The 144,179-nt window shown below is 40.4% G+C and overlaps 1 protein-coding gene and 1 pseudogene across 1 annotated transcript; one reads left to right on the top strand and one right to left on the bottom strand.

The window, feature by feature from the left end:
* The first annotated feature begins 70,757 nt into the window (after positions 1–70,757).
* TRPA1 (transient receptor potential cation channel subfamily A member 1) lies at positions 70,758–140,558 on the top strand. Its single transcript, XM_027973040.2, has 29 exons — positions 70,758–70,822; positions 74,273–74,375; positions 82,836–82,993; positions 89,688–89,847; positions 92,550–92,725; positions 103,799–103,906; positions 108,910–109,018; positions 109,203–109,348; positions 109,806–109,942; positions 112,765–112,813; positions 115,565–115,664; positions 116,274–116,374; positions 117,656–117,825; positions 117,911–118,075; positions 120,517–120,631; positions 121,833–121,999; positions 124,869–124,962; positions 126,866–126,925; positions 127,455–127,553; positions 129,243–129,313; positions 129,903–130,065; positions 131,211–131,300; positions 133,051–133,220; positions 133,778–133,907; positions 134,553–134,735; positions 136,611–136,679; positions 137,026–137,139; positions 138,774–138,874; positions 139,689–140,558. Exons 2-29 carry the CDS (start codon positions 74,321–74,323, stop codon positions 139,891–139,893), a joined length of 3,465 nt encoding a protein of 1,154 aa, XP_027828841.2. The 5' UTR covers positions 70,758–70,822; positions 74,273–74,320; the 3' UTR covers positions 139,894–140,558.
* LOC105616103 (ADP-ribosylation factor 4-like) lies at positions 100,510–101,256 on the bottom strand (annotated as a pseudogene).
* Positions 140,559–144,179: the final 3,621 nt, after the last annotated feature.

The raw sequence follows: 144,179 nt of genomic DNA, 5'->3' as shown, positions 1-144,179 counted from the left end.
AGGCCTGGCGTGCTGCAATTCATGGGGTCGCAAAGAGTCGGACATGACTGAGCAACTGAACTGAACTGAACTGAACTGAAAAACATAGGCATTCATCTGTCTTCAAAGAGAATGCTTTACAAACCATGTTTTTGTCTTTTAAAAGACCTCCTGTCTTCTAAAAGAATGCTTTCAGAAGTGCCAGTTACTAGTGAAATTAATTCTTTGGGTACATATTTAATACAGAAAATCTTTACATTGAAATTGATTATTTGCTTTTCTATATGGGTTTTTTTTTTCCCCCCTAAGTGTCAGCGATTTACTCTCTACTTACAGTTATATGTGCAGACCTAAAAAGAGTCGACTACTAGATACTTCTCCAGCAAAGATGAGTTTATTTGGAATCGGTGTCCGTACGTGCGTGCTAAATTGCTTCAGTCGTGTCCGACTCCTTGTGACCCCATGGACTATAGCCCAGGAAGCTCGCCTGTCCATAGGATTCTCCAGGCAAGAGTACTGGAGTGGGTTGCCATTCCCCTCTCCGTTGGAATCAGCAGAGAATTGCAATTTCAGACCTGCAACCACAGTTTTCAGTTCAGTTCAGTTCAGTTCAGTCACTCAGTCGTGTCCTACTCTTTGCGACCCCATGAATCGCAGCATGCCAGGCCTCCCTGTCCATCATCAACTCCCGGAGTTCACTCAGACTCATGTCCATCGAGTCAGTGATGCCATCCAGCCATCTCATCCTCTGTCATCCCCTTCTCCTCCTGCTCCCAATCCCTCCCAACATCAAAGTCTTTTCCAATGAGTCAACTCTTCCCATGAGGTGGCCAAAGTACTGGAGTTTCAGCTTCAGCATCATCCCTTCCAAAGAAATCCCAGGGCTGATCTCCTTCAGAATGGACTGGTTGGATCTCCTTGCAGTCCAAGGGACTCTCAAGAGTCTTCTCCAACACCACACTTCAAAAGCATCAATTCTTCGGTGCTCAGCTTTTCTCACATCCATACATGACGACAAGAAAAACCATAGCCTTGACTAGACGGAACTTAGTCGGCAAAGTAATGTCTCTGCTTTTGAATATGCTGTCTAGGTTGGTCATAACTTTCCTTCCAAGGAGTAAGCATCTTGTAATTTCATGGCTGCAGTCACCATCTGCAGTGATTTTGGAGCCCAGAAAAATAAAGTCTGCCACTGTTTCCACTGTTTCCCCATCTATTTCCTATGAAGTGATGGGACCAGATGCCATGATCTTCATTTTCTGAATGTTGAGCTTTAAGCCAACTTTTTCACTCTCCACTTTCACTTTCATCAAGAGGCTTTTGAGTTCCTCTTCACTTTCTGCCATAAGGGTGGTGTCATCTGCATATCTGAGGTTATTGATATTTCTCCCAACAATCTTGATTCCAGCTTGTGCTTCTTCCAGCCCAGCGTTTCTCATGATGTACTCTGCTTACCACGTACAAATTTCCCCCTCAAGATCCAGGTCTCTTGTATTGCAGGCAGATTCTTTACCAACTGAGCCACCAGGGAAGTCCAAGGATACTGGGGTTGGTAGCCTATCCCTTCTCCAGCGGATCTTCCCAACCCAGGAATCCAACTGGGGTCTCCTGCATTGCAGGCGAATTCTTTACCAACTGAGTGACCAGGGAAGCCAAAACGATCATATGATCCAGCAATTCCACTTCTGGGTATTTTTCTGAAGAAAACAAAAGCACAAATTCCAAGGGTTAGTGTGCACCCCTAGGTTTATTGCAGCATTATTTACAGTTGCTAAGATATAGAAACAATCTAAGTGCCCAGCAGTGGATGAGTGGATGAAGAAGATGTGCCATCTATCTGGGTTACATTGCAGCAGCTCATCCTGGGACAATTTTAATTCTGAAAAAGATTCCACTTGCATCTGTGAATAAATTGCTTCTCTAGATTGATCCAGAAGAACATCTTCTGGAACCATGGAGTTAAACTACAGCACCTACCACATGGGTAAAGCCATACTTGTTCTTGGAACACTAGCATAAGTCAGAGGGAAGGCAGGAAGAAATTCTATCAGCCCTCTAGAAATTGTTTGAGCCTGGATATTTCCAAAAGATAGCAATGTATATGCATTGTAGTGAGAGCTTATTACAGTTAGGATTCCAGGGAAATTTCCATGAGAAACCTCAGGTAAGGGAGACTTTGAGTTAGCATGCCATTGTCTCTGGACATAATATATCTTTTACAATTGGTGTCTTTCTTGGTAGGGGAAGGAAACGTATGGCATAAGTGTTTACACATGCTGTTATCTGCTTTATTTGCCAGCATATAATCCAGTATTGATCTTATCAAATAGACAATCAAGACAACTATGGAAGCCACAAGCTACCAAAATTCCGTATCTCCTGTAAGGACAGAGCCAAGAACTAGAGCATGATAAGATATTGGATGGTAGCTAGAACACACCACAGAAATATTAAAACGCTAGAAATGCTCTAGATAGTGGAGCACTGACTAAAGCTTTTGTGCCCTTTTTAAAGTTATCCACAGTCTGGGACATTTAGTGATCCAGTATCTGATAATCAAAATGATACTTCTCTAAGTTTGTACATTTGAGACCTGCATGAAAATCTGCCTATGGCTGCCTACCTAAGTCTGGTGCTTAAAAAGCATTATTAATTTATTATTGTGTTCCATGGCTCTGGAGTTAATAGAGCTCAGCTGTGGTGGTGGTGTGGAGGATGTTCCTCATCTGTGATCTCTTATGCAGTTAGTTTGATGGTGAATGGGGAGAGAGTTATTTGAAGACTCCCCTCATGTACGTGGCCTCTGCTCTCAGATGTCTGGGACACTGGAACTGGACAGGCATGTGTCCCATACAGCCTCCAGAGTGGCTGGTTTGGACTTCCTTACAGTATGGTGGTCTCAGGTTGATTGGATATCTCAATGGCAGCTACTTCTTCTGGAGTGAGAATTTCAAGAAAACTAGATGGAATCTGCCAGCTCAAAACTCCCATTTTGTAACTTCTGCAGTACTCTCCTGATCAAAGCCACAGGCCAGCCTAATTCAAAGGGGTAGAAGAAAAGACTCTGTCTCTTGCTGGAAGAAAGGTATCCTCAGACAAGGAGGGAAGGAACTGATGCAGCCATCTTGGAAGCAAGCTACCGCATACTTCCATAAGCTTCATACCTGCATTAGTATTACCTGGGCAGGAGCTCTACATTTTAAACAAGTACCCCTAGAAATTCTTAAGTACACTTCATTTTGAGAATCAGTTTAGTTAATATTTGGTGGTGGTTGGAGCTCTCATTTAAAATTTTTGACCATAAATTTAAAGAAAAGATGAGGAGATTCTATTTATAGGTTTGGATCCAAAAGGCTGGTTCATCAAGTCGTGTAGATGAACATTACCAAGAAGAAAGTGTAACCACTATCAAAATGATTGAATTATGGGGCTCTTTACTGTAAATTCACACTGATTAGAGTTCTGAAATGGAGCTCAAGTCCTGTTTATCAAGGTTTAGAAAGTGTAAGAAAGAAAAGAGCATATTTTCAGGGGATAGCAGCACCTTACAGGAAGTTTGTTCTCAGCTTTAGTGACAGGTTTTCCAGTAGTCATATATGGATTTGAGTGTTGGACTATAAAGAAAGCTGAGTGCCGAAGAATTGATGCTTTTGAAATGTGGTGTTGGAGAAGACTCTTGAGAGTCCCTTGGACTGCAAGGAGATCCAATCAGTCTATCTTAAAGGAGATCAGTCTTGAGTGTTCATTGGAAGGACTGATGTTGAAGCTGAAACTCCAATACTTTGGCCACCTGATGTGAAGAGCTGACTCATTTGGAAAGACCCTGATGCTGGGAAAGATTGAAGGAGAGAGGAGAAGGGGACAACGGAGGATGAGATGGTTGGATGGCATCACTGACACTATGGACATGAGTTTGAGTAAACTCCAGGAGTTGGTGATGGATAGGAGGCCTGGCATGCTGCAGTTCATGGGGTTGCAAAGTTAGACACGACTGAGCGACTGAACTGAACTTATGGAGAGGACATGATGTGAGTCAGGGAGTCCATTTACAACTCCAAGTTTGGGACAGGCTGACCTTGCACCTCCAGTCAGATTGCTTCCAGAAGAGACAACCACTCTTTCTCGTTAATTACAGGTAGGGGTCAGGTCACACATCTCATCCAGAACTTAACAAACAACAGTCTCTATGGGACAATCGTAAAAGGGCACAAGAATCTAGAGACAGCCTTTAAGCCAATAGGAAGCACAGAAGCTCAAAGGAGTGACCAGGCATCTAGGTTCCACAAGTTCATTCCGTGCCCATCATTGAATGAGGCTCCACACTATTCTTCCTTAACCCTACAAAGAGTGAGTATTACAGCCCTCCCTGCATGATGATAGGGAGAATGGAAGACCAGCTAGATTCACCATTGCTCAGTATCCTGAGCCCCAGGTCCTTGAAGGAGAAACTGACAATATTACAATTACATAAATTAGCCAATAAAATAAGTTAGCACATAGAAATTAATCTTAGTGTTTCAATACAATAAAGTGACATCAGAGAACAAACCACTCATGAAATGAAATAACAAAAGAACCTGGCTTAGCGCTTCCATTATCTGGCAGGATCTTGATGGCCTGATCTGCACACTCTTGAAGGTAAACAATTTAAAGCCATTTAAATTAGAATGTGAAATGAATTGTAATGACCCATCCTCCTTTCCAAATGTTTTAATGTCCACAAAATTCAAACATAGGGAATATCTCAGCTACTATAAACACAGAGTCTGTCTATGATGCTAGGAGCTATAATATATTGTGACTTAACGGGTCTTCCCTGGTGGCTCAGAGGTTAAAGCATCTGCCTCTAATATGGGAGACCTGGGTTCAGTCCCTGGGTCGGGAAGATCCCCTGGAGAAGGAAATGGCAACCCACTCCAGTATTCTTGCCTGGAGAATCCCATGGATGGAGGAGCCTGGTGGGCTACCGTCCATGGGGGTCACAAAGAGTCGGACACAACTGAGCGACTTAACTAACTTAAGATTATGATAAATTATGGAAGTTCTTCTCTAAGAAATATTGCATAAATAAGTAATGTGAGTATGCAATACATGAAAGCAGAAATATTTTTTTTATCCTCCTATTACGGTTAATATGGGCTTCCCAAGTGATGCTTGTGATAAAGAATTCACCTACCAATGCAGGAGACATGAGACACAGGTTCGATCCCTGGGTTGGGAAGATCCCCTGGAAGAGGGCATGCAACTCACTCCAGTATTCTTGCCTGGGAAATCCCATGGCCAGAGGAGCCTGGTGGGCTACAGTCCATAGGGTCTTAAAGAATTGGGCAACACTTGGACACAACTGAGGTGACTTAGCTTGCCCACACTGTTAATACAGTGACTGAAATGTGAATAACTTGAAATCAGGAAAAGATATATCAATGCTGCCTTGCAAGGTGACTTTCTATTGCTCCAAATACAATAAACAGTCTGTTTTTTCTTTTTTTCAAGAATATTCCCTTGAGTATGGACTATGGCTGGGGAGTCAGTTCAGTTCAGTTGCTCAGTCATGTCCAACTCTTTGGAACCCAAGGACTGCAGCTCACCAGGCTTCCCTGTCCATCACCAAATCCCAGAGCTTACTCAAACAAATGTCCATTGAGTCAGTGATGCCATCCAACCATCTCATCCTCTGTTGTCCCCTTCTCCTCTCTCCTTCAATCTTTCCCAGCATCAGGATCTTTTAAAATGAGTCAGTTCTTCGCATAAGAGTTTCAGCTTCAGCATCAGTCCTTCCAATGGATATTCAGGACTGATTTCCTTCAGGATAGACTGGTTGTACTTCCTTGCAGTCCAAGGGATTCTCAAGAGTCTTCTCCAACACCACAGTTCAAAAGCATCAATTCTTTGGTGCTCAGCTTTCCTTATAGTCCAAATTTCACATCCATACATGACTACTGTAAAAACTGTAGCTTTGACAAGATGGACTTTGTTGGCAAAGTAATGTCTCTGCTTTTTAATATGCTGTCTAGGTTGATTATAGCTTTCCTTCCAAGGAGCAAGCATCTTCCAATTTCATGGCTACAGTCACCATCTTCAGTGACTTTGGAGCCCCCCAAAATAAAGTATGCCACTGTTTCCATTGTTTCCCCCTCTATTTGCCATGAAGTGTTGGGACCATATACCATGATCTTAGTTTTCTGAATGTTGAGGGTTTTTTTAATATAAATTTATTTGTTTTAATTGGAGGCTAATTACTTTACAATATTGTATTGGTTTTGCCATACATCAACATGAATCCACCACGGGTGTACACATGTTTCCCATCCTGAATCCCCCTCCCACATCCCTCTCCATACCATCCCTCTGGGTCATCCCAGTGCACCAGCCCCGAGCGTCCTGTATCATGCATGGAACCTGGACTGGCAATTTGTTTCACATATGATATTACACATGTTTGAATGCCATTCTCCCAAATCATCCCACCCTCTCCCTCTCCCATAGAGTCTAAAAGACTGTTCTATACATCTGTATCTCTTTTGCTGTCTCGCATACAGGGTTATCATTACCATCTTTCTAATTTCCATATATATGTGTTAGTATACTGTATTGGTATTTTTCTTTCTGACTTACTTCACTCTGTATAATAGGCTCCAGTTTCATCCACCCCATTAGAACTGATTCAAATATATTCTTTTTAATGGCTGAGTAATACTCCATTGTGTATATATACCACAGTTTTCTTTATCCATTCATCTGCTGACGGATATCTAGGTTGCTTCCATGTCCTGGCTATTATAAACAGTGCTGCGATGAACATTGGGGTACATGTGTCTCTTTCAATTCTGGATGTTGAGTTTTAAGCCAACTTTTTCATTCTCCTCTTTCACTTTCATCAAGAGGCTCTTTGGTTCTTCTTTGCTTTTTGCCATAAGGGTGATGTCATCAGCATATCTGATGATACTGCTATTTCTCCAGGCAATCTTGACTCCAGCTTGTGCTTCATCCAGCCTGGCATTTCACATGATGTACCCTGCATATAAAGTTAAATAAGCAGGGTAACAATATACAGCCTTGACGTACTTCTTTCCTGATTTGGAACCAGTCTGTTGTTCCATGTTCAGTTCTAACTGTTGCTTCCTGACCTGCATACAGGTTTCTCAAGAGGCAGATCAGGTGGTCTAGTATTCCCATCTCTTTTAAAATTTTCCAGTTTGTTGTGATCCACACAGTCAAAGGTTTTGGCATAGTCAATAAAGCAGAAGTAGATGCTTTTCTGGAACTCTCTTGCTTTTTCCATGATCCAACAGATGTTGACAATTTAATCTCTGAATCCACTGCCTTTTCAAAATCCAGCTTGAACATCTGTAAGTTTACAGTTCACATACTGTTGAAGCCTGGCTTGGAGAAGTTTTAGCATTAGTTTGCTAGCATGTGAGATGAATGCAATTGTATGGTAGTCTGAGCATTCTTTGGCATTGCCTTTCTTTGGGATTGGAATGAAAACTGACCTTTTCCAGTCCTGTGGCCACTGCTGAGTTTTCCAGATTTGCTGGCATATTGGCACTTTCACAGCACTATCTTCTAGGATTTGAAATAGTTCAACTGGAATTCCATCACCTCTACTAGCTTTGTTCATAGTGATGCTTTCTAAGGTCCACTTGACTTCTCATTGCAAGATGTCTGGCTCTAGGTGAGTGATCACACCATCATGATTATCTGGGTCGTGAAGCTCTTTTTTGTACAGTTCTTCTGTGTATTCTTGCCACCTCTTCTTAATATCTTCTGCCTCTGTTAGGTCAATACCATTTCTGTCCTTTATCGAGCCCATCTTTGCATGAAATGTTCTCTTGGTATCTCTAATTTTCTTGAAGAGATCTCTAGTCTTTCCCATTCTGTTCTTTTCCTCTATTTCTTTGCATTGATTGCTAAAGAAGGCTTTCTTATCTCTCCTTGCTATTCTTTGGAACTCTGCATTCAGATGCTTATATCTTTCCTTTTCTCCTTTGCTTTTCACTTCTCTTCTTTTTACAGCTATTTGTAAGGCCCCCTCAGACAGCCATTTTGCTCTTTTGCATTTCTTTTCCATGGAGAGGGTCTTGATCCCTGTCTCCTGTACAATGTCACGAACCTCAGTCCATAGTTCATCAGGCACTCTATCAATTAGATCTAGCCCCTTAAATCTATTTCTCACTGTATAATCATAAGGGATTTGATTTAGGTCATACCTGAATGGTCTAGTGGTTTTCCCTACTTTTTTCAATTTAAGTCTGAATTTGGCAATAAGGAGTTCATGATCTGAGCCACAGTCAGCTCCTGGTCTTGTTTTTGCTGACTGTATAGAGCTCCTTTATCTTTGGCTGAAAAGAATATAATCAATATGATTTCATTGTTGACCATCTGGTGATGTCCATGTGTAGAGTCTGAAGAACCCAGGGTTCCTCAGGTGTAATTAGGATGGGAGCTTGTGTAGGGACCCCAGGCACACTCAGTCCCAGTTGTCTTGAGAGTCTGACCCTGGGTCGTACACCTTGGAGGGCAGCCTCTTCTCTAGTATGGTCCTTTGCAGACCATAGGGCGGCCGGCTTAGATGCCTGAGGCAATCCCGCTTGAGATGCCCCTCCTTTCCACAATAATAAGTCCATCCATTTTCACCTGTGTCCCTCTGGGCATTTTTCCTCTGGCTGTTTCAGAGCAGATCTAATAGCTATTGTTGGGACTTCAGTCTTTCCCTGTCTCTTCTTTTTCTCCTCGTATTCTCTACCATAATATACCATCTGAGCCAGCTGCAACAGTTTTCTGAAGACTGATTTGGTCCAAATGCCTGTTTTTGTAACTTAATGGCAGATACCTGGAGCCAACTGAGTGAGAAATCTATCCTTTAAGGTCATTCCTCCTTCTGGACTTTCAGGATCAACATCAGTAAACTTGCAGAGAGCCTCCCACAATCTATCTAGGAATTTATCAGGAGTTTCCTCCTCTCTGTTCTATGTCAGCCAACTTAGCATAGTCTAAAGTCTCAGTATGCATGTGCTTGAGTCCTTCGAGAATACATCTGGCAGAGTGGTTCTGATCCCACCTTCTTTTAGCCATGTTATAGTCCCAGTCTGGCTCTGTTGTGTGAACTGCTTGGCTCCCAGTAGGGAGGAGGGTTATTTTGTGTTTCCTCTTTCCCCTTGTCTCACGCTCAAGCCATTCATCTCCAAAAGTAGTAGCGTCCCCCTAAACTCATGTTTTTGAGTCAGGAGTCACTGTCTGTCCCAAGACATGCATTACATCTCTCCAAGTAAGGTCATAAAGTAAAGTTTGTCCTGTAAAGGCTTCTGTATACTTTTTCAATCTTCTAGTCTCAACCACAACTGAGACTGTTAGACTTTCTACCGAGGCTGAGGCAACCCCTCCTGGAAGGGTGCCCTGATTCTCAGCCTGTTAAGTTGGGAGCCCTGAATACAGAAGCAAAGTAAGAGGACAGGAGGGAGCTGAAGATTTCACACCCAAATCTGCACCCTTAAGACACAAGTCTGGCATGTCCCACAGAGAGATACAGAGCAACATATATGGTACTTCTACCCATTCCTCTTGTTTTCTACAGAGCCGATCTAATTGTAAAACAGTATTATAATTGAGACCCTTCAACCAGCCAGTGTTCCCCAACTTTCAAAGCATACTGTGGCCATTCAATTTCACAGAAGAATATTGGGCATGTTGTTTTAAACTCGGGGGATCAAACTTGTCCCAGTTTTTAAAATGCATTTTAAAGGAGTGGTTCTGGAACTGCTAGCTCCCACCTGTAAGAGAGAAAAATGCGGCATCCACAGACATGGCTTCTTTCTGTTGGAAGTGTCCTTCCCCGCTCTAGACTGCTGGGGGGCGCAGGCGGTAGAGACAGGCTTTCCACCGAAGCTTTCCTTCCCTGCTCAGACTTAGTCTGTCCCTTACCAATGCAGGTGCAGTGCTCGTCCCTTCCGGTTCTACCACTGAGGTGGGGTGGAGATGCACCAGGGGTAGACCTGATGGCATCCCAGATTTATTTCGAGTTCCATACCACCAAGACCTTTTTTTGATTTCCCCCTTTCCTCTGACACCTCTTGGGGTGGAACAGAGTAGCTTTCCAGGAATGTATCCCAAGCTAGGACTCCTAGGGGAAGCATCTGTCTTACACGTGCCTGTGCACATTTGTGAGTACGGTCTTGACCACAGCAGAAATAGTGAGTCATAAAGGGACGCACAGCAACCAAGATGTCCCTCCTGAGTGTACCCACCTTTTGCTATGTGATAGCAAAAGAGGTGGTGGAGGGTCGGTCTGTGAGGATAAAGTGATTTTTGCCCTCAAGCTACTGAGAACAATCCTTCCAGTTCATTTCCACAGGTTCCACAAAAGGAATATCTAGGGAGTGGAGACAAAAGCCATCAGGGAGCCTTCTCTGGTCTGCTAAGAGCTGGTACTACCAAAAGAAGAATCCCATTGCACTTCCAATCTGACCAGATCCTGCAATTCCCAATCTGTGTCCTCAAAAACATCATGGTCACCAGCAGTGCTTCTATCCACATAGATCAGAGGCACAGTCATGACAAAGACTCACTTGCAGGTCACTGGCCCTGAGGCAGGCAACCAAGAAAGTGACCTCTAGCCTGAGAGACGTTCCTGGAGTTAGAGCTCCACCTCACTCCCAAACATGCTCTTGTAACTTTCAGCTCCTAGCAAGGCTAGGTGCTTCCATACATGGAGTCTAAGTAAAAGTACACAGTAATGGCGTGAATCACAAGTCCCTTGAAAGCCTATGACCCAACAGATTGATTAATAGTTCTAATTCCCCATGCAATTACGAAATGAAAGAGACCAGGAAAAGTTGACCGAGAAAGGAAAATTTGGTCCACACGCTTTCCCCATCTCTGGCCTCTCCCCTTGCAGGCATGTTGGGTGTCTCTTGGCTTTAGCAGGTCGATATAAACCCCCAACAAGGCTCCATTTTGAAGACTTCCTTCAGTCATTACGAGGCACCCCAAAACCACAGAATAGGGCTCATCATTTTCTTCATGCAGGGCATGTCATTCATTTAAAAAAGCACACTGTAGAGTTAGTAAATTAAAACATAAAATGTGTATACTGAGAAGGCAGAGAGGCCAGAGCTCTTGAATGTTCTCATCTTGTCCTGAAAATCCCAGATGAGCTCCCAAAGTGATAACTTATGGTGAACAGTGTCGAATTTGTGATCTCCAAAGAAGAAGATTTAACTTAGGGACCAGGGACCAGGCTTGATCACTCAAGAGTTTTTGTGTAGCAGAGTTTTACTGAAACATGAAAAAGGGACAGAGAAAGCTTCTAACATAGACATCAGAAGGGGGATAAAGAGTGCCCTAAAAGGGTCATTTTTTCTAACCTTTACATTTATCCTTATTATTCTGAACTGTTTATTAATTTAACCTTGCTTAATCTTCAGGAAATCCCTGTAAGATAAGTCAACATTATTAAACTGAGATACAGAAACATTTAATGATTTGCCCCAAGTTCTTGCATAGAAAACAAATGCCAAGAGGCAGACTTAAGAGAAAAAAGGTTCATCTAATGGACCATTTTCTCTCTGGACTTTGAGTTTTATAATAGACTTTATGTTTTGTAACAGACTATCAAGAGTTTTGAAAGTTGATAATGACATTTTGAAGGTATCCTTGCCTTACAAAAGAATCAAGTAATGAAAGATTGATGTGACTTCACATGGAAGCAATTATTTCTTCACAGAAGGGAAGTGACCAGAGACTACTGTGTTAGGGCCTAGGACAAATGCAATGGTGTCAGAGACTAGGGCACACAAAGGCATCTTTCTCCTTCAGTGATGATCTGCCATTTTCCAGGGAAGATTAAACAGCAAAAGAGTGGACTGCAACATGGTCAGAAAGCTGAGCTGCTGTCATCTGAGACTCCGGAGACTTGAAGAAGAGGGGAAATGGAGTGCAGGGGAAGTGGTTTCTTAAGGCTCTGTTAGTTTGCTGTGTGTGCACGCTCAGTCGCTGGGCCATGTCTGACTCTTTGTGACCCCATGGACTATAGCCTCCCAGGCTCCTCTGTCCATGGGGTTTCCCAGGCAAGAATACTGGAGTGGGTTGCCATTCCCTTCTCCAGGGGATCTTCCTGACCCAGGGATTGAACCTATGTCTCCTGCATTGTAGGCAGATTCTTTACCACTGAACCACCTGGGAAGCACAAAAAACATTAGTCTAGATCAGTAAATAGTTAATTTACCTCTAGGAAGTCTACCTTTTAAATGAACATGAATTTTTGAGTCTTATGAAAATGATCATTAGTTGGAAAAAAATCCTTATCATTGGGTCTATTTTTGGTATAAAGGGAAGAAAGATGGGATTATTGGATACAGAAAGGATTTAGGAAGAAGAACTGAATAGATTTGCAATGGTGTTTTTTCCTTTAATCTTGATGTAGCGATATAACATGACTTACAATGGAACTGAAAATTGTATTTTTCTTGAAGTAAGTAAGAGAGTTGCTTACTTCGTATATATATTCTGCTCCTTGCTTGGAAGTGTCGGGGTTATACTGAAAAGGAGTCACATCATTAAAAGTTTTTTTTTAGGGCTGGAGTGGGGTCTGGTGATAGGAGTGAAGATAAGAACAGGATCCAGATGAAGAAACAATAACATTAATGTCAAAGAAAATCATTACTTGGAATTTCTTTGGCTGAGCTCTTGCTGGGAACTTACTCAATCGCTGAAAATAGATTAGACATGCTTAACTTGCTTTAGGTCAAAGTCTTCATTAAAATGAGAATTTGCTATTTATTTGCCTTGAGAATTGTGAAATTTTCGATTCAATAAGAAACAGTGATGGTGATGATCTTAAGATACATTGTGATCCATCCTAGAAAGTATAAATACTATTTTCAAAAGAGTAAACAAGCAATTTGGGAAAAGAACAAGATGTAACAGAACCAGGAATGGTACTAATGGTGCTGTTCTCACATTCTTACAGAATCTCTCATTCAAGCATCTAACAAATTAGATACAGGAGACAACTTGTTCTGAGAAATCAGTACTATGTAGTAGAGATATTACAAAGCTGCACTCAGTGACTAGCAGCTTTGGGCTTAACCTTCAGCCGCCTCATTTGTCTTCCTCTTTATTATCATCATGTCATTACCATCGGCATCATCATCATTGTCATCACCTCTGTGTAGAGAAATCTCTAAACTTACTCTCTTCCTTTGGCACTAGAGTTTATCGTCCCATGATTGTTAACCCTTTTGCCCTTTCTTAAGTTTTCTCATTATGTATTTAAACATCAGAAATGACATTTTCTGTTCATTTGTTCATTCTAGCTACACAGGGAGAGAATGGGTGAAGCTGGATGTCTAAAGAAAAATGGGTTTTAATTCAAATATAGTGAAGACTAGAATCCCATAGTCAGCAGGACACAAGGATCAACTAGGTATTCTGGGGCCATTTATGCCAATGGATGGAATCAGCCATCTTTTTTATCTCCTCCTGGAAGTGGTCTGCTGGTTAGGTTAGGAGCATAGGAATTGGCTATTCTCTGTGAGACTATATACTTCCTACTATTTTTTTTCCCCACTGCCACCATTTGCCCATTTAATTTTTTTAAATATAAATTTATTTATTTTAATTGGAGGTTAATTACTTTACAATATTGTATTGGTTTTGCCATACATCAACATGAATCCGCCATGGGTATACATATGTTCCCCATCCTGAACCCCCCTCCCTCCTCCCTCCCTGTACCATCCCTCTGGGTTGCCCCAGTGGACCAGCCCCAAGCATCCAGCATCATGCATCGAACCTGGACTGGTGATTCATTTCATATATGATATTATACAGGTTTCAATGCCATTCTCCCAAATCATCCTACCCTCTCCCTCTCCCACAGAGTCCAAAAGACTGTTCTATACATCTGTGTCTCTTTTGCTGTCTCGCATACAGGGTTATCATTACCATCTTTCTAAATTCCATATATATGTGTTAGTATACTGTATTGGTGTTTTTCTTTCTGGCTTGCTTCACTCTGTATAATAGGCTCCAGTTTCACCCACCTCATTAGAACTGATTCTACTATTTGGAACACTTAAGACAGAATATTGCTATTTCCTGTTTCATTGTCTGACTGATCTGTGAGTTCTTTGAGGACATCAAATATATTACTTCTTGTTTAATATTATATCTATAAAACAGGTCAATACCTAACACCTTGTGGAGCTCAATTTTGTTTGCTTGTTGAATTAATGAATCCCTGGTGGCTCAGGCAGTAAAGAATCTGCAATGCAGGAGATCAGGGTGTGATTCCTGGGTTGGGAAGATCCTCTGGAGAAGGGGATGGTAATCCACTCCAGTATTTTTGCTTAGAGAATTCCATGGACAGAGGAGACTTGTGGGCTACAATTCATGGGTTCGCAAACAGTTGGACACAACTGAGTGACTAACCCTTGATACTTGATTATATAGTCACTAAACATGTACAAATCATAGTTAAGGTGTGTGCATGTGTGTGTGTGATCTTGAGTTTGGTGTTGGCCTTTGTAGTTGCATGTTACATCTAATATAAACATGGAACATGGTTCTAATTCATCCAAGTAAATTAATTGTGAGAATTATATTACAGCAAATATTGCTTCCTGAGCAGAGTAGAAGCAAACTGTCAAAAGTGATTGGAAGTTTTAAATGATCCCTCCAGCTTTTAATTTTACATGTATACCATTAAAGTAGTTTGAATGAGGCAATAAATGTGGCTTGCAATATTCTTGATTATCAGTGATGGTTTAATTTAAAAAGAACAGATAGTAAATTGAAATACATTTTACCTCCTCCCAAATTTCAGTTAAATTGAATTGCAAAGTTCAAGTTTTATGTGAACAAAAAAGGCCACTGGAAAGGCCAATATAATTAAAATTCAATTAATATCTTATGTATTTTTTTGAGCCTACAACAAATCATCCATTGTATTTTGGCAATGAGTAAATTCCCATTTGTCATAGAATTAGCCATTTACTTTCTTCTCCAATTTCAAAATCGAGTAGCAGTCTGATTATATTCATTTCTTTTTTGGTTGAATTCATATGTGCATTTTTCATTCATAGTTCTTGTGAGATTCTTTGATTAATATTTATTTACTAAGCTTTTTGAAATATGAACTGTTATAGGTCAGTTCCATTAGAGAAATAATTGTGTTTTTTGCCAACATCAGAATGTAATAAGTGATTGTAAATCAGCCTTTTGAACAAGGAGAAAATTAAGATAAAGTGTCTATTATGGAAAAAGGGATTGAGTTTGTTTTTAGACTCCCCTCCCAGCAGGAAAAAAATTCCAAGACTTTGGTTTCAGTTCCTTTCGGGTCTTGAAAAGACCTTGGGGACTGATTTGGTTTTACATCAACATGTAAAACCATGGTTAGGTTAGCGTGACAACGTTTGGATTAATAATTCTTTTTTGAGTAAATTGAGCAATAAGATTCATTTATAATAAAAATGTATATATTGTTCACTCTATAATAATTGTGTATGCTGTCTCATTTAATACTTACATTTAATCTGTGAGAGGTATATTACTTTTCCAATTTTTCAGATTAAGAAACTAAAGCCCAGAGACGTTAGGCAATTTGTCTAGGGTCAGAACATAATTTTGCTGGCAAGGAATAAACGTAAGAGCTATGAAGTTACATAGTTTGAGCAAACTCTGGGAGGTAGTGAAGGACAGGGAAGCCCAGCATGCTGCAGTCTATGGGGCTGCAAAGATTGAACACGACTTGGTGACTGAACAACAACAAGTGAAGTTACACAATTTTCATCTGCTTATTGAATGCTATTTTCATTCAACAGCCTTGTTCGATGCACAGTTGTTCAAACTTGTTAAGACTGGTTCCTAATGAAAACCTTAAAATACAATAATACAGTTGCCAACTCAATTGTTGTTAGCTCAATTGTTTTAACACTAAACATTTATCCAATTATGCCTTGCATTTCTTGATAGTAATTTCAAATTTTAATTATACTATCATATTGACTAAATTTGGGGTTATTTCCCCCTAAAAGAAACATGTATACAAGTGTAAATCTGTGGACTTTGGGTGGAATATCTCCTTGGGGCCATTGCTTCCTATCAGATGGCCTTGTAAAAAAGGCCTGGTTGCTATAACAGAATTAGTCTCTCGGATCATTCGTAAATTTAAATATGCTATCTGGTATCTATGCGACATAAATTAGAGCTGAGATTTTTGAAAATTAGAAGCATAAGAGAAATTCCTAACCATCAACCATTAAGGCATCTTCTGATACTGCCCAGCAATCCTTCTGAGTTTCCCTAGTCTATGTTTCATTATTCTCCACTGTGACTATTTGAAAATGTCCCCTCTCATCCTAAACCTCTCTTCATAGCAACTCCTGCTCACTCTCAGCATCCTACTTTGCAAAGAAGGTGTGGCAGGCAGACCATGGTATGATGGGCCCCAATGATCACCACCTCCTGCTGTTCACACACCATTGTCACTTGCATCCTGTGGACAGGCTGTATTACTTACTTGGCTACCATACTTTAATGAATCAAATTGCCTCTGGTGGCAGAATTTCTAAACTGGCCCCTAAAAGATGTTGAGTTCTAATCCCCAGAACCTATGAATATAATCAGATATCACTCTCATGATTATGTCATGTTACATGGCACTCTTGACCATAAGGTATCTGGGTGGGTCTAATCTAATTGGTTTAGTTCAGTCTCTCAGTCACGTCCAGCTCTTTGTGACCCCATGGACTGCAGCACGCCAGGCTTTCCTGTGCATTACCAACTCCTGGAGCTTGCTCAAACTCATATCCATTGAGTCAGTGATGCCATCCAACCATCTCATCCTCTGTCTCATCCTCTCATCCTAATCTAATCACACCAGTCTTTAAAAACAATGATCTTCCTCTAGCTGATGGCAAAAGGGGAAGTAAGAGAAATCTGAAGCATGAGAAGGATTCACCACTTCATTGCTGACTTTGTAGATGGAAGGGACTATGTGATGAGTAATCCAGGTGGCTCCTAGGAGCAAAGACCAGTCTCCAAGTGATGGCCCACAAGGGAACACAGACCTCAGTCCAGCAGCCGCAAAGAACTGGATTCTTCAAACAACCCGAATAACCTTGGAAGTGAATTTTCCTCTGTCGAGTGGAAGTCAACGGTAGCCTCTTGTCAACTGCTACAAACTAAGCCCTTCCACCCAATAGTCACTGGGGAACTAAACTCTACTAATGACCACATGTACCTGGAAACAGTTTCTTCCAAATCAGAGGTGTTTAAGGCAAATATAATAGTACATTTAAGATGAAGAACAAGGCCTGCTTTTAGATGGGGTCTTAGGGAAGGACTGATCTGATACCAAAATTAAGATGTCAGATCAGCCAGGATGAAAACAAAGAGATCACAAATGGAGTCAGAACCTGGAGGTGAGAGTTACTTTCTTGCATCTCAAGGAGTTGACCTCAAGCCACAACAAAGTCCTTACCAAGTGAGACAGAGATACTAAAGCCTTAAGGCCAATGCAGAGAAGTTGTTGAACATGGAAAGGCCTGGAATCTTCTGCCCTCCTATATGAAAAACGAAGGCCACTACTGATCTTGATTGGCAGGTCACTTAAGAGAAGGTAATAGTCAAATCTGTCTGTACAGTCTTGGGAAGAGACTGCAATCCCCTGACCTAGAATATAGTTGGCACACCAGGAAGACCCAAACGCACGCCAACAACCAGAGGATATTCCATTACTTCACCATTAAGTCATTTACACTGCACTGGTTTTATCTCAATATATTCAATGAGAGTAAAGGAGAGATGGTGGCTCAGTGGTAAAGAATCACCTGCAATGCAGGAGCCACAGGAGATGCGGGTTGGATCCCTGGGTTGGGAAGATTCCCTGGAGGAGGACATGGCAACCCACTCCACTATTCCTGCCTAGAGAATCCCAAGGACAGAGGAGCCAGGCGGGCTACAGTCCATAGGGTTGCAGAGTCAGACATGACTGAAGTGACTTAGCATGCACACATGCAAAGAAGATATGATATATAGGCCAGGTTTTGTCATCTAAATACTAATTCATTCTCATTGTTGCTCTTAATTGTGAGTCTCACCTGCACCAAAACATAACTTCATGTACAAATAAGCCACGTTTAATTATTTGATGTGATGCTGATGTACATGATCTTGTACATATGTTGTTGTTCAGTCGCTAACTCATGTCTGACTCTTTGTGACCCCATGAACTTCAGCACACCAGGTTTCTCTGTCCTTCACTATCTCCCTGAGTTTGCTCAGACTTGTGTCCATTGGGTCAGCGATGCCATCCAACCATCTCATCCTCCTTCGCCTCCTTCTCCTCTTGCCCTCAATTTTTCGCAGCATCAGGATATTTTCCAATCAGTCAGCTCTTCACATCAGGTGGCCAAAGTATTGGAGCTTCAGCTTTAGCATCAGTTCAGTTCAGTTCAGTTCAGTCACTCAGTCATGTCCAATTCTTTGTGACCCCATGAACCACAGCATGCCAGGCCTCCCTGTCTATCACCAACTCCTGGAGTTCACTCAAACTCATGTCCATCGAGTCGGTGATGCCATTCAACCATCTCATCCTCTATTGTCCCCTTCTCCTCCTGCCTCCAATCTTTCCCAGCATCAGGGTCTTTTCAAATGAGTCAGCTCTTTGCATCAGTTGGCCAAAGCACCGGAGTTTCAGCTTCAACATCAGTCCCTCCAATGAAAACCCAGGTCTGATCTCCTTTAGGATGGACTGGTTGGATCTCCTTGCAGTCCAAGGAACTCTCACGAGTCTTCTCCAACACCACAGTTCAAAAGCATCAATTCTTCGGTGCTCAGCTTTCTTTATAGTCCAACTCTCACACCCATACATGACCACTGGAAAAACCATAGTATTGATTAGACGGACCTTTTTTGGCAAAGTAATGTCTCTACTTTTTAATATGCTATCTAGGTTAGTCATAACTTTTCTTCCAAGGAGTAAGTGTCTTTTAATTTCATGGCTGCAATCACCATCTGCAGTGATTTTGAAGCCCCCCCCAAATAAAGTCTGACACTGTTTCCACTGTTTCCCCATCTATTTCCCATGAAGTGATGGGACCAGATGCCGTGATCTTCGTTTTCTGAATGTTGAACTTTAAGCCAACTTTTTCCACTCTCTTTCACTTTCATCACTTCCAATGAATATTCAGGGTTGATTTCCTTTAGGTTTTACTGGTTTGATCTCCTTGCTCTCCAAGGAACTCTCAACAGTCTTCTTCAGCACCGCAGTTCAAAAGCATCAATTATTGCACATTACAGAAAATTATATCCTTACTCTAATTTTGTCTCTCAAAACCAGAGGAAAAAGAGGAAGATTCCCTGGAGGAGGACATGGCAACCCACTCCAGTTTTCTTGGCTAGAGAATCCAAGGATTCTCTAGTTTTTCCTCTCAAAACTAGAGGAAAAGAGTCTACTATTCCATATATGTGGCGAGAATAAACTAAATTTTACAAATCTGGAAGTATCCATTTAAAATCAGATCAACCGTGGCTCATATCCCAGCATCAACACTTTTCTAGCTAAGTGATCTTTGAAATGTTATTTAATCTCTCAAATCTGTTTTCTCCACAGGGAAATGAGATAATAATGTCTCCGTAAGAGGATGGTTTATACGACCTAGAGGAGGGAATGTATACAAATTGCTTCTCAGACAATCATAACCTAACAGAGACTAAACTAGGTCAATTTTCCTTCCTACTTGTTCTAATAAGGACTTATATGGAGAGGGGAAGATCACTGAGGGGTTGAAAGAGTGTTATTGGCCAATGAAAATATGTTTTTCACTAAGAAGGATTCACATTTAAGGGGCTTCCCTGGTGGCTTAGATGGTAAAGAATCTGCCTACAATGGAGGAAACTCAGGTTTGATCCCTGGATCGGGAAGATCCCCTGGAGAAAGAATGGTACCCATTCCAGTATTCTTGCCCAGAGAATCCCATAGACAGACGAGCCTGGCGGGTTACAGTCCATAGAGTCGAAAAGAGTCGGACACAACTAAGCAACTAACACTTAACACACATTTAAAGTCAAGTCTTGATATATCTATGGACCAATCTCCCTAAGGGATGTTTATCATAATGGTGCCCTAAGAAGTCCTAAAGGAAATCAGTCCTGAAGAGTCATTGGAAGGACTGATGCTGAAGCTGAAACTCCAATACTTTGGCCAGCTGATGTGAAGAACCAACTCATTGGAAAAGACCCTGATGCTGGGAAAGATTGAAGACGGGAGAAGAAGGGGATGACAGAGGATGAGATGGTTGGATGGCATCACCGACGTGATGGACATGAGTTTGAGTAAACTCCAGGAGTTGCTGATGGACAGGGAAGCCTGGTGTGCTGCAGTCCATGGGTTGTAAAGAGTCAGACACGACTGAGTGACTGAACTGAACTGAAGAAGTCAGAACATTTTTGCTTGGATGAGAATTCTAACTTATAGATATTAAAACATAGCATTATTTTTACTGAAGTGTGTTAAGTATGTGAAAAATAATAGCCTGGATGTTATTTTTTAATTCTTGAAACAAAGGAAGAGGGATTCTGTTTAAATGTTAGTATTTGTGAAAATGCCTGTGAGTTCCCCTTATTTTTAGCTCCTAGTAGCTGACAGTTCTTGTTCCGGAGGATGACTGTGCAAGTATTTTCAGTATTTACCAAATAAGACTAAATAAACAAAATAAGTGTCTGATAGGAAATCGTATTCACAGAAGTCAAGCCACTGAAATCTGCTGTGTGAGGAAATGGAAATGAATTAGAGAAGACCATTGAACTCTACCAACTATTCAGTTCCACGTAAACCACATGCATAAACCGTGAGAGTCCCTTGGACTGCAAAGAGATCAAACCAGTCAATCCTAAAGGACAGCAACCCTAAATACTCATTGGAAGGACTGTTGCTCAAGCTAAAGCTCCAATACTTTGGCCATGTGATGCAAAGAGCTGACTCATTGGAAAAGACCTGATGCTGGGAAAGATTGAAGGCAAAAGGAGAAGGTGGTGACAGAGGATGAGATGGTTAGATAGCATTACCAACTCAATGGACATGTATTTGAGCAAACTCTGGGAGACAGTGAAGGACAGGGAAGCCTGGCGTGCTGCAGTCCATGGGTTTACATAGAGTCAGAGATGCTTAGTGACTAAAAAACAACAACAAACTGCATCAAAGGGAGTCAAGAACCGACGTCTCCTGGATGCTGGCGCAAGTCCTGTGGGGATGATGCCTATCTGCGAGGGCTCTTCTGCAGAAAACTTCAGTGTCTCTCAGGCCCTATGCTTGTGAGTGACACTCTGCCATTTTCACCGTATGCTAGAGTTATGCATGTTAGCTTGAGTCTATGTGGGAGGGGACTGCACAAGGGTAACTAGGATGTGAGGACCACTGGAAGCCATCTCAGAGGCTGTCTCTGAAAACATCATTGCACAGTTTACAGATGAAGGTAGGACTATTGAAAAATAGGGGCAGGGCAAATGAATGTAAGAAGTGGCAACAGGAGGGGTCAACTTCTTCAATTTCATAAAAAGCATCTACAGAATTGATTAAGATGTAGCACATGTATACAGTGGAATACAACTCAGCCATAAAAAATGAAATAATGACATTCAAAGCAACGTGGATGCAACTAAAGATGATCATACTAGGTGAAAGAAGCCTTGATGCCAGAGGAAAACTGAGAAAGGGTTAAAAACAGAGGGTCCCCAAGAAGGAGCACCTTCCACAAGTGCTCTTCTTAATGACCCTTTGGGGATGAAGGGCTTTAGGCCTTCAGCTTTAGGCCAAGATTTAGAGGGATGTAGGGAAGCAAAAACACATTCTGCATCTGGCCCAAACCTTCCTGTTATCTAAATAAGTTGCTAGATAATGTCTTTCATATACTTGAAAATCTCTGTTTTGCTTTTCTGTTTTTTTAACTGAAGTATAGTTGATTTACAATGTTGTGTTAATTTCTGTTGTACAGCAGGTGACTCAGTTAAATATATACATATATATTCTTTTATAGTTTTCTTTTCCATTATGGTTTATCAAAAGGTATTGAATATAGTTTCCTGTGCTATACAGTAGGACCTTGTCGTTCACCTATTCGATTTATACTAATTTGCATCGGCTAACCCTGAAGTTCCAATCCATCTCTCCCCCAACCCTTCCCCCATGGTAACCACGTCTGTTCTCTATGTCTGTGAGTCTGTTTCTATCTCATAGATGGGTTCATTTGTGTCATGGTTTAGGTTTCACATATAAGTAGAATCGTATGGTATTTCTCTTCCTATTTCTGATTTTTTAGTACAATAATCTCTAGTTCCATCCACGTTGCTTCAAATGACATTATTTCATTCTTTTTTTATGGCTAAATTGTATTTCATTGTGTGTGTGTAGGTGTGTGTGTGTGTGTGTGTGTGTGTGTGTATCTTCTTTATCCACAGAATTTCTGCTTTGAATCTCAATTTTGTTAGCCTCAATTTTAATAGAAGCTAGAAGAATTCTAATCTAGTATTTTCTCTGGGATAGTGGTGGAGCGGGGGGCAGGGGGCGGGGGGGGGGTGCGGTGGGCGTGCCATGGTTCTGATATTTTATGCTGCTGACCCATGAGAGTTTTAGATGAGGTGAACAACTTGCAAAACATCTCAATGGTTCTTTTTAATGACTTAAAAGACTTGTCTGTTATTAGAATATATTGCTCCTTTCTTTCTCCTCCCACAGCAGTTTGTATATGTGTATATCTATAAAGTATTTCTAGAGGCTTCTAAAATTATTTGTTTACAAGTCTGTACTCCATTAGAGTGTTAATACCCTGAGGGCAAGAACCTGGTATTATTCATGCTTAAACTCTCAGCACCTAAGAAATGACTGATATATGGCAGGTCTTCAATATTTACTTGTAGTGAATAAATAAATTCTGGCATTCCTTTACAACACTTGCAAGGATGGAAAGCCAGGAATGCTTGGAAGGGAATTTTACATAATTTGCATATCCATATATAATTGAATATACATTGAGTTTGTTTTGGTTCAATAAATTTTTACTGAATATCTACAGGTACCAGCCAATGTTTTAGGTAAAGGGGACACACAGATGATTATGATATTACCCCTTCTTGAGAATAGTTCAAAACAAATTGTTAATTTAACATTTTTTTCTGGGTAAAAGAAGTGGCCTGACATATCTTTGGAGCTGATTGTGTATCTGATGGCAGTTAATCCATTTGTGCCTATGATGCCATTTGAAAGGGTTTTCTTATTCTAATATAGAAACCATTATCAGTATTACCAATAAAATATTAGACAAAAGGCAATGCAATTTTTAAAAAGCCGTTCATTTCTCTGCACTATATAGTTTGGTGAAATTATATACTTTGTGTCATGACTAACTTAAGTAGAGTATTGAAGTTTAATAGTTATCTGTTCATGTATTTGATTTTTTGCTTTGGTTCCATTTGATTAAATGGAACTTTCAACAGTACAAGTTGCTTGTCTCAAAATTCCTCTGGTTATTGAACCATTGCTGCCATCTAGTGGGAGAACTTGGTGTTTTGAAAGGAAGATGATGTCTCCAAAAAATTAGTAATATGATCATAATCAAATTTTTGTTACCATGAACCACCAAAATTTAAATCCTTTATAATACTGAATTACAATAAAATTAAGTCCTTTAAAACATTAACCATTCTAACAAATCTTTATTGATATATACATATATTATCATTGTTTGGCATGTTTTATCCTTGCATTGTTCTGCTTATGGTTATACAAAATATTTCTTTTCTATTCTTTGGCATTTACTACAGTTAGATGATTAAATTGTAATTCTATATGATTAATTTCACTCTTCCTTGACATTAATCAGATATTTTACAATGATAAAAGTTATCTTTCACACTTAATTATTCAACCTAACAAATCTTTCAAATTCCTTTATGATGTTTCCTCTCTGAACTGTAAAACCAGAAGACACCCATCTGCTTGAGCTGATGGTTCCAATGAATCAACTCTTGCGGGGCGCACTGGTCATCATTGATCCCCACACTCAGGTGATGAAGCTTAGAGGGAGACCAGGACACGTGACAGGGCTGCATGCAGACACTGGAAGTTAAATGTTGTACAGAAAACCAATTCAATGGTAATGGGAGGAGTTAAAAAAGTTTTTAAAGAGGAGATAAAGATAAGTTATATGAGGGCTCAGCTTTAAAGAATCTGTTTGTGATGCAGGAGCCGTAGGAGATACGGGTTCAATCCCTGATTCAGAAAGATTCCCTGGAAACCCCCTCCAGTATTCTTGCCTGGAGAATCTGATGGACAGAGAAGCCTTATGGGCTACAGTCCATAGAGTCACAAAGAGTTAGACACAACTGAAGTGACTTAGCATGCATGCAAAGAGTAGTTTCTCTCAAAGATTGTTAGAAAACAGTAAATCTACTATATCTTTTTCTCCAGGAGAGTCATGTGGATGAATTCACATACTGGCAAATAAACTGTCAATCCCTCTGAATGAGATAAAAAATACTAATGTAAAAATACAGGTATCTAACCAGGAGAGTGAGGACACTACCTTTTTAGCAAACACACAAACAAAAGTCACCAAAAGTCTCTAGGCACAGAACAAGGAGAATTACTCAGAATAGTATCAATTTTGGCAGGCAAGTAAAATCCATATTGATGATTGATTGATTACCTTTTCATAAGACATTGACACGTGCAATTCTTATGTAACTTAAGTAAAACATAATTGTGATCATCAAAAATCATTATTCAGCACTTACTTTGTGCCAGCAAACACTGAGATGTGAAAAAGGCTGAGATTAGTCTCTATTATCAGAAGAAAATAGATGTAAAGAGTGATGCCAAAGGAGAGTGGCAAAGGCAGAACAGAAAGAACTTTTAATTGACATTCAACTTTGTTGGGCTTTTCTCTCTCTTTGAAATTCAGACTTACAATCAATAAAACTGTATAAATAAAATACAAGGCAGCTGGAAGAAACTGAGTTATAAGTTATTCTCTCATATTCCAATAAACATCTAGTTAGTACAGAGAAAAGAATATGTATTAATATTTTAGAATCGTCTTAGGTATAAGAAAAAAAATCCCACAAAATTGATTCTTGTGTCAATTTCTCAAAATTCTACAACTAGAACTCCTTTAAACATCATCAAAAATGTTTTGAAATTTTAAACATGCACACTATCTAGAAATTTTTAGTGGGGAAAAATAGCTTAAGTAATTCAAACATGAGAGAGAAATTTATTCTTTATTGAAACTAACTCATCAAAGCAAAATCTACTCACTTTTAGAAAATGCAGTTCAAAGATGGAATGATACACACTGTAATTGCAATGGCAACATGTGTAAAGAAAGGTACCCTTGGGGTTGACAGCGTTTACACTGAGACAGTCTATCAAATGGGGATGCATGACAGAAGGTGCTTGGTTTGCAAAGTACTATTGAAATGCTATTCAGTTTAACTTGAGTGGATTGACCTTTGTTCACACATGTGAATGAATGTAGTGAGTCAAGATTCATAGGATCCTTGAGGTACATGTCTTAACAGCAGGAGTAACTAGAATAAAAAAATCTGTAATCATCCTCTGCAGAAATTGACCAACCACTCACTTATGAGATAGTCTGTTGACGTGTGTAGTGTTTATCTCTGTGTCATTTACAGAAAAGAATTGTGAGCCTCTGTGTATGAGTCTTCTTTTCTCAGCTATTTGTAAGGCCTCCTCAGACAACCATTTGCCTTCTTGCATTTCTTTTTCCTTGGCATGGTTTTGGTCTCTACCTCCTATATAATGTTATGAACCTCCATCCACAGTTCTTCAGGGACTCTGTCTATCAGAACTAATTCCTTGAATCTGTTTGTTACCCCCGCTGTATAATCATAAGAGATTTGATATAGGTCATACCTGAATGGTCTAGTGGTTTTAAGATGTGTTTAAGATATGTTTAAGATCAATAAGATGTGTTTATTTTCGTATGTATACATTATACTTTTTTTCATTTTATATATATGTATATATGTATATATATATATATATATGTTATAAAAATAACCTCACATGATGATCATGGAACTGCAGCAGCATGTTGGTGTCTCAGGTGAGTCAAAAGGGAAATTCCAGTCAAAGGCCAGAAGGCTCAAGACCAACAAAAAGCTGATGTTTAAATTCAAGTTCTAATGCAGTGGGAAAAAAAAAAATATCTCAGCTGAAAAACAATCAGCAATCAGGCAGGAAGAACTCCTGTTGTCTGGGAGAGAGTCAGCCTTTTTGTTCTGTGTTAAACCTAAAAATTGCAGAGATAAAAATGTGGAAGACATGATAAGGAAAAGATATGAACCAACACATTGATTTACCAAATGTTTCCTGAGACTCACTAAGTGCCAGTTTAGTTCAGTTGCTCAGTCGGGTCCAACTCTTTGCAACCCCATGAATCACAGCATGCCAGGCCTCCTTGTCTATCACCAGCTCCCAGAGTTCACTCAGACTCACGTCCATCAAGTTGGTGATGCCATCCAGCCATCTCATCCTCTGTTGTCCCCTTCTCTTCCTGCCTCAATCCCTCCCAGCATCAGGGTCTTTTCCAGTGAGTCAACTCTTTGCATGAGGTGGCCAAAGTATTGGAGTTTCAGCTTTAGCATCAGTCCTTCCAATGAACACCCAGGACTGATCTCCTTTCGAATGGACTGATTGGACCTCCTTGCAGTCCAAGGGACTCTCAAGAGTCTTCTCCAACACCACAGTTCAAAAGCATCAATTCTTTGGCACTCAGCTCTCTTTATAGTCCAACTCTCACATCCATACATGACCACTGGAAAAACTATAGCCTTGATTAGACGAATCTTTGTTGGCAAAGTAATGTCTCTGCTTTTCAATATGCTATCTAGGTTGGTCATAACTTTTCTTCCAAGGAGTAAGCGTCTTTTAATTTCATGGCTGTAATCACCATCTGCAGTGATTTTGGAGCCCCCCCAAATAAAGTCTGCCACTGTTTCCACTGTTTCCCCATCTATTTGCCATGAAGTGATGGGACCAGATGCCATGATCTTCGTTTTCTGAATGTTGAGCTTTAAGCCAACTTTTTCACTCTCCTCTTTCACTTCATCAAGAGGCTTTTGAGTTCCTCTTCACTTTCTGCCATAAAGGTGGTGTCATCTGCATATCTGAGGTTATCACTAAGTGCCAAGCACTCACTATTCCTGGTGTAAGACAGAAGGCAGTGAACAAAGACAGATCTCTTGGTCTCATGGAGTTTATACCCAGTGACAGAAAGACAGTAAAAAATTAGAGTGTATAGACAATATGATTTCCTGGAGAGCTAAGGGCTGCGAGGAAAAGTAAAGCTTACCAGTGACTGAAGGATAACATGTTAATCTCTCAGCCATGTCCAACTCTGGCCTCATGGACTGTAGCTGACCGATCCTCTGTCCATGGGATTCTCCAGGCAAGAATACTGGAGTGGGTAGGTAATTTCCTTCTCCAGGGGATTCTCCTTTACCATCTGAACCACCGGGGAAGCCTCTGGGTAGGTACCCTAAGACAGGGTGGATGAGCAAAGTCTAAAAAATCACATTATAACTTCAGCTTTATGTTTATAACTTCCTTTTCCTTACTACTCATTGGGTTATATTTGCATCCAGTTAACACTTTAGCCGGTTAGGATTACCTAAATACCCCAAACTTTCATTCTTAAAGGATCTAAGTGAAAGTGAAAATGTTAGTCACTCAGTTGTGTCTGACTTTTGTAACCCTGTGAACTGTAGCCTGCCAGGCTTCTCTGTTCATGGGATTCTCCAAGCAAAAATGCTGGGGTGGGTTGCCATTTCCTTCTCCAGGGGATCTTCCCAACCCAAGGATGGAACCCAGGTCTCCTGCATTGGAGGCAAATTCTTTACCATCTGAGCCACTAGGAAAGGATCTAAGTTCTCAATAATTTTGCCTTAATTGAATTGCCACTGTCTTCTTTAATTGTCATGGATATATCAGAGGGTATCCCATAGAATCCTCTAGACTCCAGACACACCCCTCCCTTTCTGTCCTTATACAGCAACAAACAACTTTCATCATGCTATTTGGGATCTATAACATTAGCTACCACAGTGATCTCCTTTCTAAGTCTATGTGGTGTTTTTGTTTGTTTTTATTGATTTTTTTTTTAACTTATCTGGCAGCATGGGATCTTAGTTAAAGCATGCAGGGTCTTTGATCTTCGTTGTGGCATGCAAGCTCTCAGTTGTGGCATGTGGCTTAGTTTCTTGACCAGGGTCGAACTTTGGCCCCCTGCATTGGAAACACAGAGTCTTAGACACTGGACCACCAGGGAAGTTCCTCTTTTCTTCGTTTGTTTGTTGTACAGAATGATAACACACAAATGACTCAGTGCCCCTCCCATTTTCCAACTGGGAAATAACTGTTACATCCTCAGGGGTTGTATCAGAGTTCAAAGCTATGAAAGTGGGAAGTAAAAATTTTGTGACCAAAGTTATTAGGTATATTAGATAAACCCTTCCTGTTTTCATGCTTGGTCGTAGACTCACATATTCTTACTGTGGGAGGAAACAGAATCAAATGGTTGTTGCCAATTTTATGTACACACCACATCCTATTGGACACTATGGAGAAACTTTGCAGAAAATTAGCTCTATAGCTGAGGTTTCAGTAGGCCAATTCTACCTCTGAGAGCTCAGTTGGTAAAGAATCTGCCTACAATGCAGGAGATCCCGGTTTGATTCCTGGGTCAGGAAGATCTGCTGGAGAAGGGAAACACTACCCACTCCAGTACTCTTGGGCCTCCCTTGTGGCTTAGCTGGTAAAGAATCCACCCGCAATGTGGAAGACCTATGTTCAATTCCTGGGTTGGGAAGATCCCCTAAAGAATGGAAAGGCTACCTACTCCAGTATTCTGGCTTGGAGAATCAATCAATGTGATACACCATATTAACAAATTGAAAGATAAAAACCGTAAGATAATCTCAAAAGATGCAGAAAGAGCCTTTGACAAAATTCAGCACCCATTTATGATTAAAACTCTTCAAAAAATGTGCATAGAAGGAACCTATCTTAATGTAGTAAAGGTCATATATGATAAGCCTACAGCAAACATTATTCTCAATGGTGAAAAACTGAAAGCATTCCCCCTAAGAGCAGGAACAAGACAAGAGTGTCTTCACTTTCACCACTATTATTCAACATAGTTCTGGAAGTCCTAGCTACAATAATCAGAGAAGAAAAAGAAATAAAAGGAATCCAGATTGGAAAAGAAGTAAAGCTGTCACTGTTTGCAGATGATATGATACTTTTCATAGAAAACCCTAAAGATAGTAGCAGAAAATTACTAGAGCTAATCAGTGAATTTAGCAAAGTTGCAAGATACAAAATCAATACACAGCAATCGCTTGCTTTTCTATATACTAACAATGAAAAATCAGAAAGAGAAATTAAGGAATCAATCCCATTCACCACTGCAACAAAAATAATTAAATATCTAGGAATAAACTTACCTAAGGAGACAAAAGATCTATACACAGAAAATTATAAGACACTGATGAAAGAAATCAAATATGACATAAACAGATGGAGAGATATTCCATATTCCTGGGTAGGAAGAATCAATATTGTGAAAATGACTCTACTACCAAATGCAATCTACAGATTTAATGCAATCCCCATCAAATTATCAATGGCATTTTTTCACAGAACTAGAACAAAAAATTTCACGATTCCTGAATAGCCAAAGCAGTCTTGAGAAAGAAGAATGGAGTTGGAGGAATCAACCTTCCTGATTTCAGATTATACTACAAAGCTACAGTCATCATGACAGTATGGTACTGGCACAAAAACAGAAATACAGGCCAATGGAACAAGATTGAAAGCCCAGAAATAAACCCATGCAACTATGGGTACCTTATTTTTGACAAAAGAGGCAAGAATACACAATGGGGCTAAGACAGCCTCTTCAATAAATGGTGCTGAGAAAACTGGACAACTAGATGTAAAAGAATGAAATTAGAACACTTCCTAACACCAAACACAAAGATAAACTCAAAATGGATAGACCTAAATGTAAGACCAGAAACTATAAAACTCTTAGAGGAAAACATAGGCAGAACACTTGATGACATAAATCAAAGCAAGATCATCTATGACCCACCTCCTAGAGTAATGGAAATAAAAACAAAAGTAAACCGTGGGACCTGATTAAACTTAAAAGCTTTTTCACCGAAAAGGAAACTATAAGCAAGGTGAAAAGACAACCTTCAAACAGGGAGAAAATAATAGCAAATGAAACAACTGACAAAGGATTGATTTCAAAAATATACAAGCAGCTCATACAACTCAATGCCAGACAAACAAACAACCCAATCAAAAATGGGAAAAAACCTAAGCAGACATTTCTCCAAAGAAGACATACAGATATCTAACAAACACATGAAAAGATGCTCAACATCACTCATTATTAGAGAAATGAAAATCAAAACTACAATGAGGTATCACCTCACACTGGTCAGAATGGCCCTCATCAAAATCTCTACAAACAATAAATGCTGGAGAGGCTGTAGAGAAAAGGGAATGCTCTTGCACTGTTGGTGAGGAATGTAAATTGATACAGCCACTATGGAAGATGGTATGGAGATTCCTTGAAAAACTAGGAATAAAACCACCATATGACCTAGCAATCCCACTCTTACATATATATACCCTGAGGAAACCAAAATTGAAAGAGAAACATGTATCCCATTGTTCACTGAAGCACTATTTACAATAGCTAGAACATGGAAGCAACCTAGATGTCCATCGACAGATGAATGGATAAAGAAGTTATGGTATACATACACAATGGAATATTGCTCAGCCATAAAAAGGAATGCATTGGAGTCAGTTCTAATGAGGTGGATGACCTAGAACCTATTATACAAAGTGAAGTGAGTCAGAAAGAGAAAGATAAATACTGTATTCTAATGCATATATTCGGAATCTAGAAAAATGATACTGAAGAATTTATTTACCGAGCAACAATGGAGAAACAGACTTATGGACATGGGGAGAGGAGAGGAGAGGGTGAGATGTATGGAAAGAGTAACATGGAAACTTACATTACCATGTGTAAGATAGATAGCCAATGGGAATTTGCTGTATGGCTCAGGAAACTCAAACAGGGGCTCTGTATCAACCTAGAGGGGTGGGATGGGGAGGAAGATGGGAGGGAGGTTCAAAGGGAGGGGATATATGTATACCTGTATATATGTATATTTGCTGTATATATGCAGCAAAATTCTGTAAAGCAATTATCCTTCAATAAAAAATAAATTTTTAAAAAATACAGAAAGGTAGGCAGCTAGAAGGAACTTTGTGGAATTGGGTTAGAATTTAGAGGTATCAGTATAAACTGGTGGTTATGGATAGAGACAAATGTATGTTTACATGCATAGTTTATTTCTAGCTCTTTCTTCTGAGTTCTTGAAGCAATGATTCAACAGAGATTGAGAGGTTGAGTGGTTCCAGTAGCAATGAGTGCACATAAAGCCCAGATCTTGGCAACTTAAAACCATTTATCACTACAAACATTATTAGAAAAGTCATTGATTAAGGGACTGAAGCAGAGAAGGGACAAGAGGAGCTTGGAATTTCCCACTGGACCTGAAATTAAGGAAAATCTTAAAGAATGATGTACATGCATACTAAGTCGCTTCAGTCACGTCTGACTCTTTGCAACCCCATGAACTTTAGCCCACAAGGCTCCTTTGTCCATGGGGATTCTCCAGGCAAGAATACTGGAGTGGGTTCCCATGCCTTCCTCCAGGGGATCCTCCCAACCCAGGGATCGAATGATGGGCACATGTCAAAAGTGCAGATGCCACCCTAACTGAGAAATCAAAGTTAACCTTCCCTGTAATGTCACACATCATGAGTCTCTTGTTAAAATGCCCTGAAAACAGTACAACTCTCTTCTGAACTTTCCTGGCAAATATGTACATCTGCATCAAATGATGAGGAAACATCAGCTAAAGCTCATATGGAGGAGGTATTCTACAAAATTATCAAGTCAAACAAAGACTGGAACCATTGCAGGTCAAAGAATATCATCTAAAGAGACATGGTGACTGTATACAATGTGTGAGCTTTTCCTGTGTAGCTTTGTTTGCAGGGTTTGAGGCGCTAAAGAATTTGGCAACTTCTGTATTGTTTTCAAATGAACAGAAAACATAATAGGGGGTTGGTATCCCAGGGAGCTATCTGGGTGCAAGGCTTGTTATACTTTGTCTTATAGACAAAGCAAATCTGCCTTATGTACAAAGCTTTATATAAACCAAATTAAATTTGTTTTAATCAGATTAATCTCCAGAGTATTTGCCTGCCTTATTTTTCATTCATCTCTATGTTTTGTTACCTAAAAGGATATAATTTTCTTCCAATTTTATCTTATCTTCATCTCCATGTACATATCCTTCCCACCATGATGTATAAAAAGAACACAATTTTAGGTTTGAAGATTTTTTGATTAATAGTATATATGTGAAGTCAAGTGAGCCTTAGAAAACATCACTACAAACAAAGCTAGTGGGGGTGATAGAATTCCAGTTGAGCTATTTCAAATCCTGAAAGATGATGCTGTGAAAGTGCTACACTCAATACGCCAGCAAATTTGGAAAACTCAGCAGTGGCCACAGGACTGGAAAAGGGCAGTTTTCATTCCAATCCCAAAGAAAGGCAATGCAAAAGAATGCTTAAACTACCACACAATTGCACTCATCTCACATGCTAGTAAAGTAATGCTCAAAATTCACCAAGCCAGGCTTCAGCAAACCATGAACTGTGGACTTCCAGATGTGCAAGCTGGTTTTAGAAAAGGCAGAGGAACCAGAGATCAAATTGCCAACATCCACTGGATCATGGAAAAAGCAAGAGAGTTCCAGAAAAACATCTATTTCTGCTTTATTGACTATGCCAAAGCCTTTGACTGTGTAGATCACAATACACTGTGGAAAATTCTGAAAGAGATGGGAATACCAGACCACTCGACCTGCCTCTTGAGAAATCTGTATACAGGTCAGGAAGCAACAGTTAGAACTGGACATGGAACAACAGACTGGTTCCAAATAAGAAAAGGACTACGTCAAGGCTGTATATTGTCACCCTGCTTATTTAACTTCTGTGTAGAGTATGTCATGAGAAACGCTGGACTGGAAGAAACACAAGCTGGAATCAAGATTGTCGGGAGAAATATCAATCACCTCAGATACGCAGATGACACCACTCTTATGGCAGAAAGTGAAGAGGAACTCAAAAGCCTCTTGATGAAAGTGAAAGAGGAGAGTGAAAAAGTTGGCTTAAAGCTCAACATTCAGAAAATGAAGATCATGGCATCCGGTCCCATCACTTCATGGCAAATAGATGGGGAAACAGTGGAAACAGTGGCAGACTTTATTTTGGGGGGCTCCAAAATCACTGCAGATGGTGATTGCAGCCATGGAATTAAAAGACGCTTACTCCTTGGAGGAAAAGTTATGACCAACCTAGATGGCATATTGAAAAGCAGAGACATTACTTTGCCAACAAAGGTCCATCTAATCAAGGCTATAGTTTTTCCAGTGGTCATGTATGGATGTGAGAGTTAGACTGTGAAGAAAGCTGAGTGCCGAAGAATTGATGCTTTTGAACTGTGGTGTTGGAGAAGACTCTTGAGAGTCCCTTGGACTGCAAGGAGATCCAACCAGTCCATTAAGAAGGAGATCAGCCCTGGGATTTCTTTGGAAGGAATGATGCTGAAGCTGAAACTCCAGTACTTTGGCCACCTCATGTGAAGAGTTGACTCACTGGAAAAGATTCTGATGCTGGGAGGGATTGGGGGCAGGAGGAGAAGGGGACAACAAAAGATGAGATGGTTGGATGGCATCACTGACTCAATGGACACGAGTCTGAGTGAACTCCGGGAGTTGGTGATGGACAGGGAGGCCTGGCATGCTGCGATTCATGGGGTCGCAAATAGTCGGACATGACTGAGTGACTGAACTGAACTGAACTGAACTGATTATGTGAAATCTTAGTTTCTATCTATGTGTGTGTGTGAGCCTGCATACTCAGTCATGTCCGACTCTTTGCAACTGCCTGAACTGTAGCCCTCCAGGCTCCTCTGTCTATGGAATTCTCCAGCAAGAATACTGGAGTGGGTTGCCATTCCTTCTCCAGAGGATCTTCCTGACCTGAGGATTGAACCCACGTCTCTTGCATCTCCTGCATTGGCAGATGGGTTCTTTACCAGCTGAGCCACCTGGGAAGCCCATGTAGGGTTAAAAATGTAAACTGACCTTTTTTTTTGTTGTTTTTACTTTATTTTACTTTACAGTACTGTATTGATTTTGCCATACATCAGCATGAATCTGCCACGGGTGCACACGTGTTCCCAGTCCTGAACCCCCCTCCCACCTCCCTCCCCATACCATCTCTCTGGGTCATCCCAGTACACCAGCCCCAAGCATCCTGTATCCTGCATCAAACCTAGACTGGCGATTCGTTTCTTATATGATATTATACATGTTTCAATGCCATTCTCCCAAATCATCCCACATTCTCCCTCTCCCACAGAGTCCAAAAGACTGTTCTATACATCTGTGTCTCTTTTGCTGTCTCACATACAGGGTTATTGTTACCATATTTCTAAATTCCATATATATGTTTGAAACAGATTTCAATGATGTGGATTTTAACAGTGTTTCTCACTAAACATTATGAAGAAATCCTCTGTGTATGTCAGTGTATGTCAGTGACACACAAAAATATGTTTAATATTTGAATCATTCCCCAAAAGGGTGGATATTCTAACTAGAATGCTAAAAGCTTTGGCGGGTGATGGAACATAAGTTGAAGTAGAGCTTGGGACAGATGAATTGCTCTGCATTATAGATGCCTGAAATTGTGAGGAGGTATACAAAATGCAAGTCGGCTGGCATCCACCAGATGGGGAGGTGAGCTGAGATGCAGGATGTATCCCAAGCGTAAGAAGTAGGGGATTGGAAAGGGAGTGGTCCAAGAGGAATTTTAGGGCAACAGGCTCTTGAGTGTGATTCATAAATCTCATAAAATGCTTAGTGTACTTGGAGCGGTGGTAGAAACTAATGAAGAGGCGTAATTCCATGATTGACACGGTGTGGAAATCATAAGGCTTTGTGGATGAGGGCACTGTAGACAACTGAGGTCCGTAAGTGTACTTGGGCATCTGGTAATATGCAAAAGAACCCATCTGTGGATATGTTCCTTTATGGGTCTTGGTTTTCGGGGTTGAGGGTGGGGGTTCATGTTTTTCTGTAATATAATGACTGGTCAACAGTCATTTCCTGCCTTTTTCTTTACTAAGTCATTTTTACAATGAGACAGTTTGATAAATTTGGTAAATATCTGAGGCTAGTTCACAGGCAAACAAAGTCATAAGAAGATGGGTAACAGTCTGTTCACTGGTTTTCTCTAAATAGATACGATGAGTCACATCTTTCCCTTGGTTTACCATCTGCTGTGATTTAGAAAGCAGCCCTCATTTAAACAAGACTTTTTTTTTTTTCTCTTTCTTTGATTATTCTTGCATGTGAGAAGGATTGGCCTGGGACTCACACTTTTATTTATTTCTTATTGTACATGATAAACCCTTGTTGTGCTGTGTCAACCCTTGTCTTGCCACCCTGTACAAATCACTTAAAGGGGGCATTTGTAGCAAGAGTACCACTGAACTGTCTCTACAGATGCAGCCATGAGTGTGAGCTCATTTGCTCAGTTGTATCCAACTCTTTGTGACCCCATGGGCAGTAGCCCGAGAGGCTCCTCCGTCCATGGGATTCTCCAGGCAAGAACACTGGAGTGGGTTGCCATGCCCTCCTCCAGGGGATTTCCCGACCCAGGGACTGAGCCCAGGTCTCTTAGGTCTCCTGCACTGGCGATTCCTCTCTCCCAGGGAGTGTCTGTGATGCTCCCTCACCATCACTATCTGGCAGAACTGATTTTACTGTTGATTGTCATAGCAGATGTTTGAGATGAGCTACAGGTCACTTGGGATGATTCTGTAAAGAAATCTTCATGACTGGGCAGTTGGGCAGAGAGGTTAAGACAATCTGAATATAGGAAAGTCCTATCCAGAGCTGTCATATAATTTTCTTCCATATGAGCTTACCCTCTATTTTCTACACACTATGATGAGAGAGCCAGTTCTTACAATTTGATCATGAGTTTCGTTTCATTCTGAGCTTCTCTAGTGGCTCAGATGGTAAAGCGTCTGCCTGCAATGCGGGAGACAATCCCTAGGCTGGGAAGATCCCCTGGAGAAGGAAATGGCAACCCACTCCAGTACTCTTGCCTGGAAAATCCCACGGAATGAGGAGCCTGGTAGGCTACAGTCCATGGGGTCACAAAGAGTTGGACATGACTAAGTGACTTCACTTTCATTCCAAAGTTTTGTAAAGGGGCTTCCCTTGTGGTCCAGTGGCTGGTACTTCACATTTGCAATACAGGGGGCCTAGGTTCAATCTGAGCACTGAGGAATTGAAGTTTTTGAATTGTGGTGTTGGAGAAGACTCCTGAGAGTCCCTTGGACTGCAAAGAGATCCAACCAGTCAATCCTAAAGGAAATCAGTCCTGAATATTCATTTGAAGGACTGACGCTGAAGCTGAAGCTCCAATACTTTGGCCACCTGATGCAAAGAACTGACTCATTGGAAAAGACCCTGATGCTGGGAAAGATTAAAGGCAGGAGGGAAGGGGCCGACAGAGGATGAGATGGTTGGATGGCATCACTGACTCGATGGACATGAGTTTGAGCAAGCTCCAGGAGTTGGTGATGGACAGGGAAACCTGGCATGCTGCAGTCCATGGGGTCACAAGGAGTCAGACACAACTGAGTGACTGAACTGACTGACTGGGTTCAATCCCTGGTCTGGGAACTGGATCCCACATGCCACAACTAAGGGATCGTGTGCCACAACTAAAGATTCCCCATGACACAGCAAAAATCGAGGGTCCTGCGTGCCTTGACTAGGACCCGGTGCAGCCAAATAAATAAATAAATATATATTTTTAATTTGATAAAACTTTTGAGCATCTACTGAATACAGTCATTGAATAAGATAAATTCCTTGCTTTTAAGCAGCTGAGTGAGCAAACAAACAATTGTAATTGCAAAGACAAAGATATACAAAGAACCTGAGTAGGGTGATGTGTTCTAACCTGGGAATTAAAAAAAGAAGTGTCTTAGAGGAAAGGGTGCCTGAGTTGTGCCTGAATAAGGAGGAAATAGTCAGGAAGTGGGGTGTGTGTCTGGGGGTAGGGGTGCCAGACCAAGGTCCTAAGAGTGGGCACATTATGAATAAATCCTCAGAGGTTTGAAAGGAAAGAAAGGAAATGCAGAAAGGTGTTCAGAGAGGAACAAGCATTGCAATCATGGCAGGACAAAGCGTGAGGCCAGAAGGAGAGGAGTCAGGGCTGGATAGTTAGTGCAGTGGGTCACGGAAACATTGCAAGACACAATGCAAGAGGCTTAGCGTCGATCCTTAGGCAACTCGGGAGACACTGGAGGGTATAAATGGAGAAGCTGTCTTTTAAAAGACATGGTTATGTGGAGGAAGGGTTGCAAGTGAACAGAATAAGGAAACATTGAGAAGGTTGATGCTGTGGGAGAGAGATGATGAAAGATTGGACAGGGCAGTAAATACAAAGATGGAGAGAAGGGAGTTGGGTTTGAAAATTATCAGGAGCTAAAATTAGTAGAATGTGAGGATTGATTACATCATGGAACGGAGTGAAGGAGCCCAGTACCTGCCGTGGTAACTGGTTGGCTGTAATACAGTCTATTTGAAGACCCCACTTAGTGGAATATAAATTTAGCTTTGAGTATTTTATTGGAGCTCCCCAAGTGGAGATACCCACTAGCCAGGGGTCCCTAATCACCAGGCCATGGACCCATCCTGGTTCATGACCCGTTAGGAACCAAGCCCTAGAGCAGGAGGTGAGCAGCAGGCCAAAGAGGGAAACTTCATCTGTATTTACAGCCACTCCCTAACATGCTTGAATCATTCTGAAACCATACCCCCTCCCATCACTGGTCTGTGGAAAAATTGTCTTCCATGAAACCAGCCCCTGGTGCCCAAGAGGCTGGAGACTGCAGCACTAGGCAATCAGATTTGCACTGAGAGGCATAGCCAGATCAGGGGTGCTGCTAGGGATTAAGAAATCAACAGCAGAGAAATGGGAATTAAAGCCCAGGGAGAATGTGTAGAACACAGAGGACAATGGTCAGAAGCAGCAAATGGATGGAATGACCGAAGAGCAATAACAACAACAGAGAAAATCCATCAGTATAGACAAGTAGGAAGGCAGGGACTGGGGGACGATGTGGTGAGCTTTAGAAAGAACCAGAGGGAATCCCAGGAATATATCTAGAGAAAACTCTAATTTGAAAAGACACATGCACCCTAGTGTTCACTACAACACTACAACAGCCAGGATATGGAAGTAACCTAAATATCCACATGCAGGCATGCCCAGTCACTTCAGTTGTATACGACTCTTTGCAACCCAATGGAGTAGAACCTGCCACAGGCTCCTCTGTCCATGGGATTCTCCAGGCCCGAATACTGGAGTGAGTTGCCATGCCCTCCTCCAGGGGATCTTCCCAACCCAGGGGTCGAACTTATGTCTCCTGAATTGGCAGGGAGGGTTCTTTACCACTAGTGCCAGCTGAGAAGCTCAGATAAAGAATGTGGTCTATTTATACAATGAAATACTACTCGGACATAAAAGAGAGTGAAATAATGCCATATGCAGCAACGTGGATGGACTTAGAGAATGTCATACTAAGTCAGGAGAAAGACAAATCCCAAATAATATCACTTGTATGTGGAATCTAAAAGAAATGACACAAATGAATTCTTTATAAAACAAATAGATTCACAGACATCTGAAAAAAACTAAGGTTACCAAAGAAGAGTGGGGAGAATAAATTAGGAATTTGGGCTTAATATATGCACACTACTATATATTGACGAGATAACCAACAAGGGCCTACTGTATATCACAGGGAACTATACTCAAAATTTTGTAATAACCTACAAAGGAAAAGAATTTGAAAAAGAATATATATCTACATATAACTGAATCAATGTGCTATATACCTGAAACTAACACAAAATTATAAATCAACTATACTTCAATTAAAAAAAACAATATTGTAAAATAGTTTAATTTGGAGGCAGTCTTTTCTGACTAATTGAACTTAAGATAGGTGCTGCTGCCAGTAAGTCGCTTCAGTTATGTCCAGCTGTTTGCGACCCCATGGACTGTAGCCCACCAGGCTCTTCTGTTTATGGGATTCTCTGGGCAAGAATACTGGATGGACTGCCATGAGCAAGCTTTAAACCACAAAGTAACATTGACCCATTTGATGTCAGGAGAAAAGTTTTGATCATTTGACAAACTCACTTGTGCCATCTAGAACTGTATTCTCCAGGAGGGTAGCTACTACCATAAAAATGAATTCATAGTAAGTCAAAATAAAAATTGAGTCCCTCAGCAGCACCACACACTTACCAGGAGTGCTACCTGCTAGTAGTACGAACAGCATCAACGCATTTAAAGTGCTCAAAGGCCACATGTTTTGGACAGAGTAGGTTCCCAGGTGGGTCAGTGGTAAAAAGTCAGCCTGCCAATGCAGGAGACACAGGAGACATGGGTTCGAGATCTGGGTCAGAAAGACCCCTGTAGGAGGAAATGGCAACCCACTCCAGTATTCTTGTCAAGAGCCTGGTGGGCTACAATCCATGGGGTTACAAAGAATCAGACACGACTTAGGGAATGAACATGCAAGATATGATATTACCACCATGGTAGAAAGTTCTGCTGGATGTTACTTACCTAGAAATAACTCCTTGGTCTGTTACTGCCCAAGGAAGGAGCCAGGTGCTAATCAAAATGCCATTCACTAGTAGAAATACTGTAGATGTGGTTACAGTGATGGTGTAGTCCTTTGTTCAAAACGCAAAGCAACACAGTATTAGGATTAGAAACCTTTGAGGATCGGAATTACATGGAACAAAAGACAGTATTTAGCCATGCTGAGTAAGCGGAGGTAAATTCTTTTCCCTCATGTGTTCCAATACAATAAAATCTGGATGTGCTGCCATCATCTGGGGGGTTAGGAAAAATCAGCTAAGTCTAAGCATTTGAAATTTTGCATTTCCTTTCTCAAAAATTGCCAAATAAAACAGTAGATGCCTATTGTGTATCAAGGCTACTTTGCTTTTAGGGGGAAAAAAAAAATCTTTCACAATCTCTAATTCAAACAATGATCTAAACTGTTTAAATTTTCAAAATATAAAATGGGAGGTCAAGAGAGCCCCCAAATACTGTTCCACTAGGGGGAAAAGTAGTTCAAACATTTTAAATATGTTCTTAAATTTGTGCTTTTTTATAAATTATCCCTCGTATCGGAGAGCAGTAATGCTAGCTTCTACTGAGAAGCAATCATTAGTAACAACTAAAGTATTATAAGGAAATTAATATTTATTATGGTAATGGATTAGAGGATAAAGGTAAGAGTTCACTAAATAGCTTATTTACTATCATATTGATACTATTTTTAATAATCAAACCATTATCCAGGAGATGCTGGCCAAGTAGAAGATGCTGGCCAGTCTGGATGACCGAATCATGAGGGTTTGTGGTGAATAGTTACTGCCTGATTAACACACAGCGGACTCTAAAAGTTTAATTGTGTTTTGTGAGTGCCTGCGTTTGACATTGAATTTTGTATCTTATTGCTCAGGAAGGACAGAAGGAAAACAAGAAAAGGAAAGGCTTTGTTCCGAAGGTGTCCAGCAGGTGGCATCAGTGCTGCAGCTACAAGCCTGCTTTCCAGGACCCCAATTGAAAGAGATTGGTTTATGATCAACCTTCATTAACCATTTCTCTTTCTGACACGAAGCAAGAAGCGCAATCTAAATATCGATATCTTCAGGATAAATCTACTTTCATCCTGGGAATGACTGATTTTAAACATAACTTACAGAAAGCTTACATACAGCACCAGCTTCAAAGTCTTGAGCGAATGCGGGGGGCGGGGCTAGAATAAGCACAATCCAAACAGGAGATAAGACGATGGACCACTTTCCACTCTAGGAGAAGCCATCTGGGAAGAGCAACTCTTTTCTTTTCAAACTCCCCTTTACTGTCAGTTCCATCTCCTCAGCATGTCAGAAGAGAAATACATTTCCATTCTAAAATAAAAAATCTGCCCAACCTCTCTTGACCTTTGCTCCCACCAGCCACCATCCAATTGACTTCTCCCTCTATAAATCCCAAACTTCTTGAAACCATGATCAACACTTCCTCATCTCTCATTCACTCTTCAGCTCCCCTTAATCTGTTTCCCATCCTTGTGTCTTTCAAATAATCCTCCATGGAGCCCAAAGGGAAATTTGCCCAACTTCAAATCTCCTTGTGGTTAAACCTCTAGTCGCTTAGGATAGAGTCCAGCTCCTAAGCAGAGAATTAGGGTTGCCTCCCTCCCTGACCTTCTCTCTCACGAGCAGTTCCCAACTGCATCAGCTCACAGCACACACCATGCCTTTTCTCATTTCTGTGCTTTTGTTCACACTCTCTTCTCTCCCTGGAATGCCTTAACATTCTCCTTTCCCAGATTTGTCTGAATTTTCCTACACATTAGTAACACCAAGTTCAAATTCTTGGAGGAAATTTCCCTAACTGGAGGAATTTCCCTAATTTCCCCAGTCCTATATGAGTAACTGAACTCAGGTCCAAATTTCTTATAATCTCCTCTGTATCTATCTGGGAATATATTTATTAGTGAATACGTTAATTATCTGTGTCTGTATTATAGTATTTTGCTTGTATGTCTGTCTTCCCTTTCAGACTGAGAATTGCTTTAAAGAGGAGGTTTGGGAGTTCAATGATTCACTGAAGACTCCAAACAAAAACAATATTACAGTAAAATACTTTGCCTTGTACACGTTACTGAAAACTTTTTTAAAACATCTGCTACCTATGTAAATACAGACATTTATGGTTATTTCAAAAAAATTACTGTAATGGAAGAATCATGGAATTACTTAATCTAGGAGCCAATTAGGAAAAGGCAATGGCACCCCACTCCAGTACTCTTGCCTGGAAAATCCCATGGATGGAGGAGCCTGGAAGGTTGCAGTCCATGGGGTCGCTGAGGGTCGGACACAACTGAGCGACTTCACTTTCATTTTTCACTTTCATGCATTGGAGAAGGAAATGGCAACCCACTCCAGCGTTCTTGCCTGGAAAATCCCAGGGACGGGGGAGCCTGGTGGGCTGCCGTCTATGGGGTTGCACAGAGTCGGACACGACTGAAGTGACTTAGCAGCAGCAGCAGCAGCAGCAGGAGCCAATTATTTAGAAAGTAATGGAATACGGTTTGCGGGGAGAAAAAGCAGGCAAACTTTGGAAAATCTAATGGTGAAAAGATGGAAGAAAACAAAGAGAGCATGACAAATATGTAAATAAGGCCACTACTATGGTTGCTACTATTACAAAATATCGTGCCCATTGGTATGCTAAAAAAATTTTGGAAATACAGTAAAATAAATATTTTCTGGAAAACTACCAAATTGCTTCAGTATGAAGTATTTATTATTAATGGACTAATAAGGATCAAATTTAAACATTTATCAATTGCCTACATAAAATACTTTTAATTTTTACAAGTGAATTATCTAAATATTTCCTAGAAAATTTATGTGCCATTAAATTGTTTCAGAACATATGAAGTGGTAAAATTCACAATTCAGCCTAACAAAGTAAACATAACACATACCAAAACCCAATCCTTAGCCCTCAAACAAAACAGGGAAGATTCATTATCTGGAAAGTCATTAGTATTCAGTATCTCAAACTTGAAGAAAAAATTATACAAAATTTTCAACTTTATCATAATGATATTTAATTAACTTAGATGACCATTTATAAGAAATTTTCTTTTAATAGAATAATTGTCCTTAAATATAATAAAGAGCTTCAAGTATGGATTTTGATAAATTTATCATTTTTTCAGTTTTAATGAAAGATCCAATTGTTTCAACTTTGTATCTTGAAAAGAGAATGTGGTAAGATGTTTTGAAATCCAAGTTGTCTACAATTATTTGGTGAACGACCCCATGTTACAGCTCACAGGATATTTATGCAGACAATTATTATGCCAGGTTGTGGTTCTCCCACAGTAGGTCTAGATGATTTCAAACTTTGTGATTCTTTCCCCGGAAGCTATGTCTACATAATTTTGGAACTAAACAATGTCTATAAAGTATCCTTATATAATTTGGTGAATATTTTCCATACCATAAAAAGAAATTATATGAAATACTGATGGAACAGTTTGTTTAAAAAAGATTTAAAGAATTAGAAATATGAATTTTCTCTTTGTCAGGAGTAATCCAATAGTAGTTATGTTATCTTTGCAGCATGATGCTGTTAATAAAAATGAATTGATAAAATATCTTAACAAAACGTGCTGGGCCACCCCTCAGCCTCTTATTGACCTTTGTTCTTAGAGTTTGAGGGTGGTAAATAAGCATTCCTAGATGTGAGTCAGCCCCGTTGCCCCAAATTAAAGCTGACTAAGAAATAAAACAAACTCCTCCCTCCATGGGATTCTCCAGGCAAGAGTACTGGTATGGTTTGCCATTTCCTTCTCCAGGGGATCTTCCCGACCCAGAGATCGAACCCCAGTCTCCCGCATTCCAGGCAGATGCTTTAACCCTTGAGCCACCAGGGAAGCCCTAAAACAAACTAGTGGAGGCGAAAAACATCAGTTTACATGTTGATAAAGCTAGATGGGAGATGTGAGGCCAGGGGAGGCTGCCAAATAATTTCCTTGCTGAGACTTACTTTCTCTCCGTGACTGTATTGCTCTCCTGCTGTGGGCAGAGCCAACTACGGTAAACTGACCTCAGGAAGAGCTGGAACTGCCTCGCCTAAGAGACCTGTGCCTGGTGTCTTTTTCCCCTGAGTTCACCAGTGAGATCAGCTATTCTCTTTCCAAGTGAAAGAATGAGTGAGGTACACCTCTTAACACTAGACAAAAGGTGTAAGTTCCCAATTTGTAGAGAACAGTTGCTTCTACCAAGTATATTTTCAGTAAGTTCTTAGAGAAGACACCATTGATCATTAAATTATTTCATGTTTTAAGAAAACATTTAATTTATAAGGTTAAACAACTATGGCTTAAGCAAGAAGGAAGCCAATGTTCCTTTTATTAAAAAGACATCAGACACGGGAGCACAATTACTTTAGCAGCTACATAATCATCCAAGGTCCAGCCTTCTTTCTGCTATTTGCTCTACCAAACCACTTCCTCATGGCACAAGAAGGATTCCAGAGCTCTGGCCATTATATAAAATCCACACTGAATATGGAAGGAAGAAAGAAAGAAGAGAAGTAAAGAAGAGTATGTTCTGTCTTATTCAGGAAATTTTCTCAAAATGACACATGACCACATAACGCTTTTGTATCTGATTTCTTTGCCAAAACAGTAACATGACTGTCCCTGTTGCTAGGAAGGCAGGAAGGTTATCTGTGCCCAGTTAATACTGGGGCCTTATTACAAAGCATAAAGGGGTGGGTGTGTTTGGGAAGCAATCAGCAGAATTTGTCATGTTGATCAAGCAACAGGGAAAACAATCAGTTCAGTTCAGTTCAGTCACTCAGTCGTGTCCGATTCTTTGCGACCCCATGGACTGCAGCACACCAGGCTTCCTTGTCCATCACCAACTCCCAGAGCTTACTCAAACTCATGTCCATTGAGTTGGTGATGCCATCCAACCATCTCATCTTCTGTCGACCCCTTCTCCCGCCTTCAATCTTTCCCAGCATCAGGGTCTTTTCAAATGAGTTAGTTCTTTGCATGAGGTGGCCAAAGTATTAGAGTTTCAGCTTCAGCATCAGTCCTTCCAGTGGATATTCAGGACTGATTTCCTTTAGGATGGACTGGTTGGATCTCCTTGCTGTCCAAAGGACTCTCAAGAGTCTTCTCCAACACCACTTTTCAAAAGCATCAGTTCTTTAGTGCTCAGCTTTCTTTATGTGAAAAAATAATGGCAGCTAATTTCCTCCACTGAAACGTTTTAAATCAACTTCTCTAATTTATTTATTTATCTGCTTATTTTTGGCTGTTCTAGATCTTGATGGCCCTGAGCAGGCTTTCTCTAGTTGTGGCAAGTGGGAGCCACTCACTGTTGTAGTGCGTGGACTTCTCATTGGAGTGACTTTTCTTGTTGCAGAGCACAGGCTCTAGGGCACATAGGCTCAGTAGTTGTGATATAGGGGCTTAGTGGTCCTGTAGGCATGTGGGATCTTTCCAGACCAGGGGTCAAACCCATGTCCCCTGCATTGATTCTTAACCACTGGACCAGAGGGGAAGTCCCTCAAATCTTTTTAAATTAAGTTTTTACTTTTACCTTGTTTTAATAGTGCCAATAAAGGTCCGTCTTGTCAAGGCTATGGTTTTTCCTGTGGTCATGTATGGATGTGAGAGTTGGACTGTGAAGAAAGCTGAGCGCTGAAGAATTGATGCTTTTGAACTGTGGTGTTGGAGAAGACTCTTGAGAGTCCCTTGGACTGCAAGGAGATCCAACCAGTCCATCCTAAAGGAGATCAGCCCTGGGTGTTCTTTGGAAGGAATGATACTAAAGCTGAAACTCCAGTACTTTGGACACCTCATGCGAAGAGTTGACTTGTTGGAAAAGACTTTGATGCTGGGAGGGATTGAGGGCAGGAGGAGAAGGGGACGACCGAGGATGAGATGGCTGGATGGCATCACCGACTCGATGGACGTGAGTTTGAGTGAATTCCAGGTGTTGGTGATGGACAGGGAGGCCTGGCGTGCTACAATTCATGGGGTTGCAAAGAGTCGGTTGGACATGACTGAGCGACTGAATTGAACTGAACTGAATAGCATATAGTTACGTGATAGTTTCAAGCTGTCAATCAAGCTCTTTGTAAAACCAAAATTCCATGAACAGGGGAGCCTGGAGGGCTGCAGTCCATGGGGTTGCAAGGCGTCGGACATGACTGAGCGACTGAGCACACACACACACAACCATTTTATTCACATGATATTTGTGCCAGTTTCTCAAGTCCAAGAGGAAGAGAAAGTGAAACAACAGTTTATATTTCAGTAATGGAAAAGCAATCAGACCTACATAAGTATGGCAGCTTCTTTCTTTATACTTAGAAACAAGTGTCCCTTTTTAAGATCACTATGCATTTCAACTGTATATGCCAGGTCAAGATCAAACCCTTGAACCTGAGCCAGTCCAGGCTCCCATAGGGTTAAATTCAGGTTCTACCCAATCCTAGGAAACCAGTTCTAACTAACTACCCTATAGATGGAAAGAGAAGAATCCTAGAGGTTAATATGCTCAAATCCCCAAGTTCTTCCCATTTCCATAGTGACTTAGAGCTTCATATTCTTATTTAGATTGGACACACTCAATGCTCAGCAGACAGCCTGGGACTAAGCTGGTGTGCATTCAAAATCCAGTGAACTCCAGGAATCTCTGAGCCTCTACAGAGGCAAGCAAGGAACACTTTTTCCAGCTGTTGCCCTCTTCCGTTCAGTCCAAGTACACATTGCAGTTCTCTGCTTGGGTGACTGAACAATGTCATTCCTGACAAGGGGGTGCCATTTGTTTTATTCCTCTGCAAACACAACATTCTTGCTCCCACAGGAATCCCACCTGGAACACCAAATTTCAATATCCTTGACTATAATCTAATTGCATCTGCCACCTACCACTATGAGCCACCTTTGGTTACTTGCCATTCCAGGCAACTAATTAAATAATAGCTTCAGTTGGCAGCAGATGAACTCAGACTTTCCAGTAAATATCAACTCCCATGAATTCTGGAAAAGGAAAGAGAACACAGGAAGCTTTCATTTCTCTATGTGGTATCTGACTGGTGTGCAGGTCACGGCCTTAATGATCCCTAAGCACTCTAAGTGCTGATCATTCTTGTTTTTCCATGACTCAGTCTTTTGCTCAGTAAACCCAGCAATAAATATGACTTGGATTTAAGAAATCTGGATAACAATCCCTGTTCTTCTACCAACTAGTGATGTACTTTTTGCAAGTTTCTAAATTTACTTGTCTGTTTCATTTTATTAAAAGAATCCAAAAGTTGGATTCTAATCTCTTTTTCAATTCAAAAATTCTGACTTAAACTTTTTTGAAATTCATTCCTTGCATGATGTCTAACAGAAATGTATTTCAACATTTTCACATTTAAAAGAGGCGATCTGCTTGAAAGGAAACAGATGTAGGTGCAACATGGATTTCATTAATCCTATTTGTAAATCCCCATTAAGTAAGAGCTGTAACTTGTTGATTTCCAAAGTAGGAAAGAATTTTGCATAATTCAGGTTGAAATATTGTATCCTCAAAGGAAATTTTGGCAAAAGATTTCTTAACCACATAGCTGATGAAATGTGATCATGTAGCCAATGGCTTTCTTAATTTTATAAATCTTAATGCTCTCACTGCTACAACACACAGTTGTTAGAGGCAAAAAGGAAAATACATCTGTTGAGAAAGAACAAGCATTTTTTTCCAAAAGTAAATAAAATCTGATAAACTTGGAATAAGCTTAGAAAGAAATTGAATTGTGTAACAGCATCACCCCACGAACTCTTTCTTGGATGAGTATGTCTGAAAGCAAGCAAAGTGAAAGCAAAGTTGCTCAGTCGTGTCCGACTCTTTGCGACCCCATGGACTGTAGCCTACCACGCTCCTCTGTCCATGGGATTTTCCAGGTAAGAGTACTGGAGTGGGTTGCCATTTCCTTCTCCAGAGGATCTTCCCAACCCAGGGATTGAACCCAGGTCTCCCACTTTGTAGGCAGATGCTTTACCATTTGAGCCACCAGGGAAGATGAAGAAAAGAAAGTGAAGTCGCTCAGTTGTGTCCGATTCTTTGCAACCCCATGGACTGTAGCCTACCAGGCTTCTCCGTCTTGGAATTTTCCATGCAAGAATACTGGAGTGGGTTGCCATTTCCTTCTCCAGGAGATCTTCCTGACCCAGGGATTAAACCTGGGTCTCCCACATTGTAAGCAGATGCTTTACAGTCTGAACCACTGCTGCTGCTGCTAGGGATATCCAAGTGCTAGTTCCACCCAAATGTGGTACACGGGCACCAAGGATGCAGAAATATCATCATTCTTAGTGATTAAGTATCCTTAGTAACAAACTGAGAAGTGTTAGGCTGGACTTGTAGGTTAGGGGAGCAGAACTCTGACCACAGAGGAACCTCCAGTGAAACTAAAGGCCATGATAGTGGGAATGGAGGGGTAAGAAGAGAGATGAAGCCGAGAGTGAGTACACAGGGTGGCTTAGGGCACTGCCTGATTTGCAACCACTTGCACCAGAATTAACTGTAGCTCCCGCTAAGCATGATGGGGAAAGGATGAAAGTGTAACTGAAAATGCTATGTTTGGGAAAAAACACAACTTGAACCCTCTGCTAGGAGAATGAATATAAACAGAGAGATTCTTTTTTATTTTTTAATTGAACTCTAGTTGATTTATATAAGGTGTTAATTTCAGGTATATGGCAAATTGATTCAATTATATATTTATATCTTTTTTTCAGATTCTTTTCCATTATAGGTTATTACAAGATAGTGAATATAGTTCTCTGTGCTACCCAATAGGTCCTTGTTGTTTATCAGTTATATAATGGTATACATATCTGTTACAAAATACACATTTTAAAAATTAAAACATTTTTTTAATGTGGACCATTTTAAAACTCTTCACTGAATTTGTTATAATATAGCTTCTGATGTTTGTATTCTGTCTTTTTGGCCATGAGTCACTTGGGACCTTAGCTCCCTGACCAGGGATCAAACCTGCACACCCTGCATTGGAAAGCACAGTCTTAACCACTGGACTGCCAGGGAAGTTTCCATAGACTCTTTATTGAGAGGCAATTAATGATGCACTATTATACTTCAGGCGCTGTGGTTCCTCCCCTAATATTCTCCCCAACCCTTACCAAGGTGCATTTCTTAAGACTCAGTATTAGGCTCTCTGCTTTCATTCCTCCTGGCCCACTACCAAGAGCTTTTTTTTGACATAATTTCATCTGATTCCCTGCTCCCCAGAGAAGGATCTCATCTTGCCTTCTCTTCAGTCCCCTGGGGACAGGTACTTCTTTCCTGGTTAATTTCACCCATGTGCCACTCTATTTAATAACCTGTAAACATTTTTTGGGCTCCAAAATCATTGCAGGTGGTGATTGCAGCCATGAAATTAAAAGACGCTTACTCCTTGGAAGCAAAGTTATGACCAACCTAGATAGCATATTCAAAAGCAGAGACATTACTTTGCCAACAAAGGTCTGTCTAGTCAAGGCTATGGTTTTTCCAGTAGTCATGTATGGATGTGAGAGTTGGACTGTAAAGAAAGCTGAGTGCCGAAGAATTGATGTTTTTGAACTGTGGTGTTGGAGAAGACTCTTGAGAGTCCCTTGGACTGCCAGGAGGTCCAATCAGTCCATTCTAAAGATCAGTCCTGGGTGTTCATTGGAAGGAATGATGCTCAAGCTGAAACTCCAGTACTTTGGCCACCTCATGAGAAGAGTTGACTCATTGGAAAAGACTTTGATGCTGGGAGGGATTGAGGGCAGGAGGAGAAGGGGATGACAGAGGATGAGATGGCTGGATGGCATCACCGACTCGATGAACGTGAGTCTGAGTGAACTCCGGGAGCTGGTGATGGACAGGGAGGCCTGGCATGCTGTGATTCATGGGGTCACAAAGAGTCGAACACGACTGAGCAACTGAACTGAACTGAAACATTCTATTAAGGTCTTGAAATGTCCACTTCTTTGTAAATGTTCTCAGTATTTTTCATTAGGGTGCCTTACGTAGTTCAACAAGACTGTGAACTGTTTGGAAATTGGAGACAGTATTCTTAGGAAAGCCTGATATAAGAGCTGGGTTCAGAGAAAAAGTGATCATGTAAGTTAAAGTGCACTTGTTATTGTTGATTCGTAGCATGGTGCCTTGCCTATCAACAACTCAGATGTTTGGAAATCTCAAATTCCTGGGGACACAACTAACAGACAGAAATCAAGCTGAGAAAAGTACTGAGAGAATCTAAGAAACCCAAATAAGTGTCACGGCATCCAAACACTAGTACTCATGAATATTTCACCTGTGGTGTTTAATCCCATTTCTGCTTATTTGCAGAGGAATCAAAGAAATGTGAGTGCTTGGTTTCTACAGTAGATTAAAAGAAGCAAAATAGTTAAAGTATGTACAAAGCAAGAATAGGTTAATAAGGATATATGCAAAGATACAACATCTAGGGAAAAGGCAGAAAAAAATGAGATTCTTCCTTGTCCTGGCCATTGTAAATAGTGCTGCAATGAACACTAGGATATATGCATCTTTTGGAATTATGGGTTTCTCTGGGTTTATGCCCTGGAGTGGGATTGCTGGGTCATATGATAGTTCTATTTTTAGCTTTTTAAGGAACCTCCGTACTGTCCTCCATAGTGGCTGTACAAATTTACATTCATACCAACAGTATAGGAGAGTTCCCTTTTCTCCACACTCTTTCCAGCATTTATTGTTTGTAGATTATTTTTTGGTGACGGCCATTCTGACTGGTGAGAGGTGATACCTCATTATAGTTTTGATTTTACTTTCTCTAAAGAATTATGATACTGAGCATCTTTTCATGCGCTTTTTAGCCATCTGTATGTCTTTGGATAAATATCTGTTAGATCTTCTGCCCGTTTTTTAACTAGATGATTTGCTTTTTGATCTTGAGCAGCATGAGCTGTTTGTGTATTTTGGAGATTAATCCCATGTTGGTTGATTCATTTGTAAATATTTTCTCCCATTCTGAGGGTTGTCTTTTTGTTTGGCTTATAGTTTCCTTTGCTGTGCAAAAGATTTTAAGTTTAATTAGATCCCATTTTTGTTGTTGTTGTTGTTTTCTTTGGTTTTATTTTCATCACTCTAGGAGGTGGCTCAAAAAGGATCCTTCTGTGATTTATGTCGAACAGGATTCTGCCTATGTTTTCCTCTAAGCATTTTATAGTGTCTGGCCTTACATTTAGGTTATGGAAGAAACCTAAATGTTCATCAACAGAAGAGTGGATAAAGATGTGGTACATATATACAATGGAATATTACTCAGCCATTAAAAAGAACAAAATAATATTTTCAGCAACATGGATGCATCTAGAGATTGTCATGCTAAATGAAGTAAATCAGAGAAAGATGAATATCATATGGTATTACTTATATGTGGAAGCTTAAAAAAGGGTACAAGTGACTTTATCTATAAAACAGAAATAGTCACAGATGTGGAAAACAAAGTTGCGGTTACCAGGGACTAAGCAGGGGGAGGGATAAATTGGGAGACTGGGTATACACACTACTAGATATAAAATAGATAAACAATAAGAACCTGCTGTATAGCCCAGGGAACTCTATTCAGTATTCTGTAGTGGCCTATATGGGAAAAGGATAGGGGGGAAAAAAAGAGTGGATCTGTATATATGTTGGCCTCCCAGGTAGTTTCAGTTCAGTTCAGTTCAGTCGCTCAGTCGTGTCCGACTCTTTGCGACCCCATGAATCACAGCAGGCCAGGCCTCCCTGTCCATCATCAACTCCCGGAGTTCACTCAGACTCATGTCCACTGAGTCAGTGATGCCATCCAGCCATCTCATCCTCGGTCGTCCCCTTCTCCTCCTGCCCCCAATCCCTCCCAGCATCACAGTCTTTTCCAATGAGTCAACTCTTTGCATGAGGTGGCCAAAGTACTGGAGTTTCAGCTTGAGCATCATTCCCTCCAAAGAATTCCCAGGGCTGATCTCCTTCAGAGTGGACTGGTTGGATCTCCTTGCAGTCCAAGGGACTCTCAAGAGTCTTCTCCAACACCACAGTTCAAAAGCACCAATTCTTCGGCACTCAGCCTTCTTCACAGTCCAACTCTCACATCCATACATGACCACGGGAAAAACCATAGCCTTGACTAGACGGACCTTTGTTGGCAAAGCAATGTCTCTGCTTTTGAATATGCTGTCTAGGTTGGTCATAACTTTTCCTCCAAGGAGTAAGTGTCTTTTAATTTCATGGCTGCAGTCACCATCTGCAGTGATTTTGGAGCCCCCAAAAATAAAGTCTGCCACTATTTCCACTGTTTCCCATCTATTTCCCATGAAGTGATGGGACCAGATGCCATGATCTCCGTTTTCTGAATATTGAGTAGTTTAGTGGTAAATAATCCAATCCACCTGCCAATGCAGGAGACACTGGTTGGATCCTGGGTCAAGAAGATCCCTGGAGAGAGAAAAGGCAACCCATTCCCGTATACTTGCCTAGAGAATTTCATGGACAGAGGAGCCAGGTGAGCTACAGTTCATGGGGCTATGAAGAGTCGGATATGACTAAGTGACTAAACAACAATAACAAAAAAAAGGTATATGTGTGACTGATTCATTTAGCTGTATACCTGAAACTAACATAACCTTGTAAATCAACTATATTCCAATAAAGATTGTTTAAGAAACCAGACTCTCATGGGAGATTCCAAAAGAACAATTTGGGGCGATTTTAGTGACTTTTTAGTGTAGGGACAAACCATCATATTTTTTGACAAAATCAGAACAAGAGGTTTTTTTATACTGATGAACATATTTTCAACAGAAATTAAAGACAAATAGCTTTTAAAGTCAGTTGCAAAATACAGACTTTAGTTGGGAAAAAATTATATCCAAAAGTTATTTATTGATAAATAACCTTTTTAAACTTTTTTTTTTTTGTTTTTTGGAGTATAGCTGATCAACAGTGTTGTGACGGTTTCAAGTGCACAGCAGAGCAACTCAGCCATACGTACACATGTATCCATTCTCCCCCAAACTCCCCTTCTATCTAGGCTGCCACATACATGGGGCAGAGTTCATAAGCTATAGAGCAGGTCCTTGTCGGTTTTCCGTTTTAAATATAGCAGTGTGTATATGTTCATTCCAAACTCCCTAACTGTCTCTTTTCCCCCATCCTTCCCTTCTGGTAACCCTAAGTTAATTCTCTAAGTCTGTTTGTCTGGTTCTGTTTTGTAAATAAGTTCATTTGTATCATTTCTTTTTCAATTCTGCTTATAAGAGATATCATAACATCTTACAGAAAAACCCAAATGAACGTTTTGGCCAACCCAGTAATTACGTAGTTAAGATGAGTAAGATGAGTCCCTAATTCAATGACTGGTGTCCTTATCAAAAGGGGAAGTTTGGACCCGGAGACAGATGCATTCCGGGAGAACATCATATGACAAGGGAAGCAGAGACTGGGACAAGGCTTCTATCAGCCAAGGAACACCGAAGATTGCAGGCAAACCTCCAGGAACCATGACAGGGACCTGAGGCAGATTGTCCGTCACAGCCTTCATCTTGGACTACTAGCCTCCAGAACTGTGAGGCAATACATTTCTGCTGTTTAAGTCACACTGTTTGTGGCACTTTGCTATGGTAGCCCTAGAAAACTACTAGAACCATTGAGCCAGTTCCTTAGGAAGAATTAAAACTCACTACCAGGCTTCCCTGGTGTTTCAGACAGTAAAGAATCTGCCTGCAATGTGGGAGATTTGGGTTCAATCCCTGGGCCAGGAAGAGCCCCTGGAAAAGGGAATGACAATCTATTGTGGTGTTCTTGCCTGGAGAATCCCGTGGACAGAGGAGCTGGTGGGCTCAAGTCCACTGGGTCACAAAGTGTCGGACACAGCTGAGTGACTAACACCAGAAAAATTGTATTCCTAGAACAGGATAGATGGAGAGAAGGAAAAAGAGTAGGTAACTAGGCTTTCATTAATTTCAATTGTTTTATTTCTACACACTTATGCCTACCTGTCTACCTAATCTCCTTCCTTAATGTAGATAACTGCAGAGTAAACTGTCTATCAGTCTTATTCCACACAGTGGGGTCAGTCACTCTCAACTGCTTTTTGCTGTTGCTGTAGTATGTTCTAAGCACTATTAGAGATATTCATCTCCAAGATTCTGTTGCCCAGGGGTTTGGTCAATTAAATGGTGTGCCTCATGGAGAGACACTTTAACTACATTCCTGCTGGGGGTGCCACGAATCAGATCCAGGAAATTAAAGAACTGTCTCTTAAGCAACTATTATGTAGAGGGCTCACTGTGAGGCATTTGGGGACAATACATATATTAATAATTAACTACTGAGCTGGACATTAACGGGGACACATATATCATATCTGAAGCTTTTCTTTAATAATATGCTGAATGGAAAAAAAGACCCTGAATCATAGAGCCAAGTCATGGGCTGCCTCCCTTGAATTTATGATGGGTTTTATACTTCCAGGTTTTGGCAGACCCAACTACAGCGCTTCTGTCCTCCTCCTCCCCATAAAGAGGTTCATTCTCTGGGGTCCCTACTTCCTGCCCAGTGAAGCCCTATCCCCTGGAAACATAATGATAATAAAGGTAATTTATTATTGTACAATTAAAACAACTCATTTACATATACCTCTTCCACTGATGAAGGGCCAGGTTATCTTCCCAACCCAGGTATCAAACCTGCATCTCCTGTGTCTCCTGCATTGGCAGATGGATTCTTCAACCACTGAGCCGCCTGGGAACTTACTTTCATATATATTGTGGAAGAATATTTATTCATTCATTCAGGGATAATTTTATTATGAAATAGTCATTTTCCTACTTGTTTTCTTCTATTTGTTTCAGTGACTTTCTGGAAGACGTTTTATGAAACGCTTTAGATGTCATATCTACTCTTCTGGGTTCAAGAGGCACTCGGGTGATAAAAACTTCCCATACGTGATATTTGATCTTGCCAGATAAAATGGTTTCTTTTTATGCTCCAAAATAGTCTTCTATTTCAACAGCATCATTTAACTACAATTAGAAGGGCTTCTGGACTTGAATGCTAATGAAGCTACGTTCGGCAGGAAATAATTTGCTTTATTGATGCAAAGAGATATCAAATGAAATTATAGAAGCAGAGAGCAAAAATTATTAAGATTTTGATGGAAAGATTATTCAATCTGAATCTGTTCATTAGAGTCCACTGTTTTGTTATATAATGGGTTTGTTATATAAATGGGTTTGCATAGAATGTTTTCAAAGTAATGAGAGCCCCTTATATGAATGTGTCTGGATCAAGCCATGGGGGAAGCTCTTGATATATGTTATCCTTTGGTTATTCAGCATGATTAAATGACTGCTCTATTCAAGAAATTGCATGATATATGAAGATGAATGATAACTGGTAGTAGAAACAAAATATTTAATTCAGATTTTATAAAGATCCTTAGTTATACTATTTAAAATATAAATTTGTGTTAGTCGCTCAGTTGTGTCCATCTCTATGTGACCCCATGGATTGTAGCCCACTAGGCCTCTCTGTCCATGGGCTTCTCCAGGCAAGAATACTGGAGTGGGTTGCCATTTCCTTCTCAGAGGATCTTCCCAACCCAGGGATCAAACCTAGATCTCCAGCATTCCAGGCAGTTCTTTCATTCTTTACCATCTGAGCCCCCCAGAGAAACCTCAAATATAAACTTATTGCCTCCATTAAGACAGGCATAAATTCTGGATCCTAAAAATATATTATTAACTTCTACCCCCCAAACCCTTTTATTCTCTTTGCTTTCCAATATAACCTAATTTATGTGACAGCGTTAAATGAGGTGCTTTTCTAACTAAAAATGGATAGAAATTTTATCTGAGAAAAGCTTAAATGGAGATTTCTGTAAAGAGTTGGACCTGAGATCAAGGTGGACTGAGAGAACATTTTTTCTAATGGGCTTCATTCCAGGAACTCAGCTGATAGCTGATTCCCTTGTTACGGGTGCCACACCCAAAGGAAAAGTGTGCAAACGATCTGAACCCAAGAAAGCAGGGGATGCTCTTGGGAAGCTAATGAGTTTTAAAAGCCTCATCTCCGTCTAGTGAGAACCCTGATGGGCAAGCATTAAGCCTCTGGAAGATGAATAGTGCTCTCTGAGAGCACAGTTTTAATATTATTAACCTTCTTATAGTGAATTGAAGTTTCTTGTTCAGAGAAGCACTGAGGAAAACCTCAAGCCTGTTGACCTGTTGAACTGTAATAATGTAGATACTTGAGGGTGGTGGGAGCAGTAGGCAAAGAGCCTCAGTAATTGGAAAATGATGCAGCAGAGAAGGAAATGGCACCCACTCCAGTATTCTTGCCTGGAGAAGCCCATGGACAGATGAGCCTGGTGGGTACAGTCCACGGGATCACAAAAGAGTTGAACACAACTCAGCAACTAAACAACTGCAGCAGCCAAATGTAAAGGATTCTCCTAACAGCGTTCAGCATATTGATAAAGGAGAAGGAGATCGCCCAAGGTCCTCAGAAGTTATTCGACAAATCCCAACTAATGGAGGTCATTGTGAGCCACTGTTGGTACATTGTGTCATTTGACGCAAATTCAAACTTTTAAGACGCTAGAAGCAGAAGTCCCTTCTTGATATGTTCCAATGCTTTAGGAGACAGAATATTAACTTTCTTTGGGAATAAAGAAACATTAGTATACAATAACAATAATTATTATACAGAAATATTTATTATTAATAAATATTAATTTTCTTATATCTGGGAATAAGAAGGATTCTGTAATCATGTAAGATGAAGACATCCTTATCCAAATGATCTTTGTAGTTTGAACAAGCCAGAGCATTGAGAGTCTGGATACGATGATAAGGTCACAGGTGCAGACCTGGCCTCCAGCTTCCTGCTTTTTTAAACCCATGCCAAGAAAGCATCTCTTGACTCCTAGAGTGCCTTCTAATCCTGTTGTTGTTGTTTAGTAGCCAAGTTATGTCCAACTCCTTTGTGACCCCATGGACTGTAGACTGCCAGACTCCTCTGCCCATGGGTCTTTCCCAGCAAGAATACTGGAGTGGTCTGACATGCTTTCCTCCAGGCGATCTTCCCACCCAGGGGTTGAACCTGTGTTTCCAGCATCTACTGCATTGGCAGGTGGACTCTTTACCACTGGGCAACCTGGGAATCCCAGAAACACTTCTAAAAGAGTGTAAAAACAACCCACGGAGTGGGGGAAGATATATACCTGGGAAACAAAACAAAACAAAACAAAACTTTGTACCAGAACATACAAAGAGCTCTTACCAATCAATTAGAAAAACATCAGTTCAGTTCAGTCACTCAGTCATGTCCAACTCTTTGTGACCCATGAATTGCATCATGCCAGGCCTCCCTGTCTATCACCAGCTCCCAGAGTTTACCCAAACTCATGTCCATCGAGTCAGTGATGCCATCCAGCCATCTCATCCTCTGTCGTCCCCTTCTCCTCCTGCCCCCAATCCCTCCCAGCATCAGAGTCTTTTCCAATGAGTCAACTCTTCGCATGAGGTGGCCAAAGTATTGGAGTTTCAGCTTTAGCATCAGTCCTTCCAAAGAACACCCAGGGTTGATCTCCTTTAGGATGGACCGGTTGTATCTCCTTGCAGTCCAAGGGACTTTCAAAAGTCTTCTCCAACACCACAGTTCAAAAGCATCAATTCTTCAGTGCTCAGCTTTCTTCACAGTCCAACTCTCACATCCATACATGACCACAGGAAAAACCATAGCCTTGACTTGATGGACATTTGTTGGCAAAGTAATGTCTCTACTTTTGAATATGCTATCTAGGTTGGTCATAACTTTCCTTCCAAGGAGTAAGTGTCTTTTAATTTCATGGCTGCAATCACCATCTGCAGTGATTTTGGAGCCCCCAAAAATAAAGTCTGCCACTGTTTCCACTGTTTCCCCATCTATTTCCCATGAAGTGATGGGACCAGATGCCACGATCTTCGTTTTCTGAATGTTGAGCTTTAAGCCAACTTTTTCACTCTCCTCTTTCACTTTCATCAAGAGGCTTTTTAGTTCCTCTTCACTTTCTGCCATAGGGTGGCGTCATCTTCATACCTGAGGTTATTGATATTTGTCCCAGCAATCTTGATTCCAGCTTGTGTTTCTTCCAGCCCAGCGTTTCTCATGATGTACTCTGCATAGAAGTTAAATAAGCAGGGTGACAATATACAGCCTTGACAATATACTCCTTTTCCTATTTGGAACCAGTCTGTTGTTCCATGTCCAGTTCTAACTGTTGCTTCCTGACCTGCATACAGGTTTCTCAAGAGGCAGGTCAGGCGGTCTGGTATACTCATCTCTTTCAGAATTTTCCACAGTTTATTGTGATCTACACAGTCAAAGACTTTGGCATAGTCAATAAAGCAGAAATAGATGTTTTTCTGGAACTCTCTTGCTTTTTCCATGATCCAGCAGATGTTGGCATTTTGATCTCTGGTCTTCTGCCTTTTCTAAAACCAGCTTGTGGCTCACGGTTTGCTGAAGCCTGGCTTGGAGAATTTTGAGCATTACTTTACTAGCGTGTGAGATGAGTGCAATTGTGTGGTAGTTTGAGCATTCTTTGGCATTGCCTTTCTTTGGGATTGGAATGAAAACTGCCCTTTTCCAGTCCTGTGGCCACTGCTGAGTTTTCCAAATTTGCTGGCATATTGAGTGCAGCACTTTGACAGCATCATCTTTCAGGATTTGAAATAGCTCAACTGGAATGCCATCACCTCCACTAGCTTTGTTCGTAGTGATGCTTCCTAAGGCCCATTTGACTGCACATTCCAGAATATCTGGCTCTAGGTGAGTGATCACATCATCGTGATTATCTTGGTCATGAAGATCTTTTTTTGTACATTTCTTCTGTGTATTCTTGCCACCTCTTCTTAATATCTTCTGCTTCTATTAGGTCCATACCATTTCTGTCCTTTATCGAGCCCATGTTTGCATGACATGTTCCTTTGGTATCTCTAATTTTCTTGAAGAGATCTCTAGTCTTTCCCATTCTGTTGTTTTCCTCTATTTCTTTGCATTGATCACTGAGGAAGGCTTTCTTATCTCTCCTTACTATTCTTTGGAACTTTGCATTCAGATGCTTATATCTTTCCTTTTCTCCTTTACTTTTTGCTTCTCTTCTTTTCACAGCTATTTGTAAGGCCTCCCCAGACAGCCATTTTGCTTTTTTGCATTTCTTTTCCATGAGGATGATCTTGATCCCTGTCTCCTGTACAATGTCATGAACCTCCATCCATAGTTCATCAGGCAGTCTATCTATCAGATCTAGGCCCTTAAATCTATTTCTCACTTCCACTGTTATCAAATAAGGGATTTGATTTAGGTAATTCCTGAATGGTCTATTGTTTTTAAGGGGTTGCAAATTCAACCACAATATACCACAGTATTCCTGTCAGAAATATAAAGTGAAGAAAGGCAGAAAATATCAAGTGTTGGCAAAGATGTGGATAAAGTGGAATACTTAGACAATACAGGTGTGAATATCAATTGGTATAATCCCTTTGGTAGGCCATCTAGTGCTGTCTGTTATAAATGAACAATACACATCCTATAGCCCAATTCTTCTCAACAACAACAAATATAATCAACAACAAAAATATGAGTATACGTTCCTCAGAGGACTTGGCATAGAACTATCATAGTGGCACTAATTTGTAACAGTAAACAACCTGAAAATTTCAAATGTCACTCAGTAGTAGAATGGATCAGTAAATGCTGGTATATTCAGGCATTAGAATATATTTGTACAGCCATGAGAATGAGTGATTTACAACTACCTAAAAAATTCCAAAATAATTCCCAAATATTGAAAAATCCTCCTAATATTGAATTAAAAACCAAGGTACATAGAAGTGTTCCATTTATATAAATTACATAAATTAGCAAAGATACGATGAGAGAAGCCAGGATGGTGATCACTCTTGGGAGAGTGGGCATGGGGAAAGATATTCCAGTAGTAAAAAGGGACCCAAGTGGGGTCTCTTGAGATTCTGGTAACATTGTGTTTTTCCCTTTGGATGCCAGTTTCTCAAGTGTGTTCAAGTCAAGGAAAACGAGATTTCCCTTACCAAGTTTTTAAAGAGTAGACCAAACCTGGTAGGCTGCAGTCCATGGGGTTGCGAAAAGTCGGACACGACTGAGTGGCTTCACTTTGACTTTTCACTTTCATGCATTGGAGAAAGAAATGGCAACCCACTCCAGTGTTCTTGCCTGGAGAATCTCAGGGACGGGGGAGCCTGGTGGGCTGCTGTCTATGGGGTCGCACAGAGTCGGACACGACTGAAGCAACTTAGCAGCAGCAGCAGCAGCAGCAGCAAAGCAGTATAATGAACCATCATGTATCCATGTAATCACACTCAGCTACAATGATCAGTTTATGATTAATTTTGTTTCAAAGATACTCCTACTTTCCACTTCCCATATTGCTTTGAAGCTAATTCCAGACATTATATCATTCAATGCATCTGGAAATATTTTAGTTAGTATCTCTAAATCACAATGACTCTTTTAAAATCAGACCTATGGTAACATTACCATACTGAAAAATCAGCAATAATTCCTTGATATTATAAAAAAAATCAGAATTCAAGTTTTCAAACAGGTTATATACATAATTCGTTTTATAGCTAGAGAAGTTCACCCTACTTGAAATTCACTCTTCTTGAATGAAGTCCATTTCAAATGGGATCTGATTCTCACATTGTTTTCCTGATTTTTTTTTTTTCATCTATTAGTCCAACCCTACCATCATTTATGGGGCTTCCCAGGTGGTGCTAGTGGTAAAGAACTCGCCTGCCAATGCAGGGCGCATGAAAGACACGGGTTTGATCCTGGGGCCAGGAAGATCCCCTGGAGAAGAGAATGCAATCCATTCCAATATTCTTGCCTGGAGAATCCCATGGACAGAGGAGCCTGGTGGGCTAGAGTCCACAGGGTCACAAAGAGTCAGACACAACTGAAGTGTCTTAGCATGCATGTACCATCATCTATATACCTAAAAGCAAGCTTGCTGCTGCTGCTAAGTTGCTTCAGTTGTGTCTCTGTGCAACCCCATAGACGGCAGCCCACCAGGCTCCCCCGTCTCTGGGATTCTCCATGCAAGAACATTGGAGTGGGTTGCAATTTCCTTCTCCAATGCATGAAAGTGAAAAGTGAAAGTGAAGTCACTCAGTCGTGTCTGACTCTTAGTGACCCCATGGACTGCAGCCTACCAGGCTCCTCTGTCCATGGGGTTTTCCAGGCAAGAGTACTGGAGTGGGGTGCCATCGCCTTGTCCAAAAGAAAGCTTAGTTAGTTACTAATGGTTTGTTTCATGAATAAATGATAATGTTTCCTGAACATTAGATACACAAACACACCCACACATAAATACATATATTCAAACTCCATGTTAAAAATCTCTCCCTTTCCTATGGGTCTCTATGATAGAATTTTCTAGTTTTGTTAACTATCTTTTACAATATTCTGTTTTTCAGAATGATTCAAGTGAGCAAATAAATTAGAAGAAATTGATTTTTAAAAATCAATGTTTGAACTTACAATTAGAAGAGGGTTCAGAAGATAATCAAGGCAGAAAATGAAATTTTTGCTTTCTGTAGAAAATTATAGGGCTTCCCTGCTGGCTCAGATAGTAAAGAATCTGCCTGCAAGTTAGCTTTGTGGATTCAAGTGACATATAATAATACATGGGACGTGTATATTGCTGTGGTTTGGACATTTGTATAAAGGAATTGTGGTTCTTGAGTACAGGATGTTTACACCAAATATACTCTCCTTTATGATGGAAAAGGTATTTATATTACCATGACCTGTATTTACTCCACAGGTCTTGATGTTGGGAGCTCTGAGTCATCATTAAGGAAGCTGGTCTAAGCCCCGGAAATATAGTGATGCTTTGTTAGATACTGTTTCCATCAGCAAACTTTTGTGGTGACAAAAGCAGAAGAGTGCTTTGGCAGAGTTGTCAGTACTGACTCTTCCCTCACTGTAACTGGCCCCAGCAAAAAATAAGCAGGGCATGGAAGAAACTCCAGCCAGTTGATTTTATTCTTGACAATATGTGTGAGTTCTGTCATGAATAAAAAATGAAGCCAAAATTTGGGAGCTAATCTCTTTTTAAATCTTAATTGGTTTCTTCTTCTTCCAGCACCCAAGAGGCATCTTCTAAATTTGCGTCATTTTTAGTACAGGGGGGATGATAATGATAAGGGCTTTTTGATGTTGTTCTTTTGTTTTTAGAATGAGTTACTAGTATTCTTCCTGTGTCTTTAGTGAGAAATTGGGAGAGGCTATGTATTAGGAGATGTGATATTATGATTTATTATATATATATTATATATGTATATTTGGTCTTTGTCCCCTTTTCTGTCAGAGAGCTCCTAAAACCATTGGAATTCCCCACTTGTTGAGACCCACAGAGGTATCTTTTGTATTGTTAATGTGATTTTTGGGAAGTGGGTAGGTAACTTAAGGATGGAGGATGGTGTTCAGTGGAGACAACCACATTAATAGAGGGTGAAAACTTTCAGTTCCACCCCCACTGACCCTAAGGAAGAGGAGGGGAGGTCAAGTTCAATCACCAGTAGCCAGTGATTTCATCAAGCATACTTATGTGATGGAGTTTCCATTAAAACCCCAAAGGAGAGGGTTTGGAGTACTTCCTCACTGGTGTACACCTGAAGATGTGTGGAGAATCTAGAGAGGGCATATAAGCTTCACGCCCTTTCCCCATAACCTTGGCTTTGCCTGTCTTCATCCAGATGTTCCTGACTTATATCCTTTGATAATAAACTGGTCATCTAGTAAGCAAATTTTTCCTTTGAGTTCTGTGAGCCACTCTAACAAATTAATTGAACCCAAGGAGGAGGTAGTAGGAACCTCTGATTTATAGCCAGATGGAAGAACAGGTAACAAGCTGGACTTGTAACTGTCATCTGAAGTCAAACAAGAGGGTCATTGGGACCTCCAATCTGTAGCTGGTAGGTCAGAAGCATAAGTGACAATCAGGGCTTGCTACTGGCGTCTGAAATGGGATGGAGGAGTACTGTGGGAATGAGCGCCTAGCCTGTAGAGTCTGATGCTACCTACCAGATGGTGTCAGAATTGACTTGTAGGGCACCCTGATGGTGTCTGGAGAACTGTTGTTAGTGTGCAGAAACCTCTTCTGCCAAACACTGATACTGGATCCAAGAATCTAAAGAGAAGAACTGTTTTTAACTGCAAGGAAAGGTCTTTATTGTTATACTAACAAAAAGTACTGCTGCTGCTGCTAAGTCACCTCAGTCATGTCCGACTCTGTGCGACCCCATAGACGGCAGCCCACCAGGCTTCCCTGTCCCTGGGATTCTCCAGGCAAGAACACTGGAGTGGGTTGCCATTTCCTTCTCCAATGCGTGAAAGTGAAAAGTGAAAGCGAACTCACTCAGTCCTGTCTGACTCTTAGTGACCCCATGGACTGCAGCCTACCAGGCTCCTCCATCCATGGGATTTTCCAGTACTCTTGCCTGGAAAATCCCATGGAGTAGACCAATTTCAAAGTTGCTTCAGTAGCTCAATGATCATGTCATAGACACAGATTCTGTTCCTCCTTTGGTACCATTCATGTCCCAAGCTAACAAAAGGAGATAGGCAGAAAGAAAAGGGCCTTTCATATGGTCCTTCTTCAAACAAGGAGTAAAGTTATTCTCAGAAGCCCACCACCCCCAGCCAACCTTCTCATGTTTCAAGTTCTAGTTGTTCATGGGCAAACCAATCACTGGCAAAGTAGAATAGGATTATCTGTTCAATTCAGTCACTCAGCCGTGTCCAACTCTTTGGGACCCCATGGACTGCAGCATATCAAGCTTCCCTGTCCATCACCCACTCCCAGAGCTTGTTCAAACTCATGTCCTTCAAATTGGTGATGCCATCCAACCATCTCATCCTCTGTTGTCCCCTTGTCCTCCTGCCTTCAATCTTTCCTAGCATCAGGGGCTTTTCTAATGAATCAGTTCTTCATATCAGGTGGCCAGAGTACTGGAGCTTCAGCTTCAGCATCAGCCTTTCCAATGAGTAGTCATAATTAGACCTATTATGGTTCAGTCCCTGGGGCTTATCAAACAAAACTCAGTATTATCAAAGAAAAAGATGGAATGGAATGTCCTGGGTTGCATCGTGGTTTTCTGCCACGCACCATTTTGAACAAAGTCTTCACACAAAGTTTCCAACCTTGTTAAGTGTCAACATATGTTATATACCAGATGCAGAACAACAGAAATCAACATGAAAAGAAAGAAAACCAAAACCAACTTATTTATTAAAACTTTTCATGCACAGACACAACACTACACTCTGTCTATCTATTTTATGGAAGGTTTATGAGCCATGCCACTTTAGTAAACTTATTCTAGATCAAGCATGAGTTGAGAGGTAGATAATATTTGAGCAGACATTTTCACTCCTACAACACTACAAAGAATCAATAGAAAGGAGTACTAAAAGATGAATGCAATTTTATCACTACCATAAAAAATAATTAAACTATTCAGCTCAGATGATATTTCATCTTTAGACACCAAGTCACCAAGAGGTTTTCTGGAAATCAAAATAACACTGTAAAAATGTATCAAAGAACTCAAAAGATAGCCCGAAATTCCACTGAAAGAGGGAAAAATCAACAAGTGGAGTTGGAGATTTTATCTTGGTTACTCTTCCGGAACAAACACATCTGAGCTTGTCTTCTCCCCAAATATGTATTTCATTTGCTAAGATAGCTTTTCTGATGTTTAAATTTTTTTCATGTGTCTAGTCACCCTTGTGGCTAGGCAATAACCCTGTGAAATAGTCATGAGGCAACTTTACAGATAGGCAGGTAACATTTGGTAATATAAACACCGGCTCTATTAATCCTAATGGAAGATTAACATCTGCACAGAAAGAAAATTAGTAGTTCAAACAGGGAGTATCAAAGTAGGAGGTGTGCAGTGCATCCTTGGTGCCAGATTGGCCAGTATTTTGCGGGACTGCAGTCCATAGGGGAGCAGAGTTTTGCTGTTGGAACAGATGGATGGAACTGGATCAGATTATTCCCATGAATGTGACTGAAATTCTCATTAAACGTTCTCTCAAGAGGAAAGAAGGGGGGAAAAACACATAAATCTAGAAACGCAGGGTGCAGGAGAGAAAGTGAAAGGAAGATAGTACTGGGAAGCAACTGGGGGATAAGAAGAGATGAGCAAGGGCTGCCATTTGCGGTTCTACTGCCCCCAGCAGACTCTTATGATCTCCTGCCTGTTGCGTGCATGCATACTCAGTTGCTTCAGTTGTGTCTGACTTTTTGCAAATCTGTGGACTGTAGCCCACCAGATTGCCTTGTCCTTGGGCTTCTCCAGGCAAGAATACTGAATTGGATTGCCATTTCCTTCTTCAAGGGATCTTCTGACTCAGGGATGGAACCCAGGTCTCCTGCACTGCAGGTGGTCTACTGCATTGCAGGCAGATTCTTTACTGCCTGAGCCACCAAGGAAGCCCTCTGATATATACAGTATATATACAGTAGGACCTTGTTGTTCATCTATGAAATGATTTATAAGGAAAGAGGATAATGATGGTCCCCTTGACTCTCATTTTGATCTTTATTAGAGATTAACTGGTTATCTCCCTTGGGTCTGTGCTTGAAGTCTCCCAACAAGGACAGTACACAGTTTGTCCAATATTAACCCTAACTTGGATTGATTCTGTGCCTTCCTGAACAAGAGTGTACTTTTACTTTGTTTCATTTTCTTAAACCACAACACAGGAAATTTATATCTGGAAGGATTGGCTCTTGAGCAAGCAATTTGTCCGGGAAGTTTTTATTGAGCTGAGTCAAGATGAATCAGACTACGAAATTTCAGTGTTTACAGCTGAAAATAACAATAGCATAATTAGAGGGATGAAAGGAGTAGGTGAGGTAACTTGTTGATGCGTGGAGATTATTAAATGTTGGAGTTGGCAGTCAAGGATGTCAAGGAATATCTATCCCTGCATGCATGCATGCTAAGTTGCTTCAGCTGTATCTGATTCTTTGCGACCATATGGACTCCTCTCCCACCAGGCTCCTCTGTCCATGGGATTCTCTGGACAAGAATACTGGAGTGGGTTGCCATGCCCTCCTCCTGGGGATCTTCCCTACCCAGGGATAGAAACTGTGTCCCTACATCTCCTCCTTTGAGAGGCAGGTTCTTTACCACTAGTGCCACCTAGGAAGCCCATCTCTATCCCTAACAGTCCTTAAAAGTCATATGTTGGATTAGCCAGAAAGTTTGGGGTTTTTGCATAGCATCTATGGACTTTGGGAAAGGCAATCTACCATTATATGCCTAAGCTTTCTCATTTGTAAAATGGGAAAAAATTAAGGACCTATTTTCATAAGCAGTCATAAGAATTCAATGACATAATAAATCTAAAGTACTGAAATGAGATAATAAGTATGAAATCTGGCTCATTGTGACCATTAATAAATGTTAGCCGTCCATCTAGTGTATACCATCCAGTAACTGTGGTAAATATCCTGTGACTCTGGAATAAAAATCGTAAGGTATTGCTTCACTTTTGTTAGAATGATTCAATTAAAAAAATTATAGTCATTTCCTCAAAGGTTTATCTTATTCCCAAGAACCACAATAAAGCACCTTTGACTTCAGAAGAGTCCAGAGGAGTCCAAGATTAAATGTTTCTCCATCTGAAAGGTTCATAATGGTCTGTCTTGTATTGAACTCCTAATGCTTTCTCCTGTTACTAAAAGAATCATCAGCATAATAAATAAGCATTTTTGTAATGCTGCTCATAAAACGCAGATTAGACTGCACAGAATTGTGTAGTTTGAGAGCATTTTCCCACACACTGTCTAATTTGCTTTCAACAGAATGCTAGTGGGGCTGGCTTTACTTCTGTGCATAAAAAATAAGAAAATCAGAGAAATTAACAACCGAGGATCATGGAATTGCCAGATGGCATACTGGGACTCAGATTTTGGTTTTCTTACTTCAACTTCCATGTCATTGCATGACCTTTGATCTCCTGGCCTGGAAAAGGCTGGATTAATAGAGCATGTGGGGGATCTTCTATGGGTGGATGGCATTTTGGCCATGAGTTTGCTTATTTCCTACTGGGGCCATAGACCAACCTTTGTAGTGTTCTGTATATGGTCTCAAAGAGTCAGACATGACTTAGTGACTGAACAACAACAACTATATTGGTCTATAGTTGTTTTAATTTCTAAAATGAAATTACTGTATTAATTTTATCCCTGGAAAGTCCACAGAAAAACAACACCAAAACAACTAAATGTGAAAAACTGTTACTTCTTTTTTTCCCCTCTATAATTGCTGTTCAATCTCTAAGTTGTGTCTGGCTTTGCGACCCCATAGACTGCAGCATGCCAAGCTTCCTTGTCCTTAACTACCTCCCACAGTTTGCTCAAATTCATGTCCATTGACTCAGTGATGCCATCTAACCATCTCATTCTGTCATCCTCTTCTCCTTTTGTCTTCAATCTTTCCCAGCATCAGGGTCTTTTCTAATGAGTGGATGCCTCGCATCAGGTGGCCAAAGTATTGGAGTTTAAGCTTCAGCATCAATCTTTTCAGTGAACATTCAGGATTGATTTCCTTTAGGATTGGCTGGCTTGATCTCCTTGCAGTCCAAGGCTCTCAAGAGTCTTCTCCAGTACCACAATTCGAAAGCATCAATTTTTCGTTGCTCAAACTTCCTTACGGTCCAACTCTCACATCCATACATGCTGCTGCTAAGTCACTTCAGTCATGTCCAACTCTGTGCAACCCCACAGACGGCGGCCCACCAAGCTCTGCCATCCCTGGGATTCTCCAGGCAAGAACACTGGAGTGGGTTGCCATTTCCTTCTCCAATGCATGAAGTGACAAGTGAAAGTGAAGTCATTCAGTCGTGTCCAACTCTTCGCGACCCCATGGACTGCAGCCTACCAGACTCCTCCATCCATGGGATTTTCCAGGCAAGAGTACTGGAGTGGGTTGCCATTGCCTTCTCCACATCCATACATGACTACTGGAAAAACAGTAGCTTTAATTACACAGACCTTTGTCAGTATAGTGATGTCTTTGATTTTTAATATGTTCTCAAGTTTTGTGATACCTTTTCTTCCAAGAAACAAGCATCTTAATTTCATAGCTGCAGTTATCATCTGCAGTGATTTTGGAGCTCAAGAAAATAAAATTTGTCACTGCCACTTTTCCTCCTTCTATTTGCCATGAAATGATGGGACCAGAAGCAACAATCTTAGTTTTCTGAATGTTGAGTTTTAAGCCAACTTTTTTCACTCTCTTCTTTCAGCCTCTTCAAAAAGAGACACAGATGTGTAGAGCGGATTTTTGGACTCTGAGGGAGAGGGAGAGGGTGGGATGATTTGGGAGAATGGCATTGAAACATGTATACTATCATGTAAGAAACGAATCACCAGTCTATGTTTGATGCAGGATACAGGATGCTTGGGGCTGGTGCATAGGGATGATCCAGAGAGATGATATGGGGTGGGAGGTGGGAGGGGGTTCATGTTTGGGAACTCATGTACACCCGTGGTGGAGTCATGTCAATGTATGGCAAAACCTATACAGTATTGTAAAGTAAAATAAAGTAAAAATAAAAATTTAAATAAAAAAAAACTTACCATAGTAATAAATTGATCTATCAAGCAAAAAAAAAAAAAAAAAAAAGGCTCTTTTGTTTCTCTTTGCTTTCTGCATTCAATGTGGTGTCATCGGCATATCTGAGGTTGTTGATATTTCTCCAGGCAATTTTGATTCCACCTTGTGATTTATCCAGGCCAGGATTTCACATGATGTACTCTGCATATAAGTTAAATAAACAGGGTGACAATATACATACAGCCTTGTCTTACTTCTTTCTCAAATTGGAACCATTGTTGTTCCATGTCTGGTTCTACCTGTTGCTTCTTGACCTATATACAGGTTTCTCAGGAGACAGGCAAGGCAGTCTGGTATTCCCATCTCTTTGAGAATGTTCTATATTGTTATGATCCACACAAAGGCTTTAGGGTTAAAGAGAAGGCAATGGCATCCCACTCCAGTACTCTTGCCTGGAAAATCCCATGGATGGAGGAGCCTGGTGGGCTGTGGTCCATGGGGTCACTGAGGGTCGGACACGACTGAGCGACTTCACTTTGACTTTTCACTTTCATGCACTGGAGAAGGAAATGGCAACCCACTCCAGTGTTCTTGCCTGGAGAATCCCAGGGACGGAGGAGCCTGGTGCGCTGCCGTCTATTGGGTCGCACAGAGTCGGACACGACTGAAGCGACTTAGCAACAGCAGCAGCAGCAGTCAGTGAAACAGAAGTAGATGTATTTCTGGAATTCCCTTGCTTCTCTATGATCCAACAGATGTGGCAATTTGATCTCTGATTCCTCTGCCTTTTCTAAATCCAGCTTGAATATCTGGATGTTCTCAGTTCATGTACTGCTGAAGCCAAGTTTGAAGGATTTTGAGCAGAACCTTGCTAACCTGTGAAACAAGTGCAGTTGTGTGGTAGTTTGAACATTCTTTGGCATTGCCCTTGTTTGGGATTGGAATGAAAACTGACGTTTTCCACCTTGCTAACCTGTGAAACAAGTGCAGTTGTGTGGTAGTTTGAACATTCTTTGGCATTGCCCTTGTTTGGGATTGGAATGAAAACTGACGTTTTCCAGTCCTGTGGCCACTGCTGAGTTTTCCAGATTTGCTGGCATATTAAATGCAGCACTCTCACAGCATCATGTTACAATTTTAAGTAGCTCGGTTGGAATTCCATCACTTCTACTAGGTTTGTTCATAGTAATGCTTCCAAAGGCCCACCTGATTTCAGACTCCAGGGGTCTGGCTCTAGGGTGAGTGACCACATTATCATGATTATCCTGGTCATTTAGACCTTTTTAAAAAATATTTCTTCTGTGTATTCTTGTCATCTCTTCTTAATCTCTATTAGGTCCTTACTGTTTCTGTCCTTTATCGTGCCCATCCTTGCATGAAATATTCCCTTGATATCTCCAATTTTCTTGAGGAGATCTCAGCTCCTTAGGACATCTTAATATACTACCTAGTATACACTTTCTGCTCAAAAAATGTTTCTGAGTTAATAATTGACAGACAATGAAAATGCATTAGAAACAGAAAACAAAGGACATATCAGCTGGACCATCTCCAATCAAGTTGTAGTATTTAATGTACAAAGCTAGTGTAACTTAAAAGATATTACAGCTTTCACAAAGTATCTTGGTAATTACTTTCTTAAGAAATTTATTTTTTCTTAAAATAATGGCAGACTCAAATACATGCTTATGGCATGAGGCATTTGGTATATTCTATTTTGGATGATTTTCTCTTGAATAACTCAGTTTTGTCCCCATTTTACTGGTATATAGCACATTTTATACGTGAATGACAATGCTGCAAACTTTTATATTCTTTTCTTGGTGGTCCGTCTTTTATTCAGTAGAAGGATGGTGATCAGTTTCCTGCATAAGCTAAACAACTCTCCTGAGGGTACCACTTTTAACTAGTTTGATTTGTGATATTACATTATAAGAGTAAGTGAGATAAACTTTAAGCAATAATAAATCAGGTGACTCCTTTTCAGTAGCCAGTAATCAAATTTCAAAGCTCAAAGTATGAAAACTTTGTGTTCACTCATCATTTATATAAGGTAGTCTAATAAAAAGACACAATATTGACTCCTAGAATGAACCACCCCTTGTGTAATTATATACGACTATAAATGTGGGTGCAACCTACGGACTCTGTGAGAAAAGGAACAGCTCTTTACCTGGGTAATGCCAGGTACAAGACGTCAATTTCCATGAATAAAGGTAAGCATGATTTTTATTCACTATCTTGTAACTTTAATATTTTTAAATGTCCTAACATTTCAGATGTTAGGTGAGTCAAGTTTTCTGATATAAGAAATTAACATAATGATAATACTAATTATATACTTCAAAGGCTAGTTGGTGTTTCAACTCTAAGGAATGTAAGTTCTCATTTTATATTTGATGTTGCTGCTGCTGCTGCTGCTAAGTCACTTCAGTCGTGTCCGACTCTGTGTGACCCCATAGACGGCATCTGGCCTAGTTCCCATCATGAATTGGATGAAATAAAAACTTCATTTTTACATATAATATTATTCAAATTGTTTGAGCTATGGTTGTCCAGAATTACTGAGAAGCTTAATTAAGACTTGGAAATCTAAAAAGTTTTTCTCTTTACAGACTGGGAAATTGAATGTATTCTTAAAACAATAAAACAATAAAATTTTTATATACTGAAAATACATTGAACCACAGATATTATTTGTGTTAACAGCTTAAGATAAATTCAGTAAGACATTTTCATATATTAGTTTATTAAGGTAAGTAGCAGAGGTGCTTTCTATTGTACTTTTACTGCCCCAGTCAACAGTAACCTTGGTATAAATGAATTAAGTGTATAGCAGGTAAAGTTGTACCACAGAGGCTTTTCATAATCATCAGGGAGCTTCAACTGTACTTTTCAAATCCTATAGAGTAACAGTGCTAGTATGAGAAATGTACCATTATCTCCTTCATGGGAGACATCTTGGAAATGTATTTTAAATTTTGACTGGCTTCAGGTTAAATAGTTAGAAATAAAAATTCAGAACATGAAGATTAACCCACCATCTGATTAAGCTTTATAGAATACAATTTACAGGAATAGAATACAAGTAAAATAAATTTACATATCTTACTTTATTCTAAAATTTGAATTACTATTTCCCAAACACAATCGACTCTTAGCAAGGTTTTCTTGGTCTGGGGGTCAACTTAATTAGCTTTTTAAAAATATCTCACCTTTGAAATAACCTTATCAGATTTGCATTTTTATTAATTGCGCTAATAATCTCTCTAGATCACAGTTGCCAAGGGCCCTGGAATGGGGCTGGTTTGGATAATCTGTGTCTATCAGTTGGTCTTCTGGGAGGCAGAGAGGGAAGAATCTGCTTCAGGCTTCTCTGTATCGAAGCTCATGGATAGTCTCTGATTCCTGATAGAGATGACTATTTCACAGGTGTCCACAGTAATATGTGTATGGTGTGTGTGTGTCTGTGTGTCTCTGTGCTTGGGCATGTATGTGTGGCTCAGACAGTAAACAATCTGCCCACAATGTGGGAGGCCTGGGTTTGAACCCTGGCTGGGGAAGATCCCCTGGAGAAAGGAATGGCAACCTACTCCAGTATTCTTGCCTGGAGAATTCTATGGACAGATAAGCCTGGCGAGCTATAGTCCATGGGATTGCAAAGACTGAGACATGACTGAGTGACTAACACACACACATATGTGTATAACATCTATATATCTGTGTTAAGCAATATTTTCCATTTGAGACTTTGCTGTCACCAAACTAATGACATGAGAGAAGTGAGAAGTAGAATTTTATTAAATATTAGTTTCTCCCCTTCCTCCCAAACCCAACTCTTTTCTAATATAACTTAATCATTTCAAGATGCACTATACAAAAAAAAAAAAAAAAGGACATTTCCACACAAGTTTGCAGACACAGGATAAAATTTTTTAAATTACAGAGAAAATAAGAGAAAGTGATTGAATTAAGATAGTTGTCTGAGACACATCTACTTTCTTTCCTATCTGAAAATGTGAAATAATAAAAAAACTTTTTTAATAAAGAGAAAATCAAAATGAAAGCAAGAAAAGAAAAAAATGCATACAATCAACAGTTTAGAAATGTTAAAGGATTCTGGAAAGGTGGGAGGTCAAAACTACATCATAAAATTTTATAGAGCTGATGGAAAACTCAGTGATCATACCAATGGTCATAAACTTGGAAGAGTGGGAGCTTTCAAACAGTAGAGAAATTTCTCTTTCTTGATGAAAAAAGAGATAGAAGAGGAGAGAGAAACAGCTTTGATGACATTCAGTCCCAGATCAATCTGTCTTACACTGCTGCTAAGTCGCTTCAGTCGTGTCCGACTCTATGCGACCCCATAGATGGCAGCCCACCAGGCTCCCCCGTCCCTGGGATTCTCCAGGCAAGAACACTGGAGTGGGCTGCCATTTCCTTCTCCAATGTCTTACACTAGTACACTACATTAACGCAGACTTTTTAGTTCTATGAGCTAATCAATTCTACTATTGGTTAAGCCAGTTTTGGTTGTGTTTTTCTATTATCTGCCACGAAAAGATACCTAATGTTGTAGATACAAAAGAAGAGAATAAATAAAATGGAAGACAATTTTCCAGGGCAAAGAAAATCATTAGATTAGAAGTACCACAGAGTTCAGAACAAGGCAAAATAGAAATGCCTCACTGAGTTACATACTGGTGAAATTTCATAACACTTAGAATAAGAGCAAAATCCTAAAACATTCTAGAGAGAAAAATAAATTACCAAGAAATGAATGATAAACAGATTGATATAAGATACTTTATCTGTAAAAAGGAATGATGAAAGAGAAAAATAAAGTCTTCAAATTTTTCAGAGAAAATGACTTTGAAATAGTTTTATATCTATTAAAACTATCATCCAATCAGTTCAGTTCAGTCACTCAGTCGTGCCCGACTCTTTGTGACCCCATGAACCACAGCACGCCAGGCCTCCCTATCCATCACCAACTACCAGAATCCACCCAAACCCATGTCCATTGTGTCATGATGCCATCCAACCATCTCATCCTCTGTCATCCCCTTCTCTTCCTGCCCTCAATCTTTCCCAGCATCAGGGTCTTTTCAAATGAGTCAGCTCTCCACATCAGGTGGCCAAAGTATTGGAGTTATCGTCCAATAGGAAGCCAAAATAAGGAAAGTTTTAGACATGTAGGGCCTAGAATTTTTACCACCAATTTCTCTTCAACAAATGATTCTTCTTTAGGAGAATCACTTATATATGGAATCCAGGAAAAATTCATATGACTCTAAGAAAAGGAATGATAAGGATTGTGAGAAACAGTAATATAAAAAATAATGACACAATTTACAATTGCCTAAATACTTTTATAAAGCTTAATTTTTACATCTGAAACTAAAACCCTGGATATATTAATATGGGTTACAGGGAGAGCAAGAGAGAAATGTAAGCTGTTGTATTGTAAATGGGAAGATATAGACAAGCATTAACTTTTGAGATTGACAAAAACCTTAAGTGAGGAACAACAATAAAATTTTTTGATTATTTCCCATCAGAGACAATGGAGGTCAATGCAATAACATTTAAAGTGCTTAAAAAATCTTTTGAATAAAAGTTATGCATCCAGAAAAATTATCCATTAATAATTTTTTTTCAAGCAGAACAGCCTTACAAGAAATTCTAAAGGAAGTTCTTCAGATTGAAAGGAAATGATACCAGACTATTATGCAAATCTACTGGAAGAAATGAGGAGCACTGAATATGGTAAATATTATAACACTTTTATTTTGAATTATATAACATACATAGATATAGTATATATCCATAAATGCATTACAAATAACAATAATAGTATAAAGATGGGAGGGGAAATGGAGGCATATTGGAACAAAGTTGATATAGTTTACTGGAATTAAATAAGTACCAACCTGAAGTAGACAGTGATAAGCTGAACATTGTAATCACTACACAAAGAAAATAACTTATTAAAAAATCTACCAAAGAATAAAAATAGTTTGCTAAAAGAATTGTTGAACACAAAAGAAGTCAGTAAAAGAGGAATAGAGTAGAAGGGAAAGATATCAGACATAGAAAACAAATATCAAAACAGCAGCACCATAGAAACAACTACAGTTAATTTCAAGGGTTAAACATTGTAATTAAAAGACAGAGATGGAATTGGATAAAACAGCAAGATTTAACTTGACACAATGTATTAGAAACACTTTAAAGATACATAAAGGATACAAAAAGGTCTACCATGAAAACAATAAATATAGGTTATCTGCAATAGCTATCTCAGACAAAACAGACTTTAACACACAAAAATTACTAAACACAAGGAAATTTCATAATAATAAAAGGGGAAATGTAACAGATTAGCAATAATTACAAATATGCATACATTTAAGAACACACAGCTACCCAAAAAGAAGTAAACCCTGAACAAAACTGAAAGAATGAATCAACAATTAACAGTTATAACTGGGGGCTTCCTAGGTGGTGCAGTGGTAAAGGCTCTGCCTGCCAGTGCAGGAGATGTGGGTTCAATCCCTGGGTTGGGAAGACCCCCTAGAGGAGAAAATGGGAACCCACTCCAGTATTCTTGCCTGGAAAATTCCATGGGCAGAGGAGACTGGTGGGCTACAGCCCATAGGGTTGCAAAGAGTTGGACACCACTGAGCATGCAGGCACACACAGTTATAACTGGAGATTTTAATACTCTTCTCTCAGCAACTGATAGAAGAGTAGACAAAAAGTCACTAAGAATATGGAAGACATGAACACCGCTATAAACCAAATGGACTTTAAAGCATGCAAAACGTTACCAAAAGAAAGAGAAAACGCATTCTTTTGAAGTATACATGAAACAATTTCTAGGAGAGACTGCATGACATCCTTAAAACAAGTCTCGGTGACTTCACATTTGAATTTAGATGCACTGAAATCATACAAAATATTTATCTAACCACAACCAGATTGTCAAAAACAACAGAAAGAAATCTGGGAAAACCCCAAATACTTGGAAATTAAACACACATTTCCAAAAAAATAACTTGTGAATTAAAGAAGAAGCCACAAATGTAAACACAACAAATCATGGGATTTATTGGATGCAACTAAAACAATGCTTAGAAAGTATCTTGTAGCTTTAAATGCTTATATTCAGTTCAGTTCAGTTCAGTTCAGTTGCTCAGTCGTGTTCGATTCTTTGCTATCCCATGAATCGCAGGACTCCAGGCCTCCCTGTCCATCACCAACTCCCGGAGCTCACCCAGACTCATGTCTATCAAGTCAGTGATACCATCCAGCCCTCTCATCCTCTGTCATCCCCTTCTCCTCCTACCCTCAATCCCTCCCAGCATCAGAGTCTTTTCCAATGAGTCAACTCTTCGCATGAGGTGGCCAAAGTACTGGAGTTTCAGCTTGAGCATCAGTCCTTCCAAAGAACACCCAGGACTGATCTCCTTTAGAATGGACTGGTTGGATCTCCTTGCAGTCCAAGGGACTCTCAAGAGTCTTCTCCAACACCACAGTTCAAAAGCATCAATTCTTCGGCACTCAGCTTTCTTCACAGTCCAACTCTCACATCTACACATGACCACTGGAAAAACCGTAGCTTTGACTAGATGGACCTTTGTTGGCAAATTAATGTCTCTGCTTTTTAATATGCTGTCTAGGTTGGTCATAACTTTCCTTCCAAGGAATTTAGTGTCTTTTAATAAGTGTCTTTTAATCTCATGGCTACAATCACCATCTGCAGTAAATTTCGAGCCCCCCAAAATAAAGTCTGCCACTGTTTCCACTGTTTCCCCATCTATTTCCCATGAAGTGATGGGACCAGATGCCATGATCTTGGTTTTCTGAATGTTGAGCTTTAAGCCAACTTTTTTAACTCTCCTCTTTCACTTTCATCAAGAGGCTTTTTAGTTCCTCTTCACTTTCTGCCAAAAGGGTGGTATCATCTGCATATCTGAGGCAATCTTGATTCCAGCTTGTGTTTCTTCCAGCCCAGCATTTCTCATGCTTATATTAGAAAGCTCTAAAATCAACCGCCTCTGGGTTACATACCGAGGAAGTAAAGAAAGATCAAGTCAAATCCAGAACTATCAGAAAGAAAAACAAATTGAAGAGAAAAATCATTAAAAACAGTGAAACCAAAAGTATGAAAACTATAGAGAAAAATCAATGCAATTAATAAGTTTCTTCTTTGAAAAGATCAAAAAAATTGATAAACTATTTCTGAAAAGAGACAGATGGCACAAATCACCAAAATCAGGAAGGAAAGAGGGAACTCTACAAGAATTAAAAGGATTATAAGAGAATTTTATGAACTTTACAGCAAGAAATAGGCAAGTTAGATAGACAAATTTCTGAACAGAAACAAATCACCAAAGTTTACTCAAGCAAAAATATAAAATAAAAAAAAATCTATAAAGTAAAAGTGAATTGGTCATTAAATATATTCCCAGAAAGAAAATGAAAAGCCCTCATGGGCTACAGTCCATGGGGTCACAAAGAATCGGATACAACTGAGCAACTAAGCACAGCACAGCAATAACATACTTAAGGATACATTTAACAAGAATCGTGTATGATTTGTACATGGAAAACTATAAAATGCTGCTGACAGAAATCAAGAAAGATCTACATAAATGGATGAAAACACCACACTTATGGATTGGAAGATGATGGTAAGGTGGTACATCTCACCAAGCTGATCTATGGACTCAGTGCAATCCCTATCACAGTCTCAGCAAGCTTTTCCATGAAACTGATGGGCTGATCCTAAACTTATAGGGCAAAGGACTTAAAGTAGCCAAAACAATTTACAGAAAAATAGAGTAGGATTTGGAGGACTTACAACATCTGAGTTCAAGTTTGCCATGAAGCTATGAAACCAAAACTGTATGGTATGGACTGAAACACAAATATATCTATCAATGGAATAGAACAGAAAGTCCAGAAACAAGTCTCTATACTTAAGGTCAATTGATGTTTGACAGTAGTCCAAGGTTACACCTATGAAGAAAATACAGGGTTTTTTTTCAAAAAATGGTAACAACTGAATATTCATATGAAATAAAAAGAAACTTTCGACTCTCACAGCACACACAAAAATTAACTCAAAATGAATCTTTGTACAAGCTAAAATCATAAGCCTGCTGGAACAAAACACTGAGGAGGACCTTATAATTTTAGCAGACAAACATCTCTAAATGTGACACACGGTGCACCAGCCATGAGATGAGCAAATTAAATTTTTATCAAAATTTAGAAGTTTTGCTTTTTAACAGACAGCATTAAGAAAACAAAAAGAAGCCGCAAAGTCTAAGACTATATTGCAAATCACTTGCTTAATAGAATTTTTGGATATAAAGACTTCTATTAAGTAAGAAGTTGTTCTTAGAATAAAGAACTTCAGTTCAGGTCAGTTGTTCTGTCACATTGCCGCTTTGTGACCCTATAAACTGCAGCATGCCAGGCTTCCCTGTCTATCACCAAATTCCGGAGCTTGCTCAAACTCATGTCCATAGAGTCGGTGTTGCCATTCAGCCACCTTATCCTCTCTTGTCCCCTTCTCCTCCTGCCTTCAATTTTTTCCAGCATCAAAGTTTTTCCAGTGAGTCAGGTCTTCCCATCAGGTTCCCATCAGCTGAAGCTGGAGCTTCAGCTTCAGCAATAGCATCAGTCCTTCCAAAGAATATTCAGGACTGATTTCCTTTAAGACTGACTGGTTTGCTCTCCTTGCATTCCAAGGGACTCTCAAGAATGTTCTCCAACATCACAGTTCAAAAGCATCAATCCCTCAGTGCTCAGTTTTCTTTATAGTCCGACTCTCACATCCATACATGACTACTGGAAAAACCATAGTTTTGGCTAGACAGACCTTTGTCTAGTAATGTCTCTGCTTTTTAATATGCTGTCTAGCTTGGCAATAGCTTTTCTTCCAAGGAGAAAGCATCTTTTAATTTCATGGTGACAGTTACCATCCACAGTGATTTTGGAGCCTCCCAAAATAAAGTCTGTCACTGTTTCCATTGTTTCCCCATCTATTTGCCATGAAGTGATGGGTCCAGTTAGAACTGGACATGGAACAACAGACTGGTTCCAAATTGGGAAAGGAGTACATCAAGGCTATATACTGTCACCCTGCTTATTGAACTTATATGTAGAGTACGTCATGTGAAACACTGGGCTGGATGAAGCACAAGCTGGAATCAAGACTGCTGGGAGAAATATCAATAACCTCAGATGTGCAGATGACACTACCCTTATGGCAGAAAATGAAGAAGAACTAAAGAGCCTCTTGATGAAAGTGAAAGAGGAGAGTGAAAATGTTGGCTTAAAGCTCAACATTCAGAAAACGAAGATGATGGCATCTGGTCCCATCACTTCATGGCAAATAGATGGGGAAACAATAGAAACTGTGACAGACTTTATTTTGAGGGGCTCCAAAATCACTGTGGATGGTGACTGCAGTCATGAAATTAAAAGACGCTTGCTCCTTGGAAGAAAAGCTATGACCAACCTAGACAGCATATTAAAAAGCAGAGACATTACTTTGCCAACAGAGGTCTGTCTGGTTAAAGCTATGGTTTTTCCAGTAGTCATGTATGGATGTGAAAGTTGGACTATAAAGAAAGCTGAGTGCCGAAGAATTGATGCTTTTGAACTGTGGTATTGGAGAAGAGGGTTTTTTTTTTTTTAATTAATTAATTTTTTATTGAAGGATAATTGCTTTACAGAATTTTGCTGTTTTCTGTTAAACCTCAACATGAATCAGCCATAGGTATACATGGAGAAGACTCTTGAGAGTCCCTTGGACTGCAAGGAGATCCAACCAGTCTATCCTAAAGGAAATCAGTGCTGAATATTCATTGGAAGGACCGATAGTGAAGCTGCAACTCCAATACTTTGGCCACCTGATGATGGGCAGAACTGATTCATTTGAAAAGACCCTGATGCTGGGAAAGACTGAAGGCAGGAGGAGAAGAAGCTGACAGAGGATGAGATGGTTGGATGGCATCACCAATATAATGGATATGAGTTTGAGTAAACTCTGGGAGGTGGGGATGTACAGGGAGGCCTGGCGTGTTGCAGCCCATGGGGTCCTAAAGAGTTGGACACGACTGAGTGACTGAACTGAATTGAACTGATGGGACCATATGCCATGATCTTAGTTTTCTGAATGTTGAGTTTTAAGCCAACTTTTTCACTGTCCTCTTTCACTTTCATCAAGAGGCTCTTTAGTTCTTCTTCTCTTTCTGCCATAAAGGTGGTATCATCTGCATATCTGAGGTTATTGATATTTCTTCTAGCCATCTTGATTCCAGCTTGTGCTTCATCCAGTCCAGCATTTCTCATGATGTACTCTACATATAAGTTAAAGAATCAAGGTGACAATATACAGCCTTGATGTACTCCTTTCCCAATTTGGAACCAGTCTGTTGTTCCATGTCCAGTTCTAATTGTTGCTTCTTGACCTGCATACAGATTTCTCAGGAGGCAGGTCAGGTGGTCTGTATTCCCATCTCTTTTAGAATTTTCCACAGTTTGTTGTGATGCACACAGTCAAAGGCTTCGACCTAGTCAATAAAGCAGATGTTTTTCTGGAACTCTCGCTTTTTTGATGATCCAACAGATGTTGGCAATTTGATCTCTGGCTCCTCTGCTTTTTCTAAATTCAGCTTGAACATCTGGAAGTTCACGGTTCACGTACTGTTGAAGCCTGGCTTGGAGAATTTTGAGCATTACTTTGCTAACGTGTGAGATGAGTGCAACTGTGTGGTAGTTGGAACATTCTTTGGCGTTGCCTTACGTACCTTTAAATTCTCCCCAATGTAGCCTGCAGGGTAAGCAGTCAACAAACCTTTATTCAGGGCCTGCTCTCTGTCAGGTCTTGGGTTCACAGGGCTCTTATATTAGGCTCTGGAGATTACAGATGACTATGACAATCCAGAGTGTTTAAAAGAGCACAAGTGCCCAGTCATGTCTGACTTTTTGGGACCCTATGCCTGCCAGGCTCCTCTGTCCATGGAATTTTCCAGACGAGAATACTGGAGCAGGTTGCCATTCCCTATTCCAGGGGATCTTCTGAACCCAGGGATCAAACTCCTGTCTCTTGTGTCTCCTGTACTGGCAGGCAGATTCTTTACCACTGTGCCACCTGAGAAGCTCCCCAACTGCCAAAAGAGTTTCAGTTAAATTCAAGACTGTGCAGAGTAATTAGCTTTGGAAGGAAGTTTTTTCTTTCTAAACTTGTGGCCCAAACATAGTGGCAACATGTGGCAAACACAGTTTCAGTGGCTCTATTATTTGTAGGTAGATGTAAAACTAACTTCTCTCACAGAGAGTAGACAACTTCCACTCCACAACTACACCAGCTCTGTTGATTAATAAACTCAGCACTGGCCCATGAAGATAAGCCTCTTCAAACAGTGCTGAGGGTAAACAAGTGGACACTAGTCGTCATGATTTCTTGTATAATCTAACAGTCATTTTATTAGCCCTGCTGAAACACCAATCCCTGAGGGGATTAGTATTGTTATGCACAGGAAATGGGGCCAGAGGTTCAAAGTGACTTCTAATCCCTCAGCCCACTGCTAGGATTTAATCACTCCCCTTTTCTTCCCTAGTAGCTCAGCTGGTTAAAAAAATCTGCCTGCAATGCAGGAGACCAGGTTCGATGCCTGGGCTGGAAAGATCCCTTAGAGAAAGAAATGGTCACCCACTCCAGTACTCTAGCCTGGAGAATTCCATGGACAGAGGAGCCTGGCAGGCTACAGTCCATGGGATCACAAAGAATCGGACACGACTGTGTGACCAACTCTCACTTTCTTTTCTTTCGGAAAGCCAAGTTTTCCTAAAAATGTCTCCAGCTCAAAGAGCCTTCTACAATGGTACAGACACAGTAAGCTGAAGCCTGGTGACTTTTAGCTGGGAAAACAAATAAACCTATTCATTTATTTTTAAAATTAGGTTTTGCCGCATGGTATATGAGATCTTAGTACCCCCCACCAGTGATCAAACACAGGGCTCTTGCATTGGAAGCCCAGAGTCTTAACCACTGGACTGACAGGGAAGTCTCACAACAAACTTTTTTTCACTGTATTGAAATAGGATTTATTTGAAACAGTTTTTTGTTAAAACAAAACAAAACAAAACAAAATGTTAAGTTTGGCTTTCAGCAGATATACAGGTCACTGTAATGGCCTTTAGAAATATTAAAATCTTAAACATCAATGAACACTCCAAGTCTTCCTTAAACATAATATGACAAGTTTCACAGTCTAGTACTCTTGAAGGAAAAGCTGTGTCAGATCTCACAATCTTGACATTTTGTGGTGTTTATAACTTAACAGATCTATGAAACATTCCCCCCAAACGTGTTGTAAACATCATCATTACTTCAAAACTGTATGTAATACTATGTGCCAGGAAGAGAGAGAATACAGAGGTCTGTCAATTCTGCATTGCATAGAAATAAGACTCTACTAAAAGCCTTTCATTTAAAAATGTAACAACTTTCTGCTTTAGTTTCCAAGAAGCCAGGACTGATCTCAAAACTGGAAGCCTTAGAACACAATGCCTCAAGTTTTAGGGTATTCTTTTGATTTACACCCATTTTACATGAGTTGATTGTCCCACTTTAAGAATGGTCTGAGTATTGTGATTTGCTTCTTTTTTAAATAAATATATGAATTAAAAATATTTCAATAATAGGAAAATAAACATCTTCCCAGTGTGCCCAGCCACCCTCTTGTCATTCTCTCCCCCGTCCGTCCCCCTGCTTCCCCGTTCTTTTCTCTCTGATTGCAGGACAGGACTGGGGCTCTCAGGGTTTTTATTACAAGTCTAGATTCCGTAGAGACACTCTGATATGACACCTAGACTCAAGGGTGCGCTGCTGCAGCCGGGACGGGCCAGTCGCGCTTACCGCCCGCGGGACACACGTGGCGCGGCCTCCCCCTGGCCGCGCGTGGACACGGTGGCGCGTCCCCACCCTTCCATGCGCCCCTCCTGCTTCCTGCCCTACAAGTAGCCTGAGCCGGGCAACTCTGGCCAGAAGTCCTCTCGGCCTCACGCAGAGCAAACCTCTTTTCTCCCGGGGACCGCCGGGCGCGGAAGAGCTCGGAGCTCCGGCGCGGACCCCAGCGGCGCGCGCGCCCCCAGCGCCCAGGCGGCGCCCGGCGCCGGCTCACCGCGACCGTCTCGCCCTAGGTGCCCGCGCCGGTGGGGAGCAGCTGCCGCAGGTGGCGTCCGGGGCGTGGTCAATGAGGCGAAGCCTGAGGAAGATGCTGCGCCCCGGGGAGAAGGAGCCCCGGGACTTCGTCTGCCTGGGCGTGGAGGACCACAAGGACAACAGCAATGACTTCAAGGTACCCGGGCGGGCGCGCTCTCAAGTCCGGGCGCGGGTCGGCTCTTCCTAACTTTACTCTCCTCGACTCGAGGTTTCCTAGCGGGCAGCCCCGGGATGGGAGGACCCGGCCAGGTGAGGGCTGTCTGCATCGGGGTGTGCGTGCTGTCCAGTATGGACCTCGGGAAGTGGGGAGCTCGGGGAGTCGGGTTCTTAAAAGGCGCCCGCCGGTTGGTGCCGGCTTTATCCTTCCTCTTTGCGTGTTTGTTCACCCTGCTTTTGCTTGTGGTGGGCAGCTGTAGCGTGCGGAGACCTACCCCCAAAGTACCGCTAGCGTTTGGCCGCAACTGCCTGGTTCCAAAATCGGAACCAGTTTTGGAGTGTGTGCTGTTCTCCTTTTTATAGATTTTATTTAGAACCAAACAGCTAGATGGCTGAATCTGGCGGTCGGAGAGCTAGCTACTCAAGAGTTTGGCGTTCAGAAGCACGCTTGTCTCGCGGAGGCAAATGGAAGCAGAACCTAACAGTGAGGTGTTGCAGGGATTGGGAGGACGGCCCTCTCCAGGGGCTGGGGCAGTCAGGGCAGTCAGTCGGAAGGGACTTTGAGGGAGGAGACCCTTCGAAGCTAGGTAGGTGGTCTTCCGGGGTCCCAAGGGCTAGAATGGGGCTTCTGTTTCTTTTGCGGATTCCGAAGTCGCTCTGGCCAAAAGGCTGCACCAGCTCGGGTTGCTGGCTGATGGCGCTGAGGGCAGAGGCTGTCGGATGCTCAGAAAACTCATCGTTGGATGCCTCACGTTGTCAGTAGGAGGAAGCATCTCTTTTTAAACGTTAAAAGAATTAAAAGCTCTCTCCAACGCCACCACAAATCTCTTTGCATGGTGAAACCATTTACACTTTGATTTGCTCATGGAATATATTTTAGAATACTTTCAAAATCAGCTGCTGGAGATGTATCTCATTCTTCTTAGCAGCTTTATAATATTCCCTTGTATGAATGTGTCATGCTTTACCAGACCAGTACGTGTGTGTTTTGTTTTGCTATTACACACACATGTGATTGAGTGTCTGTGGGTGTAGATATGGCTTCCTCTGTCTACAGTACCTTAATGAGTATGTTAAAGGCCTAGTAGGATCAAAAGTCACCTATGGGCTTAATTTTGGTAGAAATTGCCAAGTTGCCCTCTAAATAGGTTAGGTGAATAGACAGTGTTTTTAATCCTGCTTGTGAGTCAGGCATGCATAGAAAATTACGTAAAACCACAAACCAGGCCTCCCAAGGTGCATCCAGATTAAATCCAGATTAAATACTTTTCCTCCTCTTTAATATTAGTATAATAACTATCATCTTTTAGCTTAATACAAAGAAATGAAGTTCTAAGTGAAGGTCAAACACTAGGATAGCGTCTTTGGAATTAACATTAAGGGACTGGAAAAATTTTTTAAATTTTGAAAATCACACCGAATGTCCTTTCTTTACTTATCAATGTGGTCTGTGTTTTCTAGAGATAATTAGTGAAGGAATTCTGCAATGCAGTGTCTCAAACTTACTTTCTTTGTGTTTTAATTTGTCTTTGTTTAGTTTTCTTGCCTAAATCGAGCAGAAGCATTTATGTTATCTAAGGCTTGTGAAAACCACAGTCAAGCTTGTAGATTGAGGGATTTATATATTTTATTTTGTTCAGTTCAGTTCAGTCGCTCAGTCGTCTCCAACTCTTTGCTACCCCATGAATCACAGCACGCCAGGCCTCCCTGTCCATCACCAACTCCCGGAGTTCACTCAAACTCATGTCCATTGAGTCGGTGATGCCATCCAGCCATCTCATCCTCTGTCGTCCCCTTCTCCTCCTGCCCTCAATCCCTCCCAGCATCAGGGTCTTTTCTAACAAGTCAACTCCGCATGAGGTGGCCAAAGTATTGGAGCTTCAGCTTCAGCATCAGTCCTTCCAATGAACACCCAGGACTGATCTCCTTTAGGATGGACTGGTTGGATCTCCTTGCAGTCCGAGGGACTCTCAAGAGTCTTCTCCAACACCACAGTTCAAAAGCATCAATTCTTTGGTGCTCAGCTTTCTTCACAGTCCAACTCTCACATCCATACATAACCACTGGAAAAACCATAGCCTTAACTACACGGACCTTAGTCGGCAAAGTAATGTCTCTGCTTTTCAATACACTGTCTAGGTAGGTCATAACTTTCCTTCCAAGGAGTAAGCGTCTTTTAATTTCACGGCTGCAGTCACCATCTGCAGTGATTTTGGAGCCCCCCAAAATAAAGTCTGCCACTGTTTCCACTCTTTCCCCATCTATTTGCCATGAGGTGATGGGGCCAGATGCCATGATCTTCATTTTCTGAATGTTGAGCTTTAAGCCAACTTTTCACTCTCTTCTTTCACTTTCATCAAGAGGCTTTTGAGCTCCTCTTCACTTTCTGCCATAAGGGTGGTGTCATCTGCATATATGAGGTTATTGATATTTGTCCCAGCAATCTTGCTTCCAGCTTGTGCTTCTTCCAGCCAAGCATTTCTCATGATGTACTCTGCATAGAAGTTAAATAAGCAGGGTGACAATATACAGCCTTGATGTACTCCTTTTCTTATTTGGAACCAGTCTGTTGTTCCATGTCCAGTTCTAACTGTTGCTTCCTGACCTGCATATAGGTTTCTCAAGAGGCAGGTCAGGTGGTCTGTATTCCCATCTCTTTCAGAATTTTCCACAGTTTATTGCGATCCACACAGTCAAAGGCTTTGGCATAGTCAATAAAGCAGAAATAGATGTTTTTCTGGAACTCTTTTGCTTTTTCGATGATCCAGCGGATGTTGGCAATTTGATCTCTGGTTCTTCTGCCTTTTCTAAAACCAGCTTGAACATCTGGAAGTTCATGGTTTACATATTGTTAAAGCCTGGCTTGGAGAATTTTGAGCATTACTTTGCTAGTGTGTGAGATGAGTGCAATTGTGCAGTAGTTGGAGCATTCTTTGGCATTGCCTTTCTTTGGGATTGGACTTTAAATCATCCTGTAGAAATCTCAGCAGTGAGACTAGTTACAAACAAATACACGTAGCACTCTGGAGAGTTCTTAACTTTCCTCATTAAGAAGACATGGTGTACAATATTTTCTCCAGCATGCACACACAATATCTTAGGACTCCTGACAAAATTGAAGTATGGCAGAAAACTTAGAAGATTAGAAATGTGGAATATGAATCATCTGACTGATGCTTTTAATCTTTTCCAATGACTTTCTTTCAAGGGAGTTAATACGTCAGCATTTGGCCTTAATTTCTCATTGATATGAGCTTCCCTGGTGCTCAGACGGTAATGAATCCACCTGCAATGCAGGAGACCTGGGTTCAATCCTTGAGTCGGGAAGATCCCCTGGAGGAGGAAATGGCTAACTACTCAGTATTCTTGCCTGGAGAATTCCATGGACAGAGGAGCCTGGCAGGCTACAGTTCATTGGGGGATTGCATAGAGTTGGGCACGACTGAGTGACTAACACTTACCTTACTTACTTACTTCTCATAGTTATAATCTCCCATTTGTTAAAATTTCTCATTGTAATAATTTCCTTCCTTTTTGCCCCATACTGCATATATATATTTCATTAAAACAACCTAAAACAGGTGTGTTTGATACCTCCAGTATAAAGGACTCAGAATTAGCTTCTTTAAACCTAATAGGAGAACTAACCAATCAATCCTAAAGGAAATCAACCCTGAATATTCATTGGAATATTGAATAATCATTGATGCTGAAGCTGAAGCTCTAATACTCTGGCCACCTGATGTGAAGAACCAACTCATTGGAAAAGATCCTGATGCTGGGAAAGATTGAGGGCAGGAGAAGAAGGGGGAGGCAGAGGATAAGATGGTTAAGAGAGTGTCATCTACTCAACGGACATAAATTTGAGCAAACTGAGATACCGTGAAGGACAGAGAAGCCTGGCCTGCTGTAGGCCATGGGGGTCACAAAGAGTCAGACACAACTTAGCGACTGAACAACAACAAACGTGATCTAGTCTGTTGCATTCTGTATCTAGTCATAGAGTTCAGAATCTGAAAGAATCTGAAGTGCCCTGTGACAGTAGAAAACTATATTGACTGAATATGCAATGACTTGTCCAGATGACATCCTTGACTTTCAGTACTTTCTTTAAAGAAATCTCTTTGAAGCCTAGGTAACATGCCGTGAACTAAATTCACACAGCACATCTGATGAGCTTGTATAAAATATTTAGATGCTTTGTTATCATTGTGAACTCAGCAGTACCTCATGAGCCTCTGAACCCAGGCCTGGCTGTCAAAGAGTGTGTAATTGGGTTTGTGTTGACTGCACATCAGTGAGTAGACCTGTAAATTGCTCTTTTTGACACTGTGGGGTAAATGAGAGAATTCCTGTATTATTACTGGAAGAACATATCAATTTCAAGTGCTATAATACTTCCTAATGGAGTCAGGTAAACACTTCCCTTGATGGGGTGAGACATTGAAAAAGAGCCTACTTCTGTGAAGAGCTCATTTTAAATTTATTACTGAATATGTGTAAATTTGGAAATTTCATACCTTGTGAGAATGAATCAAAAGCAGAATATCAACACCTTGAAATTTCACAAGGAAGAGATATACTGTCATCCATGATAAGTCATCTTTAGTGCAGTTATAATAAAGAATATAAAGAGCATGAAGAAAACAAACCTTGGAGAAAATTTACATCTTCTAGAAAGTTCTTGCTCCTCCCCTGACATCAGTGGACATTAATGTCTGTTTGGAATCATACTTTTCCAGGCCAATGACAACTGCCAACTATGCCCAAAATTTATGGAACTTATCCTGCAAAGTTTGTTCTTATGATCTGGAGACTTCATCACACAGTTTCTCTATCACAACTTCAGTCTCCACTGTATGTTGGATTTTTGACATTCATCAGTCAGACAAAATCTGCATTCCATGTACCTTCCATTCAAATTCTAACTTCGTTCCTTACTGTGTGCCTTTGGGCAAACAATGTAACCTCTCAGTGTCTTGATCTTTGGTGGTAAGTAAGTACACAAATAGTGGAAACAGTGAGAGAATTTAATTTTAGGAGGCTCCAAAATCCCTGCAGATGGTGACTGCAGCATGAAATTAAAAGACACTTGCTCCTTGGAAGAAAAGCCATGACAAACCCAGACAGCATATTAAAAAGCAGAGATATTACTTTGCCAACAAAGGTCCATGTAGTCAAAGCTATGGTTGTTTCAGTAGTCATGTATGGATGTGAGAGTTGGACTATAAAGAAAGCTGAATGCCAAAGAATTGATGCTTTTGAACTGTGGTGTTGGAGAAGATTCTTGAGAGGCCCTTGGACTGCAAAATCAAACCAGTCCATCCTAAAGGAAATCAGTCCTGAATATTGATTGGAAGGACTGATGCTGAGGCTGAAGCTGAAGTTCTTTGGTCACCTGCTATGAAGAACTGACTCATTGGAAAAGACCCTGATGCTGGGAAAGATAGAGGGCAGGAGGAGAAGGGGATGACAGAGGATGAGATGGTTGGATGGCATCACCAGCTTGATGGACATGAGTTTGAGCAAGCTCTGGGTGTTGGTGTTGGTGATGGACAGGGAAGCCTGGCATGCTGCAGTCCATGGGGTCACAAAGAGTCGGACACAGTTGAGCAACTCAACTGAACTGAACTAAACTAAATGCTAGCCCTTCCTGCCTGCAGAGAACCATGAGGCACTGCACCTGACCTGACTTGGCCTGGCTCAGAATCCCAGTGGTCAAAAGGGAGGAGATAGTTCATTCCCAGAGGAGATTGGGCAGCTGTTCTAGATAACTGACCAAGAGACTTACATGACCATCCTTCAATATGATTCTATCTCCATTACCTAGGAACACATTGGGTGGGAATTGACTATCGGCAGGAAGGCCAAAGAAAGGACAGTAATTTAGTTTCTACTTTTACTCCTTGCATTCATGAAAATCTTTTTTCATCAACCAGAATCCCTTATGCTGTGGTTTCAGTACATTTTTCACCTGGAAGAAATAATGCCTCTATGTTTTCACTTTACTTATTTTCTTCTCAGCTCGCATCTATTACATTTACTTCCAAACTCTTCTCAAAGCCTTTATTTCTACAGCATATACAGGTTTGGGATCAGAAAATCAAATTATTTATTTAATGCGCTTATCGATGTGAAAGCATTTGTAGACCCGGGTTCGATCCTTGGGTCAGGAAGATCTCCTGGAGAAGGGAATGGCTACCCACTCCAGTGTTCATGCCTGGAGAATTCCATGGATAGAGGAGGTCGTGGACTACAGTCCAGAGGGCCTCAAAGAGTCACACATGACTGAGTGACTAACACTTTCACTTTCTTTCTACATGTCCAAGAATCAGCCAGCCAATTAAGGAGACAGAGGTTCGATTCCTAGGTTCAGAAGATCTCCTGGTGTAGGAAATGGCTACCCACTCCAGTATTCTTGCCTGGAAAAACCCATGGACAGAGGAGCCTGGCGGGCTACAGTCCATGGGGTCACAACGAGTCAAACACAGCTGAGCATGTATGCTCTGGGGCATGCTCTATATGTCTAAACATTTTGTGTTCTTCAGAAGAAAATTTATTTACTTTATCATAAGCACAAGAACTAGTTTGGATGATAATCTTTTGACAATGAACTTATACTAATAAGTTTTATATATGCTTATTTAAGGTAACAATTTTGTATATACTTCTAGGTGGTGTTCGAGGGAAACAAATGTGGTTTACAAAACTTTGTGAAGAAACACAAGAGATTAAAAAAATATGATGATGTGAATGCCTCCCCTTTGCACCATGCTGCAGAAGAAGGTCAAGTAGAGCTGATGGAGATGATTGTCAATGAGTCCTCCTGTGAAGGTAACAGAACTTTACAGCTAGTGCTGGGTATTTCATCATCTCATTAGACTCATTTGGAAAGAGTGGAATGAAGTGATTCTGGAGCGTCAGTTAGTTCCAGATTATAAAGGGCCTGAATGTCTCACTCAGGAATGTGGTCTTCCCTCCAGCCAATGCCCTTCAATCTTTTCCACAGAAATACTGCAGAGGACAGTGCAGAAATCTGGGACAGCCCACTGCCAGTGCAGATTTTCTTTGCAATTGCATGATAGACCATAAAAAATCATGTATATTTCATGTATTCTTATATACTGTTTCCACTGAGGTCATCATATACTTAAATTGCTTGCTTGCTGTGTGCGCATCCTAAGTCACTTCAGTTGTGTCTGTCTCTTTGGGACCCTATGGACTATAGCCCACCAGGCTCCTCTGTCCGTGGGATTCTCCGGGCAAGAATAGTAGAAGAGCTAGCCATTTCCTTCTCCAGGGGATGTTCCCAACCCAGAGATCGAACACACATCTCTCATGTCTCCTGCATTGGCAGGTGGGTTCTTTACCTCTAGTGCCACCCTTATCGTGTCAATAAAATTGACACCCCAAGAAGATGTCACATCCTCCCCAGCCTTGTGCCCCCGGCCTTCTTTGAGAAACTCAGCTGTAGTTGATAAGGAAGAGGGGTGACACAGAGATTTAAGCAGTGAGGTGGTGTAATAAGACCATTATTGTTTACGGTAAGATGAAGGTCAGTTAAAAAGCTGTTTTAGTAGTAAAGAGAAGTTGAGCATCTACTAGGGTTTTGAGATTGGAATAAGGAGAAAGGGAGAGATTCCAGGGCTATTTCACATGTAGAGTGGAAAGTGCTTCATAAAGATTGAGTGCAAGGAGTAAGTGATGAAAAGGTGGACTGATGTTGACATTCTTAATTTAGGGATTAGATGAATAGTCTAGCCATCTGGAAAAGAAGGTTTATAAGAAAACAAGAAAAGTGAGTGTGAGGAGATAATTTAAATATGGTCATACTGAGTTTAAAAGGCCCAGGGGACATCCACTTGAAAATTTCTAGTAGACTTGTAGTCTAATACCTTGCATCTAGTAGACCAAAAATATAGAAGGAAAGGGTCACACCACAGGGCCAGTATTGCATAGGAAGTAGCTCAAATTGTGTAAATGCATGAAAATCCTTTAGAAGACCATAGAATTGCCAATGAAGGTGGCTAAGGGTAAAACACCAATGTTCAGGGTCAGAGGGCAGAGGAAAAGCCAGAAAAATGATGGTGAAGACAGTGATGCATGAGATTGATGGCACATGAGCCAAGGGAGAGATTAGTCAGAAGGCTCAGGTACCACAAAGAGATCGCGTAGAAAGGAGACACAATAACCTTGACATTAGAAGGCCTCCTGACCTCTATAAAAGTGATTTATGAAAAGCAATAGTGGTAAAAGCCAAATTCAAGTTATTTAATTGATGAGTGGGAGTTTGTAAGTTTTGGCCATGGTTTCATGAGGTTTGGTGCTAAATAAAATGTTGAGTGTGGTGCTTTATCTTGATCAGACAGAATGGTCAAGGGATGTGTGTGAGTATGTGAGAGAGAGAGAGAGAGACTGTGTGTGTGTATGTGTGTGTGTGCGTGTGTGTGTGTGTGTGTGTGTGTGTGTGTGTGTGTGTGTGTGGTTGAAAATGAGGCACTGGAGTGACTGGGAGAAGATAGTGGGGAGATAAATGTTAAAAAGGAGAGAAATGAGAAATATGGCTGCAGCATGATTCTAGGCATTGTAGGTGGTCCTTAAGTCATATTTAAGAATGAGCTCTTTTCCCTTCTCTTCAGACATAAAAATATACTACCACCAATTAAAATGGTTGATAAAGCAGACAGTTGTGTCTATTTTAGAGCAGACATAAAGTAAATCCTGCAGTGTCAAAGGGCATGCTAATCACAGGGTAAATAATACAACGATATATTGTAGAAATATGTCGAAACCATGTATGGCATCAAGGTGCACAAGCTCTAATTCCAGTCTTGCATTTGTTAGTGGTACATCTTTTTTCTCATTAACATTTTTTTGAACCAATGCTAAAGGCCAAACACTCCACTAAGATCTTTAAGGACATAATTTGATATTCTTCTAAAAATATTGCAAGGTGTACCTATGTTACGCTCCCTCCTCTTCTTCCCTCCCTTCTTTCCTTCCTTCCACCAAATTTGAACATGAGAAAACTGAGATTCAAAGAACTAAGTCAGCTTACAGAGCTCCTTACTGGCTGCATAATGTTGGCAGGATTTTGAACCTCTCTAGTCCTCATCTTTCTGAAAAATGGTCATGGCCCCTTGTGAGCTATTAGAGGGTTGGATGAAATTATGGTTGCATGGAACTTAGAGTTGCCTGGTATAGAATTGTTACTTTTATATAAACTCAATGCTTTGCAACAAATCCCCAAATTCATAGTACAGATAAAAGCATGTAGCAATAGGAAGACCTATTTCCCATGGATCCTACAGATTGACAACTAACTTATTTGACAAAGTCAGTGCTGTCACTGACATGCATCCCCAAAGGTGTCTGTTAGATGTTTTTGAGAACTGAAGCTATCTTTTTATTTCTCCTAAAGAAGGTGAAGCCTCTACCATGGCACTTGGCACCGAGCTTTGCAGTAAATAGGCATGCAGTAGGTGCCAAGTACAATCCAAGCAATGTCTCACCTGTATTTTGGTGTCTTTTTCTAGTACTGAATGTGATGGATGATTATGGAAATACCCCACTGCACTGGGCCGCAGGAAAAAACCAGGTGGAAAGTGTTAAGTTTCTTCTTCGCAAAGGAGCCAACCCAAACCTCCGAAACTGCAGCATGATGGCCCCACTGCATGTGGCTGTGCAGGGCGGGTACAACGACGTGATGAAGGTGAGCTTGCTGGTGGCTCCCCAGGCTGAGCAACGTAGCATGGGCCGGGCCTCATGTCCAGTTATGTCTGCTTTTGCCAAAAGGCCAACCTCGGCTGCCAGGGCCAACAACGCGTGATGATTTTAAAGCTGGCTTTTCTTCTGACCAAAACCATCTCCATAGTGATCATGACGATGATGATGTGATGAATAATAAGCACCATCTTATTTTCCTGATTAGTTCTTATGTATCAGCTACCAGCCTTTTTCTGTGTTTAGAAGCCTTCTGTATTTTTGGTTTTTAAATCCCCATTTTAAAAAATCTATAAAGTAAGACCATTATTATCCCCATTCCATAGCTGAGGAAACTGAGGAAGAGAGAGAATAAAATAACGTGCTTAGTTAGTATGCAAGAGTTAGGAGGAGAAAGCAAGAGTTAGGAAATTTGTCTTCATTTTTATGTTTCTCAAGTCAGGGTTTTACTGCTTTTAGCTGGCTGATCTAATGCTTCAAATAAAGGAGGTGACCAGTGCCTCAGTGAAGAGAGGAAATATAATTAGGATTTATTGTTTTTGTGAGAGTCAATGACATGCCTCAGTGGGTGACATGTCTTAGCAGAAGACATAATAATAATATGGGGAAATTTCTTAATATTTTTTTAAGAGAGTGAATTGGGTCAGTTAGAGGAAACCTTGAGAAATGCAGTTTACAAATGAATTATATTCTAGAAATTCATTTCTGAGGTAGGTAATTTGGACCTTGCAGTAAATTTTCCTGTAGGAAAAATGTTTCGAAGCATGACATGGCTGTTGTGTCATAGTTCCGGCTGCTATCACAGAAAACCGCAGACCCAGTGGCTTGAACAACAGCTGTCTCTCACAGTTGTGGAGGCTTGGTTGACTGAGATTGAGGCAGTGGAAGATTTGGTATCTGGTAAGGGCCTGATTCCTGGTTCATAGGTCACCTCTGTCTCTCTGTGTCTTCATATTGAGGAAGGAATGAGAGCTTTCTGGGCTTTCGTTTATAAGAGTGCTAATCCCACTCGTAAGGGTTCTGCCTTCATGACCTAGTTCAGTTCAGTTGCTTAGTCATGTCTGACTCTTTGCAGCACAATGGACTGCAGCACACCAGGCTTCCCTGTCCTTCACCAACTCCTGGAGCTTGCTCAAACTCATGTCCAGTGAGTCAGTGACGACATCCAACCATCACATCCTCTGTCAGCCCCCTCTCTTCCTGCCTTCAGTATTTCCCAGCATCAGGTGCTTTTCAAAGGAATCAGTTCTTCCATCAGATGGCCAAAGTATTGGAGTTTCAGCTTCAGCATCAGTCCTTTCAGTGAATTTTCAGGACTGATTTTCTTTAGGGTGGACTGGCTGGATCTCCTTGCAGTTCAAGGGACTCTCAAGAGTGTTCTCCAAGACCACAGTTCAAAAGCATCAATTCTTCAGCACTCAGCTTTCTTTATAGTACAACTCTCACATCCATACATGACTACTGGAAAAACCATAGCTTTGACTAAATGGACTTGTTGGCAAAGTAATGTCTCTGCTTTTTAATATGCTGTCTAGGTTGGTCATAGCTTTTCTTCCAAGGAACATGCATCTTTTAATTTCATGGCTGTAGTCACTATCTGCAGTAATTTTGAAGCCCCCCAAAATAAAGTCTCTCACTGTTTCCCCATCTATTTGCCATGAAGGGATGGGACCAGATGCCATGATCTTAGTTTTCTGAATGTTCAGTTTTAAGCCAACTTTTTCACTCTCCTCTTTCACTTTCATCAAGAGGCTCTTTAGTTCTTCTTTGCTTTCTGCCATAAGGGTGGGGTCATCTCCATATTTGAGGTTATTGATATTTCTCCCAGCAGCCTTAATTCCAGCTTGTGTTTCATCCAGCCCAACATTTTGCATGACGTACTTTGCATATAAGTTACATAAGCAGGGTTACAATATACAGCCTTGATGTACTCCTTTCCCAATTTGGAGCCAATCTGTTGTTCCATTTCCAGTTATAACTGTTGCTTCCTAATCTGCATACAGATTTCTCAGGAGACAAGTCAGCTGGTCTCATATTCCCATCTCTTTAAGAATTTTACATGGTTTGTTGTGATCTACACAGTGAAAGGCTTTGGCATAGTCAATAAAGCGGAAGTAGGTGTTTTTCTGGAACTCTCTTGCTTTTTCAATGATCCAACAGATGTTGGCAATTTGATCTCTGGTTCCTCTGCCTTTTTAAAATCCAGCTTGAACATCTGGAAGTTCACAGTTCATGTACTGTTGAAGCCTGGCTTGGAGAATTTTGAGCATTACTTTGCTAGCATGTGAGATGAGCAAACTTGTGCAATAGTTTGAACATTCTTTGCCATTGCCTTTCTTTGGGATTGGAATGAAAACTGACATTTTCTGGTCCTGTGGCCACTGCTGAGTTTTCCAAATTTGCTGGCATATTGAGTGCAGCATTTTCACAGCATCATCTTTTAGGATTTGAAACAACTCAGCTGGAATTCCATCACTTCCACTAGCTTTGTTCATAGTGATGCTTAGGCCCACATGACTTCACATTCCAGGATGTCCGGCTCTAGGTGGGTGATCACACCATCGGGGTTATCTGGGTCATTAAGATCTTTTTTTGTATAGTCCTTCTGTGTATTTTTGCCACCTCTTCTAAATATCTTCTGCTTCTGTTAGGTCCATACCATCTTCTGTCCTTTATCGTGCCTATCTTTGCATGAACTGTTCCCTTGGTATCTCTAATTTTCTTGAAGAGATCTCTAGTCTTTCCCATTCTGTTCTTTTCCTCTATTTCTTTGCATTGATCAGTGAGGAAGGCTTTTTTATCTCTCCTTGCTCTTCTTTGGAACTTTGCATTCAGGTATATCTTTCCTTTTCTCCTTTGCCTTTCGCTTCTCTTCTTTTCTCAGCTATTTGTAAGGCCTCCTCAGCCAGCCGTTTTGCCTTTTGCATTTCTTTTTCTTGGTCTTGATCACTGGCTACTGTACAATGTCATGAAACTCCATGCATAGTTCTTCAGGCACTCTGTCTATCAGATTTAATCCCTTGAATCTATGTGTCACTTCTACTATATAATTGTAAGGGATTTGATTTAGATCTTACCTGAATGGTCTAGTGGTTTCCCTTACTTTCTTCAATTTAAGTCTGAATTTTGCAATAAAGAGTTCATGATCTGAGCCACAGCCAGCTCCCAGTCTTGTTTTTGCAGATTGTATAGAGCTTCTCCATCTTTGGCTACAAAGAATATAATCAGTCTGATTTTGGTGTTGATCATCTGGTGACGTCCATGTGTAGAGTCTTGTCTCATGTTGTTGGAAGAGAGTGTTTGCTATGATCAGTACATTTTCTTGGCAAAACTTTGTAGGCTTTGCCCTGCTTCGTTTTGTACTCCAAGGCCTAATTTGCCTGTTACTCCAGGTATCCCTTGACTTCCTACTTTTGCATTCCAGTCCCCTATAATGAAAAGGACATTTCTTTTGGTGTTAGTTCTAGGAGGCCTTATAGGTTTTCATAGAACCATTCAACTTCAGCTTCTTCAGCGTTACTGGTTGGGGCATAGACTTGGATTATGGTGATATTGAATGGTTTGCCTTGGAACGGAACAGAGATCGTTCTGTCATTTTAAAGACTGCACCCAAAAACTACATTTTGGATTCTTTTCTTGACTTATGAGGCTACTCCATTTCTTCTAAGGGATTCTTGCTGACATGCTAGATATAATGGTCATCTGAATTAAATTCACCCATTGCAGTCCATTTTAGTTCACTGATTCCTAAAATGTTGATGTTCATTCCTACCATCTCCTCTTTGACCACTTCCGATTTGCCTTGATTCATGCACCTAACATTCCAGGTTCCTATGCAATGTTGTTTTTTATAGCATCGGACTTTACTTCCATCACTGGTCACATCCATAACTGTGTGTTGTTTTTGTTTTGGCTCTATTCTTTCTGCAGTTATTTCTCCGCTCTTCTCCAGTAGCATATCGGGCACCTACTGACCTGGGGAGTTCATCTTTCAGTGTCATATCTTTCTGCCTTTTCATAGTGTTCATGGGGTTCTCAAGGCAAGAATACTGAAGTGGTTTGCCAGTCCCTTCTCCAGTGGACCACATTCTGTCAGAACTCTCCACCATGACCCATCTGTCTTGGGTTGCCCTATGGCATGGTTCATAATTTCATTGAATTAGACGAGGCTGTGGTCCATGTGATCAGTTGGATTCATTTTCTGTGGTTGTGGTTTTCATTCTGTCTGCCCTCTGAGGGATAAAGATAAGAGGCTTATGGAAGCTTCCTGATGGGAGAGACTGACTGTGGGGGAAACTGGGTCTTGTTCTGATGGGTGGGGTCATGCTCAGTAACTCTTTAATCCAATTTTCTGTTGATGGGCGGGGCTGTGTTCCCTCCCTGTTGTTTGACCTGAGAGCAAACTATGGTGGAGGTAATGAAGAAAATGGCGACCTCCTTCGAAAGGTCTTGTGCACACACTGCCACACTCAGTGCACGAAGCCCTGCAGCAGGCCACCACCGACCCACACCTCTGCCAGAGACCTCTGGGCACTCAGAGGCAAGTCTGGGTCAGTCTCTTGTGAGGTCACTGCTCCTTTCTCCTGGGTCCTGGTGTGCAGAAGGTTTTGTTTGTGCCCTCCAAGAGTCTGTTTCCCTAGTCCCGTGTAAGTTCTGGTGGCTCTATGGTAGAGTTAATGGCAACCTCTTCCAAGAGGACTTATGTGATACCCAGGTCTGTTGCACCCAGAGCCCCTACTCTGGTGGCAAGGCACTGCTGACCCGCACCTCCGCAGAAGACACTCAGACACTCAGAGGCAAGTATGGCTCAGTCTCTGTGGGGTCTCCTGGTGTACACAAGGCTTCATTTGAGCCCTCCAAGTGTCTCTGGTAGGTATGGGGTTTGATTCTGAACAGAATTTCACCCCTCCTACCATCTTGCTGGGGCTTCTCCTTTGCCCTTGGACGTGGGGTATCTTTTTTTGGTGGGGTCCAACATTCTCCTGGAGAAGGCAAAGGCATCCCACTCCAGTACTCTTGCCTGGAAAATCCCATGGACGGAGGAGCCTGGTAGGCTGCAGTCCATGAGGTCACTAAGAGTTGGACATGACTGAGTGACTTCACTTTCACTTTCATGCATTGGAGAAGGAAATGGCAACCCACTCCAGTGTTCTTGCCTGGAGAATCCCAGGGATGGGGGAGCCTGGTGGGCTGCCGTCTATGGGGTCGCACAGGGTCAGACACAACTGAAGTGACTTAGCAGCAGCAGCAGCAGCAGCATTCTCCTGTCAATGGTTGTTCAGCAGCGAGTTGTAATTTTGGAGTTCTCACAGGAGAAGATGAGCGCCCGTCCTTCTACTCCATCTTGTAGACCTAAGCACTTCCCAAATGCCCCTCCTCTTAATACGACACTGGGGATTAGGATTTCAATATATGAATTTTGAGGGACAAAAACATTCAGTTTATCACACCATACCCTACCATACACCAAACCTACTCAGCCTATAATACACCAACAGTACCTCAGGGGTGTCCATGAACTCCAAGCTTCCTTAGTTCAGACCCCCTTTCTCTCAGCCTCCTGAGTCCTTGGCTCCTGTAAGCCAGGTAGAGAGGGTGTGAGAGGAGCCCCCTTTCCACTCTCCCCTTGTGCCCTGTATGTAGCTTTGCCATAATCCTTAGCACAGGGTACAGCAATCAAATGTTCACACACTCATCTCCCACTCTGACTGCTTATAGTGGAAGAAGACACTGTGTGTGACTAATGGAACATCTCCAGTCCTCAGCATTGCTGCTAAATGATGGCTCTTGAATGAATAAATTAGTAACTAGGCGTTCTGGCTAAAGGGGAAGGGGAGAGTTTAAGTATCTGTTCTAAGGATCTAAGAAGACAAGTCAGAACAGCCCCTTGCAGAGGTTATTGGAGAGGCCTTTGGCAATAGGCTGTCAGTTTCTGTCAATGTCTGCATTATTCATGAGCCTGATGCTACTTCTGTATCATCCGTGCTGGGCCACCAGTGAGTGCAGACCCCTCCCCCTGAGAGATGCCACATTTCCCCAGTGAACTCTTGTGCTTCCTCTGAAGGCTCTTTTCAAGAACAAATGCTCATTGACTTAATTAATCTTACCTCTGAAAGTGTGATTTGGGAACTCACAGGCAGGTAACAGTTGAAATCTACTGTTAACAGAAATAAAAATTTCAGGCTAACAAATACAGAAGGATAGGTATCACACTGAAATAGAAGAAAGTCTAGAAATAAACCCATAACTGATTTACAAACTAGATGGTGGGTGTAACAGATTTTCCTTTGTGACACCAGAACAAGAAAAAAAAAAGGGGGGGGGTTGTAAGGGAACTGAAATTAGTTGTCTCTCCTTTGCTTAGTCTTACCAACCATCACTTCATCAAAAGATGTTTTCAAGCCCTTTTGCTTCACCAGAGAAGAAGAAGGAATTTAGGAGGGTCTCTCTGTGTTCTTGCATCTTCAGGGCCTGCCTCTCCCGTTTATTTATACCACCTACAGTCCACCAGGTTCCCTCTGTCCATGGAATTCTCCAGGCAAGAACACTGGAGTAGGTTGTCATTTCCTTCTCCAGAGGATCTTCCTGACCCAGGGATTGAGCCTGGGTCTTCTGCATTGCAGGCAGATTCTTTACCTTGTGAGCCACAGGGAAGCCCTATTTATAACACCAGCTTTTGCCAATTTCAATCTCCATTATCCATCCTTCCCCCAAACCTTCCACTGCTGCCTTGTGTTTGTAAAGTAAAAAACTGTTACCCATGTGTGACCTTGTGTGACCTCGGTTCTTACACAGATACCACTGGTGTGCACACTGTTTCCTGGGGCACATTGGACCGTGGTTGGGGCTGGCCTTGCTTCTCAGTAGCCTGCAGGTCTTAGTTCTTGGCTTAACCCCAAAGTATACAGTTGGACCTCCCATGAGGCTTCCTGGATTCTCACCACAAGGATCTCCGGAGGTCTCACCTGCCAGCCTCCAGACTTGTCTGGTCATGACTGAGCTTGAACTAGACACACAGTTTATTGGGTTTGGTTTTTTTTAATGTTTTTATCATTTTATTAGGAATAATTCCAAATGGGTTATGAAGAAAACGTATTCATTGAGTTTGATGAGTTTTCCAAAAACTCTTAATGAAGATATGTTCACCAATAAACAATAAAACATCAGCAGAACTATCATATACTGGGCAAAGAGTCAGGCTCATACCAAAAGCAACATGCAGCATAAAAGAGATACAATATAAAGGAAGACAATCTCTAAGGATTAAAAATCATCTCCATATGCACTCTTTGCATCTAGCACAGAACTAATTTTCAAATCCAACCCACACCAAGGAAGCCTGGCTGATGGAAGCCAGGAGTCAATAAAAATGGGGGGAGAAATAGAAGTTCCTCAGTGCAAGATCTGAATAGTGTTTTGGAGCATTTCCCTGGCTGGTACAAGCAGTATTAAAAAATCTTTTTGGCAAGGGGGGAAAATAAATACAAATGGAATGCTACATTTTTTAAAATCAGCAGACTGTCCCAGGAATGATAAAGGTATTATTAAAGTAGCAGGGGGTAACTTTAAAACATTATTCCTTGTGGGCTCAAAAAAAAAAAAAAATTCAAAATGGATTTATTTAAAAGGTGTCACATTAGCTACCTCCAGGCATCATTTAGGCTTAAGGGAAGTAAAATTAAAAGAGGACACTTTTTTTTCCCCCCAAGTTAAGGACCAAGCATATTGCTAAATGGCAACATTATACTTGGTAAACAATACTTGGCAACAAAATAAGTTTAAATGCAGTAATATTCTGCCCAAACCAGTCCCAGATACTGTTTAATAACCAAGATGCAAACTAATTTTGTTGTAACAAGCCTAGACCAATTCTATCAAACATGTCCTTGGTTAGATATCCAGCTTCATTTAACGTTTTGAAAGCTCATTTGACAGCCAGTCAAGTCTGGTCTCATACAGACCAGTTCCTTGTGTAGCACAAGTGGCTTGAACATACCATGTTCTGTTAGGAGGGGACTGAAGACCTAATTTATCTGTCATTTCACTAATGGCCACAGCATTCGGCAAGTCCTGTTTGTTTGCAAAAAGCAGCAACACTGCATCTCACAACTCATCTTCCTGAAGCATTTTCTGCAGCTCTTCTGCTCCTTCCTGAATTCTTTCACGATCATTGCTATCTACCACAAAAATAAGACCCTGGGTATTTTGAAAGTAATGCCTCCAGAGAGGCCTAATTTTATCTTGACCACCAACATCCCATACTTTGAAACAAATGTTCTTATATTCTACTGTTTCCACGTTAAAACCAATGGTAGGAATGGTGGTGACTATCTCCCCTAACTTCAGTTTATACAGAATGGTCGTCTTGCTAGCAGCATCCAATTCAACCATCAAAACGCGCGTCTGCTTCTTGCCGAAGAGGCGGGAGAAGAGGGAGGAGATGGCGAGGCCCACGGAGGTAGTGGCACTTGCAGTGGGCAGGAGCAAAAGGGGTTTGGGGCGTCCCCGGGCCGTCTCCTTTTACGCTCCCAGAAAACTCAGCGAGGAAACAGCTGCTGAGGAAGAAAGACGGCTGCGGGGCCGGTTCGCTAGCCGGCGTGTCTGAAGAAGCTCCGGGACAGCGGGGTGAGGGCCTGCTCCGCGACTGGCGGGGCAGCTCCGGCTCCGGCGTTAGATCTTCGGCTGTGCCACGTCACGAGGCAGCCGCGGCGACTAGGCAGCGGCCCGGCCCCTCCAACGCGGCCAGATTCGCGGCACCGCCGCCCCGTCCCCCTGCGCTTCCGGCGCTTCCCCACACACAGTTTAGTTGCTGTCTCTGGGCCCCCTGCCACCTACAATTTAACACAGCTTTAGGAAAGACTGCGCTAGTGGCAGTGAGAAGAAACACCCTAACATGCTCCAGATCTATGAGCTGTGCAGAGAGAAAAAGCCTCTCCTTGTAGACTTGGGTAGATTACTTTACACGTAAATCAATCCAGACTGTTAAGAACAGAAGGCGATGCCTCAAGTCGGTTGACTGAACTGTGCGTTCTCATTTTCCTTCACCCATAATCTTCTTGTGTGTTCTTATGGCCTAAAATTCCAGTGTATTTTCCTTTATGAGAAGAGCTGATTAGTAAGCCTGACTCATCTGCTGACACATCAGGACACATTCTATAACTAGGAGCTCGGTGTGCCTTCTTTTGTAAGTCAAGAGTTTTTAGGAAAGAGCTTGTTTAATAAATTCTTTCTTAACTTAGTGTGAGCACATGATATAATTTTATCAGAGTCTTGCTGCAAAAGAAAAGGCCTTTGGCAGGCTAATTCAGAGATTTCTCTCTCTCTCTCTCTCTCTCTTTTTTTTTTTTTTGAGATTTCTCTTTTGAGGGAGACATTTATGTAAGAAAAATTTTGTTAGAAGAAAACTAGTTCAAGATCAATAGACTCTTAGCCAATAATCAGCCGTAAGTCAGCCAGATGAAAGGGTAACAGGTCTTCAATTAAATTCCATTAGAAAAACTGCTTAACCATTTTAGCAGGAATTCTCATTTCTTACATCGGAGAAAGAGTTTCTGGTTCCAGACTAAGTTTGAACGGATTGAATTAAGCTATATCTCTGTTACATGAGACTCTCTTCTTTCCTGGAAGGAACGGGGTTTTAATGGACATTTCCCAGAATACTTGCAATCTGGGTCAAAAACAAATGTCAGGATGGGAAAAGGAAACAGTTCCCTTCCATGTTTGCTTCCCCTTCCCTCCCTCTCTTCTCTCTCTCTTTCTCCTTTCTTACATTCCTCCCTTATCACCACCCACACATTCTCAATTTATTTTTTGGCTCCATCAATTTATTTTTGGTAAATATTAGTTAATCTCATGTATTAAAATCACATATCTGAAATCTAGAAAAATCTATTTGCAAAGCAGAAACAGAGATGCAGATGGAGAGAATAAAGGTATGGATTCCAAGAGGGGAAGTGAAAAGTGAAAGTGAAGTCGCTCAGTTGTGTCCGACTCTTTGTGACCCCATGGACTGTAGGCTACTAGGCTCCTCAGTCCATGGCATTTTCCAGGCAAGAATACTGGATTGGGTTGCCATTTCCTTCTCCAGGAGATCTTCCCGACCCAGGGATTGAACCCAGGTCTCCCACATTGTAGGTAGATGCTTTACCATCTGAGCTACCAGGGAAGTCCAAGTGGGGGAAGAGGGTAAGATAAAATTGGGAATTGGGATTGATACACTATTATGTATAAAATAGATAACTAATGAGAGCCTGCTGTATAGCACAGGGAACTCTACTTACTGCTCTGTGGTGACCTAAATGGGAAGGAAAGCCAGGGGAGAGGGGATATATGTGTACAGCTGATTCACTGTGCTGTACAGCAGAAACTAACACAATGTTATAAAGCAACTATACTCCAGTAAAAATTTTATATATATATATATATATATATATATATATATACATTTATATATATATATAGCTAACTTAATACACGGAGAAGGCAATGGCACCCCACTCCAGTACTCTTGCCTGGAAAGTCCCATGGACGGAGGAGCCTGGTAGGCTGCAGTCCATGGGGTCGCTAAGAATCAGATGACTGAGCAACTTCCCTTTCACTTTTCACTTTCATGCATTGGAGAAGGAAATGGCAACCCGCTCTAGTGTTCTTGCCTGGAGAATCCCAGGGACGGGAGAGCCTGGTGGGCTGCCGTCTCTGGGGTCGCACAGAATCGGACACGACTGACGCGACTTAGCAGCACCAGCAGCAACTTAATACAAGTAAAAATATTTAGTGAGCAATGTTAACTAGTATTTACAATTTTTAGTCAATTTTCAATTCTACAACTCCATGTTGACTTAATTAATGAGCTATAGAAATTACCGTTATTTCATCTACATGAGAAATTTTTGTAGTACCCACTAGGTACAAGGTTTCATGTCAGGTCCATGGGAGAGTAATGGAAAAGATGAATAAGGACATGGTTCCTGGTACTGAAAGCTTAACATCCAGTGGAAGACAAATACCCTATTTGAAAACCTGCAGGTTAACTTTTGACTGACTATTCCCTCTTTTTTTGTAGGTCTTGATTGAGCACAGCAGTACCGATGTTAATCTGGAAGGAGAAAATGGAAACACAGCTCTGATAATCACATGTTTCACAGATAACAGTGAAGCCATGCAGCTTTTGGTTTGTATTTTATTTATATTTTTTCCTGTTTTCTCTATGCTTTAGTACAACATGAATTTTTGTTCTTTAAAACAGCTTTCAGGGACTTCCCAGGTGGTTCAGTGGTTAAGACCCCATGTTTCCAATGCAGGGGACACAGGTTCAATCCCTGGCCAGGGAACTAAGGTCCCATGTGCCATGTGGTGTGGCCAAAAAATAAAAAATAAATAAAACTATTTTCAGTTTCTCTTTTAGCAAAATATAAAATGTAGAAAGTGTGTCAGAAAAAAAACAGTTCTATGAGTTTGAGTACATGTTCACACCCCTTAGGCCTTCCTTGATGGCTCAGCAGGTGAAGAATCTGGCTGCAATGCAGGACACTTGGGTTCAATCCCTGGGTCAGGAAGATCCCCTGGAGGAGGGCAACACAAGCCACTCCGGTATTCTTGCCTGGAGAATCCCATGGACAGGGGAGCCTGGTGGACTGTAGTTCATGGGGTCACACAGAGTCGGACACAACTGAAGCAACTGAGCACACCCCTTAAATCTTAAATGAGTCTGAAGTTTCCTCCGGAAGACAAATAGGAAAACATTACAGAGAACATGAGATGACTGAAGTGAAAAGAAAATATCAACAAGAAAAATTAATGTGAGACTGGTGGTCAAACCTAGAATGAAAGTGAATGTGAAAGTCATTCAGTTATATCTGACTCTTTGTGATCCCATGGACTACTGGAGTGGGTAGCCTTTCCCTTCTCCAGGGGGTCTTCCAAACCCAGGGACTGAACCCAGGTCTTCCGCATTGCGGGCGGATTCTTTACCAGCTGAGCCACCAGGGAAGCCCAAGAATACTGGAGTGAGTAGCCTATCCCATGTCCAGGAGTACTTCCCGACCCAGGAATCAAACCGGGGTCTCCTGCGTTGCAGGCAGATTCTCTACCAGCTGGGCTTTCAGGGAAGCCCAGAATACAAAAAACAAAGCGTAATGGCTGGTATGTCCATAAAGATGAATCACACTTGGGACTCTGAGCTTCTGAATTGTCAAAGGAAAGATGAAGATTGTTATTTGCAAAATTATTGTTGGGCCCTGAAATAAAAGCCAGGAGAAACAGCCATATCTGTTTCCAAAATGAGAAGAAACAGCTGCCCTGGGTTCTCAGAAAGGGACCCTTGCATGATATAATGACTGAGCTCCTCAGCCATAGCCCAACACGAAGAGCCAGCCTTCTCTCCGGTGAGATTTCTCGGGATGATCCAGTCCAACTCTTCAGGAATCTATCACCATGGCTGAGTCCTGCTCCACGGAGTGCCCCTTCTGAGTGTGGTATTCGAATTTCATCAAAGAGCTTTCTTTAAAGTATTCCTCAAGCACTTGTACATTATTCAGGCCAGATTTTCTATTTTTAGCACTTGCTTTTCCCTCTCCACCACCTCCAGGGAGTAAATAAAATGAAACAAAATAATTTCAGGCTATCTGTGGGATATTACAAATTACAAGTACCTTTTAACATATTTACTAGATATACTTGGATGAAAATATATATTCTTATAAGCTTTCATGATTGGACCAAAAAAGAATTTAAAAAGATTTAACTTCTTTTGGTCCAATCATGACAGCTTATACTGGGAAATTCCACGGACAGAGGAGCCTGGTGGGCTAGTCCATGGGGTCACAGGAGTCAGACACAACTTAGCAACTAAACCAAGAACCAGCCAACCACAATGGAAAAACCTCAAGCAAAAATCAACAAAATTAGAAATAGCAAAAGGATTTAATTAAATATGAAGGAGAATTTTTAAATGGCAAAAGATCAGTATGCAATCCTATCCTGAAAATTTGAAAATTATTTTTAATGGATACATGTGCTGTGCTTAGTTGCTCAGTCGTGTCCGACTCTGCAACCCCATGGACTATACACAGCCAGCCAGGCTTCCCAGTCCATGGGATTCTCCAGGCATGAGTACCATATTCTACTCCAGGGGATCTTCCCAACCCAGGGATTGAACCTAGGTCTCCTGCATTGCAGGCAGTTTCTTTACAATCTGAGCCTCCAGGGAGGCCCAATGGATAAATAACTGAAAGTAATTAAAGTGTTAAAATAACTGAAAGTAATTAAAGTGTTAAAATAGACTACAAAATTAAATATCTGTAAGGAACTATTAAAGTTTAGGGAAAAAAGCATTGCTAATACTTTGTTAAAGCTCTGGAACCAGCTAATATAGGCTTTTATAGATTTTATAGTTTCTTTCAAACTTGCAAAGAAGTTTGTTTCAGGTAATCTTCCTGTAGCACAAGAAAAGAGTGACATTGTGCAGATTAGTTTTATAAAGTTCAGTTCAGTTCAGTCACTCAGTCTTGTCTGACTCTTTGTGACCCCATGAATCGCAGCATGCCAGGCCTCCCTGTCCATCATCAACTCCCGGAGTTCACTCAGATTCATGTCCACTGAGTTAGTGATGCCATCCAGCCATCTCATCCTCTGTCGTCCCCTTCTCCTCCTACCCCCAATCCCTCCCAGCATCAGGGTCTTTTCCAATGAGTTAACTCTTCACATGAGGTGGCCAAAGTATTGGAGCTTCAGCTTCAGCATCAGTCCTTCCAATGAACACTCAAGACTGATCTCCTTTAGGATGGACTCCTTAGGATCTCCTTTAGGTTGGATCTCCTTGCAGTCCAAGGGACTCTCATGAGTCTTCTCCAACACCACAGTTCAAAAGCATCAATTCTTCAGCACTCAGCTTTCTTCACAGTCCAACTCTAACATCCACACATGACCACTGGAAAAACCATAGCCTTGACTAGATGGACCTTTGTTGGCAGAGTAATATCTCTGCTTTTCAATATGCTATCTAGTTTGGTCATAACTTTCCTTCCAAGGAGTAAGCGTCTTTTAATTTCATGGCTGCCATCACCATCCGCAGTGATTTTGGAGCCCCCCAAAATAAAGTCTGCCACTGTTTCCATTTTTTCCCCATCTATTTGCCATGAAGTGATGGGACCAGATGCCATGATCTTCGTTTTCTGAATGTTGAGCTTTAAGCCAACTTTTTCACTCTCCTCTCTCACTTTCATCAAGAGGCTTTTGAGTTTCTCTTCACTTTCTGCCATAACAGTGGTGTCATCTGCATATCTCAGGTTATTGATATTTCTCCCGGCAGTCTTGCTCCCAGTTTGTGCTTCTTCTAGCCCAGCGTTTCTCATGATGTACTCTCCATATAAGTTAAATAAGCAGGGTAAAGTTAAATACAGCCTTGATGTACTCGTTTTCCTATTTATAAAGTAGACATAATAATAATTCCAAAACTTGAGAGCTCCCCCCAAAGAAAAATGTAGATCAATTTCACATAGATGCAGTCTTAAAAATACTAGCCATTAATTCATCAAAATAATGAAAAGTACCGTGTAATACCACATTGGCCTTATCTAGGGACTGTATGGAGAGTTCAGTATTAGATTAGATTATAATCCATTGATTGACCTGAGCCAACAAAGCATATGATTATATTGATCTGTTTATCTTTAAATGGATATAAAATTATCTGTATTTTCACAGATTTATAAGAAAAAGACAGAAAACTGGCAAGGGGCACATACAGTTTATTTAATTTCTCTAGTAATCAAAGAGTAAGATATTAAAACAATGAAATTTTTTTAATCTCTTAAATTGAAAGGACAAAAATTCCTTCTTGATTGAAAATGTAATGAGTGTTAGAAAATGTAATGAGTTGGGGAATTTCATTCACTGTTGGCACAAATGTATTTTGACTCATCAATCCCAATTCTTGGAATACATCTCAAGGAGATAATTAAAGATATCACTGATATTAACACCAGTGTTATATATAGTAGAGAAAACTGAGAAAAAGTTGAAATTCAGTAATAGGGATTCATTGTATGTACCTCCAAATGGAATCCATTTTGAAGGAGATCAGCCCTGGGATTTCTTTGGAGGGAATGATGCTAAAGCTGAAACTCCAGTACTTTGGCCACCTCACGGGAAGAGTTGACTCATGGGAAAGACTGTGATGCTGGGAGGGATTGGGGACAGGAGGAGAAGGGGACAACAGAGGATGAGATGGCTGGATGGCATCACTGACTCGATGGACATGAGTCTGAGTGAACTCCGGGAGTTGGTGATGGACAGGGAGGCCTGGCTTGCTGCAATTCATGGGGTTGCAAAGAGTCAGACATGACTGAGTGGCTGAACTGAACTGAAATGGAATATGTATTTAGTAAAATCATATAATTTAAGAATACTAAATATAATACTTTTTAAAATGGTGTGATCACATAGTATACACATAAATATCACTTACTCAAAGAAGACAGAAAATATTGTCTTCTAAAATGTAAAACAATGCTGCCCCTAGAAAGCAAGATGATACATGTATTTGCTTCTTCACACTTTTTTGCTTTTTCAAAATCTCTCATTTCATGGTAAGAGGTACTTAAAACTGAAATCCAGTGTTCTATAGAAAATGATGATTGAGAATGGTTGACTCAGAGGTGAAGGTAATATACCATTCTGTTCATCTTAACAACTTTTTAGTAGAGAACATTCATTAGCAAAAATGTCTGATTTTCATGATTTAATACAACTGCTGGTCTAATCATTTGTTAATTGCACAAATGACAGGAAAATGATCTGGGAAATATTATCACTTTATTTGTATAAGGAAATGAGCAAGGGTATAGGAGCAATCATGATAATGTTTTTTAAAATCTCCTTAATTTCACTAAAAACTGTGTTGACTTTGGTGGAAGATCAAGTTGAAATTTTTGTATCTATGTTGTTACTTTGTCATTAGAAAATTTAAAGTGTCTCTAGTTCAGAATGTTAGCCTAGTTCCAAAATTACTTTTTTGTCCAGATTTCATACTATACAAAGCTTTCCTATGTGAATAATTTTACATAGGCACAGAGTAGCAAAAAGTTATGGGAGAGGCATATAAATTCTTGTCTATCCTTGTGACAGGTTTATCTTTGTCATTTGACTTCTTTTTTGTTCTTTCTTTTGTTCCAGTTAAATAAAGGAGCTAAGCCATGTAAATCAAATAAATGGGGGTGCTTCCCTATTCACCAGGCAGCATTTTCGGGTGCCAAAAAATGCATGGAAATAATATTAAAGTTTGGTGAGTAGAAGCTTTCTTCCATTATCTACTATAAGGAAGCCTATTTTGGTGGATGCTATTGAGAAATAACGTAATTTATCCCTGGGCTTTTAGGTAAGTCTAAAAGTCATTTCTTCTTTTTTTAAAAAAATATCTTTTATATATTCATAGCATTTATTCTTTTGAATTTTATTTTCTCCTAAAGGTGAGGAACATGGGTATAGCAGACTGTGTCACATTAACTTTGTGAACAGTGGGAAAGCCAGCCCTCTCCACATGGCAGTTCAAAGTGGGGACTTGGACATGATTAAAATGTGCCTGGACAATGGTGCACAGCTGGACCTGCTGGAGGTAACTGTTCAGATTCCTCTCGTAGAATTGCTCATGTTCTATTTGCCAAAGTGCCCTACAGCTCTTTCACAGTTAATTTGGATAGATGTTACTTCCCGCTATTCACGCAAAAGCAGAAAAAGAGATTCTCTCAAATTTCAATCTATCTAAAGAATTTTGAGAGCTACCAAAGACGGTTGCAAACACAGATACAGCTACAGTAGAGATAAAGACACTGATGATAGAAGCTAAGTACAGTCAGAGCTGTCAAGAACTGTCACCTTGCAAGGAAATAAAGTTGCTAGCTATGACTTTTATGTTGAGGCTTCTCAATAGGTGAAACTGATTACTTTTTGCCATCTTAAATTCCATACTCCTTGATTTTGTTGGACTGGGAAGAAAAAAGCAACTGAATTTAGGTTTGATCCTTAAATTGGGATGGAATATTGATTGATGCTGATATCAAAACTCTTTACAGAAAGGGAAGTGCACAGCCCTTCATTTTGCTGCCACCCAGGGAGCCACTGAGATCGTTAAGCTAATGGTATCTTCCTATTCTGGCAGCAGCGATATTGTTAATGAGGTGGATGGAAATCACGAGACACTGCTTCACAGGCAAGTTTTCTTCCTATCATTCTGAGTACAGATTTTTTGTCTTCATGTGTTTAATTAAGAAGACAAGACAAAGTTATTACTTATGGTAGCAGAGAATCCATTGTTCAAAAGAAAAGAGCAGAGATAACAAAGATCCTGTGGTTCAACTGCAATCTCTATGTTCCTCTGGAATCAAAAATAGAAAGTTGAACAGATTTTCATAGGATAAACTCTCCAGTGGAATATTCTGGATCAGTTCTTTATCCAGTGGCTATAGGCTCAAGATTCACTTCCTATATGCTCAGGAGGTCAACATACATGGCTTTTCAAAACCTTTCTAACCTGTTTCAGGTCCTCACATGTGTGTTATCTTCATTCTCAGTGGGGATAATGGAATAGGTACATATGAGTGGTCCACTTTTCCCACTTGATTTCCCTTTCGATGTAGTCCCACAATTACATGTAAAAGTTCTCAAAACATATATGTACTTAGTTTTAAGGAATGATAGCCAAGCTCCAAAGAAGATAAATACTTCTGTTGAGTTTAACAGAAATACACATCAGATAAAAGCATCTGAAATTATAGGCTTACTAGCTGCTAAAACAGGAAACAGGCAGTGTTGACTGAGTGAGTGTTCAATTCCTTGCGAAGACAAAAACTGGCTGTTCCCTATGTGAGTGAAAGAAATGGCTGAGAAGGGGCTTTGCTGTCTCTCTGTCTCTATCTCTCACCATCTCTCTCTGTCTCTGTCTGTCTGTCTCTCTTTCTCTCTCTCTCTCACACACACACAATATGCATGGAGGCAGAGCTAGAAGCTTGAAATGGCAGAAGAAGAGCTAAGATAGTCTCAATAAGTAACTGAACCAAGAAATATACACTATCCCACAGTGAAAAAGAAACTCTAGCTACCAATATAAGATCTGGTTCTAAACTGGGGAGATGGAGGCGTGCGTGTACACATTAGCAAAACCACTAGCCATAATGGCTATGCACGAACAGAAGAAACTCCAAGGAACTTCCATACAGGATGAGTTTGCAAACTCAAATTTCATAGCATAAAGGAAATTCATAAGATTATGACAATCTAATCGACAAAAGGCTAATTTACTTCCAAAGAAATAGAAATAACAGGACAATTTATAAATAATTTCATCATAAAGGTATTTAAAACTTTTAGAAATTTAAAAGAAGGAATGGTCAATTTGTAAAGTAAATGCATTAAGAGAAGGAATTATGGAAAACAAATTGGCATTTATGAATCAAAGATTGGTGATGTGAAAAAGATGCAGTTGGAAACCCTAGACAGGAAAAAAAAAAATATTGAAATAAAACAAAAACTCAGTAGACAGATTAACTGCTAGACCAGATATTTTTCAAACTACTACATGTTAGAATCCTGTGAGTAATTTATAAAATCGCAACATTAATTCATACTCAAGATTACATCAGAATTGCTGATGACTCTCAGGAATTTTTAAACACTCTTTGTGATGCTAATGTTTAGCCAATTCAGAATCCACTCCAGTGTTCTTGCCTAGAGAATCCCAGGGATGGGGGAGCCCGGTGGGCTGCCGTCTATGGGGTCACACAGAGTCGGACACAACTGAAGCGACTTAGCAGCAGCAGCAGCAGTGATCTGAGTGTAGTTAAAATGTGTACATTTACAGTAGAGCTTTAATATACAAATATGCACAAGAAGGAGTTATTTTAGGATAACAGACCCATCTACCTGACCAAAAAATATACTTAGCCTGGTGACTAGCTGGACACTTTCAATTTGAGTTGGCTGAAGATTTCTTGGACTAGTTCAGTCCAATTCTGATGAACCTAATGCTGATCTATGATCCTGTAATGTCCTTTTCATAGCCAGTGACATTGGAGTTCATCTTGAGCTTCAAAGGAAAGTTTGTTCCTTGGTCCACAGCTTCTTTTGCTGCTGTCGTGCAAAGATCTCAGTGGTGTGCAGGCCGCACTTGGAGTACCAGAGCCCTAGACTGAGAAGATACAGAACAAATCAAACGGGGCCTTACATTAACATTATTTGACTCTTAAAATTGCTCAATACATCTAATAACTTTTAGAATGCAACCTCTTGTGAATTTTGAATGAAAATTGGCAAGCTGATACTAAGACATACATAGAAAGTTAAGAATAGAGGAGATAGTCTTGAGTAGGAACAAAGAAATAAGATTTGCATTAGGAAACAGACTTTTAAATAATTGGTATTAACATTTGTTATGGTGATGCTTTAATATAGATTAAAAATCTGTATTTTCTGTATTAATTAACATTATCCTTATGGCTGCTTGTGAGATGATACCAAGTGACTTCAGTTATATCCATTGGGTTGTTTTTTTTTTTTTTTTTGGCTTCCTAAAACTTTAGGAACGCTAACACTGCCTTGTTAACTTTTGCCAACAAAGGGACATTGTGAACCCTGTAGGTAAATCTTAGCTGTACCTTGTATGCAATTGTTGCTATTTCTCATGGTCACAGTGGTAATAGCCAGTTATTTTGGCCTTTTATTTTAAACTCTTAGGACAGATTTTACTGTTCACTTCAGAACATGTTCATGATGGTTTTTTACAAGGAGAAAATAGGTTTGCAGAAAGATGAGGAAGAAAATCTTGTGATGTATTTGATCTTTCACTATTACTCCTACTTGAAAAGTTACCCTAATCAGAATCCAATTGTAGATGTTGAAAGGTTATTAACTCCCTAGCCTTTTATCATGTTATTCAATGATCCTTTAAATTCACTTTCTGAATATATTGAATAGTAGCTTTATGTTGTATATTTATGTCAATAGTTCCTTAATATGCTTATAATTCTCTTTTTGCAGAGCCTCATTATTTGATCACCATGAACTCGCTGACTACTTAATTTCAGTGGTAACTATTTCTTTGACAGATTTATTTTTTATTACTATTTACAGTTGAAAAATCATATAATTACATACCATGAATCTGCAAAATTCAGCCAAATTTTTCAATTTGGGGCATACTTGCTTCACAATATTGTATTAGTTTCTGCTGTACAATTAAGTGAATCAGCTACGAGTATACACACATCCCTCTTGGGATCTCCCTCCCACTCCCCCATCCCGTCCATCTAGGTCCCCACAGAGCACCAAGCTGAGGTTCCAGTGCTATACACCAACTTCCCATTAGCTGTTTTACACATGGAAGTATATATGTCTATCCCATTCTCCCAGTTCATCCACCCTTTCCTACCCCTGTGTCCACACATCTGTTCTCTACATCTTCATTCCTGCCTGCAGATAGGTTCATCTGTACCATTGCTCTGTATTCCACACATATGCATTAATATACAATAGTTGTTTTTCGCTTTGATTTCTTGCCTACAAGCAGAAGAGTTTACAAAAAGATGATTGATACATTTGCAAAACATTTTGAAAATTTTTTCTATGTCTTTAATTTTGTATCTCTGAGATGAGGGAGTACACTAAGCTTACTGTGATAATCACTACATGATATCTGTAAGTCCAATTATTATGCCACACACCTTAAACTTATACAGTGCTGTATGTCAGTTATGAAAGTGAAGGTGTTAGTTGCTCAGTCATGTCTGACTCTCTGTGACCCCGTGAGCCCACCAGTCTCCTCTGTCCATGGAATTTTCCAGGCAATACTGGAGTGGGTTGCCATTCTCTTTTCCAGGGGATCTTCCCAACCCAGGGATCAAACCTGGGCCTCCTGCATTGCAGGCGAATTCTTTACTGTCTGAGCCACCTTGGAAGAACTAATGCTAAAGCTGAAGCTCCAGTACTTTGGCCAACTCATTGGAAAAGACCCTGAATGCTGGGAAAGATTGAAGACAAAAGGAGAAGGGGGTGGTGGAGGATGAAATGGTTAGATAGCATCATTGACTCAATGGACATGAATTTGAGCAAACTCCAGGAGATATTGGAGAACAAGTAGTCTGGCATGTTGTAGTCCATGGGGTCACCAAGAGTTGGACATGACTTGGCGACTGAACAACAACATGTCAATTATATCTCAATAAAACTAGAAGGAAAAAAAATACTTGATACATTCACAAATAGGGTATATTGTATATGAATGCATAATGGCCAAACCTCATTGCCAGGAAGCTAGAAGTACCAGAGCGTACTTTTGATGCCCATATCAATGCATTTTTGTTGTGGGGAGTTGATAGGTTCATGGCAAGGAATGCTCTCCTGTGACCCAGTCCTGGGAAAGGGTCAGGCTTGTTGACTCTGTCAACCCCTCTTCAGTACAAGTGGCTTGCAGGTGGAGGCAGGACAGAAAGCACGTGCGCCCTTCACCTTCCATGATAATCTTCTACCCCTGCTGCCTCCGTGCCAGCTTTCAAACAATGAGAATGTGAAGAACTAAAAATACTGTCCAAGGTTTGTTACAAGTGAAAGCACAAGACCTTTCTCACTTGAAGAAATGCAATCAGGCAGCTTTTGGGTTCAATGTAAGCCCTTTCTACAGATGAATCTATGATGTATTTATTTAAGCCCTATCATATCAGTAATGAATGGAGTCTGGCCTGGAGTATTTAACATGTGCTTGTTGTCAATAGCAACTATTGAAATTGTGGTATTTACATAGGAGAATCCCTGGAAGACTCATTATAGCCCAGATTTTGTTATTCACATTTCCTGCAAATACAGCCCTCTCTTCACCTGTAAGAGCATGGCAGGACCTCACTGATCACTGTCAGGCTGCCCTTGTCTGTATTCAGTGGGTCCCAAAAGAACAGGATCCTAGCCCCAGTCGGAGTTTAAGCTATTTTTATTACCCTGTGCAAAAGATAGAATTCTTTCCATGAACTTTTAAAACGTTTTTGTTTCTTGTCATATCAAATATTATAACCATAATATGTAATGGTAAATACCAACTTATTCCCTTAAAATATATACATATGAGATGTGATTTCCCAAATGCAAACATTTTTTAACATTTGACTAAAATTTTACTTTAGGATTTGAATGATTTCAATTCAGTTATTTCAGTTCATCTGTTTCAGATGAAGTAGAGTTTTTAAAAAGAGAACAGTTTTTTTTTTTCATGAGTTATAATTAACTCATACTATTATGTGAATTTTAGGTGTAGAGCATGATTCAATATTTGTACACAATGAAAAGTGACCACCACAGCAAGTCCAGCTACCATCTGTCACCATGAAAGTTACAAAAAAATTTTTTTCCTTATGATGAGAGCTCCCAGAATCCACTCTCTTGGCAATAGAAGTGAATGATTTCTTGTGAATGCTTTTAGAATGACAAATGCAATCAACTTAGATTTTTTAAACCACAGATATTTAATAATGTTTTCTTACAGTGGGAACTAAACTACTGATATAGGTCAGCATTTTATAATTTCAGCAGGAAGATAGATCTACTGCCAGATGTCAGTCAAAAGATTAACATGTGAGAAGGAGTTCGGTTGTTGAAGTTATAGAATAAGGCCTTGATTTTCTCTATGATTCATACAATGTGAATTACAGGGAAATGTCAAGCAGTCATGTGCGTGAGTGCTAGCTATATTTTGGACATTCTGTCCCAGTGAATGAACATTAAGTTACAGATTGTAGTATGAGCTGTTTTGTCTGTTCACAGGCTCTTTGTTGAACAACTTGTTTTATTTTAGGGAGCAGATATTGATATCACCGATTCTGAAGGACGGTCTCCACTTCTATTAGCAACTGCTTCTGCATCCTGGAATACTGTAAATTTGCTCCTCTCTAAAGGTACTAAGGGACTGAGCCAGGCCTTTAGAACTTCTACTCGGTTTGGTTAAACATTCAGTGTACATTTATTGTGTGCCAGGCTGTGGGCCAGGTGGTATGAACACAAATGGCATACATCCCATATCTAGAATAATTTTCAGCCCAGTAGGGCATAATACTTGAAAAGATAACTTCAGAACAATAACTGATAACCTTTTACTAAACACTTTATCTGCATCCTCTCAGTGAACCAATCCACCTGATTTAGATGCTATAACTGTTCCCATCTTAGATACTAACCCAGGCTGATAATGAAGAAAAGAGATACCTTCACTTCTTCTCTCTTGATCTCTAATTTCTCTATAATTCTCTTTTATGTTTTAAAAGATGAGACCTCACATATTAGATAATGTAATAAATCACACATTCTCTACCCCTTTGTACACACACATGCACACTGTAAGATAAACACATTTTAAACCATGTTTAGTTTTCGTACCTAAATAAAGGTCCCTAACTTAAACACTGGCAAAGTTTTAAGTCAATCTTTTATTATCTTACATTGAAAATCCACCATAGGCTATGCTTTAAATAAATGAGTAGGAGTTATATTTATATTGTGCTTTTTAGGTGCCCGTGTGGACATAAAAGATAATCTTGGACGTAATTTTTTGCATTTGACTGTTCAACAGCCTTATGGATTAAAAAATTTGCATCCTGAGTTTCTGCAGGTAATACATATGTGTGGATTTCCATAAAGTGAGTTGAGTTCAACAGAGAGTAAATTGATTTCATTTATTATGATTTTTATTCCTTTGAAGGCTGAATCTGGAATTTAAATTTTATTTTTAAAGAAAGACGTCATATTTGACATATATATATACTTTACAATATAGTAGTGATGATTATGATAATGATAAAAATAAATTACATTGAGATTGTTTTCTAAGTTATGGAGAGTTTCCGTATATCCTTATCTATGATAGAATGCCTTTCCTTCACTCTTGGACCATTATGAATTGTGTATCAATTGAGAAGTCAAGTACATGAATGAATTAGCAGCACTTCCTAATCAATGAAGAAAAACTACTCAACATGTTTATTGACAAATTGAAAACATTATCTCTATATTTATATTCACCAACTAATACTTATTGAGTGACTATTAGGCACATTTGAAGTGCATCATACTTTTTAAATAAATATATAAATAAATATAAATATAGTCTGTGTCTTAAAGAGTCAAGTATATTTGAATATCTAAAATATAAAATGTTTATGGATTGATTTAAGCTGCTCATTTGCCATTTGATTTTTATTTAAAAAGATAAAGTGATGTTCATTTCATTTTATTTTATTTTATTTGTTTTTTTAAAGTGATACTAATTTAACAGTTTTGCTAATTTTGACTAACAGAGCACATTAACATTAAGCTGTTAAGTATTACTGGGCCGGGTGTGGGGGGTGGAATGAAGGGAGAGATGAGAAGGTTGGTTTGTGGTCAAATACATTTGGAAAATGCTGGGTTTAAAATATTAAATACATTTCCAATTGTTAGGATTTCTCAGCACCTTTAATACGTAATATGCATTATAGGGAGACAGAGCACCCATCTTCATCTGCATTTATCTTACTCTGGTATCCTTGTTTTTAGTTGTTGAGTTGTGTCCAATTCTTTGCGACCCCATGGACTGCAGCCTGCCAGACTTCTCTGTCCATGGGGTTTCCCAGGCAAGAATACTGGAGTGGGTTGCCATTTCCTTCTCCAGGGGATATTCCTGACCCAGGGATCGAATTCACATATCTTGCATCTCCTGCATTGGCAGGCAGGTTCTTTACCCCTAGCATCACCTGGGTAGTCCCTGGTATATAACCCTTAAGGTTATTTATACTTTCTACTCAAGGTGTATATATTGGTCCTCGTTAGAAAATACTGTCCTACAAAATAGGTTGAAAAACACTCTGTTAGCATCATCACAGAGTTATATTTAGAATATCCATCTTTCCCATAGATGCAACATATAAAAGAGCTGGTGATGGACGAGGACAATGATGGGTGCACCCCTCTGCACTATGCGTGTCGACAGGGGGTCCCTGTCTCTGTAAACAACCTACTTAACTTTAATGTGTCCATTCATTCCAAAAGCAAAGATAAGAAATCACCCCTGCATTTTGCAGCCAGGTAAGGGTCACTTTAAGCATCTTATGAGCATGTCTTCTTTCTGTTAAATGTTTGCTTTGAAAATATTAAACTTTTTTTTTCCAAGTTATGGGCGTATCAATACCTGTCAGAGGCTCCTGCAAGACATAAGTGACACAAGGCTTTTGAATGAAGGTGACCTGCATGGAATGACTCCTCTCCACCTGGCTGCAAAGAACGGGCATGATAAAGTTGTTCAGCTGCTTCTGAAAAAGGGTGCATTATTTCTCAGGTGAGGATATAAGACTGCAATATTTACATCTTCTCTGTAACTGGCTAGACTTGTCAGGCTGTTTTTCTTATTTATTTTTGATTATGATATCTCACTTTCAATCTCACTAAGTACTTTTACCCATTTCACTTAATCCTCAAAACATAACATGATTTCTCAAATATTGAAAGGGAAGTCAGTATTATTTCCAACTGAAAACACTGAGGTTCATAGAGCTGAAGGCCTTGTTCAAAGTCACAGAATAAGTGGCTTTGTGTAGTTTCCAGAATTTTTGAGATATCCCTTCTCCTATATACCTTCATCATGCTATCAGCTGTTTTGGCAGACACAAGGCAGTGTGTTTTTACAGACACACACACACATGCTATACAAATCAAAGACTCTACATCTCATTCAATATGATGACTGATGGACATGAAGAACTTCCTTTAAGCTACAAAATGAGACATAAAAATTTCCTGAATTTCACTACAAAAGAAATCTAACATATGAAACAAAACCAAGTTAAAATGTGCTGTGCTTAGTTGCTCAGTCATGTCTGACTCCTTGTGACCCCATGGGCTGTAGCCCGCCAGGCTCCTCTGTCCATGGGGATTCTTCAGGCAAGAATACTAGAGTGGGTTGCCATGCCCTCCTGCAGGGGATCGTCCCAACCCAGGGATTGAACCCATGTCTCTTGCATTGCAGGTGGACTCTTTACTGTCTGAGCCACCAGGGAAGCCCAAGTTAAAATAATTAAGTACAATAAAAAGTGGCATCATTAAATGACATCTTTGTAAAAATAAAAGGAAAACCCAGAAGCGTGTCATAGATGTATGATGGGCTAATTTCTAATTGCACCAACGCGGTAGCAGAGAGTTTATTAGGCTAATGTTAAAAAACACATCTCTTTATCAGAGTACCAACCCCAGCACAGCAATGATGCAGCCGTGAAATCAATGTTCTGCTCAGTTCCTTCCTGCTTCCAAATGAACACCAGGCAACAGACTTGCAAAGGGGACCCCTGGTGAACCCAGAAGACAAGAGCTCTTGCATAACTATGTCATAACTGTAATAGTGAGGTGTCTCTTGCACCTAATACGGTTATTCACTGGCCCTGAAATTAAATTGTGTCAGTATCTCACACATTTTTTTCTATGTCTAATTTCCTTCCCCTGGAGAAGAAAAATAGGCAAGTGTTCACTGTACTCATATCTTGAATTTCTGAGAGAAAAGACAGACATTTCCCTAAAGGATCAAGTAAGAATTTTTGAGAGCATGAGAGGAACAATCTCTTTAGACCTGAACTCTTAGAAAAAATAAGTGGCACTAAGCTAAGCATCTTCTATCCATGTTTTGTATAATGATATTATTATTATAATGATCATCATCATTATTAGCCATGAATGGTAACCACAAGGATTAATAACACCATCATGGAAAAATTTTTGGTACAATATTCAGTGAAAGAATAAAGCAATATTGAAAATAGTGTGTATAAGTACATTACAGCCTTAAAGAAAATATGTATGACACAGACATGCTAGCTCTAGTTTCACTCACCCAAAGTATTTGATAATGTGTTTATAGACTTTATTTATTTTCTTTTACAATTTTATTTACATTATAATTGACACTGTGTAAGCTTAAGAGGTAAAACATATGAAAGGGTTACCACGGTAAGTTCAGCGAACACCCTTAATCTCATACAGATACCAAGAAATGGAAAAAGAAGAAAAAAGAAAAAAATTTTTCTTTGTGTTCAGAACTCTTAGGGTTTACTCTGTTAATGTTCATTTATAACAGACAACAGTTTTAATTATATTTATTCATGTCATACACCACATCCCTAGTATTTATCTTATAACTGAGAGTTTGCAACTTTTACCCATGGATTGCAGCCAACCAGGCTCCACTGTCCATGGAAATCTCCAGGCAAGAATACTAGAGTGTGTAGCCATTACCTTCTCCAAAGGATCTTTCCAATCCAGGGATCCAACCTGGGTCTCCTGAATTGCAGGCAGATTCTTTATCGTCTGAGCCACCAGGGAGGCCCTCACCCAATTAAGCTTGAAATTAACTCACGTTTAATTAACCAGGTAATACATATTTGGGCTTCCCAGGTGGCTCAAATACTAAAGAATCCACCTGCCAATGCAGGAGATGTGGGTTTGATCCTTGAGTCGGGAAGATCCCCTGGAGAAGGAAATGGCAATTCACTCCAGTATTCTTTCCTGAAAAATCTTGTGGACAGAAGAGCCTGGTGGGCTCCAGTCCATGGGGTTGCAAAGAGTCTGACACAACTTAGCAGCACAGCAACAACAACACAGAATTACTTGCTAGAACTCAAATGTCTCAGGTATGGCTTATTTTCTCTGATCACCAGACCCACTTTCAACTGGGAGGTGTCCTTCCCCTTTTCATCTATGAGGTAAATGCACAGCTTTTCTCTTCTTTAACAGTGACCACAGTGGCTGGACTGCTTTGCATCACGCTTCCTTGGGCGGGTATACTCAGACCATGAAGGTCATTCTTGACACTAACTTGAAATGCACAGATCGGCTGGATGAAGAAGGGGTATGTACTGTGTTCCGCATACCTCCCCCAAATCTTGGCATAGAGGAACCTTCCACACTGCCAGAAATCTTCTTAGCTACCCTCTTCCCTTCTTACCCTATATTGGGTTCTTTTTTTTTTTTAACTTTTTATATTGGAGTACAGCTGATGAACAGTGTTGTGATAGCTTCAGTTGGAGAGCAAAGGGACTCAGCCATGTATATATCCATGTATTCATTCTCTCCCAAACTCCCCTGCCATCCAGGCTGTCACATAACACTGAGCAGAGTTCCCTGTGCTATACCGTAGGTCCTTGTTAGTTATCCATTTTAAAGATAGCAGTGTATACATGTCCATCCCAGACTCCCTAACTATCCCTTATTATGCAGACTATTAGTGAGGAAAGAGTCAAAGGGGAACAGAATAAGGAGACAGCCCCAAGGGGTACCCACAGCTGGTGAGTCTCGTAGAGGCCTGTTACAGGCCCACGTGAATTGATGATAAAATTTTCACCATTCCCTGGGGGACCACGGAAAATGAAGAGGGCAGGGGTAAGTTTTCCCTAAAACTAAGCGTATTTGTTTTGAGAGACTCTCCTTCAGTCCACTATAATGTCCTTCATTCTTTTTTGGAGAATGAGTATTGAAATGTACATTCTTTCACGAAATGACAGAGCCTAGAGGACTATCATTGCTTTTTAAAATGTCTTTTATGTGGCAAAACTAGAGACTGGCGACCTTTTATCAACCTCCGATTTTTTAAAAATTTATTTTATTTTTGGCTGTGCTAGATCTTTGAAAGAGCACGGATTTTTCCCCTCTAGCTGCGGCAGGCGGGGGCTGCTCTGCAGTTGCGGTGCACAGGTTTCTTCTAGTTGTGCTGGCTTCTCTTGTTGTGGAGCACAGGCTCTAGGGTGCCTGGTTTCCGTAGTGGTGGCTCCCAGGCTCTAGAGCACAGGCTCGGTAGTTATGATGCAGGAGCTTAGTTGCTCCACAGCACATGGGACTTTTCCCCTACCAGGCATCAAACCCAGGTCTCCTGCATTGGCAGGTAGATTCTTTACCACTGAGCCAGTGGGGGAGCCCCAAATTTTAACTCTTTGTTATTAAATAGTTTTGTTAATAATATCTTTAGCAATTCAACAGTGAAACAAAGCTGTAAAATAGCCAAAGGATGAGTAGCCTTTGTCACTGGATTGTCTGGGTTCTGTTTTCTCTGAAAGAACACCGCGCTTCACTTTGCGGCGAGGGAGGGCCATGCCAAAGCCGTCTCCCTGCTCCTGAGCTACGATGCCGATGTGGTCCTGAACAAGCAGCAGGCCTCCTTCCTGCACGTTGCAATTCACAATAAGAGAAAGGAGGTGGTCCTCACGACCATCAGGAACAAAAGGTACGCTGCCGTCCTGCCCACAACTGTCTATCGTCCTCTGGCATTGGGGATAATCCGAGAGGAAGCAGGAAGAGAAAAAGAAAGTTTCAGCTGTCGATCACCATTTTTATTTATTTTTCCTTTTTTCATTCAGGTTTAGTTGATGTGCAATATATTATGTAAGTTCCAGGTGTATAACACAGTGATTCACAATTTTTTTTTTGTGATTCACAATTTTTAAAGGTTATATTCCATTTATAGTTTTCTAAAATATTGCCTATATTCCATGTTGTACATTATCGCCTTGTAGCTTATTTGTTTGATACCTAGTCATTTGTACCTCCAATCCCCTACTCTTATTTTGCTCTTCCCCTCTTCCTTCTCCCTCCTGGTAACCACTGGTTTATTCTCTATATCCACGAGTCTCTCTTTTTTTAAATATTCACTAATTTATTTTTAGTCCACATATAAGCGATACCATAAAGCATTTGTCTTTCTGTCTGACTTATTTCTCTTACCATAATACCCTCCCAAGTCCATACGTGTTGTTATAAATGGCAAAATTTCATTCTTTCTTACAGCTGAGGAATATTGCATTGTATCTATCTGTCTGTGTATATATATGCACACACACACACACACACATATATATATATATATATATATATATATATATATATATATCACATCTTTATCCATTCATCTGTTGATGGACACAGGTTGCTTCCATATCTTGGCAACTGTAAATAATGCTGCTTTGAACACTGTGGTACATGTATCTTTTTGAGTTAGTGTTTTTATTTTTCCTTAGGATTATATATCCTGTATACCTATATACCCAGGAGTGGACTTACTTCATCATATGGTAGTTCTAGTTTTAGCTTTCTGAGGAACCCCCATAGTGACTGTACCAATTTACATCCCTACCAACAGTGTATGAGGGTTCCCTCTTCTCCACATCCTCGCCACCATTTGTTATATATGTTCTTGTTGACAATAGCCGTTCTGACAGGTGTGAGGTGATATCTCATCATGGTTTGAATTTGCATTTCTCTGATGATTAGCAGCATCTTTCCATGTGCCCATTGGCTATCTATTTGTCTTCTTTGGGAATATGTCTATACAGGTCTTCTGTCCATTTTTTAAAATCAAGGTGTTTTTTTGATGTTGAATTATATGAGCTGCATCATATCATTTGAAAATATTTTCTTCCATTCAGTAGGTTGTCTTTTTGTTGATGATGTCCTTGGCTGTGCAAACACTTTTAAGTTTCATTAGGTCCTATTTGTTTATTTTTGCCTTTATTTTCCTTGCTTTAGAGACAGATGCAAAAAGTCAACATTTTAAAATGTCAGTTGTTTCCCTAATGTTTTTAATGAACTCTTTGAGTGACCACAGACACCTGAAGAGTTGCTTAAACTCTTTGGTCTCCAGTTCCCATTTCTAAGTGGCGGGAGCACAGACCCACTTCACAGCACTTGTGTGAGGCCCCCAGGGGTCAGGCGTCTGTAGTCTGTGGCACCATGCTCGTTGTCAGGCTAACTCTGCCCTGATTCCCCTGAACGTGCCTGAAGCTCTCCTGCCCAATGGAAACCCCCAAACTGGATGTTGGTGAAAATATTCTTCAAGGTAAATCCCTGTTGCTACCAGTACCAGGAAATGGAATTTCCTTTAGCCCATGATCTTGCGTGGCTGTGGGTTTTTTTTAAACCGTACTCTAAGGAGTTTTAATGATGAAGTTGGAGGGTAGTTTGTCCCATGTCTCAAACATAATCTATTCTATATATTAGTCATCACAGATAGATTCTCACCAAGGCCCAGTGTCCCCCAGCAGTGGACTCAGAGATGAGCAATCTCATATTCATAGCAGACCAAGCCCGTGTTTTGGAGCATGGCAAGTCTCCAGGTCCTCCAGCCCATTCTTCCTTAGAAGCACTCATCAGTGCAACCTGGAGTTTTCTATTGATGGTACAGATATCCTGGACGGACTTTACTGATAGGGTTAACAGAAAATTTGCCTCGGTAGCTTTTAGAACTAGCCTCCTATTACAAAGATAGGATCTTGGTGATAAATGGGCTCTTTTTCACTTCCTGTTGTAGATTTCTTTCATTCTTGGTGTCATAAACATCTGTCCAATCAGATGGCGGTGAAGAAAGATGCAAATCTGCAATGTTCTCACAGAGCCCGTGGTTATTAATGTACTTAATACATGTTGTTGTTTAGTTGCACAGTCACGTCCTGCTCTTTCGCAACCCCGTGAACTGTAGCCCACCAGGCTCCTCTGTCCACGTGATTTCCCAGGCAACGATACTGGAATGGGTTGCCATTCCCTTCTCCAGGGGTTCTTTCTAGCACAGGGATTGGACCCACTGTCTCCTGCTTGGCAGGCAGATTCTTTACCACCGAGCCACCCGGGAAGCCCTGATACATGTTACTTTGTAGTTTAATTCAATACAGGATGTATACCTGGGTTAAAGGTAAAGTGTCATGTGACCAGTACTATGTTCTTGTTGTATGTTTGTGATGTGGATGTCTCCACACAGCATGACCAGCTTTGAAAGTAATACCCCTTCATGACTTCAGGGGGAAATCAAGGCCAAAACCTACCTTCTTGAAAAGGCATTTAGATAGAGTCAGAACAGTGATTATAACAACCATCCTTGAATTTGCCCACATTTCTAATTTCCATGAATGAATAAGGACTCTATTGGATTGATTTCAGTTCACATATTGATTCCGTTGGAACCAGTCAGTTTCTCCTAAACACAATAATCTTGAATTTCAACTAACCGATCAATTTCTCCTAAAGATAGTAATCTTGAATTTCAACTGGTAGTTCTGTTGTTGCACACAACAGAAAGTTTAAGAATTGTGTTTATTTTTTTACAGATGGGGAGAGTGTTTCAAGGTTTTTAATCATTGTTCTCCTACCAATAGATGTCCAGTCATAGAACTGGTAGAATACCTCCCTGAATGCATGAAAGTAAGTTCTAAAAACAAAATTCCTCTGGGTATATGCTTGGCATGTAATAAATGTGAGGATTTATTGTTGTAATCACAACCTAAACATAGTAATTTCCATCTTTAAAATTAAGCATTTAGTTTTATATAGGCTACAAGGGAGTCTAGCCAACAAATTTAAGAAGGACCTACTTGGATTAAAAAATCTTATTAGTGGTTATGTGCAATGTAGGAAAATATGTTAAACATGTTTTTTTTTATTCAAACAATCCAAGTCTAGAGCAGAGAGCACTAGAGGAGGTTGCCAGCTGAATAAAGCCTCTAGATGTTGGGGGCATGCATGTTATTATTTCAAATTTGCATTTATTAGTTGTGAACATGATTTCAGATTTTCTCACTCAGTAATTCCAGTTGTTTGGATCTGTCCTAATGAATAATCAGATGTATAGACATATTTATGTGCAATGATGCTTTCTGCAGCATTATGAATAATAATAAAAAGTTATAAATATTCACATATGGAAAACATAGAAATTATTCCAAAATGCTAATAGGAATTACAGTTGTGATTATGATTTGGTTTTCCTTTTCTTCTTCATGTTACTATATATTTTCTAGTTCATTTTCTATAATGACTTGGTATTATTTTAGTATTATGAATTTTTTTTTTTAACTAGGGGGAATTAAAAGTCTTTTAGTTTAGCCTCACATCACACATTTGTGTAACATACACAATCCTTCCATGACCTTCCCCTTCCTCTGGCAGCCCAGCCTTCAGTTTGCCGGTGCTGGTTATTACAAAGCTTTCAAACTGTAATAGCCAGGCCTGTGTCTGGTTCTTCCCTGCACAGCACAATTGACTGGACTTGTCTTTCTTTTTCGTGATGTCTGTTATGACTCCTAGTACTGCTGCTGGGTCATCAACAGAGACTGCCTCAAAATTTTTAAGTTGCCTTGGTGCTTGAGACCAGCCAGGACAAGCATGCCCTCTCAATGGGGCCTGAGTTCCTGTGTCTCCCCTTCAAGGTGCTGTCTAACCCTCTACCCTTGTGTCCTGCAGGTAGGGTTGACCAGATGTCCCAGGAACTCCAAGGGACCTACTGATGGGGTTACCTGGGGCCTTGTGTCCACATCTGGTTTCAGCAGGGCAGACTGACTGGGCAGAATTTCTTTCTCAGGATCATGATTTGGGGCCACCAGAAAGGTCCCAGCGCACAGATTTGGGGTTACTCAAATTGTTTATGTAGTAGATAGGAACCCCCCACAAAATATCTGTCCCTACACTTCCCAGGGGAGGATCTAATGCTTAACTCTTCAGTGATTTCTCCCTTAACTGAGCATCTCGAGGGCCTCCAACTGTTTGTCATTGTAATATCCATGGTCTAACATTCTGTCCACACCACTTTGGATGTGAACTTTGTCACTGTTGCTCAGCAAGCCAGGTACAGAAGCAAACACAATATTCCAGGATCAGGTGATACAGAAGAAGCAACCTAGACTGTGGGAAGAACTCAGGACTCAGCTGAAAGGTCTCGGTTAGAGACAATTAAGTTATCACTGGAAGATGCTAAGCAAAGGAATCCTCAATCATCTACATATTTTCTAGGAACCCAGAAAGACATCAAGTTTTAGGCAAAGCAAATGGAATATTTCTTACCTAAAAGTTAGTAAATGCAATCTCATTCTCAGGTGTGTATTTTTCTATATCACTTGGTATTGCTGAGGCATGCAGTGGTACGTGTTAATACTTTCATGTTTTAGACTTTGTTCCTGAATGACTTAGATCATAGTGTACAAGTCTTTGAGGTACAAGAAGCAAAGGAAGGGGAAAGTAATATCGTGGGTATTATTTTAGAAATGGGACCAAATACCATCTTGGATATAGTCTCCTGCCCAATAGCTTTGTCAGTCTTTCTCTCTCAAAGGTACTTTTAGATTTTTGCGTCATGCCCTCCACAGAAGACAAGTCCTCCCAAGACTACCATGTAAGTTTATTTTATCATAATAACTTGAAATGCATTCTAACTCTTTAAGGAATAGTAAAAATAATGTTACTAGAACCTCAGAATCTCAAAAGATGGTAATTGTCTTCATTTCTTATATTATTATATTATCTACTCATGAGATAATTTTTCCCTCGGATCTTCAGTTTTCTCTCATGGATTAATTGTTTCTAATAGTTTTATTTAGCCTTATTATTTATATCTTTATATTTTCTTGTGTAATATTGCCTGGAGAATGAAATTCTAAAAGATCTAAGTGGTCTTTCTAGAAGACATTTTTTTCCCCACAACTAGAGAGTTATTTAGAAAGGAATCAAATACCCTGTTGGCACATTTATTTTTTGAAATGAATATAGAATAGCTTATTTACTTTTCTTCAGGTTAAATGGCTCAACTTTATTTGAATCACTTAATATTCAGCAGAATGATAGGGTTGCATATTTGATGTATTAAGAAGGACTTTGGGGGCCTATGCTAGACTGCAATTTTTAAAAATTGTTATCTTCTACAGATCGAGTATAATTTCACATATCTTCAGTGTCCATTAGAATTCACCAAAAAAGGAACACCTGTACAGGACGTCATATATGAGCCTCTTTTAACTCTCAATGTAAGTCCACTATTTTCCTTATTCAGGTAGTTTCTCCATGAATTCTGTAATGTTTTGGTATGATAGTTCCAGGAAGGAGTCTGGAGAGAAATTCCAGGTTTATAGTTTGATCTCTGTGTATGCCATGCAGCCTAATTCTTTATTTGTTAGTAAAGAAAGCAATCATACAAAATGATTTGTAATTTGGTACCCTTAAAATTCCACACTGTTGATCACCTTAGTCCTAATGGTCATGCTAGATCTGCCCAACCCAGAATCCAATAAACCATAAACAACACAGGCTGACCATCAGCGTCTGCTCCTGCCTCCATCCACTTCAATGCAGACATACATATATAAGAGTTTTCAATAGTGTAAAACCCCAGGAAAATGCAGGGGTGACAGTTTACAGTCATCGATTCCAAAGTCAGCTAACCACTGGCCTCCAGAGTAAGTGCAAACCTCTCAGCAGCCCTTATATCCTTCTGGAAGAGTGAACCCAATCTGAAAGCAGGCACTAATCACACAGTTTGGACCCAAATTTCCCAAGAGACTGGATCCAAACCAGTTCATATTCCAAAGAGTGCTTTTACATTTCTTGTAAGAGAGGTCTTGAAAGCCATGCAGACAATCTCCTTGGTAAACCAGGAGTTTCAAACTCAAATAACTGCAGAGGAAAACAGGTATCAGATGAGTGGGTTTCTGGTCTAAAAGGACAGCAGCTACTAGTTTCAACAGATTTTAGCCACATGGAGCAGCAGACTTGTGGTGTAAATATTGGCAACACAAAAGCTTGTGAGCATGTGGAAGAAAACACATTTGAAGGCTGGATGGCAAATGGTGGTGTAGGATCCAGATCGATTCTCTCATAATATAGTAACTGAACCACATGTGACTGCTTAAATGAAAATTAATGAAAAATTAAAATAAAGTTAAAAATTCATTACTTTATTTGCAGTAGCCATGTTTTAAGCCCTCAGAAGCCTATGTGGCTTGTAGCTCTTTTGCTCAACAGCATAGATATAGAAATTTTCATCACTGCAGAAAGTTCCATTGGACAGCACTGTTCTAGATCAATTAAGAACTTTCATTTACCTTAAATGAGTTCATTTCCCTACGTGGAAGGCTTTGATACAGACCATGGTACCAGCCATCACCTAATGTGAAATTTAAAAGGCTGGCTGATGGGAATTCCTGGCTGTCCAGTGGTTAAGACTTCCCCTTCCAAGGCAGGGGGGTGCCGGTTCACCGGTTCAATCCCTGGTTGGGGAGCCAAGATCCCACATGCCTCATGGCCAAAAAAAGCAAAACATAAAAAAGAAACAATACTGTAACAAATTCAATAAAGATTTCAAAAATTGTCCACATCAGGAAAAAAAAAAAAATTTAAAAGGCTCACTGAGGACTTGGAGTGTGAAGGAAGGAGACGTGGATTTTATGCCTGTAAGACTGGTGATGACAGCTGACTCTCACATCTGTTCCATGCAAATCATTTTAGCATCTGTAGAAAATGGTTCTCTCTAGCTTGTGTGTTTTTTTTTAAAGAAACGTATTCTTGATAGAATTTTTGATTTTTCAAATTTTCTAAAATAAGCAAGTGTTGTTTTAATAAAATCAAAATAAAGTTATAAAGCCAGCAAACAAAAAGCTGAGTTTATACTCAAGAGTTTAATGTGATTGTATTTTTATTGATCTTTCCTTATTTCTCAGGCAATGGTGCAACATAACCGCATAGAGCTTCTCAACCACCCTGTGTGTAAAGAATACTTACTTATGAAATGGTGGGTATTAAGTAGTGTTTCTTTTGAATGTTGCTCTCATTAAATTCATTAAAAATCTTGCAAAACAAAAAATAAACTAACCCAGTAATATTTGATTATTAAAAAATCTTCTAAATAATTGTTTAATGGTATCAGAATACTTTATATTTTATTACTTTTAATGTTTTATACTTTAAAAAAGAAATATGTCAAAGGCAAATTTTGGTATTAAAAATGTTGATATTAATTTATCTTTAGCATTAAATGAAATATTTGGGGGGATCATTATATAAAACACAAAGAAGCATTCCTGGGCTCTGCAGTTTAGCAGACAATGAAGTAACAAGAGTATTCCTGGGAAGAGCATTCAACTTGGAGTCAGAGCTAAAGTTCCTTCCATTAATTGGTGAGAGATTTTAAGTAAGTCATAATTTCCTAGGAAGTTGTGATTCCTTTTCTGGAAATGAAAAAGGCGAATTCCAAAATCTTTCAAGTTCAATGAATTTATCAAATACATTTCCAGAAGAGACTATAACTCCTCTTTCTGCAGGTATCTTAACTGAATATTTGTGGTTGAAACACTCAGTTGTGGTTTGCTTATGTTTTGTAGGTTGGCTTATGGGTTTAGAGCCCATGTTTTGAACCTAGGATCTTACTGTCTTGGTCTGTTTCCCATGACCTTTCTTGTTGTCAGTATCAGACCAGGTATGGCTTTCAACTCAACTGGAATCATCAATGAAACTAGTGACCATTCAGAAATTTTAGACACCAAGGTATCTTCAATTGGTTTTTATATTCCAACTTTTTAAAACAAGAGATTTTCAGAACTGTGGGCATTTTTTCTTTAGAAAATACTTTAACCTCATAATAAATCTGAACTATCAAGACTTTGTTTAATACAAAGAGTTTATAGAATTCATATATGTAGCAACTTCTAAAACCCTTTGTAGAATGAGAGGGAATATAAATCAATAGATCAATAAATGAGCTTATCAACTAACAAAAGGAATTGACATGTATGAGAGCCAATGCACCTCATATGTATAAGGTACATTGACATGTACCTAGCTTAGATGGGTGCTGAAGTATAAAAATTTAAAATAAGATATACAAGGAAGTAGGCTTCCCTGGTAGCTCAGCTGGTAAAGAGCAATGCAGGAGACCCCGGTTAGATTTTTGCATCAGGACAATCCCCTGGAGGAGGGGTAGGCTACCCACCTCAGTATTCAAGGGCTTCCCTGGAGGATCAGATGGTAAAGAATCTGCCTTCAATGTGGGAGACCTGGATTCGCTCCCTGGGTTGGGAAGATCCCCTGGAGGAGGGCACGGCAACCCACTCCAGTATTCTGGCTTGGAGAATCCCTATGGACAGAGGAGCCTGGCAGGGTATAGTCCACGGGGTCGCAACAAGTCGGACAGGACTGAACAACTAAGCATATACAGGGAAGCAGATTTCTAGCTGCCAAGGATACTGGGGAGGGGGAAGTGATGCTTAGCAGGGATAGGATTTCCATTTGGAGGTGATGAAACAGGCATGGAACTAGGTAATACTCGTATAACATTGTGAATGTACTTCATGCCACAGAATTGTACGTGTTAAAAGGTAACTCTATATGTAAAATGTAACATTTTTGAAATGTAAACTTTATGTTATATGTATTTTACCACAGTTAAAGAAATTATATAGATCTATAGATTCGTTTTCCTTTAGAATTCAATTGGCAACCTCTATTAATAAAGACATTATGAAATGATTGTGTTGTCTTTATATTGGCATCATGAGAGTTTTCTGTTTAAAGAAAAAATGGACAGTACCTAGAAATAAAAGCAGATAAAAACAAATGTTTAATAGTGAAAATGATGAAGAAAAGTGTTGTTTTCTTTGATATCCTTTACAACTTTGTCTTTTTTGTTTCAGAATTCCTACGCTATAAATTTCTGTATGATTTTAGTTTTGCTATCAAGTATATTAGGATACTGCAAAGAAGTGGCCCAAATTTTCCAACAGGTACATGATATATTTTATATCTTTACAGTTGCAAATATTTTAATATGCAAAATATAGATTAATTGCTAAACTATTATTGAAGCAATTTATGTCAGAATAAAATCACATAGCTGGATGAATGTATAAATCAGATATACCAAGTATAAACTCTTCAAAATTTAGAAATTACATGATTTCAGATAAGGCCCCTGCATTGGATGGTGCCTATTTGATTTATCTGAAGCAAGTGGTTCCAGTTTTATTAGTATGTATGTGTCTACCCAGCTCTGATGAACTTTTGAAAGACCTTTTTCTCTGAGATATATTTCATATTTTGCTAACACAGATTTTTTCAATTTCATAATTTTAAATGTCACTGTTCACAGAAGTAATTTCAGGTGTAACTGTTTATTTGGCTTAAGACTCCATTTCAAATGGATCTTTGAATTCCTTTCCTAATAGAAATGCTTTACTTTATTAGATAAAATTTCAAGTTACAGTGAAATTGGGGAACCTTTTTATTGCATAATTTTTACAGGTGGCTCAGTGGTAAAGAATCCACCTGCCAATCCAGGAGACTCAGGTTTGATCCCTGGGTAGGGAAGATCCCTTGGAGAAGGAAATGGCAACCCACTCCAGTATTCCTACTTGAAATCCCAGGGACAGAGGAGCCTGACTGGCTACAGTCTGTGGGGTCACAAAGAGTCAGACATGACTTAGCAACTAGACAACAACAACAACAATGTCTTTTTAAACAGGTGAACACACATTCAGATCAGACCCAAGGTTTATATAAATTATGTGTAGGTCTTTGATGCAGTTGATAAATGGCATCAATCATTTATCTCTCAGTGTGGAAGCTTAAAGTCTTTCATTATTCATTTTTTGGTATAATTTTGTGTTTTTTATAAGTCATACAGCTTTTATACAATGCCTCATTTTCTGAAAGAATTTACGTTACATGATATAAGCACAAGGATATTTGCATTAAAGAATGTTAGTAGTAATAATAGTACTTTGCATTTGTCTGATATTATACATCGCAAGTACACACACACACACATACACACACATTTCCACTAAATTGTCACAATTCTTAGAGTTAAGACTATATTGTTCCACTATTCCTTAAATGATTTAGGGCATATTATTTATTCTCTCTTGTCATTATTTTTATTTTTGAAAGACGAGGATTACAAATGATAGTTTATATTGAACTGTAAAGTTGTATGATTTCTTTATTAGTTTTGGTCTCCACAGTTCCTTATTGATATGTAAATTGTCTACCCTATGGGAAATCTGATGCTCAAAACATGAAATATTTAAGAATAGATGACAACAAATCATTATGGTAATGAAGTCTTAGCACTGGCCCCAAACCTCCTTAGAAGCAGCTTTAGTTCATTATCCTGAGAAATCCACATGCATGTCTTTATATAGACAGAAAGGAATTACTAAACAACTTGCAGCCCCCCAGGAGTTTCCTTAAGATGGAGTGAACTTTATGAGTAAAGCCTCAAAACTTATAGAATTGCTTAGGCTCCCAAAATGCCAGGTCAGCAGGAGAGGCCGGGGCACCTCTAATACTGATTTATACCCAAGACTCTGAGTTAAGTCCAGGATGGCAAGAGCTGGTGGCCCCTTGGTCCTAAACTTCTCGCCAGCTGTAATGCCAGACAAACGTTGTTACTGGTTACATATATATAACCATCCGTAAGTGTCCAGGTCTCAGGCTCTACATGTGGTAATTCTTTACTCTTTTCAACCCCAGAAAAGGAATTACTTTTTGGATAAGGACAACGCAGCTGAATGGATCATCTATACAACCAGCATCATATTTGTGTCGCCCTTGTTCATCAGGATACCAGCATATGTGCAGTGGCAGTGTGGAGCGGTTGCTATTTTCCTCTACTGGATGAACTTCTTATTGTATCTTCAGAGGTAAACCAGCTTGAGTGATTTCTACATCCTTCGTTGTTGTTGTTGTGTAGTCACTAAATCATGGCCGACTCTTTGCGACCCCATGAACTGTGGCCCGCCAGGCTCCTCTGTCCATGGGAATTCCCAGGCAAGAATACTGAGTGGGTGGTCATTTCCTTCTCCAGGGCATCTTCCTGACTCAGGGATAGACCCCACGTCTCTTGCGTCTCCTGCATTAGCAGGCAAATTCTTTACCACTTCACCACCTGGGAAGCCTGTAAGCAATTGGTAGCATTGATACTGGGAAGCTATGAAATAATTTTCAGTGGCCAAGTGGTAAAACAATTCAAGATAAACATTAGGAAGAAGTAAAAACAAAAGAAAACAGGGCAGTTTGACAGTTTGAAAATAAAAGGCTTGACTCTTCACAAATTCTCGTGTCCCTCTCTGAAAGTAGATGGCCTCAATGATCTCATCTATGAAACTTAGTACCTGGTGCCTCATAACTACTGACACTGAATGAAATTCCGTTTCAGCAGAAAAGTGAATAAATGTTGTAATTTTCAAAATGTCCCTAGATTTGAAAAGTGTGGAATTTTTATCGTGATGTTGGAGGTGATTATGAAAACTCTGTTGAAATCGACAATCGTGTTTGTCTTCCTTCTTGTGGCTTTTGGACTCTGCTTTTACGTGCTCCTGAATTTCCAGGTGAGGTATTTGCATGAGTCGTTGATTTTGTTGCTGTGAATACTGGGAATACATATTTATACTTAAATCTTAATGGTGTACAAAATTCATAGTAACCTCACAATATTTGAATATTTTTTATCTGATATAATAGCATTCACATGAGTTTTATCACAGGGGAAAGTAAATGACTTTTTCCATTGTCAGAAAGTTTATGTCTAGTGCATGGTGATTTGTTATATGTGCAGAAAAGATCTTCCTGAGGACTTTTGTTGTTGCTGTTGTTGTTTAGTCACATCCGACTCTTTCACGACAATATGAACTGTAGGCCACCAGGCTCCTCTGTCTATGGGATTTCCCAGGCAAGGTTAATGGGGTGGGTTGCCATTTCCTCCTCCGGGGGATCTTCCCAACCTAGGGAATGAAGCTGTGTCTTCTGTTTGGCAGGCAGATTCTTTACCACTGAGCCACCAAGGAAGCCGTTTTGATGACTTTACCACCAGTTTATTAGTATTGATAGTTCTTATCACTGTATTTCAGTAGCATACTCTTATGACTTTTTAAAAAGTACTTTGAATGTGATTTCTACCATTTTACTCTCTAGCGAATATTTTTTTTTAATATATGCATTTTGAATTTCATTCTCCCCTTACTGTCTTTTCCCAGGATGCTTTCAGCTCTCCATTCCTTTCTATAATGCAGACCTTCAGCATGATGCTAGGAGACATCAATTATCACGATGCCTTCCTAGAGCCATATTTGAAGGATGAATTGGAGTATCCACTTCTGTCCTTTGTACACCTTATCACATTCACCATGTTCGTCCCAATTGTCCTCATGAATTTACTTGTAAGTAATTTATCCTTTTGTTTGCTGTCAGCAGATCACTTGGGACGTTTAAGAATGATAATGCTTTGTAGCCTCTTTTGTCTCCTTTCATGAAGGGAGAAAAGGAACTGCTATAAAATTCATTCATTCAACATTCATTAGTACCTGGGGTGAGCCAGGCAGTGTGAGGTTAGGGGATGCTAAGATGCATCTATTTAGCAAATATTTACCAAGAATCTACCAAAATGCCAGACACTGATCCAGGCCCAACAGTGAACAAAACATACCAGTACCCAGCCCTGACATGTTTATAAACTTGTCATGAAAATGAGTAGTAAACAAATAAATGTGTAGCCTGACATCACCTCTAACTGCCATGAAGAAGTACAAAGTATCAACAGAGTAATAAAGAAATGATGAATGGTGAGTGCTGCTTTGCAGCTGGGCTGAGGGTCAGAGGTTAGGCAGAGACCTTCATGGAGTGGAAGATTAAGACCTCATCTCTGCGCTAGAATTTCTCATTGACCCTCTGGAGATTCAAGCAGGGAAGAGTCGCTCACGCAGAGGGCATCGGCAGCATTCAGCTGCCACCTCCGAGCCAGTCAGAGCCTGGATGCCCTCGGCAGACACAGGTGTTCTCTTCCGTAGGGAGTTTGCTCCAGCCACGGGCATCTTGGTTGATGTAGACAGAGATACATCCCAATTCCGGGTCCATGGGGAGCCTTCACTGGCAAAATTGTTACTGAATTTGTGACTGTCCATAGAAATAAATATTTATAGATAAACACATGGACAAGCACACATTCAGTACATTTTGTCTGAATCTGACTGTACAGCAGAGACTGTGCTAGGCAGTGCTGATGGAAAAAAATGATAATACAGACTATGCAATGTTTTGATTCATGCTGTTGTTGAGTCACTAAGTCATGTCTGACTCTTGCAGTCCCATGGACTGTTCTAAGCACTGGGCATACGGTGGTGTCCTGGGCAGCCAGAGTCCTGTCATGGATTTCACTTGACTCTGAGCTCCTTGAGAGCATGGACTGGTTTTTTCTCTCTGGCTACCGCCTGTAGAAGGCTGATTTGGCATAGACATGTCCGAAGTTCCTAACAGGTGATGAGAGAGTGAGTGAATGTAGCTGATTTAATTCAGGTTCAATAGAACTAAGCTGACAGCTTACCTCACTTAATTCTACCTAGCTGTGGATTTCTAGAGGGAGACTTTATCAGAGCCTCACTCACCTTTAAAGCAAACCTTTTCCTCCTCAAATATGGAAGATATAAATTCCTTCCATTCCCTCAGCTTAATGTTTTAGCTTTTCCATGTTGTCAGGTCACTCTTGTTTCCCTCAAGTGCTCAACTCCTGGAGTTTGCAACCATTTTGCATGGCTACACCAATCCCAGGCTTCCCTTGTGGCTCAGCTGGTAAAGAACCTGCCTGCAATGTGCGAGACCTGGGTTTCTATCCCTGGGTTGGGAAGATCCCCCGGAGAAGGGAAAGGCTACCCACTCCAGTATTCTGGCCTGGAGAATTCCATGGACTATATGTAGTCCGTGGGGTCTCAAAGAGTCGGACATGGCTGAGCGACTTTCACTTCACCCCTGTATTGTCCAAAAGTAACATATTTTCATTTTAAGTTAAGATGAAGTGCAGGTTAATCTGTGTGCCCTCACTTTTCATGAGAACACTTATGACTACTGGACCCACTGATGTGACCAGCACTGTTACAAAGGTCTACAGGCTTTTGCAGGTTTCTGTACGGTGTGTAAGCACAGTGTCTTGAGGCCCTGCTAGTAAATTGCAAGCCCACTCTGACTGTAGCCAAAGGGACAACACACACACTTTTAGATGAGTCATTAAACCAATAGTGGTTCGCTGCCCTGTTGTCCTTCAGATTGGTTTGGCAGTTGGTGACATTGCTGAGGTCCAGAAACACGCACTGTTGAAGAGAATTGCCATGCAGGTAAGTGTTATATTTATTTATTTCATTATGACTTACTGAACTCACTAATGACTTCCCAATTATTCAGGTATAAACGCTGCTGATTTCTGAGAACACAGTTATTTAATACAGGTATTGTCTCAGCCCTGAGAGGTACCCCACCCTGCCGGTTCTTTGTGTCAGCGTAGCACTCCTGCTCTGGTCTGAGAGTCAGTAATCATGACAAAGATTTTCCCCAACAATCTCAGCAGAGAAACTGGGTAATTGCCTGAGCCTCTTTCTATGTTGGCATTTGGCCAGCCAGGTAGTTAGAGGCTGGACCAAGAACGTCAGTGATTCTTATCAATAAATCCCAAACGTACTTTAGGTGGAACTTCACACCAGCTTGGAGAAGAAGCTGCCGCTCTGGTTCCTACACAAAGTTGATCAGAAATCCATCATCGTGTATCCCAACAGACCCAGATACAGCAGAGGGATATTAGTAAGTACATGTGACAAATACTGTCATCAGTCACATGATATTGGCATTCACTCATTGTGTTATCCCTAAGGGTGCCCGTTTATGGGCAAAGTTTCCGTCTTCCAAGTGGCTCATCCATAGCCTCCGTGTTAAATACGTACCACATCCCCCAGTGAGAGTAGAGAGTGGGTGGACCAGTGTAGGCATACTTCATTTGTTCTTCCTAGTCATGTGTGACTTACATATGTGTGCAGATATGTGTGTACATATATAGAATACATGTGTATATATAAACAGGTACTTACACACACAGGGAGAGTGTACATTACAGAAAATATACAAAGTGTTAAAGACTGAACAAGGCTATTGCATTATAATGGAAAAGGAACTTATACTAACAGTCAGAAGTACTGGATTCTAATTCTTTCTGAGTTCTTCATAGGTTGAGTTTCCATTCAGTTCAGTTCAGTTCAGTCACTCAGCCGTGTCCGACTCTTTGCATTTCCATTATGTAGTTATAAATGATAAGGTCACTCTCAGTATGGGCTTAGGCTTTATTCTGCACTACATTATTTTTGTTTGATTTCTCTCATAACTGCGGTTGCCATCACCACTTCTCTGGTGTATCTCCAAGGTACCTCAAATACTGCTGTTCAGAACAAACTCATGTAAAGCACACTTATGATCTCTACTCCTCTTGTTTCACCTCCTCTTATCATCCCCTACAGGGAGAGGGTGAAACCATTCCATCTTTTTCCAGACCTTCATGTTTCATTGGATGTCAGCACCGTTCATTTGCCTATGAGAGATGTCATCCATCTCCTTTCCCTTTCTCACCTTCACACCCAATCGATCCCACATTTGGTCCACCTGACTTCCCCTGTGGCCTGTGGCCATCTGTGGCCATCTTCTCTTGCCTAAATGACTACAGTTACCTGATTCCTGGTCATTTCACACCTGCCTTTGACCCTTTGCAGTGCACTGATGGTTTAAAAGACATTTAAAAACTAACACAATATTGTAAAGCAATTATCCTCCAATTACAAATAAATAAATTTTAAAAATATTTAAGAAAAGCAAAAAATCCTATGATAAACCACTATGGAGAAGAATATTAAAAAAGATTGTATATATAGGTATAATCAGATCACTTTGCTGTACAGCAGGAATTAACAACATTGTAAATCAACTACATTTCAATAAAAATAAATAAATAAGAAAAAAGACACTAAAAAAAAGTCTATTCCAGAAATTTCCCCATGTTACATTAAGTTGTGTTGGATAATGGTGCAAAGCAGTTTGAGAGAAATAACAACCAATCATGTGTGGAATACCACTATTTGTGTTGGATGTTTTTAATGAGAAAATATGGTTCAGTCACACCTTTTCCTAAACAATCTCCTATTCCAGTTTATTCCATCTTCTATATTAACTATACATCTTATACATCCCTCAGTTACATGTGTGACTTCATTTTATGGCTGTTTATATTTGTCTATTTCTATCAAAAGGCTGTGAACTCCTTGAGGGCCATGATTGTGTCTCTGAATATTTGTGCTGGCATGCCCGCCTTGTAGTTGACTGATGGCACCTGTTCAGGAACTAGTTCCTGAATGGAGTTCTACCTGAATAACTATTAATCTCTTATCCCATAGCGTGGTGTGTTTCATTATATCTTTTGCCCCCATGAAACGAGACAAGAAATACCAAATGTTGATACATCTTTAGAAACAGAAATAATGAAGCAAAAGTACCGGTATGTATTTTTCCTTTTATCTGTATTTTAAAATTTTAACACTCTAAATAATGATGAATAGTAAAAGTCTATATTGTCTAATTGTGTTTATCTATATTGTCATGCTTTAATTGATGATGTGGCTAGTATACTGAGAATTTTGAGACTGTTTCTTTTTAGACCCAACAACTGATTTGCTGCTACTGACAGATCATTTTGCCCAACAGTATCCTAAACTGTGTTCTTCATCAGCTGTCTGAATTCTTACATCAAAACTCTAGAAGCTTTGAGGATCCCTGGAGAAACTATGCAGTGTTCAGTGGTGAAGCCTGAGGGCTTCAGGGCTAATTTACCTGCTTTCAAAGACCTACTCAACTGTGTTCTAACTGCATGACCCTAGGCAAGGCGTTTAACCTTCCTGTGCAACTGTTTAATCTCTAAAATGGGGATGAAAATTAAACTTGGGAGAATCACTTAAACTTTTAAAATATGTATTCATTAAGAGGATCATGACTAGTGAAAGTGATAGTCACTCAGTCGAGTCCAACTCTTTTCTACCTTATGGACTGTAGCCTGCCAGGCTCCTCTGTCCATAGGATTTCTGTCCATCTTCTTTCCAGGCAAGAATACTGGAGTGGAGTGCATTTTCCTTCTCCAGAGGATCTTCCGAACCCAGGGACTGAACGCAGGTGTCCTGCACTGCAGGCAGATTCTTGACCATCTGAGCCGCCAGGGAAGGCCACCAGTTAATCGGATCTAGAACCCAGTAGGCTTTCTGTACTCAAGGACTGAAAGGATGATTGGAAATTAACCCATGAAATGTGTTTCCTTTCAGGCTGAAGGATCTTGGTTCTCTTCTGGAAAAACAGCACGAACTTATTAAACTCATTATTCAGAAGATGGAAATCATCTCTGAGACAGAGGATGAAGATTACCACAGTTCTTTTCAAGACAGGTTTAAGAAACAGCAGTTAGAACAAAGGAATAGCAAATGGAATTGTGTTTTGAGGGCAGTAAAGGCAAAAACACACAGCCCTTAAGTATTAGTTGTCCAACTGTGCAACGGGTTCCTGATGGTCAGATGGGGGGTTATGTGACTTACTGGGTCTACATTCCAATTTGACAAGAGTGAAGAAAAAGCAGAAATGTGATTCTGATTTCACTATTTGTGAAATCATGGTTCCTGTATTCTATATAAAAGGTAGACTTTCTGTTTCTCTTCATATTTTCTGCCAGTCACCAGGTACAGGGATTATCCTTGCTAATAAGTTCAGGTTGGACTTTACCTCGAATTATTTGAGTGGGTAGAAAGCTCATTTACTAGAACACACATTGTAATGATAAGGAGTAATATGTGTAATAACTATTAAGCTAGAATACAAATATCAATACTGGATCCCTGCTTAATAATTTACAGTAGGGAAATGCATTAGACAATGAAGTATTGTATTAGATCCTACCACTTGGTGTTAAAACGCTGGGTTGAAAAACTCTGTGCTTGGAACCCTGTGTGCTGTGTTCCCACCAGAATAAATTCCCTACCTTCAGGCTGCTCCTAACACACCTGATGTCACTTTGAGATGAGGCCCCAATTAATAGACCTTCTGTTATACATGAATTTTACTATATGTAGCATCTGTTATTTCTGTATATTTTGTTGCTGCTGCTGATAATAAATGTAAAATCTATATAGTCACCCCAAGGATTATTGTGTAAGCCTTCTATTATTAATATGTTTATTTTTGAGGTTTGCAAAACACCTCCATCATCTATGTCCTTTTTCTTTTGATGTCCAGTACAAAGTATGATCAACGCCTCATCGTTGATCTTTCAAAGTCCTTCTCTTATTTCATTTTCCTCTTCGCCTCAAGTCTCATGGTACTCTCCACCCAGGAAACACCCTCTTTAATGAATGTATTTGCCTGGGTATGCATTTTTGTGTTGTGTTGAACAGTGTTAAGTTTGGGGTGTGTTTTTACTTACATAGGTGATTTTCTGTGCTCTCTTTCTTACTTCTTGTTCTTACTTATTTCTTGTTCTCTTGCTTACTTCTTTCCACTGGATATTATGTCTGCAGGACATAACAGAGTTGCCCCCTGTCCAGTTAGTAAGAACTCCTGACAGCTGCTCACTGTCATGGTGTACACCCCCGCAGAGGACTCATCTCTGCTCCAGAGATGGACACAGTGGTGTCCTCCCCCGTCCTCCAACACACACATTCCCAGACACTGTCATACAAACAGGTGAGTGCTGAGTGACAGTATATATTATGAAAAAAACAGACCTAGAGAACAGACTTGTGAACACAGCAGGGGAAGGAGAGGTTGAGACCAATTGAGAGAGTAGAATTGAAACATATACATTACCATATGTAAAACAGATAGCTAATGGGAAGAGCACCAAAGAACTGATTCTTTCAAACTGGTGCTGGAGAAGACTCTTGAGAGTCCCTTGGACAGCAAGGAGATCAAACTAGTCAATCCTAAGGGAAATCAACCCTGAATATTCATTGGAAGGACTGATGCTAAAGCTCCAATACTTTGTCCACCTGATACAATGTGCCAGCTCATTGGAAAAGACCCTGATGATGGGGAAGACTGAGGGCAGGAAGATAAGGGGGAAACAGAGAGTGAAATGGTTGGATGGCATCACTGACTCAATGGACATGAGTTTGGGCTAACTCAGGGAGATAGTGAAGGACAAGGAAGCCTGGTGTGCTGCAGTCCATGGGGTCATAAAGAGTTGAACACGACTGAACAACAACAATGGGGAGAAGCTGTATAATACAGGGAGCTCAAGCTGGTGCTCTGTGACAACCTAGAGGGGTGGGATGGGGTGGAGGGTGAGAGGGAGGTTCAAGAGGGAGGGGACATATGTATACTTATGACTGATTCACATTGTTGTACGCCAGAAACTAACATAACATTGTAAAGCAATTATTCTCCAATTAAAAAATTAATGGAAAAAAAAAACTTCATGGTTTCCCATCTCCGTACCTCTTACTATCTCTTTTCCACCCAGAATGTCCTCTGTGTCCTCTCTCCAACTTTTTCCCACTTTAGTTTAAATGGCACCTCCACGTAGAAGTCTTTCCTAATGCCCCAAGATGGTGCTCCCTGCCTCCTTTGAACTGGAGACTTTATTTCTCCTTTGCCACTTCTGTCTGTTGCACTGGCTACTAGGGGGTAGACTCTTGAGGTCAGTGATTGACTATCATGAATAGTCTCAAGCAATCTAAAGAATTCCATCTCTAGGTTCGATGCATGATACTGGATGCTTGGGGCTGGTGCACTGGGACGACCCAGAGGGATGGTATGGGGAGGGAGGAGGGAGGGGGGTTCAGGATGGGGAACACATGTATATCTGTGGTGGATTCATGTTGATATATGGTGAAACCAATACAATATTGTAAAGTAATTGACCTCCAATTAAAATAAATAAATTTCTATTTAAAAAGAATTCCATCCTGTTTCTTTTTTCTTTTATCTTGTGTAGTTTCTGGCACAGGGCCTTGAGTAATAGATAATAACAGATGCTCAATGAACATAAATACATAAATAATAAAAATCAGGGAAAATAATAAACACTATAAGCCTGAGAGATACTAAGAAAACTGGTCCAGCCTGCCTCTGAAAAGCAGTTTAGTGCCCCTTTTCTGTCGATTCTTGTCCTAGAGAAGTTGAATGATTTTCCTCTAACTGGTGGAAGAAACTGAAACACCACTTTTCTGCCTTTTTTTCACTGTGGCAATCTGCATTAATCTTGTATTAATACTTCCCTGGTAGCTCAGCTGGTAAAGAATCCACCTGCAATGCAGGAGACCCCAGTTCAATTCCTGGGTCAGGCAGGTCCCCTGAGGAAGGGATAGGCTACCTACTCCAGTATTCTGGCCTGGAGAATCCCCATGGACAGAGGAGTCTGGTGGGCTACAGTCTGTGGGGTGGCAAAGAATTAGACATGACTGAGTGACGAAGCACACATGTTGAGAAAGAAAACTCTAGGAAGAGAAATTTACAACTTCAGTTGTTGTTGAGCTGTTTTTAAAAATTGGTAGAGAAGGGAAGGAGGAGAGGGGTGATTATGGCTTCTGAAAAGGAAGGACAGTGTCAGTACCAGCAAAACCTGAAGGGAGGGTCTCACCAGCACTTCCTACACAAGCCGCAAGAATCTAATCGTGAAGCAGTCCTGAAGCTCAGGACTCTGTGAGAATAACAACCAACTCTGCTATAGCCCCTCAGACAGTTGTTCTCAGAACTCGAATTCTTCATCAGGACCTTCTGTGGATGTGGTCCAGGGACAAAGCAGGATCCTCAGTTTAATCTCCATTAAGGACTTGGATAAAAAAAGGAACATATGGGAGACAAGTAGCTGCAAATTGACTCAGTAAAGGCCAACACTGTCCAGCTCAGTCAAGAACCACATTCTGTGCAGACACAAAGCTTTGATTCTGAAGAAGCCAAAGTTGTCTGAGGAAACCATAAGAGACAAACCGGAAGTGGGGTTGAAGAGTGCAGACCTATCTTTGCTTTCAGAACACCTCAGCAGACACAAGAGCTTTTGTGCTGTGTGCTCCAGTGGCTTCAGTCCTGTCCAACTCTTCGGCGACCTTATGGACCACATGTTCCTTGTGGACCACAGCCCACCAGGCTTCTCTGTCCATGGGGTTCTTCAGGCAAGAATACTGCAGTGGGTTGCCGTGCTCTCCTCCAGGGGATCTTCCTGACCCAGGGATCGAATCCACATCTCTTATGTTCACAATCAGATAAACCAGCAAGTCCCAAATTTACTGTCATGTGGGGTGGTGTCCTCAGCCATTGAGATACAGATTAGGTCCTCAGAAGGAAGGAAACCAGTAAGCCCAACTGCAGTTTTCAGCTAGGGACTCAAAGTCTCTTCCACCCCAGCAGACACAGTTGGTCATCAGACACCTGATGGCCTGCAGGGTTTTGCCTCAAATGCTGAGTATGTCACAGAAACCAGGGAAGTCCCCAGAACAACACAGAACTGCCTGTAAGAACATCTGCAGTTCCCACCATGCAGTGTCACTTTGAAAACCTTGCCAAATATAGATCTGTAAAACATATGCAATCTTCCAAATTTAAATAAGATGAGAAATGCATTAATCCAAATTGGCCCTCTACTCAGAGGAGTGGAACCCCAGTTCTGCAGCAGGTACAGTGCTGCCTGGAGTCTAACGGTCAGTGCTGTCCTTCCTTCTTAGTCTTGAGGAATGAAGGGGCCCTTTTTCATTCAAATCACCATTGTCTTACCACTCAGCACACAAGCCCTGTTTGCACATTTTACCTTCCTACAATTGCTGTGCTGC

The sequence above is a fragment of the Ovis aries genome, chromosome 9, assembly GCF_016772045.2.
Source record: "Ovis aries strain OAR_USU_Benz2616 breed Rambouillet chromosome 9, ARS-UI_Ramb_v3.0, whole genome shotgun sequence".
In the NCBI taxonomy this organism is placed as follows: Eukaryota; Metazoa; Chordata; class Mammalia; order Artiodactyla; family Bovidae; genus Ovis; species Ovis aries.
This window is presented reverse-complemented; position numbering and strand designations above follow the sequence as displayed.

Excerpts from the sequence above, each read along its gene's own strand:
- TRPA1 (XM_027973040.2), top strand. The coding sequence starts at position 74,321 with ATGATACCAGACTATTATGCAAATCTACTGGAAGAAATGAGGAGCACT. Across the intron at positions 112,814-115,564 it reads CTGACTACTTAATTTCAGTG|GGAGCAGATATTGATATCAC; the intron begins GTAACTATTTCT and ends GTTTTATTTTAG. Across the intron at positions 134,736-136,610 it reads TTGTCCTCATGAATTTACTT|ATTGGTTTGGCAGTTGGTGA; the intron begins GTAAGTAATTTA and ends GTTGTCCTTCAG.